The 144179-nt window shown below is 40.5% G+C and overlaps 2 protein-coding genes and 1 long non-coding RNA gene across 3 annotated transcripts; 2 read left to right on the top strand and 1 right to left on the bottom strand.

Moving 5' to 3' along the window:
- Window positions 1–59518: 59518 nt before the first annotated feature.
- Window positions 59519–116170, top strand: iqsec3a (IQ motif and Sec7 domain ArfGEF 3a; the record flags this gene model as incomplete). The annotated part of the gene is made up of 9 exons (XM_076297237.1): window positions 59519–60762; window positions 73712–73873; window positions 77843–77965; window positions 83030–83196; window positions 84425–84564; window positions 84664–84789; window positions 96662–96761; window positions 113826–113987; window positions 116127–116170. Coding segments are annotated over exons 1-9 (2268 nt in total), but the record flags the coding sequence as incomplete, so codon positions are not given.
- Window positions 116171–116172: 2 nt separating this feature from the next.
- On the top strand, window positions 116173–117364 carry LOC143136440 (uncharacterized). Its single transcript, XR_012989316.1, has 3 exons — window positions 116173–116219; window positions 116468–116511; window positions 116979–117364. It is a non-coding gene; the product is annotated as an uncharacterized LOC143136440 (long non-coding RNA).
- Window positions 117365–125422: 8058 nt separating this feature from the next.
- On the bottom strand, window positions 125423–139587 carry slc6a1l (solute carrier family 6 member 1, like). Its single transcript, XM_076297236.1, has 16 exons — window positions 139350–139587; window positions 138538–138669; window positions 138248–138348; window positions 137489–137598; window positions 137274–137406; window positions 134054–134188; window positions 133787–133890; window positions 133531–133655; window positions 132873–132985; window positions 132654–132785; window positions 132453–132555; window positions 132265–132365; window positions 129057–129224; window positions 128861–128951; window positions 125800–125927; window positions 125423–125464 (listed from the first exon to the last, which is right to left on the bottom strand). Exons 1-16 carry the CDS (start codon window positions 139585–139587, stop codon window positions 125423–125425), a joined length of 1956 nt encoding a protein of 651 aa, XP_076153351.1.
- Between the last annotated feature and the right edge of the window lie 4592 nt (window positions 139588–144179).

Below are 144179 nucleotides of genomic sequence, written 5' to 3'. Positions count from 1 at the left end.
ACATACTATCCTTCATGATCTTTAGGCCTTGGCTAAACCAGCTCGCCATGCTAGCATCTTCCATAGAAATGTATTTGAGCACAATTTAAAGAGATCCTGGGGGATTTTTATGTGATTTTGCAATGATGATTGGAATAATCATTTGACAGCCCCACAATGCAATTTACTTTTTAATTTTAGTATTTTTAAATTTTCAATAAGAACATGGTTAATGCAGTAACGAAATGGTAGGCCTATTATTATAGGCTATTGCAATGACTTGCCATGCTCGATCTAAATGTGTCAATTCAATTCACCGTACACAATGACCACTGTATACATGCAGGGAATATTCAGGCTTTAAATGTAGCAGCGATATTCGGTTTGCGCCAAATACCGGATTAAATTGATTGATGCCATCAGAATGAGTTTACACAACTCACGCGCAAAATGAATATTGCTGTTGAAAACCGGGTTACTCCCTGCATGTAACTGTGGTCCATGACGCACTACTTTTCGGCGATATCTGTATCTCTGTCGTTCGGTCGTTGTATGCATTGTTCGCAATTTTAAGACGTCTTTTCATCTGCAATGACTCCTATAAATTTGGCGCAAGTGGCATTCCTGTACATCGGGTTTACGTTCAAACAATTTTTCTGGTGAATAATTATTTCGGACTGAACTTGGTGAAGGGAAGTTTCACTAGGCCTATCGTAGGCAACGATAAACTTGATCATCATCTCGGGCTCGTCTGATCGGTTTGCTGCTGCCAGCCGCTGAAAGGGAGTGGGGAGTGGTTGTAATGCAACTACATCCACTCTGTTTATCTGACGGGTCTCTGACCTCCCTCTCTCTCTCTCTCTCTCTCTCTCTGCAGCACACGCATTTTCAAATTTACAAACAGGCACTGGGCCACAGCCAATCAGAGGGGAGGTCCCGCCCTTCACTATCTGTGATTTGTTTAAACCACGATATTGGCCAAATATGTGTCTGTTATTGAACCAAAGGTAGAGTTTCAATGCGGACACTTTTTCCTTTTCCTCTCTCGAATAGCTGGTCGCATCTGTGCGACCTCCGATTTTTTTTAGTCGCACTTTTGAAAAATTAGGTCGCATATGCGACCAAATTGGTCGCACTCTGGAGCCCTGCTATAGTAGCCAGAACTAAATTTAAATCTCTCACTTTGGCCTATAGGACACTAACTGGATCTGCTCATTGTTATTTTAATTCAATGATCAAGATGCACATTCCCAACCGCCCACTGCGGTGTTCTGATGAACGTCTGTTGTGTCAACCAGTCATAAACGCTAGGTCAAATTCAAGACTCTTTTCCTCAGTGGTCCCATGTTGGTGGAATAAGTTGCCCAGTGCTCTCTCCATTCCTGTGATAGTTTTGGGTCTTTCAAGAGGGGTCTAAAGGCATATCTGTTCAACATGCACTTAGTTCATTAAGCGCTTCTTATGCGTTATGGTTTGTAAAGTATTGTTTTATTTTCATTAGGCTGTTGATTAATTTGACATTCTTGTTCAGTGTTTCCCACAGAATTGGATTCAATTTGTGGCGGTAACTGACTTGGACAAGGGGGGGGGGGGGCTCTGTCACTTTAAGACGTTCGTGAGGGAACCCTTGCAAATTGCAATTGTAACACAGTTTAAAGGCTGCTGATGTGTGGATGCAATTCATTCAATTCAAAAACGTTTTCTACATAGTTAAAATAAAGGTTCGTACTTCTCTTTGGGACAAGCACTTTTGAATTTTAGAAAACACATTTTCCATTTACATCGGGATTTTGCAAACATTCAGTGTCAGAGTCAATAAAATGAGCCCTTCAACGAAATTGACAAGCAGCTGTAAGTAGGCTAAGCATGCTAAATTCGACATCCAAACAGTATTCTAACGTTAGCTTTGAGATACTGCTTGATTGCATAACTTAACTTAGTAGGCTACATTGAAGAGACTATCTATGTTGTGATAAGATCTTAGCAGAGTTAACTTCAATGCAGCAGTTTTGAACAAATTTGCGCAGCATGGTCACGATGCTAAGCGGATTTAATAGCAATTTAGCCAGACGTCTTCTATGCAATGCTTCTATGTAGCAACAACAATCGTGAATATTTTGTTAAATGCACATGCAGAGGAGGGGCAGCAGGCTACGAGAGAGAGCGGGGCGGGGCAAGGAAAGGCTGCGTGCGTAAAAAGCGCAGCTCAATGGCAATGCAAGGATTTGATCTTATATTTAATTTAAATTAAATTAAATTAAATTAAACATAGAATATTTATGTGTGGCGGCCGATTTTTATTGTGTGGCGCCCCGCCACAGATTAGTCAATGTATGGGAAACACTGTTGTTTATTATTGCTATTTTCCCTCATTTCCATTGTTTATTTCATTAGGCTATTGATTAAATTGACATTGTTGTTTATTATCGCTATTCTCCTAATTATAGTCTGACCAACATCTTAATTTGTTCCCTGTTAAAATGTACTATGTAACAATCAGACTAACCCACATTAATGATGATAGCCTGCATGGAAAGATTATCAATTTAACTAGGCTTTGAAAGAAACAAGTTATTCTCTACAGTGAATAAGTTTCCAACATGAATCACAAGTTGTACCTTGTGCTTGCTATAAAACTGATGACAGACCAACCTCAACAACATGAGCTTATATTTTGGAAAATAGCCAATTTTGCTAGTTATCAAAGCACCATGTAAGCAATGTAATTGGTTTTAAACATATCACGTCACATTTTAAAACATACTTGGTTTGAGAATACATACTGTACATCTGGAAGTGGACTGTTGATCAGTCCAGTGATGATGTGCTTGAGGGCACTGCTTCAACAAAGCCGCACTGTTGTAGCCTGCTCATACCTAAACACGCTCCTTACATAAGCAGTGCCTTTCGCCCCTCGTTGAGTTCAGCACAAGTGTCTCATTACGCATGCGCAAAGTCCACAATTCACTCAACGTTAAGTCAATGAATGGAAAAGCAGAACCTTTCCTGTGATTGAAAATTACAATTTTTGTTGAATCAGAATCAAAAGTGTTGAATGAGGCGGTGGCTTTATGTTTAACAGAAAAGTTTAAGGAGTTTTAAAACAAATAGTGTCACATATTTAACACACAATACTTGAAGAGTTCAGATGCAAAAGCCTCTAAACACCACCTCTGTAAAAAAGATAACAATGGAAATGCTTTCCACACATCCATTAACTCATTGAATGCCAAGCTGTTTTCGGGAGCTTTGTCCTAGAGTGCCAGCAATCTAGACCATTGTAGATGATTTTTGTACAGCCACAGCATATTCTGTGTTATAGCTATGAACACATACAATGGCTCGTTTAAAAGGTGAGACTTTAAGCTCTTGGTGGGTGCAAACCGTGTATTTCTAAACGCCTCTGTTCCTGAGAAATCCCAAGCTAAACAGTAGCTAGTTTTCATCAAATTCGCTGTTTTTTTTCTAGAAATGGAGATATAACGTCTTTCATGAAATATGAAGTGCTGCCTGTTACTTACTTGTGTAAACTTTCCGGGAAGTGATCAGCGAGACCTGGCGAGACTGCCACCTAGTGATAGACCCACGAAAATGGCCTGGTTTTGACCTGACGTGCATGCGTCACTGATTCCACCCAAAGCGGCAACCGAGTTCTGATAAAATGTCCAGATAAAATGTCCAGATTGTGCGTTTTCATGATTTTTCGGTCGTCATATATTTCATTTCCATTAATCACAGAGTTCCCAAAATCGCATATAAGGTGTGTTAGAGTGTCTAGTTTCGTACTTTAAAAAAAAAGCTAAAAGCGTAATATTACGTTTTTGGCACTCAACGCATTTTGGCACTCAATGAGTTAATCAAATAATTTTGTTTCAAAACACACTAAACACCACTCTCTTCCTGGTATGGATTAGCATAAATCACATGGTAGGCACTGCCTACCCTGCCTACCCTGATCACACATCACTGAAAGAAACTGTATACAGTGTGTATTTGCACAAGCAATCAGTCACTTACCTCTGTTTTCTTCAGTTGCTTCCTGCTAAATCCATACTACTCTTAGTTGACTGCCTGTACATGCAATAGACCCCTTTCTATATACCTCTCCATTCAACTAGCAATATTGATACAAGCCACCTTCCATAGTCATCAATCCATCCATCCATTAATCTCTCCATCTATCTACATCAGGGGTCTCAACATGTACCTGTACAATCCATGTTCGATCAACGTCCTAGTTCCAGTTAACCCTCTAACCGCCCATGTCGCAATATTGCGACAAGCGTCATTACTGAATAAAACAGATGATAGACGCGAGTACAGTGTAAAATCTCATTTGTACTCATTTGACCACTAGTTGGCAGACACCCAGAGCTTCGATTCAAGCTCAACCTTTCAAAAAACCTCAAAGTTTTCAAGAAGCTCGCGAAAACACACGAGAAACACACGAAGAAGATGTGCATTTCCTCCATAACGCGGAAGCGATGCGGGCCTTAGTTTTGCACAAATTGAAGCAGAAATACACCAAATGTTGAAAAAAAAAATTCACGTGTGATGAAGTCTTGGATCTGTTATTCACCTATTCTGATTCTGAAGGAGAATATCTGCCTTTTGGAGAATATGATCGATCGTCTATTGACTGATACTCACGGTGCATCTGTGAATGGAGGTACGTCTTTGTGACAGTGTCCACTAAGCATACCATGCTTATTTCGACCCTTTGCCCAACATAACTGGAGGTGCCAGTGGCAATAGTGATGATAGTGTCCGTAATGGACGTGGTATAGACAGCAGGGGTTGTAAAAATAGGGCTCTGAAGAACTACAAAGTCACCCGCGATATGGAACTGATTTGACCAGGCTACTTTATTGTATAGTAGCATAGGGTTTGTGATTATAGTAATAGTTTACTATTGTTGGTTTACATGTGACTGTATTCCTGTTCATTTGTTATGTCGGTGAAATGACAAAAAAAGAAAGTATAACTGCTCAAATATGTTCAACATCTAGTATTTACTGAAATGTACATAATTCACGGTGGTTACCATCCAGTGACGTCATAATATGCAAATTAGATGAGTCAATTTACCCCCTTCATAAACTTCTGTTCATACTAAATGATTTTTACGTTCACCGTTCAGGAACAGGTAGCTGTCTCCATTCATTCAGGGCTCAAGTATCACATTCCTCTACTGTTGGGTAACACATTATCCTCACAGACTACAAGGCAATTCACATGACCAAGTTGCTGGAAAACACAATACCGACCCTTCCATTTTGGCTGGCCACAAAGTGTTTAGATGCATTGGACTGAGGGTGATTGCGAACCCGAACACGGTCCTTACACTTATAAGCAACATCTCTGTGATGTTTGTTGTAGTTCAGCAATTGATGCTTTCTAGCAGGGATGCTATTCTCATGGGTCTTTGCTTTCAAGCTTTCAACCAGTTGAGCCATATCATATGGAGGACAGTCAGGGGTGAGGTCATTCCATTGAAGGACTTCCAAAGGACTTTTTAACTTCCGACCCATCTGCAATTCAGCTGGTGAAAGACCAGTTGTCTCATGGACTGCCAAATTCAAAGTAAAACAAATCTCTGGGAGGTATTTGTCCCTATGACTGTGATTGTCAGTGACATAGAGGAGATCATATTTTTGAGATTCCTGTTGACTGTCATATTCGTTTGTGGGTGATAGGCAGTAGTCGTTTGAGGTTGGACAGCCCATTTCTCACAGAGTTTCTTGAAGACAGATGAAACAAGCTGAGAACCTCAATCTGATAAGACATAGTCCGGGACTCCCCAACAAGTGATTATTTCATTGTAAAAGATTTTGGCAATCACTGGGGCAGTGGCAAGACGGACTGGAAACATTTCCAGTGTGTGTAGTAGTCAACTAAGACTAACAGATGTTCGTTTCTGTTTGAGCTACATGGCAAGGGACCCATCAGATCAACGTCAAGCACCTGATTTGGACGATTCACTGAGGTCTACTGCATCAAACTGGCAGGCTTCCATGTGTTACTCTAAGTTTGACAGATGGTGAAATTTCTGATGTCACTCCACATCCTAGGCCAGAAGGCAACTTCTTGATGACACTTGTAGGTTTTAAAGATCCCCTGGTGGCTGGCCATGGGATTATCATGATAAGCATGCAAGAGTCGATGTGTTAGTGTGGATGGAGTGTAGAGACAGTAGTGGACCTGTCCATCAGCTGAGTGAGTCTTTTGATACACTTTGTCTTCAAGGAGATCCTGTGTGGATGAACCGAAAGGGGTTAAAGCTTTGTATATCTTTTCAAACTCAGCATGCTTCTTCTGTTCTTTCTAGATCAATGGACAGCGGAAACTCAGTCATGTACACCATAGGACAAGACACAGTCAGTACCACTGGAAATCCTGGACAGTGCATCAGAGGCAGCATTCAGTTTACCCTCGCGGTATTCCACAATGAATTTGAACTTTTGCAAGCGAAGTGACCATCTGCGTCCTTTGCGCCTCAAGGAATTGACTGATTCTGCAATCTGGGAGAAACCAGGAACAAAGTGATGGTACCAGCCTGCGAGTCCTAAGAAGCGCTGGATTTCTTTAAGGTATAGTGGGAACTGAATAATCCTGTACGGATTCGATTTTCTCAGGGTCAGAAAGAAGATGATGAGGTCCCAGATATTTGAGAGGAGTTGATGTGTCCCAGATATTTGATCTGATGCAGACAGAATTTACATATTTTGAGGTTAAAGGTCAGTCCTGCTGTATGGAAGGATGGAGCAGCCTTGAGGTCAGACAGATGTTTCTGTATGGCAGTAATTTTTATATCATCGAGATATACCACACAATATCTGCCTCTAAGTTCTCCTACGACACGCCCCATCAAGCATTGGGAATGATGCAGGGGCGTTTTTTAATCCAAAGGGCATGACCGTGAACTGAAAACGGCCAGCAGGTGTTATAAATGCTGTTTTGGCTTTGCTGTATTCATCCATGGATACCGGCCAGTATCCACTGTTAAGGTCCAGAGTGAAAAAGATGGCGGCTTCAGATGGCGGCTTCAGATTTCAAAAGCTCAGAGATATTGGGCAGTGGATATGTATCAGTTTCAGTTATTGCGTTCAACCTTCTGTAGTCCACGCAGAAGTGGTGTCCCCCATCTTTGCCGCAAAGACTACTGGCGACAACCACCCAGAGGAATGCTATCAGCCAACATGTCATTCAGTCACTGCTCCACAATCGATTGTTTCAGCGCAGACATCCGATAAGCTTTTTTATTAATTGCTATTTCAGAGGTGGTGTAAATGTAATGTTGTAACGCGTCTGAAGAAGGGTGATTACCCGAAACGTCACGGAAAAATAAAAACAAGTGGGAGCAGAAAACCCTGGTTGAAGCGGACTTTTTCTCTTTTTTGTCTGGTCGTTTGTTTGTCCTGCTCCCAGGTCAGACATTTGGATGTGCGGACTTTACTCAATGTAATGTTGTAAAACATTGGTTTACCCGGTGCAAAGTTCCAGAAAATCATCCAGCAGATGTTGTAGCAAGAGTTTGTCTTCCTCTTGCAGGTGACAGTTCTGTACTGCCAGCTGTATATAATCCTCAGGCATCAACTTTAGAGGACAAGACACAAAAGGTGGAGGCACAGAAGAAAGAAGACCAAGTTCTGTTTTGTGTGATGTAGCTGGTGTTTTGCAGGCAGATGATGTCTTTGAAGGCAGAACATCACTGAGCAGCCATGCCTCGCTTGGTTGGAAAGTATAAACACTGGACTCAGACTTGAAGCTGTACTGAAAGTCTGCAGCATTTACTTGAAGACCACTTAAAGAGAGGAAATCTAAGCTTAGCACCACAGTATAGGCTAAGGCTTTAGAAGTCAACACAGCCACTGGCAAAGAAAAGACATGTTCATGAAGTTGCACTTGCAACTCCACTAGGCCTAATAAAGTTTCTGCCTCACCATTGGCAAGGTACAGCAGTCCGATTAGCCAGGGCTTTAACTCTTCATGGGCTTTTTGAAGTCATTCCAGACACCTTCTTGAATAAGAGTTAAAGTAACTCCAGTGTCAATGATGGCCTTTCCCAACCACTGCAATTTGGGGCTGTAGCGTATACCGGAGCAAGCAAAAACACCCTGGGGTCAATTTTCGCTGGAGTTATACTTTTAACAGGCTTGCCATTTTTTCGGTTTGTTGCAGTGGAAAAAGTAGAAAAAGTGTTTTTTTCACCTTGACTACCAGACTTATGTGGTACTGCGGACAAGAACCAGGAGCATGGTGACCTTTACATCTGTGACATCAGCCTTTTCAGGTGGTCTACTGGACACCTTGGCCAACACACTGGATTGATGAGATACTGCATGCCACTTTTCATACTCCATCTGCTGTTTCAAGTCCTTCTCCAATTGATAGCCAAATCTCACAAGTTCATCCGCCGTGGCACGTTCTCGCATTTTTAAGATAATTTCTGGTCTCCACCTTTTACAGAGAGCTCGGTAAGAAAAAGCGAAGTCTCTAATGGGTTCAGCGTCAAGTCAAGTCAAGTCAGTTTTATTTTTAAAGCGCATTTAACATGCACAGAGTGCAACCCAAAGCGCTCCACAAACAAGACACAGAACAACAAGACAAAAGATGCCGGATGGAGCGGCGTAGTCGCCAGCGTGCCCATGACATCAAGACATGACAAATACATTTAAAAAATAACAAATACAAAAAATGCCGGACGGAGTGGCGTAGTTGCCAGCGTACCCGTGGCACCAAGACAGACAACAAAACAAATAAACAAATAAAAAGTAAAAAAACCCAAAAAGAAAATAGATTTAAAAAGGGGGAACAGGGATGTTAAAATTAGTCCAATTTCCAAACCAGCTGAAAATGTCCAAGGGCAATGATGACCCGTGAAAACTGCGCACAGAGCTGTGTCTTCACAACCGATGCAACGCCAACAAAGTTATTTAGCAACTGACCAACCCCGTGAATTCACTGGAAATCTGGAGATAACGTTAAAGTTAGGCCTTGTAGACTGCAGTCTGGAGATCACTGGAAGCACAGTCTAAAGTAGCGGGCGATCTTGTAGATCCGCAATTCGGTGGACTTTTAACAGCGACCGTTTGTTGCTCCGTGAGATTGCAGCTCTTCACCGTTAATGTTAGTCTGCAGTTGGCATGGCAGCTCGCAGGTCAGCAACAGTTCGGCGGCCACGGCAGGTCTTTCGCAAAGTAGCATAGGTCCAGCTGTCCCGAGAGATCCCCTCGACCAGACAGTGAAGTGCAGCACCGCTCACGGATGGATGGAAGGATGTCAGAGGCCCAGCTAGGGCAAAAGCTAGCCATAGCAAGCTCCCAATGGACAAACGTCAACGACATCAGCTGACTTAGAAGCAGTAAAAAGGACTAAGAATAACACGAAAACTATCAAAAATAACGTAAATAAATAGGGAAAACATTTAACTAGACAAACCAATACAAAAAAATAAACATGACATTACATAAAATTACGAACATTACATAAAAACAAACAAAAACATGATGCCAGACGGAGCGGTGTGTCTCGCCAGCATCCCCGTAACCTAGCAACTCCTGGTGTTAAGGACTGTGACTTGTAGACATTGATGATGGCAATCACCACTCATCATCCAGTTGTGCTGAAACCTTGGTGCACTATTGACCTAATGATCTAATGCTGATGTCTAACCTGGCGTCAGCTGGTCTTCTCATGTGAAAACGATCAGCAAGCTCCTCTTCATAAAATTCCGATAAGAAAGCAGACAGGAAAGAAGTCTGTAACTCGTCCCAAGAAATGACAGTGGTGCAGGTAATCTCCCACTAATCACGAGCAGTGCCATGAAGGACAGGCCTGAATGCAGTCAGAATGTCTGCATCATCCAAAGGCTGAATAGCGAGGAAGTCATGACATTTGGATAAATAAAGATCAGGGTCTGGATTGTCATTGTGTCTGCCAAAAGTGGGAAATGTGAGCATAAGGTGATCAGTCTTAAGAGGTGGAACCATCGGCTGAGGGGGAATCACAGAGTGAGGAGGTCTCGAAGAGGTAAATGAAGTAGACCCAACTGAACTTTGGGTTACAGGGACTGGAGGGGAATAAGTGACAGCAGGCCTTTTATTGAGAATGTCAATCTGTTCATGTAGCCTTTTAAACTCTTAATTTTCCTGTATGTGGGATGTCAGCTGTGTTTGTACGCTGTTCACTTGTGAGAAGAGATTCTCCAAAAGTGCAACACAGTGGTCCATTTTTTTGGAAAGTTCTTCCTGAGACGCATATGTAGCCTGGTGGCTGACATGGATATCCTGTTGGACTTCAGCATGCAGTTGTTCCACCATGAAGTGAATCTCAGTTGACTGTTTTGCATTTCCCTGCTCAAGCTGTTGATGTTGGGAGAGCTCTGGGGAGTTCATGCTGAAAGACGGACGTTAAAGACATGTCAGAGGATGACCCATGTTGATCCTCAGGAGGAGAGGTTTCTATAGGAGCTTCCTCCTACACAATTTCCTCAACAGGAGGCTGGCTGGTCACAGGTCATCTTAGATGTGTTGTTGAGGGGTGCAAAGAGGTATTGAGAGAGGGGAAAGTGTGTCGGTAGCCTGGGCTAGGGTGTCTACCAGAGGAAGAGGTTTGAAGAGGGCTATATATGTTTGGTGGGACCCTCAAGAACAAGGACTCATTAGCCTGGGTAGTGGTATTGATTTGGTCGGCCATTTTTCAGTAGCTAAAAGTGAAGAAAAAGACAGACAGAAATGCTTTCAATTCAGTCAGAACAAATATATATTTGCCAAGTCAGAAAAATTACCTTTTACCAAATATCCCTCTTGTCAACAATTTCCGTGTATTGGAAAACGAGCAAACAAAAATATAAACAAACAAAGAAAAGTATTCAGTGGTTCGTAACATGTCCAACACACATCAAACGACAAATAAGTTCATAACATGAGCAATGCATGTAAGTTCACATGCCACAGTTCAAGTAACAATGCGACGTAACAGAAAAGATCAACGCAAAGTTTGTTCAGTCAATACGATGTTGCATCGAACAATAGGCTTACAGTCCATAACCAAAATAAAAATTCAAAAGAAACAAAAAATTATGACTATGTTAGGCTGGTGAGGATGCAGGAGAAAGTGTGTGTATGCGAGAGCGAGCATGTGTGTGTGTGTGTGTGTGTGTGTGTGTTCAGAACAGGCCGTGTGTGTGACATGGGTTCACATACTTTTTCTTGCATATTTGCATACTTTTTCACATACTTCTATCTATATCCATCCATATATCTATCATCCATTCTTCTACCCACATCTATCCATCTATCTACATCTATCCATCTATTAATTTATTAATCTACATACATCCACTCATCCATCTATGTCTCCACATACATCCAGCCATCTTTCCATCTATCTATCCGTCTAGCCACTTCCTTTACTCACTGAGTGAAACTGGTTTGAACTTTGAAACTGGATAAGTGACTTTGACTTTGACTGAAATGCATGAGATGTGTGATGGGCCAGAACTGCTATCTAGTTATTCAAACTAGTTAAAACCATTTTGCCTCCTGGGTATATAATATGGTAGGCAAAGCAAGCACTAATAATAACTGTAATTTAAGGAGGAACAGTTTCTGAAAGACTGAAAGTTACTGTTGCAGGTTGCTAATATAGTCTGCCCAGAAAAGGCATGTTTAGAAAGTAAATATCAGCCTCAAAATAGCCTAGGCTTCAATGGCAGAACGTAAAAAAAATGATGGACAGGTATACCCTAAAGCAAGAGTTGCTAATATTCATTAAATCTATAAAAGTCCGGACAAAGGTTAATCTTAAATTACAGTGTGCAACACGCTATATTTATCAGGAGTTTAATGACTGTTTTGAGATAAGACTTTGTCCTTGTGCCCTATTACACTGCCCCCCCCCCCCCCCCTATAAGAAGACTACCTTCTCAAGTGGCCCATTGGTGATTTAAGTTGGAGACCCCTGCTGTACATGAATTTGTACCTCATACATCCACATCATCCTGACCTTTCATTGTATCTCAGGAAATCTAGCAGTTACACCTTTTCTAATAGAAATCTAGCAGTTACACCTTTTCTAATAGAACATTTATTCAATTCACAGTATAAACTTTCCATAGTACTTTCACATGCCTTTGAAACACTACCTTATTGTGTATTGTACAAAATGTGATCAGAAAGTGCCGTTGTCCAGTTATCAGTTGTCCAGTAATCTGTTGGTAGCATTTGTAAAGTGCTCTTGAAACTTTTTCAATTGTGCTTTTATGGCAGTATTCTGGGCATGCTTAAAGAAACTTTGGGCACAGATTTTTCTTCTTTGCGTGCCTAAAATTGTTTAGTTGAGAATTGATCTTCATGCACAACTATCTATTCCATGTTCACATGGTATATTATCTCTGCCGACACCTATCTCGCCCTACATGCTCTTGCTCAATTTGGAGGTATAATTGTGGAACAAAAAATAATTGGAAATCTAGTTGTATTGATTAACAAATCAAAGTTGTCCATTTTATCATCCGTTTTTATGTTGTCATCATATAAGCTGACCTTTTATAATTTTCACATGGTCTACAAGATGCACTTTATATTAAGTAACTTGTCTACAGTAACAAGTCTTGAACAATAAATTGTGAAGGTAATTTGTTGTGGAGAACCATTCAAAGGGGGAAAGGTAGGCTCATAATGTTACCTTGTGATAACAGCTAGGTACCAGTCCACGTAGGCTATAAGCATCAGGCAATGTTTGAGTGAATAGTGCACCAGGAAGTGTACTTGTTTCCATGTGTAGGATAGCTTTTATTTATATACAGATTGTTTCACTTGTATGTAAAAGGGCTTGTTACGATTTCTAAAAGGCTTTATTAGATTGGTAATCTAATGCAGTCAGAGTGAAATTTATATTTAAAGGTTGTCAACTCTGCTTTGGATGACTTTCTCATAATCCGTGTGGCCAACTGGAGGAGAAGCAGTGTTTTTTCCCCTCCTCATCCACCCATGTCCAAACTGGTTCACAGAGGGGTGATGCCATCTTCCTCTACCCGTTCCACCTTCAGGGGCAAGACACAGCCCTGACATTCTGCATTTTCTCCTCCTTTCTGCAGTGAGGTTGAGGCACCGCACCCAGAAGGTGCTGTGAGGGAGGCCAGCGCTGCCGTGCATGAAGGAGGCTCTGAGGAGACACAGCAGGATGTGGGCAGCGCTGTATTTACAAAAACAGGAGAGGGAAGTGAAGGAGTTGGCTTTGAGTACAAACAGGAGCAGATCGAGCAGGAGCTGGAGGGGAATGAGGAGGAGAAGGAGGAGGATGTAAAGTTGGATGAAGATAAGGCAAAGGTGAATGTGGAAGAGCAGGAGCAGGAGCAGCAGCCACACCAGCAGGAAGATGAAGAGGAGGGGGGAGGAGGCTGTTGGGGTGCAGGGAGAAGAGCCAGTCTGCACCACACAGCATCTCCCATACGAGTGCAAAGGAACAGCACCTGCTCCCATGCTCAATCTGTGGCTGACTATGAACTCTCACTTGACCTCAAAAACAAGCAGGTATGGATGCTCTGTAAAATAACTCAAATTGATAAATTTAGAGTTGAGTATTTGTGTTTGTGTGTGTGTGTGTGTGTGTGTGTGTGTGTGTGTGTGTTGTTTCCTTTGAGACTTGTTGATGTCCCTTTTGTCTTGTTTAAACTGAACTGGTTTGAGTTGCAATTCCAGTGCAGATGTTGGGATTGGCTGAAGAATACAACAGCTTGATTTTGAGTACAGTTGTTTTCACATGGTTGTAAAGCTGTAGGTTTATTTTCAGTGTTGATACCTTTAATAGGGTGATACTTGTAGCCATTACCATCTTCCCCATCATCTTCATTATCATCATCAACTCTTAACACTCTTTTGTCTACACAGACTTGAGACAATAATCATTGTTTCGCAATACAAATATATGTTTAAATGTGCAACAGTTTGACAATTCTCAGACAGGGGTCTAATCATTCTAATAACACAGCTGCACTAAGAAATCTTTAGCTTGATGATCTGATGTAATCCTTCTTTAATTTGGTGGTGTTGGTCTCGCAATAGCAAAGCCTTTGTCACAGTCTATCCAGCAGTCAAGAACACTGGTCCAATAGTGAAAGTTGTGAAGTAGTGTAGTCCACACAAGGCAGTTCGACATGCACCAGATGCCTTATGTCGTAAGGGACAATTGGGCAAGCACAGTGTGAAATGGCAGAGCTCCTTATTCATGGGCAGGGGAGGAAATTGGATGAACAACAGCAACTTTTTAAACAAAGCTAGAACCTCATAAAATACTATGATATCCTTCACACTCAATAGAACCAATGGGTGGGTGAAGATGAAAGTGTCAGTTGTGTTGGGTATTGACTTACTGAAATAGTCTGTCAGCCAGGCTGTACAACTGGTTATTACTATTACTGGACATTACTTCGCTGTGCACCTTGAAGGTATCCAATGCAGATTTGGGTATTTTTTTTTAATGGGCTCCTCGTAGTCACAGAATATTTATATTTATATTTATACTTTGCCATTGTAGATACTTCTCACGACTTGAGCCCTTTTCCCCCTGAATACTGGAAAATCTGGAAAAAAACATCACATGGTGAAATTTCACCATCTTAGGAACATCCAGGATTTTTAAGGATGGTATCCAGGATGGTATCAGAATCTTAAGTTGGCGAAATTTCTCCAGAGAGGGTTGAAACAGAGCAGAAATCAAGGATTTTTGATTTCATCATGTGATGGGGTTTCCCAGATCCCTTCACATTTGTGCATTTGTTCTGGAGATGAAGGAATAGCAACAGGTGAAGACAATCTCCAAAGAGCCATATCTACTGACGAGGTAATGTTTCATAATTCTCACAAGATTACACCAGGCACAAACAGCCAAATTGCAGGGCTGGTTCTCCGCCGGTGGGGCGCTGCCAGCTATGCGCGGCACTGTCAGCTATGCTAGGCAGGTAGAGGTCACATATTACAAAATACATTCTTATAGAATGACCTTCATTCTTTCTTAAGAATAACCTTCGGGATTAATTTGACAATGACAGACAGCTACATTATCTGCCTTTACAATGCTTAACAGACACTGACTTTCTTGGCTGTAGGCCTACTGTCAAGGCACATCTTATTGAGGGTATATATTATTGTCCATATTACCAGGACAAAACTGACCTACTAAGATGCTTTGGAATTTGGCATTAGATTCATCATCAGTTGTTTGTTGTATGTAGATACTGTATGAGCTGAAGATGAATTGAGAAGAAGGCATTTATTTAGTTTCTACTCTATTACATCTTACGGATGTCAGTGTTGTCAGAGTGCTGAGCGTGTGGGGTTGTACAGCCAAGCACTACTGTTGAGGCTGATTTATAAATATCTTATGATTTGGCAAGATTTCTCCCTGGAAAGATTAAAATTCCTGGTCTTGATTTGGTAAATGGGCCATGGAGGCATTAGTATAGTGTTCTACCTGACTAATGCTCTGTCTGGCTCTTTCATTCATTACTTCTGACTAATCACTGGCCTACTCCTGTCTTTAAAATGTCTTCCACTACTCTCTGGTTGCTACATTTTGATGAAATTGAAAGACTTAATTGACTTGGTTGATTTTCTTTGTCTGTTAAAATTTTAGCAGCAGCATTCTGGACAAGTTGAAGAATTATTGTTTCACAACAGAGAACAGGCTGTCTTGGTGATAGCCTTGATGTGCGTTTGCAGTGTTAAATGGGACTCCAAGTTTTTTGACGGTTGGTCTTTCAGTAATGGTGTATCTATTGTCACTAAAATCACCAGATGACTTGACTGGACTCAAAACAATAAGCTCTATTTTGTTGGCATTTAACAATAAAACAATTTAAAGACATCCATTTCTTAATTGCTGCTAGACTTGCCTCTAAATCAGGGGTATTCAATTAATCTTCAGCGAGGTCCAGTTACGGAAAATTTCCTCAAGCAAAGGTCCGGAGCATCATAATGTTTAACATGCGTGTTTAGGCTATGTATATGCAGTGTTGTGTGTAACGAGTTACAAAGTAACGAGTTACAGTAACATAAAAAGTAGTGTAACGCATTACTACTGAAAATTTGGTAACGTAACGTAGTTCCTTTTTCATATCAGCGCAATGTTACTTTACCCAGGGCACCTGCACCGTACCCAAGCGTACGGTTCAGGTGCCCCAGCCAGTTGTGCCACAGCCGGGGCCATCCAGGGACAGATTTGACAGCGACGCTGCTTTCTCAGTTGCGTGCTTGCGCAATAGGCACAAGCTCCACACGGCAGCCTATGAGACAGAGGCTGGTAGCATGAAGTGCAATTATAGCTCCATACGGTACGTGGCAGAGGCTGGTGGCAATGAAGAGAAATCATAGCAAGCGAGACGCAGCCAATGCTAACTTCTGAGGGATGTGAGTGTTAGTTGTAGCATAGAAATCTAGACGCACCGTAGCGGCAGAAAATGTGGGTCTGGCTCGTCAGGCTAAGCCTAGCCTACACTGTCTCCTGATTTTGTCTACTGCCGTTAACTCTACTGCCAGCCTATTGATACGATTTGCACTAGCTTTGCACCAAATTTCGGAGGAGCGCCTGTTTAATGAAAGAGTATAAGGCTATAAAATAAGCCCTCCTATATTTTGTGTTCACCTATATGCCCAAGATGTAGTGAGGCTATGTTATTTGATATTGTTTCATAGGGCTTTAGTGGTGGCCCAATGTTTTCTTGTCAAGTGCTCTGTTTGTGGCATTTTTTATAATAGAGAGCACAAAATAAATACCTGTTATGTCCTCCATAGTAGAACTTTATGTAGGCCTACACATTTAGGAATAGATATTGGGTTCTGCCCAAAGTCGAGCAACAAAAGTAACGTAAAAGTAACGAGTAACGTAATAAGTTACTTTCCATAGAGGGTAACTAAGTAAAGAAACGGGTTACTTTTTTGAGAAGTAACGAGTAACAAGCAAACACTACTTTTTAAAAGTAACTTCCCTAACACTGTGTATATGTATGTATAATATTAGGATGGATGGATGGAGCCTAGTTGTAGATAGATAGATAGATAGATACTTTATTGATCCCCAAGGGGAAATTCAAGAAATAGAAGATTGTAGGCCTAGGCGTAATGTTTAATGTGAAATAAAATAAGTAGCCTAAAAGGCAACATTCGAAATGAGGAGAAATAAGGCAAGATAAGAGTAGCCTAATTGGGGAGAAAAACTGAGTAGCCTTGGCTATTTTTAAGATCTTAACGTGAACTTAAAAAATTTGAGCTGAGACAAGGATGGATATTCCACAGCTGGTTCCTTGAACCCATTAATCAGCAAGTTTAATTTAATTTTTTTAGTTTTTTTATGTTGACCCGAAATCCTGGAAACCCAGGAATATCACGTTGTTGGGCAGTTAATGCATGTAGGCTTAACTAGATTGTGGTGGATCAATCATATTGCCTTCTTAAATCGTAAAATATTCTGTGGTCTCAGTTCACTGTTGAATGGGCCTAGCCTACCCAATGCTTGCAAAATATGTGCTTTATCTAGTAGAGGTGCTTCAAATTGGCACTTAAAATCGTCTGTCTCAGAATATATAGAAGAGGTCCAGGGCAATTCCGCGCAAAACTGTCACATCCATATTTAGTTGGTGTTACGGACGTGACAGTTTTGCGTGGTATTGCCCCCGTATCGTTATATAAAGCTCTGTTCTCGCTGTCTAGCTTTCTCCTCTTTGAGCAATCGATGATTTGAAAATAACTTACTTATCGTTAACTTAGATATCCATCTGATTGTTTCTCGTCCCGTCTCCTCTCTTCGCTCGTTTCAGGCTATCGGTCTCTTCTCCATAGTAGGCTATAGGGGTGAACGATTTTGGAAAAAAATCTAATTGCGATTTTTCTCACCAATATTGCGATTGCGATGCGATATGCAATTATTTTAAGCTCTTTATCTTCTGTCTTATTCAACAAAGGCAAGCAATATATTATTCTATAGTATGACCAACACAAAATTAGATAAGTTAAACATAAACTGTTCTTTCCTGGAGCCCAGGCCTATGTTATGATGGCATTAGGTCATTGAATAGGATTGATGAATGAAATATTTTTTACTACTTTAATCACATTAGTAGACCTATATTTGTTGAACTTCCAGCCTTGTAAACATTTAATGATTCTGATTCGTTTCTATTTCATGTAGATATGACCTTCTTTCGTTAGTTAACAAATAGGTCTACATGTAGTGGCACTGACACGGCTTCTCCTTGTCCTGTGCTCTCCATACACGCGCGCGCACACACACACACACACACACACACACAGACCCGCTCCTCTCCTCTGTAGGCTACTTGCACATGAATCGGAACAAACTACTGTAGATTGTTGTAGCGCAAATAAATGCGGCCGAATGACCGTTCGGCTTGGTGTTAACTAAAGGTTAGCATCATCAACACCGCAGCGCAATACGCATGCATGCAAATTAACTAGTTTGTTCATATCACAACAAAGCCAATCGCGGAGACAAAACTCTTTAAACAGGCAAAGTTATCAGCTAATGTTAGAACAGCTGGGTTTTTGGTGGTTAGCTGTGTCAACAACTTGCGGATAACATTATGCATCAATTACCTGTGAGATGAAATGTTTGTGCTGCCAACCCCCTTGGATATCGCAAATGCCCCCACTGTCACTGTACTCCAGTAAACAAAGTCCCCAGTGCACGGGTGAATGGCTGCTGTGCAGCCTAAACAGTCGTAGAGTTTTAATCGTCAGCTGGACAAGTGAACGAAGTTACCAGCCAGAGTAGCAGCACAGGGGAATTATGAACTAGAACCAGGGACATGGTAGGTTCGAACAAAAGGTAATTAAGAGGTTTATTTTTAACCAAAGTAGCTCTACTAATCAGACCTTTCTTGACACTGTTAGCTGGTCCTCTTGTTTACGTTTTTTGCTTCCTCAGTGGTCGGTGAGAAGAGTCATTGGCGCGTCGGCAAGCGCAAGTATAAATGCGTTTTGGTGACGTAACATATTACAAATCACAGCCTTTGCGGTTTAAAAATCGTGTTTCATCATATCGCGATATTATCGCAAATGCAATAAATCGTTTTGTTCAGCCCTAGTAGGCTACTTTACTCACTGACTCGACTTTATCAGAATTCACAGATTTCACTGGCTGAGTAGCAGCAAGCGAAATGATAGTTCCTGACGCTCCTGAAGTAAATGATGTTATCCTAACCAACGAAACATTTAGCGTAGCTTTGAAATCTTAGCCTACGTGAAAATCTAAATTAGGCTATTATGGTCTGGGTCCAGATAGGATCACGTCACGGTCCGGACTCGGACCGCGGTCCGCCATTTGGTGATGGCTGCTCTAAATGTATGAGTTGGGATCGGTCATATGGGTGCACAGGGACATACAGCTGAGTGTCGTCAGCATAGCAGTGAAAATGTGCTAATTATGTAACCCAAGGGAAGCATGTAAATGGGAAAAAAGTACTGATCCCTGCGGAACGCTAAACTTATTCAGAGAGTGCTTTATGTTGTTGTATGTCTGTTTGTTATATGAGTGAAACCATGAGAGTACTGGCCCCCTGGATCCCAACATGGTTCACTAATCAGCTACGAAGTATGGAGTGGTCAATGGTGTCGAAGGCTGCACTTAAGTCTAAGGACACAACGGTGGAAGCTGGGAATTGAACCCACGACTTTTCTGGTTACTGCATACTAGCCATCACACTACCACCGCCACAGCTCTTTCACGAATTCTAGACAAAAATGGAAAATTGCATAATGGTCTATAGTGCTGGGCGGTATACCGGTTCACACCGTATACCGGTGTATATTTTCGTTATGATATGAATTTTTAATATACCGCCATAACGGTGTATTTGATTACACAACGCTTGGAACGCTGCGCCGCGCGACAGTGTTTCAGATGGGACTTTTCACACGCACGCATGATGCCACTGCGAGGCATAGTGAGGGTAAACACAATACACCTGAAGTTTTTCCCCTGAAGTATGACCCTTAAGGCTTGATTTCTCCTTAGATAAGGGGTTTATTTAATGCTGTTGCACAGAATACCTTAAATTGTTTCTTTAGTTAAGGAAAAACGTTAAGGGATACTGCATTGAAAGGGATTTACCGTCACGAAAATTCTATTGAGATTGTTTAACAGCTGTAACTAGCTGGCTAGTAGGTGATATCGTTAGTTAGCAACCCACCGAACACAGTGAAGTTTAATGAGCATATTATTCATCTCACCTTAAGAATATTCGCTGAAATTATCCAGGTAGCAAGTAAAGCATGTTATAGACATGCACTAAGCAATACTAGCTGGCTAGTTAGAAATGATCCTGACTGTCATCAGTGCACCAAAACAAACTTTTGTGTTAATGTTTTGCCTAGCGAACCGAACCGAAGCTCATGGCAGGCTAACAAGACATCCACATCCACATGAAGTTAACGTTAGCCTACCACTAACGTCATGTAAACCACACAATAACAATAAGGCATGTTTCTGATAGGCCTATTTGACAGAGTAAGCATATTAGCAGAGAGGTTTCATTTAAAATTGTATAATTTTCAAAAAGGTATAAAGTTGCACTACTTTTTGTATTGGTTTTATAGGCTACAAGATGTTTGTGAAATTTGCACAGTAAAAGTTCTGTATTTTGACTGCAATTGTCTTTGCATTCTGATTAGATTCTTCATTAGAATCATGAGTGGCTCTTTGTAAACAGCATAATTTTCTGGGGCCATGCAAAACTGCATTACCACTAGTGTGGAGTTATTCTACATCATGACAGTAAAATAGACCATCCTTAGTCAATGTACTGCAGCAATTCCTCTCTCAACCTGTAGAAAATGCTGTGAACATCTGATTATGCATGGAAAAAAATACCGTCATATACTGTGAAACCGTAAGAATTTATAAAAATACAGTGATATACATTTTTGGTCATACCGCCCAGCACTAATGGTCTATAGTTCAGAACTTGTGGATCTAAATTAGTTTTTCAAGTAGAGGCTTTGTGGCGGCCTTTTCTTGCTCCAAAAGTTCTACATTCAAGGCCGTGGGCTCAGGGGTTTGGTGGCGGTTTATGCATGCACTTTTCACTACAGCTTTTTGAGCAATCCATTTATTTCCAAATTCCACATGCACATAACGTTCGAATGTTCCAAGTCTTATAAGCCAAGCAAAAAGTGGTCAAAAAATTATATTACACCACCGACCTGCAACCCAACATCTACCAAACATTTCCAATATCACCTGATGGGTTGCTCCCGTGACGTATATACAAAAGGATGACAAATCAATTAAAGTGCAACCAATCTACCCAATTACCCAATCAGCACATACGTGCAAGACTTAGACACAACGAAATTAAAGAAATATACAACAACAAATCAAAATAACAAGAAATTAGGTAATTATGATAAAATGTAAATAACACCAGTCAAGACATAACAAAAATAATTTAGAACATAAATCAAACTTAAGACAAGGACCAAAATGGCTACAACATTCCGGCCCCTAATTCTTATCTCATCTAAGTAATTATCATACATACTGCATAATAGTAGCCATTTCCATGCAAAATACTAAGAGCAAGTTCAACCGCTTGGTCATCTAAATTTAAGAATATATACAATACTCAAGTCAACACATTAACTACATGTTTTTTTTTTTTAGAAAAATAGTCCATAGAAGCGTTCATGAAAAAAGTCAGAGTTCCAAAGAGTGACAAAAGTTCGTACAAGCCTTCATGAAAAAAGCGAAAGAGCTCCAAAAAGTTCAAAAGTTCAAAAGTTCAAAGTCATGCTAATGTATGTACTGTATGCTTGTGTTCAAAAAGGTGTATGGTGCACAATGAGATGTAGAGCATGTCAGTAAGTAATTATCAGTTTACATGCAGAGTCAGAGGTTCAAGCACATGACTCAGTTGAAGGTCAACTTTACTGTTGCCTTTACATTGCTTCCAGCAGGAGGCAGATTTTGCTGATGGGCTTTTCCAATTCATTTGTTTGTGTCTTAACACAAACTCGTCAAACAAATCCTTGGGAATCTGCCATCACCTCAGTGATGCGTCCAACGGGCCAAGAATTTCTCGGTGCAGATTCATCAACGATGAGGACCACGTCCCCAACAGCAAAGTTCCGGAGAGTCTTATTCCATTTGTGTCGTTCTTGCAACATGGGCAGGTATTCCTTGACCCATCTTCGCCAGAACAAGTCTGAAATGTATTGAACTTGCCTCCAACGTCTCCTGACGTAGAGGTCCTCCTTCCGGAACAACCCAGGTGGCAAGATGGGTTTGACCTTTAGCTGGAGCAAGTGGTTAGGGGTTAAAGCTTCAATATCATTGGGATCATCAGAAGAAGGGGTGATTGGGCGGTCATTCAAGATCGCCTCTACCTCACAGAAGACTGTCTGCAAGGCCTCATCATCCAAGACTTGTTGTTTGACAACAGAGCACAATATTCTCTTAGCCTCCTGCACCAAGCGCTCCCACACACCTCCATGATGGGCACCATGCGGGGGGTTGAACATCCACTTTATTCCATCCTGCATCAGGTTATTATGAATTTTGCTTTGATTCAATTCAGAGATTGCTTGTTTTAACTCACGGTTTGAGCTGACGAAGTTGGTCAGATCGGATTTCCCTCACTTGTCCTCTGCGGCAGATGAACCTCCTAATGGCATTTATACAGGAATCTGTATCGAGAGAATAAGCCACTTCCAGGTGGACTGCTCGACAGTTTAAACAAGTAAATAGGACACCATATCTTTTGGCAATGCTTCTGCCCCTCTTTACTTCTATAGGTCCAAAATAATCTATGCCAACATGTGTAAATGGAGGAAGATCAGCAGAGATTCGATCGAGAGGAAGATCGGACATTTTTTGCATACCTGGCTTCTGCCGCTGTCGTTGGCACGCCATGCACTCCCTGATGATCCTTCTAGCAGCTGAGTTGGCTTGAGGGATCCAGTACTGCCGACGAAGGGTGGACAGCATGTGGTTTCTTTCTCTATGGCCAACCTTTTCATGAACATACTGTAGAATGAGCTTTGCAACATGACTGTTTTTTGGCAAAATTGCAGGATGTTTAGTTTCTTCAGGCAAGGCTGCCTTGCTTAGCCTGCCACCTACTCTCAGCACTCCATCAGTAATAACTGGATCGAGCTTGTACAGAGAGCTTGACTTCCTCACACCACCAGAGAGCAAGGCTGACATTTCTTGTCCAAAATGCAACTTCTGCACAAAGCATATTATAGCTTCTTCAGCCACAGCCAGGTCATCAGCTGATAGATGAGTGTTCCACTGGTTTTCCTGTTTAACACAGGCACTTCCATTTGGTATGAGTTTTTTATGTTTCTCTTTTAGTTTCTGTTGGAGTCTTTCTTTAAGCTTTAAAATCCATGCCACAGTTCTTTTGAGTTTCTCAAAACTAGAAAAGTAACTCAACAGCTGAGTGGTGGACACATTTCCTTCTCCAATGTAGTCGCACAAGAAAGAGTCTCTTCCCTCACCTCAGGATCAGCTTTTAGGTTTGACGAGGTTTTCTACTGACAGGCCACTGACACTGAGGTTTTGCCAGAAACTCAGGCCCGCTGATCCACGTTGGAGAGTGGAGGAAAGGGCTTACCTTCATGCCTAGAGAGGCTGCATCAGCAGGGTTCAGCTTGGAACTGATGTATCTCCACTGATTAACTTCAGTCATTGTTCGTATGATGGCTACTCGATTGGCCACATATGTCTTAAACCGTGTAGTTGTGTTGGCAATATACTTCAGGACAGTCGTGCTATCTGACCAGAAGACTGACTTACTTAGGCTGAGCTCTAGTTGAGCTGAGAGCATTTTGTCCACGCGCACAGCTAAAACTGCAGCTGTGAGTTCCAGGCGTGGTATGGTGACTTGTTTCAGTGGCGCCACTTTTGCTTTCCAAATAACAAAGGCAACACAAACTTGTCTGCTGTTAGACAGCCGAAGATATGACACAGATCCAAATCCAACTTCACTGGCATCACAAAAGTGATGCAACTGTGCCATCATTATCTCTCCAAAGTCTTTGGGTGTGAAACATCTACTTATGCTAAACGAGTCAAGCAAAACCAAATCATCTACCCATCTTCGCCATTCTTGTGCCATCTCCATTGGAACTGCTTCATCCCAACCAAATTTCATCTGACATAGACACTGTAGGATTTGCTTTGCAGTAAGGATGACTGGAGCCAAAAAACCCAAGGGGTCATAAATTGAACTTACAGTAGACAGGATACCACGTCTTGTCAGTGGTTTGTGTTTGTTTGCGATACTGAATGTGAAGCTGTCCCTTTCCACATCCCACTGGACTCCCAAAGCTCTTTTCATGGGGAGCTGGTCACGGCTGAGGTCTAGTGTCTTTACCCCTTTGACACGATATTCCTCAGGGATCTGGGATAGGACAGTGCGTTCATTGCAGACCCACTTATTAAGTCTGAATCCTCCTTTTGCACACACCTCTGTGAGCTGCTGGTAAAGAGAGATGGCCTGCTGTACAGAGCAAAGGGATTTAAGACAGTCATCAACATAAAAATTATGCCTGATTGTATTTGTTACTTCTTCTGGATACAGACTTTGATTGTCATCAGCACATTTTAAGAGAGCATATGTGGCACAGCTGGGAGAGGACACTGCTCCAAAGATGTGGACTAACATCCTGTGCTCAGCAACATCTTTGGTGAGGTCGCCATCAGGCCACCAGAGGAAGCGCAAATAGTTGACATGATCTTCAGCCACTCTTACTTGATGGAACATATCTTTGATGTCGGTCATCAGAGCAATGGGACCTTGGCGAAAGCAGATGAGAACACCTAGCAAGCTGTTAGTCAAGTCCGGCCCTTGCAAGAGTTCTTTATTCAGTGAAGTTCCTGCAAAAGTTGCAGCACAATCAAGCACAACACGCAATGTTTTCTTTTGGGGGTGATAGACACCATGATGCGGTACATACCACACTTTTCCCCACTCCTGTTCCAGCTGATCATGCGGGATGATTTCTGAATGCTTTTCTGCACTGATGTTTCTCATGAACTCTCTGTATTCTTTAAAGAATGATTGGTCCTTATTAAACCTTTCAGTAGGTATTGCACCCTCTGCTGGGCCACCTGCTTGTTGTTGGGCATTCTAACATCAGGTTTACGAAAGAGCAATTCCAAATAATAATGTACATTTTTCAGCAACGCAGATTTTGACATTATTTCCATCAACTGTTTATCTTCCACAGACAGTTCTGTCTGTTCATCACAGTGAAGCTCCACAAAATCTTGATTATATTGCCTGATGAACATTTCTTCCAAGTCACTAATTGAGGTGCGGTTCCAGTGCCCTAGGGGCATTCACACCAATAAGAAGCCCAATGCTTGCATTGATTGGTGTCAATTCTATATTCTTCAAGTAAGGCCATTTTCTTATATGGTCTTCTTTAGGAATGTTTTCCTTGGTGACTGGGATTGACTTTTGTGTGTATACATCAGGCAATTTCATATAATTGTCATCTTTTAACCCTTTGCAGACCGCGCCGAACATTCCATTTTTTCATACTCGATGGCCTTATGGCACAAAAAGGCTTATTGTGTGATTATGCTACATGACAGAGATATAATTTACCCACCATTATAATCAGGAGAAATAGCCCTTTCAAATGGTATAAAATATAATTAATAATTTTGAGGAGAACAAACATATTATTTTAAAAATATCTTTAAAATTCAACCCCAAAAAACACAAAACTATCAGTTTGTCAAGATTAATCTCATTTTCCCCCCAATTTCTGTTGTAGATAGAGAAAAACTTAGAGTGTATGGGAGATTCACAATTTTGTCCTCTACTCAGTGATGAAAACAGAATCAATGTATCACCTTTTGTTCAAAAGTTATGATAAATTTATTAGACCTTTGCCGACGGCACAAAACATTCCGTTTTTTCATACTTGATGCCCTTGTGAGACAAAAAGGCTTATTGTGTGGCCATGCTACATGGCAGAGATAAGATATACCCACCATTGTAATCAGGAGAACTAGCCCTTTAAAATGGCACATATCATAGTTAATAAGTTTGAGGGTAACACACATTGTTTTTAAACAATACCTTCAAAATTCAACATCAAAAAACACGAAAATATCAATTTGTCAAGATGAATCTTACTTTTCACCTAATGTCTATTGTAGATATAGTGTGTGAAAGATAGACAGTGTTGTGTTCTCCTCAGTGAAAGAAACAGAATCAATTTATCACCTTTGGTTCAGAAGTTATGATTAATTTACTCATAACTGCAAGTCGCAGTAACAAGTAGAATTTTTAAAGAGTAGGATGTTTTCCTTTCCTGGTTTGACATCTGACCAAAAATACACAGATATAATGGTCATGTAACAAATATAAGATGTTTTACCATAAAAACAAGATGCATAGCTAAATATAGGATGTCTTACTGTACTCTGAGGAGGCAAAATCAATTGTGGGGAGGAAAGATAAAGGCTGAAATAAAGACTAGGCAGATGGTAACTGCTTCTCCGTGTGCTTCATTCTACTATGAAAACAAGAATAAGAGACACTGGCACTGGTTTACGAAAGAGGAAATAAATCATTTTATTTAGATAAGACTTTAACAATTTCATTAAATAATCAGGAACAACAACTTCAGGTAAATAACATAAACATATGTTTACAAACTACAAGACAACAGTATAACAAAGATCAACAAAATACTTTAACATGATGAACAAAAAGCATCAATTCATATTATAGCATAACAAAGCATCAATTTACATTCACAAATATAAACAATTAAAACATTAGAAGAAATTCAATACATTTAACAACCATACAGCATTTATTTAATATATAATTATCGATATCATTTGCCCTACACATAAGGTGATACACTAATGCCGCATTCACACCAGATCTGTGGTGTGTGTGTGTTGTCACAGCTGTGGTGTGTGTGTGTGTGTCCATCTAAGCCTAGCAGACGATGAGGTGTAAATGCTACTGGAGTTGGTGTCCCTGTCTGTGTTAGAAGGATAGGCAAAGTGTATGCTTTCTACCTGACATGGGACTTGACCAAGCTCAAAATAAAGAAATTGTCAGATAAGAAAATTAGAAATTGAATTACAAATCTAAGCAAACTTCCTGAATTTCCCCTTGGGGATCAATAAAGTGTCTATCTATCTATCTATCTATCTATCTATCTAAACTATAATCACTATAATCCCTGTCATTATTGTTATAAGCAACACTCTTATCACAACCAGAAATGTGCATACGCCCAGTTGGGCGAACACACACACACACACACACAAACATGCTTACCCAGCTGAGGATGACGGGAGATTACTCTCCTCCTCTAGCAAATCATTGTCTTCCTCTTCATCCAGAAACTACCCATCCATGTCCCATGTCCATGCCATTGTGGTCCTTGGGGTCATGTTTGCCATCAGCAGTCGGCTGCTTTCACCTCAGTTGCACGTACTTCTCTCCCTCCATCTAAAATAACAAAAAATCACAGGTCTGATAGTGAATAGGTTGTTTAGTTTTATTTTACATTACTTCCACATAATCTTAATCACCACCAACCATGACTCTTTTCACTAAAAGTATTTTTGTCACTGGAGGACTCCAATATTGCTTGGAGAGGTAACATTAGTCTCAGAGCTCACTATAAGTGTTATTGCCTTGGTTAAACCATACATAGCATACCAGCTTACAAGCAAACATTGATTCATGAACATGAGTCAGGAGATATGACAGAAAACATCTAAACAGCGTATGCATACACATACACACCGTGCATAGGCTACTACAGTTGCGTAAAGACAAATTACCCCCATAAAATTATGTGTCGACGTGTAGGCTTGGGTGTAGCTGCTATGAGCTCCCATCATAGTTAGCCACCCAAAAACCTCATAATCGTAGCAGCCAACCTTACAGCCTAAAAGTTAAACAATACTAAGACACATTTCTAACAAATCTTCAGTCATGTATTGATGAAAACAGCAGTCAATGAATAAAATCCTTACACCATCGGTGATCAACACAGTCTTCACGTCGGTAACATAACATTAACGTTGTCATTCATGTCAGATGTTTCTATCTAAGTAAGCTAACTTGGCTACAAACAACTGTAAATTGTGTTATACATATTACGAAGGAATGAAAGGTTTATTTGACAATAAAATACCGATTAGGTGTACTTGACATGAAGTTGCCAGTCATGAAGCACGGGAGTGAACTTTATCGCGACTACGCGTCAAGGACATGTTGCAGCCTCTCCTGATGCTAACGTTACCTAACTTAGCTAGTTTTCTGTATCATCAGATGACAAGCAAGCAACATCGTTCAAAATACAACAAATCGTTAAAGTTTCAGTCCTAGTAGGTCTGTAATCTTGGTTGACATATAGTAACCCCCCAAAAATGATTGAAAATATATCAGCTGAAGTGAACACACACACGCATTATGTTACGGCCATGCATACAAGGTGTAATTACCAGCAAAAATAACTTTTAAAAACGATTTTGAAGTAATAACATGGATAACAAGTAGTAATAACATAAAAAGACTTGTTTTTACCTCAGATGATCCAGTAGTTTCTCCTTTAGACGACGTGAAGATCAACGATGCATAGTGCTTCCTGCTGTTTTTCCTCTAGTGGAGGGAGACGTCAACTCTTGATTTTTCCTTCACGTAGTAAAAGTAATTCGCGCCACAAATCCCTTAACCAATCATATCGCCAGAAAGCCTATGATGTGACGTTTTTGAGGAAGTTTTCATTGATAAAATTGGTTGGGGTATGGCAGAGTTATTAGACTGAACGTCATCGGTACTGGGGTACCGAAATTAGAACGTGCGGTCTGCAAAGGGTTAAGGCAGATATTTCTAAACCAGAAAGCTTAAAACAACTTACAGGCTTCTCCTGTCCCATGGTCCTAAGCATGAGCCCACCTTTTTTCCGGTTCCATTTAGCTGCGTCATCAACGCCTCAGTGCAAAATGTTGCAGTGCTGCCTGGGTCCAGAAAAGCATACGTTTCCACGATTTTGGTTCCTTTATCCAACTTCACCTTTACAGGAACGACAGACAGGGCACATTCTCTTGCTCCGGCCCCAGTATGTTTTCCAGCTGTTAAAGATACTAAAGCATTCTGGATACTTTCAGATGGCTTTGATGACCCTTTTGGTTCTATGTGAAGAACGGTAGGATGGTTATTTTGACAGATTTGACATAACAAACGCTTGGGACAGCTCTTACTTATGTGACCCTGTTCTAGGCAGCCAAAACACAAACCTTTGGTTTTGATAAACTCCACTTTGTCCTTGTTGGGTTTATGCTTGAATGAATCGCAGAGTTCAATAGGATGGGCTTTGTCACAGAAAAGACAATGGATTTTTGTTGCAATTCCTTTTTCAGTCTTTGACTGGCTATAACTTGGCTGTGGTCTATTGGTCTGTTCTGATACAGGGACAACAACAGTAGCAAAGTTGGCTTTAGAGTTGTATACTGGTTTTGATCTTTTAACAGTTACCCGTTCTTTTGGGTTCTGGACTTCTCCATAGACAGGATCCAATGCGGCTTTTGCTTGCTTCTCCAAAAACTCCAACAGGCCTTTCAGTGTTGGTCTGCGATCGTGTTTTCCTCCAATGTTGAAGACACTCTCCATTTATCTCGCAATCTGAAAGGCAGCTTGGACACAATTATTCTCATGTTTGTAGCATTTTCCAGTTCATTAATAAAACTAGCTTCATTCATGGTATTAAAACAGCTTCTTAAGAATAATGCATACGATCTTAATGCAAAAGAATCATCCGACTTAATTGTTGACCAGTTCAGCGCTTTATCAACGAATGCAGAGGTAATTTTTACTCTGCTTCCAAAGTTCCATTCCAGTTGTTGCTTTGCTTCAGCATATGCGATTGTTGGATTCATGTGCATGCAACTTTGCACCAAGTTCTTGGGCTGTGAACTGCTCTAAGTAATAAAGCCTGTCTTGCAAATTGTCGGTTTTGGCTTCGATTCCTTGTTCAAAGGCTTTGATAAAAGATCTAAAATGTAGAGGGTCACCATCAAAAATGGGAATTTTTACAGGTGGAAGTGATCTCATTTTGTCTTTTCATCATCTCTATTAGAGCATTGTTGCCAAAATCAACATGATCTTTGTGAGGATGTACTGAAAAACTTTTCCGTTCTGTCTTAACGTTTGGTGATGGCTTGGGCATATTATCTGCGGACAATGACAAAGCAGATGCTTTAAAACTAACAGGAGACACTTTCTTTCTTTCCGTTGATTTCACAGGTTTTTGAACAGTTGCAGGAGGCATGAATTCGGTGGTAGCCATCACCAAGCTACCTGACGTAATCACAGACCTGTCCTGCATTGCTGTATAAGCCTTCACTTTTGCATCTGCAACAGCCAAATCAGTTTTCAACTCCAGCGCTTCTTTCCGTGCCCTCAACTGCAGTTCTTCAAATTCGAGCGCATGTTTTTCTTGCAGTGCCTGCGCCTTGGTGACCAAAACAGCGTGTTCCACCTCGGCCTGTATGTGCGCCGTGGAGGCTCTGGAAGTTGCACTCCTTCTACTTGAGGCAACCGATGCCTTGCTAGGCGCCCTGCTGCGTGTTTTAGCGGAGGCCTCTCCGGCTGCATTATCGGTGCGTTTGTCAGAGGAATTTCGGCCTACTTGGGAAACGCTATCATGTGGCTGTACAGAACCATTCAATTCCTCCTCCTCGTCATCATTCATCCAGGGCTCCATCTGCTCAATAAACTCTTTCATTCGCATCAACTTGGACTCATACCAGTCATTGTGATCCGCTTCTTTCTCATCGTCGTTTAACAAACCCTGAACTGAGACTTGTAGCTCCATGAACTGTGACAAATAATCATTATAAATTGCCATATGTTCACGGACCAGTTCTTTTGGTTCACTAGCGTCAATAAACGTTTCAATTTCATTCTTTTTCCGAGTCAGAAAAAAAAAGTTTTCCTCTTCGTCTATTAATTAACTTAAATAGCTCTCTTTCTTTATCGACTGCTTCTTCTTCATGGTCAGACATTTTCAACTCAAATTAAATTCAATATTCAAAAGTCAAATAAACTTAATGTCCAACTGAAAAGTATCGCTTATTCTGCGTCAAACTTCTTAAATTAAATACTCAAAGTCCATGCTTCGGCGTCTTCCCGACACTTCAGGTCATTGACAAACAATTCACTGCGTGTACTCACAAGCTTTGCGCGATGTATCCAAATCCAATCGAAAAACAGTTTAGTAATCCAAAGGTAATCCAAAGTCCCAGGGTAATCCAAAATCCAAGGGTATTTTCATGCAGTCCGTATACTTTTTTGACTTAGTGTGGCGGCCTTTTCTTGCTCCAAAAGTTCTACATTCAAGGCCGTGGGCTCAGGGGTTTGGTGGCGGTTTATGCATGCACTTTTCACTACAGCTTTTTGAGCAATCCATTTATTTCCAAATTCCACATGCACATAACGTTCGAATGTTCCAATTCTTATAAGCCAAGCAAAAATTGGTCAAAAAATTATATTACACCACCGACCTGCAACCCAACATCTACCAAACATTTCCAATATCACTTGATGGGTTGCTCCCGTGACGTATATACAAAAGCAGGGTTCCCGCGGATCCTTAAAAAGTCTTAAAAAGTCTTAAATACAACTTTCGGTTTTTAAGGCCTAAAAAAGTCTTAAATTGTCTAGGATGTCTTGAATTTTCGAAAGGGAGGTATTACATTTGCGTATGGGACCGCCAGCGAGTGCAAGAAAGCGAGTGAAATATCTCCATCAGGTTTCGTGTATTTAAAAAGCAATTGTATAAGTGACTATGAGGCTACGGGAGGAGGTGTAGTGGTTGCAGAGTGAAGATGTTTTTCACGGGTGTGGTTAAAGGTGTGAAAACGGTAATAATACAGTAGGCTATGAACAAATATGCCTGACGTTTTCGTGCAGAGGCCTGAGAGATACGCAGGTAGCCTACGTGAGCGGGAGAAAGAGTTGGTAAGCCAGTTAGCGATAGATTGGGCATACGTTCGAATTTAGGCCGGACATATGGATTTTAAAAGCCCTGCCCGGCGTCCTGCGCAGCCTCAAGCCGGACGCTCATTTGTCCTCCTTTTTGGAGTTGCGCTGGGCATCTAGAATCTTTGCTCAGACGCAGCAACGTTTTGCAAACTATGGACGCGAAGACTGCTGGTCAAATTATGTGCAGTGCTTCTGTCAGTCGTCTGATAATTTGCTGCGCAATTTATGAAGGAACTACGGACTGACATAAAAAGAAGACAAACGTTTTCGCAGTCAGGAGGAAATACTGTACATGTTAAGTTGATCTTTCCAGCGTGTGTTGCTGGCCTAGACTAGGGAAGAAAATATCTGTCTAAGTTATAATACCTGTAATATCTGTCAGCAGCTTTCTTCCCAGTAGGCCTAGCCTACTTCGCAAAAGTTGTGAAATATAACCGCATATCTTTTGAATGTGCATGTTGAAACGTGTGTTTTTTGTGTTTTTTGAAACGTGCGTTCATAATACGTGCGTGTTTGAGATGAAACCAGCAATTTTCAGCAGGATCATGCCAGGAGGAACCTCTTAATTTAAAACAAGTCAATGGTTTTACAATGTTTCAGTCAAGCTTTGATTGGTTTAGATCAGGGGTCTCCAACCTTTTTGGGAATGAGGGCTACCTGAAGACCCGAAATCATATGGAGGGCTACTCATTTAAAACAAACATACCCTCACCCCTTTTTTGCGAGGGTAGTCCTCCTAAATAATAGGCCTATGTGATTTTTACTTTTAAATGATCATTATTTGTGCAGGCCTATACGTCTTTATATATTAAGCAACTGTATTTTCAAATTTAATATCAATAACCTATGCAACACTACCAACATTTTTGTTCAGTTTGTTCATTTCAAAGTTTGCATGGGGAATCTAATCTATTTTTTTTTTTTTTTTTTTACAAAAAAACTTTCTTTTTGTGCAATTAATAATTTGGGTTACAATTTGTACCCAATTTATACCAACCCACCATTATGAATTCAGGGGATGTTTAAGTTCTGATTTCAGTGGACAATTCGGTTTTAACATTTCAATAGTAATCGCCCACACCACCCTAACATATGAAAACTCCTTTTAAAGTTATTGCACACCTGAAATGATCCATGATCTGACAAAAAAGGGTAATGCACAGTCCTGCTCAGTCATGCATGCTATAACATTTTTAGCGCTATTATACGGCAGTTGCCTACGGAGGAGAAAAGGCCTGTGAGCTAAAGCAATTGTTTTTCAGTCCTTGAACAATCATGCAAGAACCGTATTTGACGAACATGGAATGGCCACAGAACTTTTGCAAAGATATGCTTTCATTGGCTACACCAGACAAGCAAGTTTTTTCCCCCTTTACTGTCTATGCGTGCGAGCAGCGTGTGCGCTCCGCTTCCGTTGTTGTTTAAAGATTGAATGGGAAACGGATTTGAAGCCAAAGGCTAAATTTTAACGCAGCTACAATTTATAAGGTATCACCAATATCAATTTATTGTTACAGATGTATGGCTACATACATTCTTAAAATGGTTCTGGTCTAGACTTAAATATCTATTGAAAACTTCACAATGGAGCGTGTTTTTAGAGCGTGATCTGCAGGTGACCTGTTGGCTATTTTTTAGAAAGTGCGCTGGGGGCGCCTCATAGCCGTCCCGCGGGCTACCTGGTGCCCGCGGGCACCGTGTTGGAGACCACTGGTTTAGATACAACTGGTATGCAAAATGTAAAGTAGTGGATTAACTTTAATTTGCTGTGCTGCATATGGGACAATAGATGCACATAGTAAATTATATAAAGTAGGCCTATTAAAATATTTAAATAGCGTAGTCTAACTTTGAAAAAAATATTGAAGGGAATCCAGTCCAGTACACATGTCTTTGGCAAGCCTAGGCTACTACAGACACAGGTGAAGAACAATCAGCCTCAGCCAGTAAGCACAACCAGATATGTACAGCCAGCTTCAAAAGCAAGCAGCCCAGACCCTAAAATTGTTGTGTAGGTAATTCACACACAATTATTTTTCTTTCGCCAAAATATATTTGGTAACTTCTGTAGACATCCAAAATGGGGTGGGGGTTAAAATTAGTAGGAAAAAAACTATTGCATAAAACAGTTTTAAGTTGTCGTATGTATCTTTTTGCCGTGGTATAGTCTTAATTTTTTCATTTAGATGTCTTGAAAAGGTCTTAAAAGTCTTTAAATTTGCACTTGGAAAATGTGCAGATACCCTGCAAAAGGATGACAAATCAATTAAAGTGCAACCAATCTACCCAATTACCCAATCAGCACATATGTGCAAGACTTAGACACAACGAAATTAAAGAAATATACAACAACAAATCAAAATAACAAGAAATTAGGTAATTATGATAAAATGTAAATAACACAAGTCAAGACATAACAAAAATAATTTAGAACATAAATCAAACTTAAGACAAGGACCAAAATGGCTACAACAGGCTTAATGATTGCCGTTTTAAAGGCAACTGGCACAGAGCCTATAGCAACTGACTTATTGATAATGTGGAAACAGAAAAGGCTCTGTATCGGAGAATATTTATAGTGATATATTTCCTGATATGTGTAATATACGGTCATATATTGGTAGATATGCTGCTGATATACAAGGATACAAGGAAGTTTAAAAAGTGCAGTAGAAGAGGGGTTTAGTAGATTTAAGTGGCAAGGGCTGCATAAGAAAGGTGGGGGAGGATTGGGATTGGGGGGGCACCAACAAGGAGCACCCAAGAGCAACAGGGGCAAGGAAAAACATGTGTCAGTTGTCAAATCAGGAGCATATCAGAACTCCTGAATGGGACAGTATCGATCAGGTAAGAGGTTTGAAACAAAAACGGCAATGCTGCTTTGCAAACGCTATCTGCTTCGAGTAGGCCTATTAGGCCTATTAGGTAGGACTGTACAGTCCTACCTAATAGGCCTACTCGAAGCAGATAGTGTTGTCTGATGGTCGAGTGGGTTAATGCACGTATTTCCAGAACAGGTCTACAACTTTCAGGCAGTTCTGAGTTCGGATCTAGGCAGGAGCAGTGCCTATTATAATGAGTGCATACGGGGAGTAAAACGACTGTTACGCCCTGTTACAACTGTAGGCTACAATGGTTGCAATACAAAAACATGCGCGTGTTAGTTTAGTTAGAGATTATTGTTATTATTATTATTATTATTATTATTATTTTACCTTATGTTACCTACACCAAAGCTGAATAAAATTATGCAAGATCAAAGTAACCCTAAGGTAGCCTATGGCTCTGATGGTCTGCGATTTTTGTTTTTAGATCATTTCAAACAAATCATTAGTCGCATAACGTGACGGCATCACCTTTGATGGACATTTATTTCCTTTCGTCTATCTTTGATGATGAGGGATTAACATGAATGTCTGTCTGACGGACCCCCACGTCGAAAAACAACGCAGAAGGTACACCTTTCTCGTTGGAATTTGACGCCAAGGACCCTTGACCATGCGTCAGACCTTTGACGAGTAGGGAGTGAGACTGTTGAAAAACAACGTAATTACGGGGGCGGTCCTTGTCATTCCCAGGTACCATGAATGCACCATGAGTACTGTTCGTTTGTAGGGTGGGTGGTACGTTTGTTAGTTTAGTTTGTTAGTTGTAGATCCACGATAAAGTGTGTTTGTCTAAACTTTTGCCTGGAAGAGTCTTGCATTTGGGTCCTCCTGCCGAAACCTGATATAAATCATCCAAAATAATTTGATTTCATATCATAGCTATGCATATGACACACAAATTTCCTTAGCTCTGTCGCCAAACAAATATGGTCCCCTTGAATCTCTTTGTCAGTGTTATTCAACAAATCAACACCTGGATGTCTCAAAATTTTCTTCGGCTGAACAAAGAAAAACTGAAGTAACTACTGTATATTTGGTAAAAAAAGAGGAAAGACGTAGGGTTGCTACTCTCCTAGACACAAAAGGGTTGAAAGCAAAGGATACTATTAAAAATGTTGGTGCATTAATTGACAGTGATCTAAATTTCAACAGCCACATAAAAGCGATAACAAAATCAGCTTTTTAGTACCTCAAAAAATATTGCCAAACTTGGATGATGTCAACACATGATTTATAAAAAAACTCATTTATGCATTTATCTCCAGCAGAGTTGACTACTGCACAGTAGCGCCACCAGAAATTTTTAACAGGGTCGGCCAGATGGGGCCATTGCAAATCTTGGGGTGGCACACCAAAAATGGAGGGGGGGGGGTATTTAAATTTAGGCTACCCACTCTAGTATATCACATATATTAGTCCTTTGAGGCCTTAGCTATTTTCAGTGTTATCTTACTATTATGCTCTTATCTTGGTCATTGTAAGGGCCATATAAGAAGAGTTTGGCTCCAAAATGCTATATCCTCCATTGTAATGCATTTTCATAAATATTTGTTTTTTATTTTGTTTTCGAAACTGTAATTGGGTAATTGTTATTTACTCAATCAAAACAACACAATTGCACTTTTATTGATATTACCTGAAAAACACAATTAAATAACATGACATCAGTGTTTTCAAAAATGGATTTATAGCATTTTGGAAAGAGTTCTTCATAATGCTAGGCTATATTGTTTTCAAGACAGTCTGGGCTACCCATATCTGGGAAGATATGATGTGATCATGTTTGCATACTATGCTATTATCTTATGTCAGCCTTTATTAAGGAACTTTGTGTTTGCATCCATGTCAACTGAAGCATGCTGGTTGAAATATCTATTCAAAAGCACAGTTGATCTGTGAATGCCATGACCAACTTTGCATTCTTTGATTGCGAAAGCAAGTTCATTATTTTGGCCTTCTGTTAAATAAGGATTTCAGCCCAAAGTTGGATAGCATGTAGAAATTTGCTGTAAGATATAGATATACCACCAATGGGTGTGGAGATGGACGAAGTGCTGTGTGCAGATTGGAAATATGATTAAATTTCATGTATATTCGTTAATAGTATTGGAAATCCCAGGTTCCGCTCTTCCAGGTGACATCTGTGTGCTCTGTGTGTATGTGTGATAAGTACTCCGTGAGCAATTCAACAGAGAATAATGGGTGTTAATTTGGACACATTTTGTGTCCGTCAACCACATAGTCAGGAGTGGCCACAGGGGTGGCTAGAGTTTATGTTGTGGTGGCCGCAGCCACCCCTGGCTACCCCTTGGTGGTTTCCCTAAAAAGACTATCAAACAGCTTCAGGTGATACAAAATGTAACAGCTAGGGTTCTTACAAAAACAAAAAGAACTGACCACATTACTCCAATTCTTAAGTCCCTGCACTGGCTTCCAATAAGTCACAGAATTAACATAAAAGTACTACTGCTTGTTTATAAATCATTAAATGGAGCAGGACCTAACTACCTATCAGACATACTTCGGCAGTACACACCTTCTCGTCCTCTCAGGTTTCAGGAGAAAAACCTGTTAGTAAAACCTGCTGTTAGAACTAAACATGGCGAAGCAGCTTTTAGCTGCTATGTGGCTCAGCTCTGGAACCAACTTTCGGATGATATCTGATGGTCTGCTAACTGTAGCCAGCTTTAAATCTAGACTGAAGACCAAACTGTTATCAGATGCTTTCTGCTAACTGCACTGAGTTACAAATTCTGAATCTGCTTGGAAAATGATTCTACCTATTTCTTTTTTTATTATGATCTTTACCTTTTAAACACATTTTTGACTATTGCCCTTCTATGCTTTTATTTGCTATTACTGTTTGCTTTTGTTTATGTAAAGCACATTGAATGACTTCTGTGTATGAATTGCGCTATATAAATAAACTTGACTTGAAAAATCAAAGCATTAAAACCTGTTATGCATAGCACCGGGTCGGTATCGACCCAAATCACTCGTTCAATCACTAATCTCAATGTAAAGTATATCGTAGCCGAGTCATTGTGCTAGCTACATAGTCATGGAATACACCATTGGAAAGCCAAGAGCCTCAGGATTCATTTGAGATCCGTGTCGACTGAATGAAACCCATCCCGAACGGCTAAAACCTACAATTTGTATCACTAGTCACGTTTCCAAATGCCCCCACCACCACCGTGTCTCCTCACATTACAGCCTTTGTGTACATCCCGGGCTTCAGGCTACCCCAACATGCTTGGTGTCATACTGTTCACAAGAAGCACGAGAATCCGAATATCCACCGTGTTTTGTCGACATTACGTTTAGAAGATGCATAATTCCACCCAAACAGTACCGTTTAGTTTGTAAAAAAACAAACGATAACTTTTCTCTGACAGAAAACCACATAGTTCGTATGCTTATCCTATGTATCACCGGGATTCACACCACTCAGCGTGTTCAGGAAGCTCTCCTGAGTACGTAGACACCAGTGACAACTTTGTGTGACGTACCGTTGTCGAGAAACACGTGTTAGAAGCATGATAGCCATGCGAGCTGCCTACTGGACAAGTTAGCTTTGATTGACAATAGCTCTGGCCTATGACAAGCTACGAGGATGGTTCAAAGATCGTCTTGTAGCCAACGAGTAGACCTTTCGAATGACGTATGGTACAACCAACTCCGGTGAGGGGAACTCTGGGAAATTGAGTCCACCTTCGTTGTGCATAACGATAGCTTACTAGTACGACCGGCTCGTCAGAGGAATACAGTCGCAATTTTTACAGTTAGATAGATAGATAGATATTTTATTGATCCCCAAGGGTAAATTCAAGGATCATTTGGATCTTTTGAAGAAGAAGAAAGCAGAAAACATGCCGAAAAGACAGGCAAAGAAGAAGAACGTGGAGGTCGAACCAGCTGAGCATTTCCACACAAAAATGGCTCTAAAGGGGTCATACCTTAGATATTTATCTTCACAACACCTGGGAGTGGGCCTCTGATGTGTTTCAGTGGCCATTTTAGGGACTTTCACATCTGAAATGTGGCCATTTCCAGGGATTTACATAACCGCCTGAAAGAAAAAGCAATATTCCAGCTACTGTAGCACCTTGACAGTACATAACAGATTCATTCTGACAGTTTCTAAAAATTTCAGGGGATACCAGGCATTTGATGATAGGTCACAGTATGAGGACACAGGAGCTATTACAATAGACGCTGTGCAATTTCGGGCAAAATCCCAAAAATAGGCCCATATGCAAAGTAAGGTAAGTCAAACAGGTGTACAAACAGAAAAGACAATTACCTTCTGAAGGCACCCTTGCCACCATCAGCATGTATGTTAATTCTCAATATCAGTTTATTTGTGAGGGCTCTGTCAATAGAAGATAGAATTAAACAAAATTATGCATTCTGTACAATAAATTTAAGTAGGGCTGTCAAAATAACTGATTCATTTCGATTATTTAATTTGAGAAAAAATAACTGATTAACTCATTGAATGCCAAGCTGTTTTCGGAAGCTTTGTCCTAGAGTGCCAGCAATCTAGACCATTGTTGATGATTTTTGTACAGCCACAGCATATTCTGTGTTATAGCTATGAACACATACAATGGCTTGTTTGAAAGGTGAGACTTTAAGCTCTCATTGGGTGCAAACCGTGTATTTCTACACGCCTGTATTTCTACACGCCTGTATTTCTACACTCTCTGTTCCTGAGAAATCCCAAGCTAAACAGTGGCTAGTTTTCATCAAAATCACTGTTTTTTTTCTAGAAATGGAGATATAACGCCTTTCATGAAATATTAAGTGTTGCCTGTAAAGTTTCCAGGAAGTGACCTGGCGAGACTGCCACCTAGTGATAGACCCACGAAAATGGCCTGGTTTTGAGCTGACGTGCATGCGTCACTGATTCGACCCAAAGCGGCAACCGAGTTATGATAAAATGTCCATATTGTGCATTTTCATGAGTTTTCGATCGTCATATATTTCATTTCCATTCATCACAGAGTTCCCAAAATCACATATAAGGTGTGTTAGAGTGTGTACTTTCGTAATTTAAAAATAAAGCTAAAAACGTAACTCAACGCATGGGAAGGAAAAACGTAATAATACGTTTTTGGCACTCAATGAGTTAAAAAAAATAATGCAGATTAATCGATTCCGTATGACCTTTGACCCCGAGCCGTTCTAGTTAGTAACCATTAGACTGTAAAATGAAGGAGATAGAAGAAAATGTGCTGCCTAGATCATTGATTGGAACATTTACTTTTAAGTCGCACATCAATGCAAAAAAAATAGTGTTGACATAGAGGGGAGTGTTAATTTGAGTCTTTTAACTAATGCCCCCCATTCAAGCTTTGCTCAAAAGACTACAATCTTTTTTTCCCAAATCTTGTCAAAGTCTTCTGGTGTAAGGAAGGCTTAAAGGGATATTCCGCCATTTGGGGAATTACACTCATTTTTCACCTCCCCTCGAGTTAAACAATTGATTTTTACCTTTCTCCAGTTCATCCAGCCGTTCTGGCAGTCTGGCTATACTACTTTTAATTCCAGCCTAGCATACATGTAGATGATTGAATCGGATTAGACCATTAGCATCTCGCCTGCTACTTCATCGCTAAATTGAAACCCTGTCTGTCATTTAATTACCTGGAGAAAGTAATTCACGCTTTTATTACATCACGACTGGATTACTATAATTCACTTTACCTGGGACTCCCTCAAGCACTGGGCTTTTAAGGCTAAAAGTAGCTCCTAACTGGCGAATTTAGGAGCAACTCCTAAAAATAATGGGCGTGCCACTTGTAACTTTAGGACTCTTAATTGTTTTTGACTAATTAATTCACGAAGCATTTTTGACCTAAAAGTAGCACCTAAGTCTGGGACAGCTTAAAATAAGTCGAGAGGACTCCTAACTCACTAAGACATATTCACAAACAATCCTAAACCGCTTTTTGTGGCATTTCATGTTGCAGTGTTTTGAAATGCACATGCGGCTACAGCTCTCAACCACGAGGTAATAATTACAAGCCCACTATTGTTCTTCTTAAGTTTTCTTTATTAGTGGGTTTGATCCAGCAAGACCACTATTGTTCTTCTTAAGTTTTCTTATTAGTGGGTTTGATCCAGCAAGCCCACTATTGTTCTTCTTAAGTTTACTTATTATTAGTGGGTTTGATCCAGCAAGACCACTATTGTTCTTCTTAAGTTTTCTTATTATTAGTGGGTTTGATCCAGCAAGCCCACTATTGTTCTTCTTAAGTTTACTTTATTTATTAGTGGGTTTGATCCAGCAAGACCACTATTGTTCTTCTTAAGTTTTCTTTATTTCTTTATTAGTGGGTTTGATCCAGCAAGCCCACTATTGTTCTTCTTAAGTTTTCTTATTATTATTATTAGTGGGTTTGATCCAGCAAGACCACAGCATGGCTGAAAGCCATGCTGTGGGCTTGCGGAGCAAGCCCACTATTGTTCTTCTTAAGTTTTCTTATTATTAGTGGGTTTGATCCAGCAAGCCCACTATTGTTCTTCTTAAGTTTACTTATTATTATTATTATATCTTCCTATTCACCCACTTTTTGGCCGAACTACTGCTCCTAGACCGTTTGAGCTATCGACGCGTTTCGAACTCCAAAAATTCAGGCCCGAACCGGTGTAACTTGCTTGTTGATTTCGTGTCGCTGGCCCTTGTCGTTTTCGCGGTATTCCCGTTTTTCTGCGTTTTTTGGGCCCATTGAAATCAATGGCGGAATGCTGGGGCTTTATGACATCACAGCACCTCATTACTTGCACCTGGTAGAGCTCTGCTGCTAGAGTTGATTACTTGCACCTGGCAGAGTTCTAAGCCATCTGGCAATGTCTAATGGGCTGGGCTGGGCTGTCTGTGTATATGAAGGTGTGTGCATGTAACTTTTGACCAGTATGTCCGATTTTCATGAATGAGGTACCGTTGGAATCCTTGAATGAAGCCCAGTTCAATGCCTTGCCAGCACTAAGTGTAAAGGTAATGTAAAAAAAGATGAGACAGCGCGAAGCGCTGTCTCATCTTTTTTTTAATGCCAAACCATGTTGATACAGGTCATTAAAAAAAATATATATATATTTTCCAAATCCATTCAGCCCAGTTCAATGCCTTGCCAGCACTAAGTGTAAAGGTCATGTAAAAAAAGAGGAGACAGCGCGAAGCGCTGTCTCCTCTTTTTTTTAAAGCCAAACCATGTTCATATAGGTCATTAAAAAAATAAATAAATAAAGTATTTCACCAATCCATTCAGCCCAGTCCTATACCCAGCTAGCTCCATTTGAACTTAGTCATGTGTACAGTTGTATAGATTATTACATTGAGAAACACACTTACATACAGATATCATGCATATCCACGCAGCATTACTAATCAAGTTACTCATCGTTGCCCAGCAAGAAGTCCACAATCAATTCAATTGTCTTGCCACGATCTGTGGAGCTTACAGACAACGTTATATTACTATAGGTTCTGTATGCTATTTAAAGCCCACCTAACGCTGAGTCCCTTCTAGACGGTGTGTTGCAATGCATTCTGGGTGCTGTGCTGTGATTCGACGGCTCGTCACCTGACCCACCAAACAACAACTCTCTGGGATGTGGCAAATATCGCGTAAAAACCTTGTTGCCAGAACAACAGGGAAAAGGCAACAGGATAGCAGCAGGAAAGATACACAGGATACACACGGAATTTTGATGGACGTCCTTATCAGTCTATGGTCTAACTTATAAACGTGTCGGGTCAACGTCAACGATAAGTAAGTTAGGCTAACGTAAACGTTAGCTATTTGCTGTTGTCATATGCTAGTGCTATATGCTTTAGGCTACGTGATGGCCATTTATCACACTCATTTTAGGTACTACTTTTACGAGGTCTGTAGTTCTGTCAAAATGTATCTTATCTATGAACAGACTACATAATTATCTTCCTTAGACTTCGTAGATGTAGTTACTACAATTTGGAAGCGAATTTCGAAGTGTAAATATGGTTTTAGTGTGTAAACAGACCAACCGCGATTTTGCAATGAAGTTAATGGAGCCTTTTATGTAGAGCTTCTAGGCTACTTTCACGAAGTCTGTAGTTCTGTCAAAATGTATCTTATCTATGAACAGACTACATGATTATCTTCCTTAGACTTTGTAGATGTAGTTACTACAATTTGGAAGCGAATTTCGAAGTATAAATATGGTTTTAGTGTGTAAACAGACCAACCGCGATTTTGCAATGAAGTGAATATGGAGCCTTTTATGTAGGACTACTAGGCTACTTTCACGAAGTCTGTAGTTCTGTCAAAATTTATCTTATCTATGAACAGACTACATGGTTATCTTCTTTAGACTTTGTAGATGTAGTTATTACAGTTTGGAAGCGAAATTCAAAGTGCAAATATGGTTTAAATGTGTAAACAAGACGCCTGATGTTTAATATATGTTAATGAATGGGCACAGTATTATTGTGTACAGTAATGGGCTATCAGTAGTATGTAAACAGTTCATGTGTTATGTGATTTACATAAACTAACAACAGAAATGTTAAAAGCTGGTATTGTGTTTCCTGAATTCTTACATTCAGGCATTCAAATGAAATGTAATTAAATAGCATATCAATCATGCAACAATGCAAAAACAATGAAACTAGTGTAGGCCTAATTATATTTTACATTAGTAAAGCAGTACTCTGATGTGCATGCTTTCACAAACTTTTGTAAACAATCTTAGCACTTTAAACATTGACTGTTTTGAAGTGCATGTAGGCAATATAGTATAAAAATAATAATTGTGATATCATTACAATTTGATAGGGGTTGGTGAGGAGGGGGTGGGTTCATGTAGGTGGGCCCTATGACCCCAAAGTATGCCTTGACTGGGCCTCAGGTCAAAGAAGTTTGAGAAATGCTGATGTAGACAACAAAGCAGCAAGGAGGCGTCGTGTGATCATTTAAACAAGTTTTATGACGAGGTCGATGAGGGTGGGAAAAATCGTACATTTCTGTGCAAACTTTGCCCGCACTTCAGTCACATTGTCTTTTAAGAAAATGCAGTCCTTTTTTCGGTTCCAGCAGCCAACAACCTCAGAACTGACCCTTCAGGCCTCTCAGGAGGCGCTGGCCTTTAACCGCAGCCAGAAGAGAGTCAGCAGAAATTTGATTGCCTTTAAAAAATCTTAAACTGGCTGCATTACGTGATTATTTCTGAGATTCTGATACGTTTTTAACCATGACCTATACACAGTTCTGGTTTGAAAATGTATCTCTTAAAATAATCACTTTATGCAGTCAGCTTAAGATGGCTTACTAGCAACTAACTAATTACCCTAGCAACAACCTAGAAACCACCCCTGTAATGTCAACCTAGCGACCACCATAGCAACCAGCATAGCAACCATGTTATTTATGCGTTTTAGCTTATTGGATGTTGCGTTAATGCAGACAACTTTTGATCCGTGTGCCCGATTTTCATAAATGAGGTACCGTTGGAATCCTTGGATGAGGCCGAGTTCCGTGCCACTGATCAAACCCACTCTTGCAGTTCCTCGGAACCGCAATTCTAGTTTATTTATTATTCCTTTTCACCCACTTTTTGGCCGAACTACTGCTCCTAGACCGTTTGAGCTATCAACGCGGTTCGAACTCCAAAAATTCAGGCCCGAACCGGTGTAACTTGCTTGTTAATTTCGTGTCGCTGGCCCTTGTCGTTTTCGCGGTATTCCCGTTTTTCTGCGTTTTTTGGGCCCATTGAAATGAATGGCGGAATGTTCAGAATTAAAATTTCGATTGTGACATCACAGCTCTAATTGCTTAAGCTTGCACCTGGAAGAGTTCTAAGCCACCTGGCAGAGCTCTAATGGGCTGGGCTGGGCTGTCTGTGTATATGAAGGTGTGTGCATGTAACTTTTGACCCGTATGTCCGATTTTCATAAATGAGGTACCGTCGGAATCCTTGGATGAGGCCGAGTTCCATGCCCCTGATCAAACCCACTCTTGCAGTTCCTCGGAACCGCAATTCTAGTTATTATATCTTCCTATTCACCCACTTTTTGGCCGAACTACTACTCCTAGACCGTTTGAGCTATCGACGCGGTTCGAACTCCAAAAATTCAGGCCCGAACCGGTGTAACTTGCTTGTTGATTTCGTGTCGCTGGCCCTTGTCGTTTTCGCGGTATTCCCGTTTTTCTGCGATTTAGCAATATGTGCACACAATTTAGTAAAATGAGTATACGTTTTCTGGATATATAATATCTTGCAATGACTGCTCTAGGGTTCCGTTCTAACCATATTACAATCTATTCTTGTTAGTATAACAGTACCCAGAGTACGATCTGGATGCTCTGAGAGTGTGACACTTTGAATAAACGAACGATAATTCCACCCACCGTCCAAATTTACGAACGGTTAAAAGTTAAGAGTTGGCTCAGAGCGCTTGGAGTGGCAATTTACAAATGCACTCTTAGTAAAATAAGTGCATAATTCAGTAAAACGAGCGTATATTATCTTGATATACAAAAACAATCTTGCAATGACATCTCCTGGGGGGTGTCATTGCAAGATTTTCTATGTATTGAGAAAACATACACTTGTTTTACTAAATCATGTGCTCGCTTTACTAAATTGTGCACTCGTTATACTAGATTGTGCACACATTTTTGTGTATTGTGCGCTCGTTTAACTACATTACATAGTGTGTTCATTTTACTAAATCGTGCTCTCGTTTTATTAAAAAGTACACGTATTTTACTAAATTGTGTGCTCTTTTTCCAAAAATTAAAATGAGAATGTGATGAAATAAAATGAGTGCAATTTAGCAAATGAGCCCACAATGTAGTAAAATAAACACACTGTTTAGTAAAACAAGCACACTATTTACAAAATTGAGCGCACAATTTAGTAAAATGAGCACACACACTTTAGTAAAGCACATTCCCTCCATATACACAAGCAAATATGTTGCAAAAATACCCCCGGTGTTCCTATTGGATCATGTAATTAAAAAAAATAAATTTAACAGTTCAGTTCACAAGACTGTGTGAGAACAACAGTGCAAAATGCAAAAAACAACGCAAACTGTGTGTGTATATTGAAAACTGCTAAACATTTTGTACTTGCACCACAGGTATTGTGTAGACGCAATCTGGCACATTAGTTAATGTGCATGTTTTGACCTGCTCATAGACATATAAAAACATTTAGACACATGCAAACATCCAGTTCCAAATGTTTAAGTCATATGTGATTATTACTTTCAATACTATATGTAAAAAATATAGTGTTTTTTTCCCTAAGTCCTCATGTCATTTTACACCTATTTAGTCGAGGCGTCCATTGTAATGGACATTAAAAAATAGTAATAAACACATGATTTATCAAATAATAATTTTTTCCCCTTTATTTCTACATTGGAGAGGAGTAAAAATCAGCTGAATAATTTTTTTTTTGCTCAACAGAAAAAAATCAGGTCTGAAGGGGTTAAGCTTGCACCTGGAAGAGTTCTAAGCCACCTGGCAGAGCTCTAATGGGCTGGGCTGGGCTGTCTGTGTATATGAAGGTGTGTGCATGTAACTTTTGACCCGTATGTCCGATTTTCATAAATGAGGTACCGTTGGAATCCTTGGATGAGGCCGAGTTCCATGCCCCTGATCAAACCCACTCTTGCAGTTCCTCGGAACCGCAATTCTAGTTAGTGGGTTTGATCCAGCAAGACCACAGCATGGCTGAAAGCCATGCTGTGGGCTTGCGGAGCAAGCCCACTATTGTTCTTCTTAAGTTTTCTTATTAGTGGGTTTGATCCAGCAAGCCCACTATTGTTCTTCTTAAGTTTTCTTATTATTATATCTTCCTATTCACCCACTTTTTGGCCGAACTACTGCTCCTAGACCGTTTGAGCTATCGACGCGGTTCGAACTCCAAAAATTCAGGCCCGAACCGGTGTAACTTGCTTGTTGATTTCGTGTCGCTGGCCCTTGTCGTTTTCGCGGTATTCCCGTTTTTCTGCGTTTTTTGGGCCCATTGAAATGAATGGCGGAATGTTCAGAATTCAAATTTCGATTGTGACATCACAGCTCTAATTGCTTAAGCTTGCACCTGGAAGAGTTCTAAGCCACCTGGCAGAGCTCTAATGGGCTGGGCTGGGCTGTCTGTGTATATGAAGGTGTGTGCATGTAACTTTTGACCCGTATGTCCGATTTTCATAAATGAGGTACCGTTGGAATCCTTGGATGAGGCCGAGTTCCATGCCCCTGATCAAACCCACTCTTGCAGTTCCTCGGAACCGCAATTCTAGTTATTATATCTTCCTATTCACCCACTTTTTGGCCGAACTACTGCTCCTAGACCGTTTGAGCTATCGACGCGGTTCGAACTCCAAAAATTCAGTCCCGAACCGGTGTAACTTGCTTGTTAATTTCGTGTCGCTGGCCCTTGTCGTTTTCGCGGTATTCCCGTTTTTCTGCGTTTTTTGGGCCCATTGAAATGAATGGCGGAATGTTCAGAATTCAAATTTCGATTGTGACATCACAGCTCTAATGGCTTAAGCTTGCACCTGGAAGAGTTCTAAGCCACCTGGCAGAGCTCTAATGGGCTGGGCTGGGCTGTCTGTGTATATGAAGGTGTGTGCATGTAACTTTTGACCCGTATGTCCGATTTTCATAAATGAGGTACCGTTGGAATCCTTGGATGAGGCCGAGTTCCATGCCCCTGATCAAACCCACTCTTGCAGTTCCTCGGAACCGCAATTCTAGTTATTATTATATCTTCCTATTCACCCACTTTTTTGCCGAACTACTGCTCCTAGACCATTTGAGCTATCGACGCGGTTCGAACTCCAAAAATTCAGGCCCGAACCGGTGTAACTTGCTTGTTAATTTCGTGTCGCTGGCCCTTGTCGTTTTCGCGGTATTCCCGTTTTTCTGCGTTTTTTGGGCCCATTGAAATGAATGGCGGAATGTTCAGAATTCAAATTTCGATTGTGACATCACAGCTCTAATTGCTTAAGCTTGCACCTGGAAGAGTTCTAAGCCACCTGGCAGAGCTCTAATGGGCTGGGCTGGGCTGTCTGTGTATATGAAGGTGTGTGCATGTAACTTTTGACCCGTATGTCCGATTTTCATAAATGAGGTACCGTTGGAATCCTTGGATGAGGCCGAGTTCCATGCCCCTGATCAAACCCACTCTTGCAGTTCCTCGGAACCGCAATTCTAGTTATTATATCTTCCTATTCACCCACTTTTTGGCCGAACTACTGCTCCTAGACCGTTTGAGCTATCGACGCGGTTCGAACTCCAAAAATTCAGTCCCGAACCGGTGTAACTTGCTTGTTAATTTCGTGTCGCTGGCCCTTGTCGTTTTCGCGGTATTCCCGTTTTTCTCCGTTTTTTGGGCCCATTGAAATGAATGGCGGAATGTTCAGAATTCAAATTTCGATTGTGACATCACAGCTCTAATGGCTTAAGCTTGCACCTGGAAGAGTTCTAAGCCACCTGGCAGAGCTCTAATGGGCTGGGCTGGGCTGTCTGTGTATATGAAGGTGTGTGCATGTAACTTTTGACCCGTATGTCCGATTTTCATAAATGAGGTACCGTTGGAATCCTTGGATGAGGCCGAGTTCCATGCCCCTGATCAAACCCACTCTTGCAGTTCCTCGGAACCGCAATTCTAGTTATTATTATATCTTCCTATTCACCCACTTTTTGGCCGAACTACTGCTCCTAGACCGTTTGAGCTATCGACGCGGTTCGAACTCCAAAAATTCAGTCCCGAACCGGTGTAACTTGCTTGTTAATTTCGTGTCGCTGGCCCTTGTCGTTTTCGCGGTATTCCCGTTTTTCTCCGTTTTTTGGGCCCATTGAAATGAATGGCGGAATGTTCAGAATTCAAATTTCGATTGTGACATCACAGCTCTAATGGCTTAAGCTTGCACCTGGAAGAGTTCTAAGCCACCTGGCAGAGCTCTAATGGGCTGGGCTGGGCTGTCTGTGTATATGAAGGTGTGTGCATGTAACTTTTGACCCGTATGTCCGATTTTCATAAATGAGGTACCGTTGGAATCCTTGGATGAGGCCGAGTTCCATGCCCCTGATCAAACCCACTCTTGCAGTTCCTCGGAACCGCAATTCTAGTTATTATTATATCTTCCTATTCACCCACTTTTTGGCCGAACTACTGCTCCTAGACCGTTTGAGCTATCGACGCGGTTCGAACTCCAAAAATTCAGTCCCGAACCGGTGTAACTTGCTTGTTAATTTCGTGTCGCTGGCCCTTGTCGTTTTCGCGGTATTCCCGTTTTTCTCCGTTTTTTGGGCCCATTGAAATGAATGGCGGAATGTTCAGAATTCAAATTTCGATTGTGACATCACAGCTCTAATGGCTTAAGCTTGCACCTGGAAGAGTTCTAAGCCACCTGGCAGAGCTCTAATGGGCTGGGCTGGGCTGTCTGTGTATATGAAGGTGTGTGCATGTAACTTTTGACCCGTATGTCCGATTTTCATAAATGAGGTACCGTTGGAATCCTTGGATGAGGCCGAGTTCCATGCCCCTGATCAAACCCACTCTTGCAGTTCCTCGGAACCGCAATTCTAGTTATTATTATATCTTCCTATTCACCCACTTTTTGGCCGAACTACTGCTCCTAGACCGTTTGAGCTATCGACGCGGTTCGAACTCCAAAAATTCAGGCCCGAACCGGTGTAACTTGCTTGTTGATTTCGTGTCGCTGGCCCTTGTCGTTTTCGCGGTATTCACGTTTTTCTGCGTTTTTTGGGCCCATTGAAATGAATGGCGGAATGTTCAGAATTCAAATTTCGATTGTGACATCACAGCTCTAATTGCTTAAGCTTGCACCTGGAAGAGTTCTAAGCCACCTGGCAGAGCTCTAATGGGCTGGGCTGGGCTGTCTGTGTATATGAAGGTGTGTGCATGTAACTTTTGACCCGTATGTCCGATTTTCATAAATGAGGTACCGTTGGAATCCTTGGACGAGGCCGAGTTCCATGCCCCTGATCAAACCCACTCTTGCAGTTCCTCGGAACCGCAATTCTAGTTTATTATTCCCGTTCACCCACTTTTTGGCCGAACTACTGCTCCTAGACCGTTTGAGCTATCGACGCGGTTCGAACTCCAAAAATTCAGGCCCGAACCGGTGTAACTTGCTTGTTGATTTCGTGTCGCTGGCCCTTGTCGTTTTCGCGGTATTCCCGTTTTTCTGCGTTTTTTGGGCCCATTGAAATGAATGGCGGAATGTTCAGAATTCAAATTTCGATTGTGACATCACAGCTCTAATTGCTTAAGCTTGCACCTGGAAGAGTTCTAAGCCACCTGGCAGAGCTATATTGGGCTGGGCTGGGCTGTCTGTGTATATGAAGGTGTGTGCATGTAACTTTTGACCAGTATGTCCGATTTTCATGAATGAGGTACCGTTGGAATCCTTGAATGAAGCCCAGTTCAATGCCTTGCCAGCACTAAGTGTAAAGGTAATGTAAAAAAAGATGAGACAGCGCGAAGCGCTGTCTCATCTTTTTTTTAAAGCCAAACCATGTTGATACAGGTCATTAAAAAAAATATATATTTTCCAAATCCATTCAGCCCAGTTCAATGCCTTGCCAGCACTAAGTGTAAAGGTTTAAAGCCAAACCATGTTCATATAGGTCATTAAAAAAATAAATAAATAAAGTATTTTCCCAATCCATTCAGCCCAGTTCTATGCCCAGCTAGCTCCATTCAAACACAGTCATGTGTACAGTTGTATAGATTATTACATTGAGAAACACGCATTCATACAGATATTATGCACATCCACGCATCACTATTCAAGTTAAGTTACTCATTAAGAAGTGTACACTCAATTCAATTGTCTTGCCACGATCTGTGGAGCTTACAGACAACGTTATATTACTATAGGTTCTGTATGCTATTTAAAGCCGACCTAACGATGAGTCCCTTTAAGACGGTGTGTTGCAATGCATTCTGGGTGCTGTGCTGTGATGTGATCCGATGGCTCGTCACCTGACCCACCAAACACAACGATGCTTGAACCAGAGCACTTGAACTAAACGTAGTAAAAATAAATAGCTACCAAGGCTCCAAATAGCAACACACTCACACCGTAGCATAATGAGGGTATCTACATGTAAACCGAAGCATTCAGAACTGTGTAAGTCTACAGGCAGTTTATTAAAAAGAACGTCAACGTCAACGGGTCAACGTCAACGATAAGTAAGTTAGGCTAACGTAAACGTTAGCTATTTGCTGTTGTCATATGCTAGTGCTATATGCTTTAGGCTACGTGATGGCCATTTATCACACTCATTTTAGGTACTACTTTTACGAGGTCTGTAGTTCTGTCAAAATGTATCTTATCTATGAACAGACTACATAATTATCTTCCTTAGACTTCGTAGATGTAGTTACTACAATTTGGAAGCGAATTTCGAAGTGTAAATATGGTTTTAGTGTGTAAACAGACCAACCGCGATTTTGCAATGAAGTTAATGGAGCCTTTTATGTAGGGCTTCTAGGCTACTTTCACGAAGTCTGTAGTTCTGTCAAAATGTATCTTATCTATGAACAGACTACATGATTATCTTCCTTAGACTTCGTAGATGTAGTTACTACAATTTGGAAGCAAATTTCGAAGTGTAAATATGGTTTTAGTGTGTAAACAGACCAACCGCGATTTTGCAATGAAGTTAATGGAGCCTTTTATGTAGGGCTTCTAGGCTACTTTCACGAAGTCTGTAGTTCTGTCAAAATGTATCTTATCTATGAACTGACTACATGATTATCTTCCTTAGACTTTGTAGATGTAGTTACTACAATTTGGAAGCGAATTTCGAAGTATAAATATGGTTTTAGTGTGTAAACAGACCAACCGCGATTTTGCAATGAAGTGAATATGGAGCCTTTTATGTAGGACTACTAGGCTACTTTCACGAAGTCTGTAGTTCTGTCAAAATTTATCTTATCTATGAACAGACTACATGGTTATCTTCTTTAGACTTTGTAGATGTAGTTATTACAGTTTGGAAGCGAAATTCAAAGTGCAAATATGGTTTAAATGTGTAAACAAGACGCCTGATGTTTAATATATGTTAATGAATGGGCACAGTATTATTGTGTACAGTAATGGGCTATCAGTAGTATGTAAACAGTTCATGTGTTATGTGATTTACATAAACTAACAACAGAAATGTTAAAAGCTGGTATTGTGTTTCCTGAATTCTTACATTCAGGCATTCAAATGAAATGTAATTAAATAGCATATCAATCATGCAACAATGCAAAAACAATGAAACTAGTGTAGGCCTAATTATATTTTACATTAGTAAAGCAGTACTCTGATGTGCATGCTTTCACAAACTTTTGTAAACAATCTTAGCACTTTAAACATTGACTGTTTTGAAGTGCATGTAGGCAATATAGTATAAAAATAATAATTGTGATATCATTACAATTTGATAGGGGTTGGTGAGGAGGGGGTGGGTTCATGTAGGTGGGCCCTATGACCCCAAAGTATGCCTTGACTGGGCCTCAGGTCAAAGAAGTTTGAGAAATGCTGATGTAGACAACAAAGCAGCAAGGAGGCGTCGTGTGATCATTTAAACAAGTTTTATGACAAGGTCGATGAGGGTGGGAAAAATCGTACATTTCTGTGCAAACTTTGCCCGCACTTCAGTCACATTGTCTTTTAAGAAAATGCAGTCCTTTTTTCGGTTCCAGCAGCCAACAACCTCAGAACGGACCCTTCTGGCCTCTCAGGAGGCGCTGGCCTTTAACCGCAGCCAGAAGAGAGTCAGCAGAAATTTGATTGCCTTTAAAAAATCTGACTTCTTAAAAAATCTTAAACTGGCTGCATTACGTGATTATTTCTGAGATTCTGATACGTTTTTAACCATGACCTATACACAGTTCTGGTTTGAAAATGTATCTCTTAAAATAATCACTTTATGCAGTCCGTGTGCCCGATTTTCATAAATGAGGTACCGTTGGAATCCTTGGATGAGGCCGAGTTCCGTGCCACTGATCAAACCCACTCTTGCAGTTCCTCGGAACCGCAATTCTAGTTGTGAATTGTAACTAAGGGATGCAATAACGCCACCAACAACAACCAAAATCATTGTCAACATGTAAACTAAATGTAACGTTTCATTGTAGGCTAAATCAAATGAAATTGTTTCTCCTATTTACATAGTATAGGCTACGTGTCTTCATACAGATTATGTAAAACATGTTGCAAAGGTACTGCATCAATTCGTAGTGTATTTCATTATGTTACTAGGCTATTTGCTTTGTCTTACTCTTTATTCATTTAGGCTATTTATTCATAATCTTCCATCTTTTGCGGTGTAGCGCACGCATTCTCACTAGCAAAGACCTGTCACCTGTCACTCATCGTCATAGGGGAGTTTTTTGGCATCATTACCGCCTTATAATCATCAGCCAATCAAGGTTGTCACTTATATCAAGCTTGTGCATGAGTAATGACGTCAACCATAGCTACGAAGACTCACTCTTAGTTTAGGAGTTGTCATTTTTCCTTACTAAGAGTAGGTCCAGATGCACCAGATTCAGGCAAAGAGGCGATAAAGCTTTTGCTGTGGCTGCCCCGCGCCTTTGGAATCAGCTGCCAGCTTCCATCAGAGATGCTCCCTCCATCACAAGTTTTAAATCTAGGCTCAAAACACATCTCTTCTCCCTGGCTTTCCCTGCCCTTTTATGATTGTTATCTGATTGATATCTGTATTCATGTATTGTCTTTTTAAATACACTATGTACGCCACTTTGGTCAGTGTGAACTGTATTTTAAATGTGCCTTATAAATAAATTTGACTTACTACTTACTTACTTATAGCACACGCCAAAGAGACTCAAGGTTAGGTTAGTAATTTATGGACTCTAGAACTTCACTTGCAAAATTGAGGCTAGCCTTAATGTTAAATGAACTTTTGTCTTTTTTTGAAATGAATGTCTTTTTTTTAGTGGTTGTAGCTTTTTTGGAGATTTTTTCCCCCTCTTGGTATGCATGCTGAACGTGACATTGGGGATGTAGACGCAACGTCGATTCCACTTTTGATTCGAAATTCAAGATCAGGGTGTCATTTTGATCAATTTTCGACCTAAAACCGAAATCGTGACAGCCCTATTTCAAACTCCTTCAGTGTTCCTAGATTCTCCTTGAAAACCTTGGCATGCCAATTGAGTACTATTTCCAAAGTCTCGCTGGCCTTGTGTTCTGTCCTCACTGTCTTGATTTCACGCCAGTCCAGTCTGATGTTCCTTAGCCATTCATGGCCAAACAGTGGTGGTGACTTCCCATTTACCACATACAGGGGCAATCTAGCTTTCTCTTTGTTCAACTTGACCCATACTTTCAACATTCCCACTGGTATAAGCAACTTTCCTGTATATGTTTTCAAAACTACATCCATCTTCTGTAAACATACAGTAGGGTGCATAAGTATTTGAACCCATGCTTAAGTTGACTAAAAAGGAATATAAAATAATCTTTTGGAAATGTATCTTAAAGGTGCTCTAAGCGATGCCACGCATTTTTTAGGCTAAAACATTTTGGGCTGTATTTTGCACCCTGGCGCATGGCGTGAAACTCGTTTTCCACCCGGCGTAAAGTTTAATTCCTTATTTTGCATGTTTATTTTTTAAACAATGCGCCCAAGGGTGTGGCAATTAACAACTTAGGGAGTGGCCTGGCGCATTGTCTAAAAATCGCTATTGTACACCTGGTCAGAAGTCTATGGCGAGTTGTTTATATGTTATTTTAAGAGCGCATTGTCAACAGTCATATGCACAATGCACCGTCCTTCTATCATCCATGAACGCACACCAGCGCACGTCCATGCAAAACATTACAAATTGCACGATTACAATGGGAAACATAATTAGAATAAAAATATTACGAAATACTGTACATCTCTTGATGAGTAGTTATTCTCCATCATTTGCAAATTGGTAATGACGGTTAAAAGTGATTAAGGGAGAGGCGAGAGACACGTATGGAGCACAGCTGAAGACGCACTGTCACGACATATAAGCAACTCTTCTGCAGGATAAATGTTTTTTATTCAGTCATTTGAACAATATTAGGGTAAGTGTTGCTTTTTCCAGCCTATGTTTTCGATGGTAACCCATTGTCAGTCAATAGTGAAAGTAACTGCATATTGTCGTTTACTGACACCATGGTGAAGTTAGTTTCACTTTGCCAATGTGTTCAAATAATAGAGGAGTGCAAATGCGTGAAGGCTATGCTAGGTTTTAGTAAAGCATGGTTTAGTGGAATGACTATTCCATACGGTCTCGCAAGCAGCCTCCTTCAAATGCGCCGTTGAATGTCAAAATACCGATGCATTTATTTGACATCACGCTTTGCGCCGTTAAAGGGAATGACAGATGACAGATAGTCATGGGGGTGTGTTTGGGGCGTAACAGGTTTAAATGATGTTACGTCCCAAACACACCCCCATGACTGATTAAGAAACCTAGGAACACCTTGTTGCGCCATGCGCTCAACGTTTGATAACGAAAACCCTCCCAATGTGGACTGGACATCCTACTAAATTTGAATAAGCTTTTGACGAGTGACGATGCACTTTTGACTGTCATGATAGAGCCCCTAATGTCACTTACTGCAAACATCACCTAACCAACTGTTAGCTATCTGTGTCCTGAATACACTGTAAAAAAATGTGATCTCTGTGGACAGCCCAGGCTCCGAAAACGGCAACAAAAACAACCTGGGCAAACCTAGCCCATAAAAACATAAACTGTTCCAGCAAATCACAGACGAGATGCGCATTTAGCAGAGTTTCAATTGCACGGGAGCAGCACGGGAGGGAGGGGGAGGAAGTAGCGAGCGAGCTTGATTGAGGAAAAGACAACATTGTCCATTGACCTTTCTTGTATTATTCTTGCTAACGTCCAATCACTGGATAACAAGCTGGATTATTTCAGAGCCAGACTGACGGGATATCAAGAACTGCAATGTCTTTGTTTTTACTGAGATGTGGCTGGACCTCTTAATGGACCTGAACCTCTTGATTACAGAGTCATTCTACCGGAGGGACTCTCCAACCATTAGCAGAACAGAACAACTGAGTCGGGCAAGAACAGAGGAGGTGGTCTGGTCAGGTATTCTGGTTAACAAATGCTGATGTGTGGATGTACAAACAACAGGGTGCTCTCCTGACCTTGAACATCTCATGGTCAAATGCAGGCCTTTCTATCTACCCAGGGAATTCTCAGCAGTCTTTTTCATTGCTGTTTACATTCCACCACATGCTGGATGACCTGTATGAAATCATCGATTGGCACAAAACTCTACATCCGGAGGCTGATTTCATCGTGGCAGGTGACTTCAACAAAGCCAACCTCAAGAAAGTTCTACCGAAGTACCATCAATATGTGAGCTTTCCAACTCGAGGTGATAACATCCTGGATCCCTCCATACAGCCATGCCTACAAAGCACGGCCCCGCCCAGCCTTCGGCAAAAATTGTATCACTCGTCAGTCTTGCTACTGGCCGCCTATAGACAGAAGCTGAAATGAGGGCAGCCTACAATTTGCTCAGTACAGCGCTGGACGGATCAATCAGATGCTGCCCTGCGTGACTGTTTCAACACAATAGACTCGGGAGTTGTTCGGACTGCTGCTGATCACATCAACAATTACACTGAGGGGCAGATGTACTCGCTTTTGCGCTCACTTGAGGCACATTTTCTTCGCAACTTGCGCATAAAAACATGCCGTGGTATGTACAAACAGGCCGCACTTGGTAAAACCGCAGACTGCCTGTGGCAGGAGTTGAAATGGAAATTTATTCTCCTTCTCTGTTAGAGCAAGATTGCTGCCTATTTCAGTTATGTGAAAGAGATGTGTGTAAATCCTTTAGGAAGGTGAATACAAACAAAGCTCCAGGACCTGACAACATCCCAGGTTGTGTTCTCAAGGCTTGTGAACTGGCTGAGGTCTTTATGGACATCTTTAATCTCTCCCTGCTTCAGTCTACAGTATTATTCCAGCATGTTTTAAGAAGTCCACCATCATTCCAGTCCCTAAGAAATCAACAGCTGCCTTAACGAATACCACCCTGTTGCTCTCACCTCTGTTCATATTGATCATATTGCATCCTCCCTGTCTTCTACATTAGACCCACTTCAGTTTGCCTAATAGGCCAAACGGGTCTATGCAGCAGTCCATACGTGTTAGCCCCTATTACACTCAGAAATACGCCTAGGCTACTTGTTTTGCAGAAGAAAGTCATTAGCAGCACAGAATGTTCAAACCTTTCCACATAACTCGACCATTGTTCGTGGCTTTGTTAAAGGCATCAATACAGTATGTCCAATGAGTGCGGCCATTTTCCAATTCGTTCCCTCTCGGGCCAAGGAACTCAATCATTTCGTACTCCTCATCATCCTTTGGCATTTGTGGGTTACTTTTCTCGTCATCAATTTGGAATGGCTTGCTTTTATACAAATAAACTTATCTAGCATTAGTATGCTGAGCTCTTGGAGTGACAACCGTCCACACTTTGGTACAATTCCACACTGGTTTTATTAACTGATGCACACATCTATACAATCGTAGGTAGCATAGCATCCCCTACTGGTGTGGTGTAATAAACCATAGTAGGCTATTACCAATATATATAATACATAACACTATACAAATTAGATTTATTTACTGAGATGTCCCTCCAGGGAGTTTGTTTACTTTTACCCAACTAAAAATAGAAGGATCCCAAGTACTGATCCATGAGGTATACCAGTGGTAAGGCCATAAGGTTGTTATACCTGTTGTAGAACCCAATAGTGCAATAATAATTAAACCCAATAATGTGTATCTTAACACCATCGAAAATGTAGTAAACCTGATAATGTAATAACTTCCTAATACTGTAATATGTTGGTTTTAGAACTCAATAATTCCCCGATATTGTAATAACTTGTAATAGTAGTATAGTAATAAATATGCAAACATCCATTGTGAATCTACCTTTTCTCATGGGGGCCAAGCAGAGAAGTTGCATAGGCACCCATAATGTCTCAAATATAGCTATTGGGGGCCGCATAGGGAAGTTGCCACCTTTTCTTTTATTCTGCCTTTCTTCTTATTATTGTTCATCTTCTGTCTTATGACATTGGATTATATGGCAGGCTCTAGAAATGCATGGTACAGTATATAGTACTGATATTTGGCATCTTTTCACCAAGTGTCATGCTTACACTTTGAATGCTCCAGCGACACTATTTTGGATTTCACTAAAAGTTTAAAGCCAAACAAGTGCTATCAGCGATGAGGAGCAAAGTCAAGGAGCCCAGCAGGGCATAGTTGCCATGGAAATATGATGCCAGAAAGCACTGAGTTCAAGTTTTATGTTAGCCCATTACCTGTTTGGCAAACTTTGTTCCATTTTTTTCAAACACCTTCTCGAATATGACCTCATTTTTCTGATTTTGTAAATCTAAAATTCATCTATGATGATTAGTTTGATCATCTGTAATCAATAGTGATAAATGACCAAAAATGTAATCTCTTTTTTCAGTGTTTCAATGATTCTCAATTTTAATCTTTTATTCTCTCTACCTGAACTCAATATAAAACATGATTTGAAAATAACTTCCCATTTTAAAATTATAGGCTACGCTCTTCCCCAGTAACTAGGGCTGTATATGTGTTATATGTGGTGGATCTTGCCCTCAACAATATGCTGCTGTGAGCATAGCCTACTCTGGTACTTAAATTCAGAATGCTGTCAGAATTGTTTTTCAGTGTGTCACATTTTTCAGCATTCAGAATGTACTCTGAGCACACTGTGTATCTGGATAAAATGACGTGAGGGCATTTTGGGAAAGTTTGGCAGTTAACTGCTACATTACATAGGTTATTAATCATTCAAAACATTCCGCTGTATGGTTTTCATCCTCTTCACTGTTCTTGTCAAAACTTCAGAAGTTCTTGACTGAAACATTATTCCCCTTTGTTCCACAACAAATTTATCAGTTCGCAGACAGAGGAAAAGTTATGTTTTTATAACTACAGATTCACAGTTTCAGAGAAACCACGAGAAGTTTTTGTAGGTTTTCTACAGGAACGAAAAGGGGATGTATGGGCACTATGCTAGAAATCTCAAAAGCATGCCATGTCATGCTAATAATTGCCATACATGTACACCTCTTGAAATGTCACTTTTCTTGGAATAAAACATTAAAACATTTACCAGCAAATAACATTACTAAACACATGTGAATATGGTTGGAACCACATACAGTGACTATGTTTACATGCACACCATTCTTTCATGATTTGAATTCATACATTTCCCAAATTTGGTACTTTACTGCTGCTAGTGTTACCAAAACTAACACTAGTAGTTATAGTGATGAGTAACAGTTTTTAAGGATTGAGTTATGTGAAATGTTTTTTGGGTTTAATTTAAATGTTTTTTTGTTTGACTCTTGGGATTAACAGTTTGCTATTTAATGGAGTAGAACACTGTAGGCTATGCATGGTCCAGTATGTTTTTGTATGTTAAACTTTTCCTTTTCATCCTTCTCTCCAACAGATCGAAATGCTAGAGCACAAATATGGGGGTCATCTCATCTCTCGCCGTGCCGCCTGCAAGATCCAGACAGCCTTCCGCCAGTACCAGCTCAGCAAGAACTTTGAGAAGATCCGCAACTCGTTGCTGGAGAGCCGCCTGCCACGTCGCATCTCGCTGCGCAAAGTGCGCGTGCAGAATACAGAGGGCTTCTCAGCTGAGCGGGCGCTGGCAGAGGGATGTGGGTTGGCGGGTCTTCCCTTGGCACGCTCCCCATCCTTACCAGCCACTGTTGGGGGGACTCTTACAGATCTAGAGGATTCTTTTAATGAACAAGTGCAGTCACTGGCCAAGTCCATTGATGATGCGCTTAGTAATTGGAGCCTGAAGACTATATGTTCTCTCCAGGATGGTAGCACATATCAATTTAGTAGTGATAGCTTCAGCTCAGTGCGGACACATCAGGGTCTTGGAGAAGAAGGAGACATGTTGAACCCGACAGCCCTCCAAAGCCACATAACAACACAGGTAGAGAATCATGAAAATGTGTCTCGCAATACCAGCAAGTTGATGATGGCTTTTCGGGATGTGACAGTGCAGATTGATAGCCAGAACTTCCACATGTCATCCTCTGTGATGGAGTCCTCTACTTCTGTGTCACTGGGAAATTTTGTCCAACTGGGAGATGCAGGGGAAGATCCAAGAGATTCACAATTCATGCCAAAAGAGAATACTGTGGCAGCAGAACAGCAGCAGCTTCTAGCTAACCGCGAGGAACCAACTCTTGTTGTGCCAGAGACTGAGGAGGTCCTGGATGGAGATTTTCCTGCACCTCCTTCCATTGTGGAAGAGATTGTGGAGGAAGAACAGCCACAGCAGGAAGAGAAACCTCTTCTAGTACCTCTAGTCTTAGAGAAAGAAGAGGTTTCAGAGGAGGAATTCACAATAAAAAGCACACACGACTCCTCCACTGCTGTAGCACCTCCACAGGCAGTAAGTGGTGGTATAAGCACATCTCCGGTATTAGAGGTGCTGGAATCCAAGCACAGTGAATTAGAGGCAACAGACAACAGCTCAGAACAGATGAGCAGTAGCAGCACATCAACTTCTGCCCGCTCTGCCTCTGAGGCTTCATCCAAAGAAGCCCTTCAGACTATGATCCTCAGTCTACCACGTTATCACTGTGAGAACCCAGTCAGTTGCAAGTCCCCCACGCTTTCCACTGACATTATGCGGAAGCGTCTCTACCGCATTGGCCTCAACCTTTTCAACATGTGAGTATATCTTAATTCAATTTCAATTTATTGTGCTTATATAGCGCCAAAACATTACACATGTATCATGGCGCTTTACAGAATGTAGGCAATCAGAGAAAAAGAAAAGAATGAGAAAAAGAAAAGGAAGAAAGAAGGAAGGCCCATGGGTAACAGGGGCGAGGAAAAACTCCCTAGAATTGGAGATACATATAGGAAGAAACCAGAGGTGGGACCAAGTCACTGTTTGACAAGTCACAAGTAAGTCCCAAGTCTTAGCAGTCAAGTCCAAGTCAAGTCCCAAGTAAATACAGAGAAGGGCAAGTCGAGTCCAAGTCCAAGTCACATCAAAGCCAAGTCGAGTCCAAGTCCAAGTCCCGATCTTTTTCAAGTCCTAAACAAGTCATCAGGTACTCTTCACTTAATAATGCCATTATTAGACTATCAATCATAATTTTAGCTTTTACATATAATCCACAGTGTTTTTTTTATAAATACAGATTAAAATATGTTTCTGTCTTGCAATCTTTTACAACATATGCATGTGCATACCTGTGTAATATAGACATGTGCATACCTGGGTAATCTGTACAAAATGGATAGCTACATGACACTCAGCACAGCTGCAAATATATATATTGTTTTTCCAAATTGCGGAGCCCACTGTAAGGATGAGTAATGATTTGACTAATGGCATTTCACTGCGCTAGGCCACAGATTTGCCTGCAAACAATTTATTAGGCTGTCTGCCAGTGGCGACTCATAAGGGAAGCCAAGGTCAACACTTTTATATTATTTAAAAGATAATAATGACAGTAATTTTGTTTTAAAGTATTAATTTCTTAAGAAATACTACACATTTGATGCTGTTTATCTCATTTGTAAATGGTGCACTGTCACTTTAAGCCCATTGTGTGCCACTGTCCGCACGTTCTCATAATGATCTTTTTTTACCAGCTCCATTCAGCCTATGGCTAGTCCACAAACTCAGTAACAGAGAAGGTCCGCACACTTGCTCTCCGTTTATTTTCTTTTATTTGACTTAAAGTGACAAAAATTGTTTGTGCCACATGTATAGCACAATATTAACAATGATAAGCATGATATAGCAGCTTTCATTCCTTTGGAAAGAGAAGCATGTATGACATGAGGCTTGCTTGACATTTTCTGTTTGCAATTAAAAGTGAATTATGAGCCTGGTAACCAGTAGCCACCTAGCTACAGTAGCTGAGTGGAATGCGTTTTAATCGGCATATCATGTGCTTCATGTAAATAAATTATAGAATACTTCAAGACTCACCAGTTCCATTACACAAAGGCAAAGACAACTCTTCATTTTCTTGTCCACTTTCCAAATCACAGTGAGTGCAGCTAGTATGTCATAGTGACCTGGATCTCCTAGTTTATAACAAAGGCTAGTGAGCACCGGATAAATTCGCAATCTCCTCTAATCTCGTATTTGTTGCCTTCACGATTTCCTTTTATACGTTTCTTATTTAAAAGAAGATATCAATCATCATCAACAATGACAAGCCAGCTGGAACCTACTCGTTTTCTCTCCCTCTCGTGCGTGCTTAGATGCGTTCTCAATTAAATGCAGTAGCCTATGGCATAAGTTCAAGTTGGATCTTCATGGAGAGGTCTCGAAAAGTATCATCTTTATGTAACATGCTGTTGGTGCATTTTAACATTAAACGTTCTCTCTAACAAGAGTGCAAATCTGTTTGCAGTAAAGCTACTATTTATTAGCTAAATGTTGGTCCTTCCTCTGTCTCTTGGTGCCCTACACACAGTGTATAACGCGTGTGGGGGTAGCGGCAGCACTGAACTGTGCTCTGGCCGCTTGTCTCCGATATTTTTATTTTTCATATTTTTTTTAGTCGCGGAGGGAAAGCGTCTCTGGGGTGACTGGTCCACGATCAGGAAATTTAGTTTTTGATTCGAGACATGTCAAGTCATCACAAGTCAAAGAGGCAAAGTCCGAGTCAAGTCTCGAGTGAATAGTATTCAAGTCCAAGTCGAGTCGCAAGTCATGCAGAATTTTATCAAGTCAAGTCTGAAGTCATTAAAATCATGACTCGAGTCTGACTCGAGTCCAAGTCATGTGACTCGAGTCCACATGTTTGGAAGAAACCTCGAGCAGATCCACGACTCAAGGGCCTGACCCATCTGCCTAGGGTCAATACGGACAGTAAGGTCTGTAAACAATGACAAATGCATATGACAGTCAGGTGTGGAGAATAGGACATGGTGTTTAAAGCACCTGAGGTGAAAGTTACAAGAGGTGGGATGATTACGTATCCGGTATGATAAAGCATTAATCATGATTTAGTGAGAGAAAGTGCAATAGTCCGGCATCGGAAATGTCCAGGAAAGAAAGTTGTCAGGGGGCAAGTGGTGGGTCAGCAGACAGGACAGAATCCAGGCAGAGTTGTCATAGGCAGGTGATGGGGCTGTACGGGCCAGGAATCCAGGTAGGGGGACAGTAATACAGCAGTCAAGGATGGGACTTCAGGTGGGATGGATAAGAGGAGGGCCAGGCACACGGATGGTTGATGACTGGTGATGATATACCTCACAAGTAAGGTACAGTAAGGGAGAAGAAAGAGAAATGTAGAATGGGTTAGTATTACTTGAAATCAATGTGGTTAATGTCAAGAAGTGATCAGTGGTGCTATATATTGTTACAGTAAATCATAGTGAGAATGGGCAAGAGAGGGAGAGTTGAGAGAAAGAGGGTAGGGGAGAGAGGAGAGGGGAGGGGGTTGTACGGCGTGGCACATGAGAAGTCCATGACAGCACTATGCTATAGCAGCATAACTAAGGCATGGTGAGGGGTAGTCGACACCAGCGCAGGTATGGTCAGTGACCACCATCTCACGCGCGACTGGGGTGCCAGTCACACGAGGACTCAGCAGGGTGGTCCATTCCAAAATCCCCGAGATGGGTGAGGTTCCACACCGCACCATACCTAACTATGGGAGGCAGTAAAGAGGTATGTTTTAAGTCTAGACTTAAAAATAGGGAGGGTGTCTGCTAATCGAATTGAGGAGAGTAGATTATTCCAGAGGAGGGGTGCGTGATAGCTGAAAGCTCTGCTGTCGTATCTGTCGTTTTTGATATTCTTGGAATTACAAGAAGGCCAGTATTCTGTGATCGTAACGGTCTGGGCGGGTTATATGAGACTAGGAGATCTTTAATATATTCTGGTGCTTGGCCATTAATGGCTTTGTACGTTAGAAGTAATACTTTGAAGTCAATGCGACTTTTAACAGGCAGCCAATGTAGAGATGCTAGGATGGGGGAAATATGTTCATATTTTTTAGTTCTAGTGAGTGTGCGAGCAGCTGCATTTTGTATAAGCTGTAAGCTCTTTAGACAGGTGTTATTACAGCCAGCATACAGAGCGTTGCAATAATCAATCCTTGAGGTTACAAAAGCATGGATTAATTTTTCAGCGTCTGATAAGGATAAGGACTTCCTTATCTTTGAAATGTTCCTTAAGTGATAGAATGAAGTTTTGGTAATCTGTTTTATGTGATTACTTAGTAAAAGGTCTTGGTCAATTGTAACTCCTACATTTTAAACACTTGGATGAGGATAGTCGAAGATCAGTAAATGTAGCCTGTGATGAGGATAGGATATCCCTCATCTTTTTAGGACCTACAACCATGACTTCTGTTTTATCGGAGTTCAAAAGCAGGAAATTATTTGTCATCCATGTCTTTATATCTCTTATACATGTGTCAAGTTTGGCTAACGGAGTTAATTCGTCAGGTTTTACGGAAAGGTATAGTTGTGTATCGTCTGCATAAGAATGAAATTTAATGCCATGTTTCCTAATTTCAAAGCCTAGGGGAAGCATATAGAGAGAAAATAACAGAGAAAATATCTTAGAAGAGATTACGTCCTGCTTGCATCAGGAGTGAAGTGAGATGTTTTGCCTGCAGTAATGTGTTAAATGTCAACATTTTGGATAAGACTTCATATGAGCAATCAAAGTACAATGTGGATATTTCAATTTCTCAAATATACTGTATATATTATGTTCCAATGGCCAAATTATCCCATGCACTACCTCGTTAATTTTGGCTGTTATGAAAACATAGAACATTGGTCTCATTAACCTTATCATTGACATTTAAATCCACAAAGAACATAAATCAATCTGATTTTGAAAATGTAAGGAAGGTGACCTGTATAACAGACAACCCTAGCCTAAAATAAAATGTATGTTTCATCACATAAACAAATAATTAATTTAACCAAATTTCATTTTTGCTCTGAGGTTTGTTTCTAAAGATGTGCTAGAGTTCTTTAGATTGATTTATTATTTAAAGAATGAGAAAGAATGTTTCAATGTGCGCAGAAAGAAGAAATGTACTCCAAACAATCGGAGTAACTGTTTACACAGGTGGATTTTTCAGTCGATCAGATTATCAGAATGGAGCACACCACCTCTCTCCATTTGATTGGAAATTTAGTCGGATCGGATTGAATCGGATCCCTTGAGATGTTTACATGAGGCAATTTTATTCTGATTGAGCCATTACTCTGTTTGTAATCAGCTTAAAAGTGTCCAAAGTGTACTGATTGATATCGGAAATTTACTGAAATTGAGCAAATGCAGGCTTGTTCGCAAGAGTATGTCATTATAAGGCTTTTTCTCTTTAATAATGTAGTATCATGCCTAAAGTAACGCCAGGAAATATGCTTGTCTTGTGATATCTTGTGACACTGATGGGAAAAAACATTTTGGCATGTTAAGCACTACATTTTGAAAAGTTCTTTGTCCATGTGACCTACATGTTATTAGAACCAGTCCTTCTGCCGACATCAAGCAATATGCTGTTTCACCTTGTAGTGGCGTTCGACCTTAAAGCAAAGCTCTCGCCAAAATGCATCCAAGGGTGTTTTTGTGAATGTACCCGAGTCAAACTTTCGTTTAAAAGCATAATTACATCCGAAGCGCCACTTTTAAGCTTGTCCATGTTGTCGTTTTCAGGTCAAATGGCCTTTTGAATGGGAGTCGTAGGGGCACTACTAAGGGTATCACGATTTCGATTTTGTATCGAAATCGATCGAAATTACATCTCAATCTCGAACTTTGAACTTAAAAGTAGAATCGACGATGCAGCCACACCCCCAATGTCACGTCCAGCATGTATGCCAAGACGCACAAACGCACATGCTGAACTGCAGCGTCAACACTCCTCTATTTTTAGGCTGCAGCCAGTTAAAATATACACATCAACCTACCGAAATCAAACCTTCCTCTTGCTACTTTGAAATCATCGGTGTGGAAGTATTCGTTCATTCACGTCAATTAAAACTAACTTAGCAAGTGAAAAGATGATCTAGTTACAGTCCAAAGTTACTTTAAGGCTTAAAATGCACATTGATAAGTAGCTGCTACATATTCCATGAACACTAACCTTGGGTCTCTTCGGAGTGTGCTGAAACGATCAAATTATCATTCTGTTTTTTCATTTCACTATGTTCACGTCTCTGTTTTAGCCTAATGTTAGTTCTGTTTACATTACAACCTCGCGGTTGGAACAGTTTCAAAATAAAAAGCGGTTTCAAAATAAAAGCCCCCTGAAACAAAAAAAGAAAAAAAATCGAAAATTGAATCGAATCGTGACTTTAAAATCGAAAATTACATCGAATCGAGGATTTGGAGAATCGCGACACCCCTAGGCACTACTATTTTGATACATGATCGCGTCAAAATCACAATTTTTAAAACACTAAGAAGGCTCGACACAACATGAAACTTTGATCGAAGTATCATGAGTGTCTCTACACATGAACTCGAGCATTGAGAACATTGTTTACTAAAAAGAAAGGTTTTGGACAACTCACTCCTTGACTGGCAAGATGGCGGCAAGCAGAAAAACCAAGTGAGATGTTCAAAATCTTTCTTTTAGTAAACTCTGTGTACACAAACAATGTTCTCAATGCTCGATGCAACTTGTGTCTGTGAAGGTGTGTGCATGTAACTTTTGACCCGTATGTCTGATTTTCAAAAATGAGGTATCCTTGGATGAAGCCGAGTATATCTAGCCAGAACCAGTTGTACAGGTCATGTTTAAAAAGATGTGACAGCACGAAGCACTATCACGTCTTTTTTTTTTAAAGCCAATCCATGTCAATCCATGTTTATACAAGTCATGTTTTTCTGAGGCCAATCCATGTCAAACAGATCTTTGTAGATCCACAGTAGACCTGTATACATATCAACATTATTTAGCATAGCAACCACCATATATACCCTAGCAACACCCAGCAACCATCTTAATTCCTCTAGCAACAACCTAGCAACCACCATAGCAACCACCATGATTACCCTAGCAACCAGCATAGCAACCATGCTATTTAGCATAGCAACCACCATGTGTACCCTAGCAACACCCTAGCAACCATCTTAATGACCCTAGCAACAATCTAAATTACCCTAGCAACAACCCCAGCAACCACCACTATAATGTGACCTTAGCAACCACCATAGCAACCACATTTTTTAGCATAGCAACCACCATATGTACCCTAGCAACCATCTTAATGACCTTAGCAACAGCCTAGTAACCATCTTAATTACCCTAGGAACAACCTAGCAATCACAACTATAATGTGACCCTAGCAACCACCATAGCAACCAACATGATTACCCTAGCAACCATCATAGCAACTGTGTTATTTAGCATAACAACCACCATATGTACCCTAGCAACACTCTAGCAACCATCATCATTACCCTACCAACACTTTAGCAACCATCTTAATAACCCTAGCAACACTCTAGCAACCATCTTAATTACCTAAGCAACAACATAGCAACCACCATAATGTTACCCTAGCAACCACCATAGTAAGCAACATGATTAACCTAGCAACCTAGCAACCATCATAGCAACCATGTTATTTAGCATAGCAATCACCACATGTACCCTAGCAACACCCTAGCAACACCCTAGCAATCACCTTAATTACCCTAGCATCACCCTAGCAACCATCTTAACACTTTGAATGCCGTGCTGTTTTCGGAAGCTTTGGCCCAGAGTGCCAGCAATCTAGATCCCTGTTTTTTTTAGAAAAGGACATATAGCGTCTTTTATGAAATATGCGCTTTTTGAGCCTGTCACTTTTCTGACACTTACATTTCTGTGTCAAATGACTTGTGTTAGATCAATATAGTTTTTCTGTTCACAAAACCACGTTTCTACTGCTGTTGGGCTCCATAATTATTCCTCCTCTTGGTCGGTAACGTCTGGCAAGGACATGCCCTCTTGCAAGAGCGACTCGGCCTATCACCCACTCCGCTCGGCCTGGCCCGTGGTGGAGATGGAACTCCCTCCTCAGCACTGTGGTCAGTCTCTCTTTCTAATTTTTTTGACCTGGCGTATGGTCTCGGCAAGGACAGGTATAAAAGTCTCATGACTTCACCACAGGTGTGCCTCAGGGATCAGTATTAGGGCCCATTCTTTTCTCTATTTATGGATCATTCCACGTCAATTCAACCAGGGCCCACGCACTTAGGTCTCAAAAAATTCTGAAAAAATTACCAGGTGTACCTATGTTACCCAGGAGACACACTGTAAAATTACTCTTATGTAAGATCAATACTTTCCAAGATACAGCCAGTTTTACAGGGGGAGGGGGTGTCAATTTTGTTCGGCCTCTTTTTTTGTCAAAGTTCACAAGCCCACAGCGCAAGAACTAAACCATGTAGGAGGCTCAAATTTTGCATGCTGGTACATAAATAGAAATAGTATGTAGCAAATAGTATCACGTTTGGTCTGGATAATCCTGCATGGTCATAGCTGTCCCTCAAAGTTGATACAAATTTTATTGGAGTTTTTGGCTGGGCTCTGTTTAAGCCTTCAGAAGACATATTTGTACTCAATATAGGCTCTTGATTTATTTTCCTTACTGGAAACATTCTTTCCACATTTAGAGCAGCACCGGGAAATACATTTTTCATCTTGACATCGTCAGAAGGAGAAATCAACTGAGGTAAAGAAGTATGTTCATGTTATTTTCAACTCTTATCCTGGTTTTTACCAGTAATTACACAGTGGGTGTATGAACGTAACATTATATGCATGTTCACTTCAGCAAATAATGATAGCTGGTATTTTAGCAAACTGGAATCTTCAGTAAACTGTCATTATTTTTAATGATAATTAAAAATATATTTTGGGGGTTTTGGCAGTTACATGTCAAGCAAGATTAGACAACTACTAGGACTGACAGTTTAGATTTCTTCTATTTTGAACAAAGTAGCCTGTCATGTAATGTTACAAAAACTAGCTATAGGTAGGCATCGATTTCACTTTCATGCTTCATACCACCTAACATTATTTTAAGCACACCTAATTGGCACTGTATTGTCAAATAATTCTGTTATTTTTTTAAACAGTTACAGTTGTTGGTAGTCAAGTTTGCTAGCTTATCTGTCAAACATCAAAATGAACTGCACTGTATTGCTAATACCTATAAGCTTGTGTTTATATTGTAAATAATTAGTGTTAAGTGTTAAAGGATAATTCCAGTATTTAGCACTTTGAGTCCCTTTTCTGGTTTGTTTTGGATGAACTAGAGTGTTGGACACAGAAATGTTGACGATGGGTCCCGACTTTTTGACTCGTTTAGAATCGCCTTTGACTGCTTCAGAGTGGCTACAGGCATGCACAAACATGTCCTTAAAACAACCCTTAACATTAGTTTTCAAAACTGTGCAACTTACCAAGTGGTTAGTGATGTTAGTTGATGTTCCAAAACAAGTAGTGTAGCGAAATACAGTTTCTGTCGTGTTTTATTTGGCATTTTGCAAAATCCCATTGATTTCTGTCGGAAGAGTCATTGCTGGTTGATATTACTGCGCTACCGGAAACTGAAAGGCCGGGCTGTTTACTTTTGGTTGTAGTCTTTTCGCTCGGTTCTCCGTCTCTCAGGCTAGCATAAGCAGAGCATAGACTGTATAGAATATATATATATATTATTTATATATATATATATATATATATATACACTCTATGGAGCAGAGCAACTGTCTATGCGCTAGACACCGAGTTCCATACAGCTTCCTTGTACAGCAAAGTGGTTGTCGCCATCAAGTGGTCAGGAGTGTGCTAACGCTTTAGACTCAAATATCGAGCGGAAGTTTATACGAGGTTGTGAGGTATTTGAAAAAATAGTTCCACTATAGCAAATAACACGGATTGAAATCATACATTGCGCTGATATACTTGTTTTCAATCATCAACGAACACCACTAATAACTCGGTGAGTTGCACAGTTTTGAAACCGAATGTTAAGGGTTGTTTTAAAGACATGTTTGTGCATGCCTGTAGCCAGCCACTCTGAAGCAGTCAAAGGCGATTCTAAATGAGTCAAAAAGTCGAGACAGGACCCATCGTCAACATTTCTATGTCCACCACTCTAGTTCATCCAAAACAAACCAGAAAAGGGACTCAAAGTGCTAAATACCGGAATTATCCTTTAAGTGTTTAGTGTATTTTATGAATGCACGACTTAGGGTTTGTGATAAATGTGTCAGAAGTATTGATTAGTTTTGCTGACTAAGATTATGGGGATGCTTGCTAACTTACTTGTTGGGAGCTCAATTGGGCATTTACTCCTCGTTAAGATGCGCAATGTTTTCCAAGTGGTATTTCGTCTTTGTTTTTTCCAAGTGGTATTTCAGATGTAGAGCGGTCCCTGTTCTCTGTCCCTGTGTGTCATCTGAAAGACAACTCAAAACTGAAGTGCCCCAAAAGCTAGACATTTTCCATGTTGGTGTGTGTTGGCCGTGTGTGTTCTCAATTCGTGCATTCCAGTGGCAAGAGTCTTGAGACCGCCACTCAAATTGGCCACTTGTCCGCCTGCTTCTTATTGAAAATTAATTAAATCTTAGGGGGTTTCGCTTCTCATCTGAAAAGCCCTTTACACTTCCGCAGGAAATAACAGGGTATGCATATAGTTTTATAAATCAATGTTTACATTTATAGCATATTAATGCATTAGACCAAAGCTTTTTTAGCCAAAGTGACTTACATATGTCAATTATATTACAAGAGCCATTGTCCCCGGAACAACCGAGGGTTAAGTGTCTTGCTTAAGGGCACAACGGTGGATGTCAGGAATTGAACCCAAAACTTTTCTGGCTACTGCATGCTAGCCCAGGTCCTAAAGCCCTACGCTACCAACGTCCTGTGGCTACTTCTGTTACTAATGTTACTTTTCAGAAAGTCCTCCAGTGACCATATTTTTAGTGAAAAGGGGCATGGTTATTGGTGATTAAGATTATGTGTTTGTGATGTATAATTCATCCAAATAACCTATTCAATAAAAGGCTTGTGATTTTCTCCTGGATAGGGAGCTTGTGAATGAAGATGGAGACAAGAGAAGAAAAAGATGTGAAAGAAGAGATTATCCTTTGTTTATGTGTGTGTGTGGGGGGGGGGGGGGGGTTTCACCTCCCTGGGATTTCAAATTGTGGGGTATCGTGATGGACATGTAACCAATTTCACATCTAAGGTTGTTGAAGAGCCCATTCAACTATTAAAAGGCATAGGTCACACAGTTTGGTTCAATAAATTCTATACATCCCCAACTCTTATGATCAAGCTGAGGTAGTGGGGGCTAAGTGTGTGGGGTACTTCTAGGGTTAATCACAGGCAATTTCTAAATTTGGAAAAATAAAAGTAAAGATATGGGATAAAACATCAAGACGAGGGGGAAAGGTGTCGTGGAGTATCATTCGGCTGACGGCGACAAGTTTCAAGATTAGGGGCCCTATTTTAATGGTGTAAGCGCAAAGTCTGATGAGTGATGTATATGATCATTTGAGGCGTGTCTGAATCTAAATATGCTATCTTGACAACGGTGAAAATTGCCTCTGCGCCAGGTGCAGAGTTCCAAAGGGTTGCTCTTATTTTTCTTACAGTTTTGGGTGGTAACATACATTAAACCCGTGAGAGTGACATCTGCGTGTTGGTATTTTGACAACAAGTGAGCGCTTCTCTGTAGAGGGAATCTGCTTACATGCAAGACAGTGGATGCAATAGCAGAAATCCACTAAAGCTTACTTTGCTAAAACGTGTGTGTGTGTGTTTGAGAAGCAAAGTATAGCCTACGCACATCTACATTCGCTTAGTATTTGAACCTGCAGGCAACAACAAAGCAAAATCTTACACTTAAAGGGATATTCCACCATTTGGGGAAATACACTCGTTTTCCACCTCCCCTTGAGTTAAACAATTGAGTTTTACCTTTCCCCAGTTCATCCAGCCTGACAGTCTGACAGTAGCACTTTTAGCTCCAGCTCATTGAATCAGATTAGACCGTTAGCTAGGAGAGATGCTAACGGTCTAATCTGATTCAATGAGCTGTCAGACTCAGAGAACGGCTGGATGAACTGGGAAAAGGTAAAACTCAATTGTTTAACTCAAGGGGAGGTGGAAAACGAGTGTATTTCCCCAAATGGTGGAATATCCCTTTAAATATTTACTTTCATTATTGACTGACCAGGGGTTACAATTGAAAACATAGGCTAAAAAAAGTAACACTTACCCCAATAATATTCAAATGATTGAATACAAATCCTAAGGACATTTATCCAAGCAGACCAGTCTGTTGCCTAGGACTCGTTGCTAGGGTCTCGCCAATAGTTATATTTAGTGACTTCAAAATAGCTATGTAAAGACAGTAAGATAGGGCAAGGTAAGATGTAAGATAGGGCCTTGTGTCTGCTGTCAAATCACCCCATCTCACATGTTGGGACTTAACGATCTGGGATACAACATTCAGCATGTTTGCGACTGCTGCCAGACAATTATGCATTGTTGTTGTATCATGCTTTTAACGCTTGATTGTTAATTGGACATTGTAGGAAATACTCATTAAATTAGAAATGTACCACCTCTCTGTCTCTGTGTATATCTGAATAAAGTTCTTTGTGATTTATTTTTTTCTCCATTTTTATTGTTCTTTATTTATGTGGAATGGATTTATGTGAACAAATAAATGTAATATTATCTCATTAGATGTACTGCAGTGTGGTTAGGTTTTAATAATCAATATATGATAATTTGTATGGCCTTAGTCATTTAATTCTGAAGTTTTGTTATCTAGGCGAAAGTATTTTGTTGAACTTTGTCATATTGTTGTCTAGTTATACTTGTAGTTCCAATAGTTACTGCTTGTTTGTAAATGTGTGTTTATGTTATGTTATTCACCTGAAGTTGGTGTTCCTGGTTATTTAATGAAATTGTTATAAATAAAATGAAAAATATGTGTTTTACTTTCAAAAACACGTCAGTGTCGTTTTTATCTTGTTCCTGTGTTTTGATCGCTGTATTTCTGGAATGGTATTTGTATTTGGTGTCAGTGCCTTTTGTCTGGTTATGTTGCTGATTGGATCATAAACAGCCATAGCAATGATAAGGAGTGACCACAGAAAGCAATGAATATTCCAACCAAAGTTAGTCAATGGCTTCTTATGAGCAAGGGTACCCATCATGAGAACCCATCATGAGTCATCATCAGATCCAGGATGCCAGACACCACTGTTGAGGGAGGTATAGTAGGCCTAATTCAACAAAACACCAAAGATGGAAGGTGCCTACTTCAAAACCAAGTGAACTGCTCATGAAGGCTACTCTAATCGTGATGGTTTGTTTCTGCTTTAGTTCTTTCTCTTGGCTATTAGGCTACTAGCTCTGCTTAGAACCCACACCAACAGAGGATAAGCACTTCCTGGCAAAGCCAACAATTTTTTTCCTGACATAATTGAAAAATAAATAATTTCTGGCTGGCATTAACCCCAATACTTATAGATCAGCAATTAGTATATTTTCTGATAATATTGGCATGCTGGACTTTGGTGTTAAGCAGTGGTTGCATTTGGTCAACACAATAAATTATAGTTAATTCAACTTTTTTTCTGCCTGTTTCCCTGATGCAGAAACCCAGACAAAGGCCTTCAGTTCCTCATCTCTCGTGGCTTCATTCCAGACACACCCATTGGTGTGGCCCATTTCCTTCTTCAGAGGAAAGGTCTAAGTCGACAGATGATTGGAGAGTTTCTAGGCAACAGCAAGAAGCCCTTCAACCGAGATGTGCTTGAGTAAGTATATACTTGTCCCTTTACACATGGATGCTAATATTCTCACTAGGATAACATCATGGATAAGTTCTGTCAGTTGTCACAATTACGTTTACTGTAGTCATTTAACTGATGCTTCATTCAATCAAGGTACAACAAATGTTCAGTGCCACTAGGAAGGTAGTGGTAAGTGCTAAATTAAGCATGTCCAGCTGTTAGTAGTGCTTAGAGAGGAGGTACTCTCAGAAGAGTTGGGTCTTCAGGGGGTTGTTGAAGATAGAGAGGGATGCCCCTGTTCTGGTAGGAACTGGCAGCACATTCCCCCAATGGGGAAAAACAGATGGATTGCCGTCAGTGTACAGATGGCAGACCCATGCTGCATTCATTAGAGGGGCACAGTGTACATTCAAGTACAGGGGTGCAGAATAAGTGACTACTTTGTGGGCAAGCATTAGCGATTTGAATTTAATGTGGGCGGCTACAGGTAGTTAGTGAAGCTCGTGAGAAGCAGGGTAACGTGCCCTTTTTGGTTGATTGAAGACCTATATATTGAGATATATCAGACTCTGAGTTATAATGGAAACATATAATACAACAGGTAAGGAAAATAAACAAAGAAAATACTTCTAAATCTTCTAAATCACTAATTTTGACAGAAGCTCCACATTATTTAATATATACTGTAGATAGGACCACTATCGGGCTTAATCTGGGAGAGCTAGTATATGCCAAGGCCATTTGCGTCCCCATTGTCACTTCGATTGTCATGATCATGAGGGCTTCTTGGAGTTACGGATCTAAGATTCTTGATTGTTTACCCTCTGACAAAGCAGGCCTAACTGTTGCTTGAGGTAGTGCCCAGGTGGGAAGGTGGAAATAATTAAGTCAGATAGGAAAGTTTCAGTGCCAAAACAGCGGCGTATGGATGTGATGGAAAAAAGAAAATAAACTTGTAGATGCGCTTTGTCAAGTTTGAGTCAATTGAGTTCACCTATGATATCAGAGGAATGCAGCTTTCATTCTAACTAGCCTAATGTTACTGGCCAAACAGAAGCAGAGCAGGCAAAACCATCTGGTTGAGATCCAATGTAAAGATTGAGCAGAGCAAAAAATGGCAGTTGTCTTATTTGGTGAAAATCGTTGCGCATGGGCAAGTTCATTGTCAGCACTAATGATCTTTTGAATGACTTTCATCAGTTCGAGGCCTAGGCCTAACATGCAGTTTGTAGCCTTAGAAAGCCACAAACAATTTGCTGAAGTAGCCTATGGGATTCATTTATTGCTGTCAATTATATTGCCAAATATAGGCTGGGCCAACAAAAGGGGGGGGGGGGGGCATTTGTCTTTGTTACACTGTAACTTAGAGAAGAATTTTATCTTATATTAATAAAAAAGACACAAATGACTAAGTAGGTCACCTATATTGAGGTATAACAAACAAACAATTGTTGTCCAGAGCTCAATGTTCCATCAGTCAGCGTCAACAAAGTTAATCGAGCAGTTCAAATGTTTAGTACCAAATGAAAACTAAATCTTTCCAAAACAATGGTTCCGGCACTGACAAGAGTGGCAGCATGTCGACTGTCGAGGTAGCTCCGTGTCTTTGTGTTTTTTTCTACGTCTTTTGTTTACTTTTTACTTCGCATCTTTTCCTGAATTTCCCATTGGGGATCAATAAAGTATCTATCTATCTATCTATCTATCTATCTATCTATCTATCTATCAGATACCATGGCTTTATTTGTTCATTCAGACCTAATGATAGTCAGTCAGTGGCCATGTTAAAAGGTAGACCAAAACAGGTCAGACCAAATGCTCAGCTTATGTATACTTATCAAAGCTTGTTTTAACAGGCTTTTTATCAACAATATTGACAAGTAACCAACCAAACCTAATAAATAGCCCTTTAAATAAGGCGACTGAGTATGTCATTATCCCCGACTAGCCACGTTAAACTTTTTCCATGAGTTGAATATCAATCATAAAGCAGCTGTCTGCGGACTCCAACATAGGCCTTCTACAACGTTGGAGCAACAGGTCCTTACAAAAAGAACTAGGCTAAAGTAATAATATAGCTGCAAACGGCGATGGCAGACCTGACCGATGCGGTCCGGGACGTGTGACATTTCGGAATCCAACAATGCACTCACGTGGTGCATGTGTCAAATGTACGTATCTGATGTGTGTGCTATTTTTTTTGCAAGTTTTATACATTGGAAACACTTAATTCCTTTTGGATGTGACGTTTAGCATGTGCCCATAAATATTTTTTTCTTTGTGTCTGTGTGTGTTTTGACTAGTGACATCAATTAGAAAGTTTTTTTTGTCAACCTGTTTCTGTGTGTGTGTGTGTGTGTGTGTGTGTGTGTGTGTGTGTGTGTGTGTGTGTGTGTGTGAGTGTGTGTGTATGTGTGTACTGTATATATATATGTGTGTGTGTGTGTGTGTGTGTGTGTGTGTGTGTGTGTGTGCGTGCATGCATGTGTGTGTGTGCAGATCTTTCCTATGTTTGCAATGTACAGGAAGGTCAGTGTTGTTGTGTGTGTGTGTGTGTGTCTGTGTGTGAGACAGAGAGAGAGAGAGCAGGAGAGAGAGAGCATGTGTGTGGTGTGTGTGTGTGTGTTCCAGTGTAGATGTGTGAAGTCAGGACCCTAGTAAGTTGACATGCACCTAATCTGAATTAATCTAATGAATCTGATATCAATATCCAAAATAAATGGGGGGAAAATCCTTTTATTGCCAGTTGGTGGCGCTATACCACACACATTAATTAGGCATGTGAATATCATCATAATAATAATATCCAATATTTTTGAAAACTAATTAACCAAGTTGTTGCAATGTCTGGCACACTTCCTGTTTGGTCCGCTGGTGACGCTAGACCAGGTTGGCAGTTTGGGCATGTGGATATAATCTGATTTATTAATATTTTGTTAATAAATTCCAAAAAATATTCTGACTTTGGCCAGCTGGTGGCGCTGCGCCAGACAGGCATATTGGGTGTCTGGATGTCATATCCACCTAATCTTATGAATCTGATTGTAATATCCAACAGAAATAAAAAAAAGTGTAACCCATGCAGCTGATGAACAGTCACTACCACACAACCCTGCAACACACACAGCACAACACAGGGACCACTAGTGGCCTAGTGGAACACTGCAGACCACCGAGGAACAGCAGGCAACATAAGAGCAGGGTTCCCACAGGGTAATTAAGACACCGGCCTCTTTTATGTTCAATCAAATTGGCTTTGTCCACCCGTTTTTTTCTGTGCCCACCCATTTGAACATTTCTGGCTATGCCACTGTTTTAGATCCCAATGCAAATTGACCAAGAAGAGTCAAACGTCTTTATCGTTTAAGATCATTGAGTCTTTTAACCGAACTGATCCCTGCTTCTCTTCAATTACTTTTTGTTGTCTGAAGACGTTGATCGCAAGAATCCGACATTCTAAGCATTGACACATACTGTAGTACTGCACTATGGTGCAAAGCAACTTCACTTTCATTTGTAGGGTACTAAAAATGTGCAGTTGGTTCTCCGGCCATGGTTTTGAAAATCACACACCTGCTGCATCTGAAGGCCCACGCATAATAAGACCTGTCACTCCTGATGTCATTCCGCAAGCCTAGAGTGCCCTCTCGCTACTGTAGACGGTAATGTTTCATGTAGGGTTTATGTCAATTCATACTGACTAATATTTAAAAACATGTTAAGTTATATCTATTTTGATAAATAAGTCGCACCTGACTATAAGTTGCAGGACCAGCCAAACTATGAAAAAAGTGTCACTTACAGTCTGGAAAATACGGTACATGAAAAACACTCAAAATCAACCGCTTCACTGAAAATCTGAAATTTATGCTGAAATGTATAAACATCTGGCTATAGCGCTCATACCATATTGGTCATATGTTGGTCATATATGTCATTATATGTTTTTGTGTTGCACTAGTTTAAGCATGCTATGTATGTATTTGTCTGTAGTTGTGTAGTGGATGAGATGGACTTTTCGGGGATGGAATTGGATGAGGCACTAAGAAAATTCCAGGCACATATTCGAGTTCAAGGAGAGGCACAAAAGGTGGAGAGACTTATTGAGGCCTTCAGGTAAGCATTTACTGCAAAACTGTGATGTAATTTAGCTAAAAAACATTTAGGTAAAAAGTCTATTGTCTTGTCTATTGTCACATAAGGTGTGTGAAAATGTGATTGTACTGATATACACCAATTATGCCACAATACTAGCCTAGTTAACATCAGATCGCTTCTCAAATCTCAATAGAGATTGAGAATGGGTCTGGAAAGGCTCCATTGACTTATGACGTCCAGGGACGTAACCAGCAGTGAAAATAAACTTACATTTGTGCATTGAACTGCAAAAAGTACACCAATCATTTTTTTCTTGTAAACAAGGTTTTAAATGCAGTTGTTCCCTCAATTCCAAAGAAATTATACGTCCATATCTGTTTAACCCTGTCATCCTCTGCGCAGCCATTGGTTTTGTTGAATCCACTGCTCTATCTGTCATATAAAGTCTGCCCCATGCCGAATAAGTGATTGTGATTGGTTCCTGGGTTTTTGGAAAATTGGAAAATGGGTGTCAATAGCCTCCTTGCCAGACTGACCTGCAGAGCAAATTCTAATTTGCTAACAGGTTCGTCTGGGTTCTCCCAGGCTGCCACAATACTCAAGCAATAGTAGACAAGAAGCTAAGAATAGTATAGAGTTTTGATAGCCTGGGTGCCAGCCAAACTTAGTCCCGCCCACCAGTGTTGCCACAGTTACCTTGAAAAAGTAATCTGATTACTGATTACTCCTTTAAAAAGTAACTTAGTTACTTTACTGATTACTTGATTTTAAAAGTAACTAAGTTAGATTACAAGTTACTTTATTAGTTACTTTCAGCAGCTGCCGACAACACCCGGTTTTGCCAATACTCACTATACTGGAAGTCCATTTTAACAGTAATGTCAGCCATGTATAGCAGACATCCCAACCTAACCAACTTAGATACTGAAATTCAGATGTTTGTTCAATAATACCAACACCAAAATAAGGAAGGCCTATTGATAGAAATTGTTATAGTAAAATATGTAGATTTTTTTTTCATGTAGCCTTGGCAACTAGCCATCTTGTATAGGCCTGAGTAATATGCAAATTAAATTACACTTGTTAAACTCACCTCAACAAGTCTTTTGCAATCATTTGACCCGCTGTGAGCAATGCCAAAGTCGCTGTTACAAACAGTGCAGTGTGCAAGACTATCATTATGTTTTAATCTTATGAGACAATTGGGTACACTTTTGTGTAGTCTGATGTGAAATGGGTCTTAAATCTTCCTTTTTGAGGGACACTGACGCTGCCATGACGCTCCTGTTCCTAGATACACTGACTGAACTGATTAATTAAGTTTGGGAGAAAAGAGATATAAGCACACTTACACTGAAAACTGATTGGTTGATTTAGCAAAACAGACCAGGATGCTCTCTGTCTTGGATGCGCTTCAGGCACAAACGCACCACTCCTCTCTCTCTCTCCCTCTCCGTTGTGTGTGCGTTAAACTCATATACACACGCAATTTGAAGTCCGGTCTGGCTTGCGTGCTCTTGTTCGCTCTAGGTTCCGGGAGATTGTATGTAATTTGCGGGCATCAGGAAGCCGCTATCAATATGTGGGAGACTCCCAAAACTTCGGGAGACTTGGGACGTTTAGCTAGACAGCACTTTGTCGCCAGCACAGAATGTACAATGTACCTTAATGTTGTCATTTTTAGCTGACAAACTCAAAGTAATGACTGATGAAATGTGCATCTCTCTCTCTCCCTCCATTGTTGTTTACGTTTGTGTCGCTGCTTGGTTTTACACGTGAATTGTCCTCATGCTGAAAACAGCATAGCCTACATGGCATTAATCCCCAAGACAAGAAGAAAGCAAAGAATATATATTTTTACTAAGGAAAATGACAAAAATAGTAACGCACAGTAACTTAGATAAGTAACTTTTAATCTGATTACTGGTTTGTAAATAGTAGCGCGTTAGATTACTTGTTACCGAAAAAAGTGGTCAAAATAGACTAACGCGTTACTAAGTAACGCGTTACTGGCATCACTGCCGCCCACAACATTTGAGGTATGCTCTATGCTCTCCCCAAATCTGGCGGACCTATCAAATCGGGCTTTACGATGATGGACAGGTGAGCAACAGCGCCGTGTCCATCACGTCATCTGAGCATGCTTAGGTTGATTATGTTTGCAACAAAAATGCTGTGGCTAGAAGGAGACAGATGGCTTCTAAGACTCCATATGGAAAATTCATATTATTTCAATGAGGTTTTATCACTGAAAACGATTATTTCTGAAAACTTTGCCCAAAGTTAAGATGTGGGAAAACTCATGGTTTCACTTTCATCAAGGGAAAACAGCATGTTGCATTGTGACATGTTGTTCCCTCGTTCGTTTGAAATCTCTGATTGACCACCTGTTCGAGGGATTTGCGACATTTTGTAGCATATCAGTGTTCAACAGAATTATTTTTAAAAACGGAGGGGATATAGGCTATCAGTTTTTTCCTTATAGCCTACCCTATTACGTATCTCTTAGATTTCGCTAATGAGTGTTGTAGGAGATATTGACGGCACAATAACTTTTACAAAAGACCAGAAAACAATGTTAAGGCATTTGTGGAGAAGAAGGATGGTTTGTGTGTTCTTCCTACATCTCACGGTAAGTTATTTTGTTGCTCTGATTGGTTAGGTCTATTCAATTGAGGTCAGAGGCATTCCCCCCCTGTATCGGTTGAAACACGCCCCATAATTACGTCCCAGTGGAGCAGTATCAGACTCATATACTGACTAGAATTGAGTATGGCTACGTCAGGCTAGAGTTTTGACTGAATTTTGACAGAAATCCATGCCAAACACGTGGGAATAAAGCAAGTATAGACCCATTTACAGTTTATAAACAAAGAAGCTGCACTGCATGAAAAGCGGTATATCTGGGAGTATCAGGACAAAGTAAATGGCCATCTATCCCACTGAGTGGCAGAGGTATTCCGATTCCCATAAAACAAGGCTTGCAAACATCTGCGATTGTCCGAATACAGCAGTCAAACCTAGCATGGGGTGTATGTGGGTGTATAGCCCCGCAGAACCATATAATATTAGGCCAGCAACACCTGTATACACTCGTTTTTAGGAACATATCTACTGGATACCTGGCCACATTGCAGTCACTGCTGAGTGGGGCTGGTGCTGAAGCCTGCTAATCCCTCCTCCCCTAACCTCACTCCACACCCACTCCCTCCACACACACACACACACACACTTTTAAAAAACAACACAATCCATCTGAGTCATAGCCTACTTTACTATTTTGAATAAATTCAACATGTATCCCATATGAAGTGCTTTAGACATGGGCTTATTGAGTGATGTGACACTTTTGAACTTGAGAGAATAGGCCTACACAATAATACCATTGTGTGAAGCCTAGGCTATCTGATAGACCCATAACCAGCAGAAGAAGACATCTGGATGTCAAAGAGGCCAAAATAAATTTAAAACAAAATAAATGTCTATGGCTAGTTTGCTTTCTTGCAACACCGACATGATTAGGCTATGCATTTGATTTAAATGGTCAGGCTGCCAGTCGAGGCCACAACAACAGTTGCAGACTCTTACAATTCGTGGTTGCTCGAACCACAATACACCCCAGGGATGTGCGCTTCTATTGGTAAGTTTAATTTGCGTTGGCTTCATTTCGTCTGCCTGCAAATGTAGCCTAGGTTTAACAAGCTACAAATCCACACTGGGTGCAGCATATATCCCAGCCATCTATACGTCCCATGTCTACTTAATTATAGTCATTTTCGTTGGATAGCCTACATATTGCACAATTAGTAGCCTATACAGCCTGTCCACATATGACATTTAGGGATCATTATTTGTGTAGCCTAAAGTGAATCCTTACTCAATATTGATTTGCATTTTGTATTATCACATACAGACCCAGCGCCAGACCCGAACACTGTTGCAGTGTTTTTTTAATCAGAGCAGCAGTTTTCAGATTACATTATGTGCTTACATAATTGCTGATTGACTGTTGTAGAAAGAAATGGCTGATCTTTAATGCAATATCTACATTGCCCATTATCAACAACCATTCATCCAATGGTGTAAAGGCGCATTCTGTTTACTAATCTGATATCATTTTAAAAGGCTAACTGAGAAAATATTGGAGAACCTTTTTGCAATTATGTAAGCACGTAATGTAATCTGAAAACTGCCCTGAGTAAAAAAACAATGCAAATTATTTCAGCTGGTATTCTGTCTATAATGGAATGGAAATGTCTAAGTGTCTCCAAACTTTTGACTGGTAGTGTAAATCCAAACAGATCTGCAACACTGCCTATGTAAGCTACACCAATTTAAATAATATGAAACACAATTAGCAAGGTGCAAAAACAATAAGCAAGGTGGTTCAGTGAGTAGGCTTATTGTGTAATATACTGTTGCAGTAGATTAATGGGGTTTTTTTTAGCTAGGTGGTCCTTGAGTTTTTTTTATTGGTTAAGTTGTCCTTGGTCTGAAAAAGTTTGAGAAACACTGTGCTACAGTAGATGACCCTGGCTTACATTTAAGATACCCTGAAAACACTAGGTCAAGTTAGCAACTTTATCTCATCTTATATTTCTTAATTCTGCTTTTGTAAAATGACCCTCAGGTCATGTTCGAAACATATAAAAGTACCTCCTACTGAAAAAGAAATGATGTTGGAAAACACCATACCTGGAAGATCCTGTAAAAAATGTCACAGATGGTGTTCCACCTATCTAGAAATATTTGATCTTGTGGATAAATTTAACACTATTGCAGATGAAAGCATGGTGCTGATATCAATGTACTGTACATGTCATAAGAATATATTTAAGCAACCTATTCATTTTTTTGGAATACACAGACAGATTGATAAATGGTTGGTTGAAATAGGTGTCTTTGTGTGTTGCTTGTGTTCTTTATTCTGAGATATGACCTGAAAGAGGGACTCTCGGAGGTTCTTGCAGCATAGAATGGTATACCATGTGAATCAGAACCTGAGAAAATAATATCAGCTTTGACTGTGTTACAATACATGTTGACATCTGTCTCTTCCTGTCACATGTTCTTTCTTTACAGCCAACGCTACTGCATGTGTAACCCAGATGTGGTACAGCAATTCCATAATCCAGACACCATCTTCATCTTGGCTTTTGCCATCATTCTCCTCAACACAGATATGTACAGCCCCAACATTAAACCTGACCGTAAGATGATGCTGGAGGATTTCATCCGGAACTTGAGAGGTGAGATGGTAAACAAAGCAGTGTACAGTGTATGTGCAATTGATTCCAATATACCTTGAGTGAATTTTGTGCTTTGGCAACACTGTACCTACAGTCATGCTGATAAAGCAACGTTGAATTGAATTGAATCCAGTTTATGGCCAAACATTTTTGCCAAAAATGACTGTTAATGAAGTGTAAAAAGTAGGGAATGAAAGGAAAGGGAAAATACTTTTTACGTCTTACGACTTTTTTAAGTACTAAGTCTTGCTAGCTGTCGCTAGTTAGCTAAATTATTTTATACACAACCCTTGGCTATATGAACAAAATATATCACAGTTAAGGCCTATGAGAATGACATGCAAATGAGCATGCAATGAGCATGCAAAACCTGTTTATGAAGAAACAAAGACCCAGCATCATAGAACAAAATCACACCAATGTGCAAATGTCAAAATGAGCTAGCCATTCAGAAAGTCTATTAAACATTCCTAATCTTGGTAAGCCACTATACCAACTAACCTAACTGCTACTTAACTTGAAGCTGCTGTTTAACACAGCCTACCTAAATCCAAAGTAACAGGTTGATGTTGAACCTGTCCTATACCCTATTTTTACTTGCAACAGACAGGGGATGTTATGGAAGACGACGGATTTAACTATTCCATTTGTGATTGGCTTTTAGCATGTATTTTTCCTGAGAAATTGAAGAAAACTCTGAACGTATAAAATAAACTTCACATAAACTATTCCAGATTTGTTTTGCCTTTTTTGTATAGAAAAAGTGTGTAGCAGTAAGTACATAAACCTCTCTCCTGATGCCGTAAAGGGGAATTCTGGCTATTTTTCACATAGATCTCCGTTTCTCAAAGTCATTGTTTCGAGTACTGACGGTACAAAAAAACAAAAACAGTCAGTGTTCATGCCCCCAGAGTGTATCGCTGTAGCTGCCTGGCTGCTAGCAACTCAAGCTAGGTAAAACCGACAGTACTGGGTGACAGATGCAAGCACTCATGGGAGCATTAGCTTTTTAGCTAGCACACCTGCCTCCCAGTCTGAGGTTTGAGCCTGGGCAGGTGCAATCCTCCTTAAAGATTCAACATTGTACCTTCTACAATAGACATTTTGGTCAGTTTAGACAAGTCATGTTATAAATGTTGTTTTGTCTCTTTTGCCTCTTATGTATCTTGTTTTGTCTCTAATTATATATATATACTGTATACTTTACTTATTTCACTCATTTTTGTAGGTGTGGATGATGGAGCTGATATACCACGGGATACGGTTGTAGGTATTTATGAGCGTATACAGCTGAGGGAACTACGCTCCAATGAGGATCATGTCACCTATGTCACCAAGGTGGAGCAAAGCATCGTTGGAATGAAGACAGTGAGTCTGTTCTACAGTATGGCCATAGTAATAATGGTAAAATTGCATACAGATGATTTATGTCAAGTAAAATCTGTAAAAATCTCTTTCTCTCCCTAGGTGCTCTCAGTACCCCATAGGCGACTTGTCTGCTGCAGCCGACTCTTTGAAGTAGCTGATGTAAACAAGGCTCAAAAACAGGCTGCCCATCAGAGGGAGGTCTTTCTTTTCAATGACCTCATTGTGGTGAGAGATTTTTATGGCCATATAACAACTGTAATTATTTTTTGTCTTGACTTTGTAGTATGTTTTTGTTTGTATGTTGAACTGATCCCAAAGGCCTGCAGTAACTAGGATTTATGAGATACTAACCTTCAGAGACAGTTCTTCATAAAACCAGGTTTTTGCTTTCATTTACATTTATTCATTTAGCAGACACTTTCATCCAAAGCGACTTACATATGCCATTTATATTACAAGGACCATTGCCCCCAGACCATGTTCAAGGGCACAATGGTGGAAGTCAGAAATTTAACCCTCTGGAATCTTCAATATTAAAAGCCTATCTGTTTAAAAGAATAGGCCAAAATCACACCTGAATACTGTGACTGATTAGTTTCGTCATACAGGAAATGCCTTGAAGCTGTCATTACAAATAGTTACCATTACAAAAAAGTCATTACAAAAAAGTTTTTTTCACAAAGTATTTAAGAAATTCCAGTAGGCGTATTCAATACTTTTTTCCTGTGTCATTCCACTTAATTACACATAACTCTACTTATGGACTTGAATGTTTAGATTTTTTATATGGGTGTAAATAAGTTTTAATTACATATATAAGTTTCAATGCAAAGTGTAGACAGACTTGTTTTGACTATTATATGTCAGCCTCAGTGTCAGTGTGTGACGATCAAGATGGTGACGCGGACGCATCGTAACGCCCTGTGTCTCTCTGGATTTTGCAAATTAGTGGTAATATGCTTGTTTATTTCAAGTATTTTCTGTAAAACGCTGGTTACGTATGTAACCGTGGTTCTACGACTAGTGGAAGACCGCCAGATGGCGCAGTTTAGACTGTGTGTGAAACCCCTTGCGCGTAGCCGCATCTCTTACCGAGAACTTATACCAGTTGTCACCTCGTGACGTATGGCATGACGTTAACTATATATATATATTGCTGTGTACACGCCATTCATTGCCTGGAGCTTTTCTCGCCAGAATCAGAGGCCCAAGTGACCTATACATCTGGCGGTCTTCCACCAGTCGTAGAACCACAGTTACATACGTAACCAGCGTTCTACTTCCTTGCCTCCAGACCGCCAGATGGGGCAGTTTAGACTGTGTGGAAGACTTATGTCCAAGCTGTCACGAGGGCCCAAACACATGTACAGTGTCACTATTCACATGGCATAGGGCAAAGAACAATAAAAACAAGGAATAGTTCAGTTTTGTACTTTTAGTTTTATTTACTTTTTTTTGTAATTTTACATTTTATGCATTTTTTAAATTTAATTATTATTATTATTATTATTGTCAACAGGCGGAGACAAGGCTCACGCACACTCACAAACCTGACCCGCTGTTATCCACAGCAGAGGTCAATTGAACTGGTGAAACAGTGCTCAATACTGCCTGTACACAAGACTGGGAACCTGAAGCAACATTCAACCTGTAGAACCTGGAAAATGTGCACGACGACGTCCATGTCACGGCAGAACAAATATCTAGTAGGCTGACACCCCGCAGGGCAGCCCAAGAAGTAGACACAGAACGAGTGGAATGACATTTCACAGGACCCGGCGTATCACGACCGGTAGAAGAGTATGCATAAGTAATAGTCTCTGTAATCCAGTGAACTAATCTGTCCTTTGACAAAGCTGCCCCTTTACATCGGTCACTGAAACACACAAACAATTGGTCAGTGGCCCGCCAAGCTCCCGTGGCTGCCACATATCGCCTAAGTGCTCTGACAGGGCAAAGGTCTGTGTTTTGCGTATTGTCAAAAAAGCACAAAGCAGGAATCGTAACGGGTCGGTTGACATAATCTGGACCTAAGACTTTTGGCAGGAATGCAGGATTCGGCCACAATGTTACTCGCGAGTACTCTGGCCCCCACTGCAGACACTGTGGGCTGACAGAGAGAGCATGCAACTCACTAACTCTTTTTGCGGAAGCAACTGCAATTTTTCATTGAGAGCCATTTAACGTCTGCCTCTTCCAAAGGTTCATACAAAACATTTACGAGGTGGGTTCAAACGCCTTGCACCTTTCAGGAAGGCCACTATCATCCTATGCGTTCCTACTGTAGACCCTTCAATTGAGCCCCTGTAGGCCGACATTGTTGCCACATAACCTCTCAGGGTGGACGCAGAGCGACCAGCCTCCAATAGACCCTGCAGAAAATTTAAGATATCTGCCAATGAGCATGTTTGTGGTACAATGTTACACTCAGCGCACCAAGTTGAAAAGTACCTCCATCTATTACTATACAGTAAGCGTGTAGACGGGGCACGGGCATTTAGAATAGTGTCCCTGACCCCTTGTGAATAGTCCAGTATGTTGCATGACCTCCCAAGGGCCAGAACCAAAGTTTCAGTTTCCGCGGTTGATTCAACTGGGTCAACAAGTCTGCCCTGACTGGTAGTGGGCTGGGCGGCCCTGTCAGGAGCACTTTGAGAACGTAAAACCAAGGGCTGTGGACACGATATGGTGCAACCAGAAGTACTGGCTGGTTGGTCATCCGTATTCACTGGAGCGTCTGCCAAAGCAACGGAAATGGTGGAAATGCATACAGCCTCAGATTTGGCCAATGTTGGCTAATGCATCTTGTCCCAGGGACCCTGGTTCGTCCCGCAGTGAGAACCACTTCAGACAGTGAGTCGTGTCGCTGGTGGCAAACAGATCTACCTCTGCTTGCCCATAGGTGTTCCAGATCATCTGAACAACCTCCTTGTTCAGACGCCACTCCCCCACGAGGGGCCCGCCCCGGGACAAGACATGGGCCACACAGTTATTTTTCCCGGGCACATAAATCGCCCTCAGCGACAGCAGGTGTGCATCCGCCCACAGCCAGAGAAAACCTCAGTGCCCACTGGTCTAGAGAGGCAGCCCCCTTGGGGGTGATGTTCACTAGCCCCCGTTTTTGTGTTTGAGCTGAGAGCCTCCTGGTCTTTAGCCAGTATTGGAAGTGGCGGAGATGTAGCCTCCCCAGTGTCACAACAGGCGTTGCGGCCTGCCTTTCCTATGTGTGCCACGGAGACGCTGATTAATGCAGTGCTCATTATATACATGATTAGAGTCTCGTGACGCCGGCTACTGCGTGTGTAGGTCAAAGTCCGCCGATCGTGGCATTCCCCTATTTTGTAAAATTGATTTTTATTCCTCTGGGTGTTGCAATTGATATCAATGATTAATATGATTGCCCTCAGTAAAAAAGCACAAGAAACAGGACGCAAACAGTTACAAACAGTCAGGTTCTCTGCTTCATAAGATATCGCGGGCGATGAGCAGAGGGCGGCGTCGCGTAAAACAACGTGAGACGGCGGAAACGGCCGTAACGGCGGACGGTGCTTCAGGCCGGATTCGAACCGGCGATGCAATTCTTAAAGTGCTATGTAGCACAGCGCTGCCTTTCCTATGTGTGCCACGGAGACGCTGATTAATGCTGAATGCCTCGTCTATAAAGCTGCTTGCCATTGTATTTAGGGAGCTGCAAATAGCTAAGTTGTAGGCTATCCATATATATGCTGTAGCTGTTACGAACACTGGTCATATGATTAAGTAATGCCAACGTTGTTAGTGGTATTTGTGGGAGTTTTATTCAGCGACCGCTGGCTGAGTTTTGGACGCGTGTGGTGTTTGTGTGTTTCCCTCCCTGAATGCCTCGTCTATAAAACTGCTTTCCATTGTATTTAGGGAGCTGCAAATAGCTAAGTTGTAGGCTATCCGTAGGCTATGTATGCGGTAGCGGTAGCTGTTACGAATACTGGCCAATTATATGATTAAGTAGCCTAATGCCGATGTTGTTCTGTGGTATTTGTGGGAGTTTAATTCAGCGACCACCTGGCTGAGTTTTGGACACGTGTGGTGTGTGTGTGTGTGTGTCTCATCCCTACCCCTCTCCCTTTGAGCTGGGCGGAGTTGCCATCGCAGTGATATCTAGAGCTTTAATAATGAGAGACGTGTTATTCGTTGTTGAATATTAGGCTAATTCGTGTTAACGTTTATACCAAACATAAATGTACCGTGTATGCCTTGTGTTTGGAGCTGTTTGCTAACGTTATCATTATCAATCCACTTCAATGGTAGTTGAGTTTTCGTCAGCTGCCAAACAGAAGTTTGAGTGGGCGTTTGGTTTGTCTCACTCAGTGGGACACACGCATCACAGCGATATGAGAGTGCTGCGCTACCTGAAGGAGCGCTTTTAAAACTTTGAGAGATATGTTTTTATACCTTTAAACGTTGATGCCGTTTAGAACAGAAATATCTGACGCCACGTTATTTTCCTCTGCTGATTTATGTTCTGTGGTTGACAAATCTGGCAGCTCTTTTTAGAAAATAAAATTGAAACCATGCAGTCTTAAATTACAAATCAAGCACTTTATTTCAGCCACTTTTCAGGCTTATTGTTTTCTTAAATTATTTAAATGTGTTGACAGGACATTTTGTGATGACCTGAATTATGTTTTATAATATGTCAGCAAGCAATGCATCATCAAGGCTGTGTTGTAGGATGTTGATGAAAGCCTTCTACCCTTGCACAGTTAACCATATGCAGTGCACCCATCCATAAGTTCAATAAATGTTCCTTTTTTAATTGAGACTTATAACAATTGTTATCATCATTTGTGTAATTATGTGTCATTTGTATGATGTAAATTGAGGGACCAAAAGCAGTATCGGCTCCAAATATCGGCTCAAGAAAATCGGCAGCCTGTATCGGTCATCGGCTAAGGCTGATTGAAAAAAAATCGGTATCGGTATCGGCACCAAAAAATCCATATCGGTCGATCCCTAAAAGGTAGTACCTTGAACTGGAAACGAAAAGTGAAAACGAAGGAAGAGACGGTGCTGAGGGGCGATGGGTATATGGAAGTAAGCGTTCCTCAGATCTATTGAAAATGAACCAGTCTCCAGGTTCCACTGAATGAAGAACCATTGATGTGCGCAGCATACGAAAGGTTAGCGTTAGCGTTGTGGTAAGCGTTCAGACGCCGCAGGTCTAATATCGGTGGAAGACCACCGTCTTTCTTGGGCACAATAAAGTAGGTGGAGAACATTCCCTGTTGTTCTTGGGGGACTATTTCATCGATAGCGTCCTTGTGTAGAAGGTTACTAAATCTCTGAGTATAATGTGTGTGGGGCGTATGCCGGAGTTCAGAGGGGGTCGGTGGCGAAATTGAAGACGATAGCCATTTGCAAGTGTGTCGAGGACCCATGGGTTCGTTGTTGTGGAGCCCCAGCACTTCAGTTGTTGAGGAGTGAAACACCCTGCCGCCGGCCGCGCACCCTCAGTCTCGTGTCTGTGCACGCTGTGTAGGTTTGGGGGGACGGCCATAAGCAGCCCGGTCTGTCCTATGAAAGGACTGCATGGGTCTGCCTCGCCCTCCACGTTGAGCAAAACTGTGCTCCGCCTGTCTCCTATATGGTTGTTGGTTGGCTGCCGATGTATGTCGGCGGTAAGAGGGGGCGCCACGAAACGTAGGTGGTGGCGGCAGCGGCGGACGCTTGAAAACTACTCTCGGTTTCACATGCTGAGAGCGAGTTTCAGACGCAAGTTTGCGGCGGTTCAAAGCCTCCTGCGCAGCTGGGCCAAACACCTGGCCGGGGGCCAGAGGCAGCTGGCGCAACACGTTCCTAGCTGCATCTGGAAGAGGGGACTGTCCTACCCAAATCTGCCTGCGGGCTTGAAGTAGCAGCCCCATTGATTTCCCACACTGCTTAGCCAGGGCTCCCACATCCTGAAGTGCTGTATCAACTAACTCAGAAGCTGCTGCATCTGAGGATGGCTGCAGTGTTGTCTGCAGAGCAAGCAAGACATGGACATGGTGTTAAGGACCCGTCCAATCGTCGACTGTGTGTTATACACACACTAAGTTGTCGGTACGCCTACATTCAGGGCTAGGGCACCGTGGGTCAGCGCGAAGAGCCTCAACAGGTGAGACGACTAAGGAGACCACTGCTGCTTCCACTGGAGGCATAGGGCCCAGGCCTGCAGAGTCCGGTTCTGCCATGGACGCTAACAGTCTAGTGGGGCAATCCATCCTGCTAGTGTTCGCATCCTTCAAAGCCTCAGCAAACATCTTTATAAAGTCCTCACAGTGTGGAACAAACAGGTCATTGCTGCGCGCGGAGAGGCGGCAGAGGCGGTTCGTCTGTATCATAGCCTGGGGAAGAGGTTCCACATTGAGCTTCACCAGAGCCATACGGATGGCTCCTGTTAAAGTGGAGCTGAGCACCGAAGGCTCCGCTTCATCCTCTGACTCCCTACCACTCTCTGTTGCAGAAGAGTCAAAAGCATGATCCTCTGGAAGTGAAAACTCATCTGTGTCCAGAGGAAACAGAGAATCAGTGGCAGCAAGAGAAACCACATCCATCTCCCTGTTCAGAGGAGAGGTAGGAGGGTCCGGCTGCGATGCAGGTAGAGCTTGATAGCTTGATAGGTTAATTTGTGTAACACTCTCAGATGGAGAGCGCAGTTATAGTCTAGTAACGTGATGGTGTAGCTGCACATGCAGCGGGGGCTGGGCGCCAGCAGCTTCACCTAGCACCGTTAGTGCTAGACCGGTGTGGCGGGTCTCAAGCACTCGAGTACCTACCTGATGTAACCGCGTCGGGAGCCTTAACAAGAAAGAAACTTTATTGTGCTGAGCAGTGTTGTGTGTGAGACAGTGTGATGTTGCCGGGGTGTGGGCAACACACGTTGAGGGATGCTAGTTCACTTAGCGCCAGACCGGTGTAGTGGCTCTGCGTTCGAAGATACTCACCAAAAACTAGCAATTCTGTAAGACAAAGGAAACGATTTAGAGTTGAAGCGAGAGTAAGCTGTGGAAGCCAGCTGTTGGAGATACAGTATACTCCGAAGTTAGCTGTTCCGCAACCACAGTAGGAGAAAATGATCCGTTCTCAGCAAGGGCGAGAAAGCGAAAGGCAATGAATGGCGTGTACACTGCAATATATATAGTTAACGTCACGCCATACGTCACGAGGTGACAACTTTGGTATAAGTTCTCGGTAAGAGATATGGCTACGCGCAAGGGGTTTCACACACAGTCTAAACTGCGCCATCTGCCAGTCTGGAGACAAGGAAGTAGAAACAGTTTAGTGTACATATCGTACATCCGCCAGGAACTTTTGGACATCGGTTCCTGCAATCCCGACATCTTTATCAGCGTAATCCCAGAAATTGCTAAATCAACAAGACCTACGAACTCCGCCACACCGACCGAAACGAACTTCAGACGATCCAGGAAACGTGAACAAAGGGGCTCTCATGGTGGAGTTTGAGCGAGGCTAAAGCTAACTCCACATCGACTCGCTCTTCCAAGCCTTTTCCTTGCCAATGTTTGCTCCCTGGTGAACAAAATGGACTAACTGCGGCTGTGAACCACCACACACAGAATAATTATGAACTGCAACATCATGATTTTCACAGAAACTTGGTTTAACAGCGAAATACCCAACAACGCTATCAAGCTAGCTGTACGCTGCATTCTCCGTGCCGACAGAACAGCTGACTCCAGTAAGACCAGAGGTGGGGGTTTGACCTCAGTCTGTTAGGTAAGATAATCACACCTCCTCAACCATCACCCTGAATAACGGTCTACCACAGGGATCTGTGCTGAGCCCCTCTCCTCTACTCCCTCTTCACTTACGACTCTACACCTGTACATGGCTCTGAAACCATTGTCAAGTTTGCAGATGACACTACGGTGATTGGTCTCATCAACAACAACGATGAAATGGCCTACAGGGAGGAGGTCCAGCACCTTACATCGTGGTGCACTGACAACAACCTGGCTCTCAACACCAAAAAGACCACAGAGCTCATTGTGGACTTCAGGAAGTCTAAAGCTGGCACACACACCCCTGTTCTCATCAACGGGACTGAGGTGGAGCATGTCACCAGCTTCAAGTTCCTGGGTGTCCACATCTCTGAGGACCTCTCTTAGACCCTCAACATCTCTACCCTGATCAAGAAGGCTCACCAGCATATTTTCTTTCTGAGGAGACTAAAAAAGGTCCACCTGTCTCCCCAGATCCTACACTGCACCATCGAGAGCATCCTCACCAAATGTGTCACAGTTTGGTATGGCAACTGCTCTGCCCACAACTGAAAAGCACTGCAGAGGGTGGTGAACACATCAGTGGTTCCTCACTCCCTTCCATCGAGACCATCCAGGTGCTTGCATAAGGCTCGCAGCATCATCAAACACTGTTCTCACCCCAACCACAGACTTCACTCCACTACCCTCCGGGAGGCGTTACAGGTCTCTCTGCACCCGATCAGCAGGTTTAGAGGAAGCTTCTTTCCTGCGGCTGTCACCTTACTGAACTCCCGGTGACAACCAATCAACTAAGTCCAACTACATCCAACTTTGGGGGATGTTCGGTTAATCCCAATGCTCCTGACGTGATGTGCCCTCAGCTGTGTGAGGTATTCATTACTCATTTTGTTTGCGACTTATGTGTTTATTTTGTAGTGGCTGCCCATAGCCATATTTGTTTTGTAAATATCTTTTTTTATTTTGATGCACTCTATTTTTTTGCACTAGGATACCTCAAACACCCTGGTGGTGGTTTAATAAGCTGCAAAACGGAATTTTGCAGTTTATTGCCTCTTTGTGCCAACCCTTAAGACCACTAACATATTACATTTTAACAATGGTTCATACTGAATATCCATATTTATTCTGTTTTTCTCATAATATCGTAAAACCAATTACCAACCCTTTCGTTAGAAAATTCTAAAACAACACTGTTTTTTAATACTTCAAAATATCATTTGACAAATGAACCTTACATTTTTCGGTAGCCATAGGTGTGTAGATTTGAACAAAATCTATTTCGGTTCTTACCGGAGTTTAGTGCTGGTCTGGTGGGTGCCTATATCCAACCTTTCTCACGGCACATCAACTGTTAGACCGAGAATTCTCGTCGCAAATCAAAATTCCACTGGAGTTCCAAGCGGATTTGTACACGCAGCCTTACAACACAGCTCTTCCAGTCATGGTAACATGTAATTTTTGGTACATAGCTAATTTAGATACACTTATGGTAAGGGTGCTTGCGTTTCTTTAGGAATCTGCCGTCTTGGTTTGTATAGAAATTAATATTAAAGGAGAATTCCGGTGTGATATTGACCTAAAGTGTGTTGAAACATGATACCGAGTGTGAACGTATGTCTCATAGCCCATCTCGGCTTGTCCCCTGCACTCCAAAATCTGGCGCTAGTTAGCCGATGCTACCAACAGCTTTTTCAATGGTGGTGCTTCGGCATCGGGCTAGCCATGCAAATAAATCACTGTTTTACACCATTTACGAGGCTCAATGTATCTCCACACTTCATTGGTAGACTTCCGAGGGCCCTGACATTTAAAACGAGACATTGAGAACTTTGAAAAAGCACTGGTAGTTTACTTACAAGACGATTTATGCAGACAGTATCTTCACGAAGTTTAGCGTTTGCAGCCATCTTGAATTTAGTCACGATAAGTCGAGCGACGAGTAAGAATGAACAGGTATGATAAGGGATCAGATTCCAAAAATAATTTAGTGGAAATGCATGGATTCCAGTTTTTTTCCAGTAGCAGCAACTGGAATCCATGCATTTCCACGGAATTATTTTTGGAATCTGATCCCTTATCATACAGTACCTGTTCATTCTTACTCGTCGCTCGACATATCGTGACTAAATTCAAGATGGCGTCGAACGGTAAAATTCCTTAAGGTACTGTCTGTATAAATCGTCTTGTAAATAAACTACCAGTGCTTTTTCAAAGTTCTCTATGTCTCGTTTTAAATGTCAAGGCCTTCGGAAGTCTACCAATGAAGTATGGAGCTACTTTAAGCCTCGTAAATGGTGTAAAACAGTAATTTATTTGCATGGCTAGGCCGATGCCCGAGGCACCACAACGAAACACTGTGTTGGTAGCATTGGCTAACTAGCGTCAGATTTCTGAGTGCAGGGGACAAGCCGAGGTGAGCTATGAGACATACGTTCACACTCGGTATCATGTTTCAACACACTTTAGGTCAATATCACACCGGAAATATCCTTTAAGGGACACATACACGTAAGATGTCGGAAATACGGGACGGTTGGTAATAGTGGTGACGTTCCTATTCTGTTAATACACTGCATATATCTATATTATTCTTACTACTATTATATTGTTACTGCTACTACATTGCACATATCTGTACATGTTGTTCATACATTGTTCATATCACATATCCATATTTATTCTGCTCTTTAAAGTAACTGCTAATACACTGCACATATTTATTTCTAATTTGTATTACTTTAAACCTCCTTCTGTAAACCAACTGCATACTACTGTCTACACTGCACTATATTTCTTGTCCTGCCTATGCACCACCTGTCTAAACTTTGTATATCACATTGCACTTTTTTGCACTTCTAGTTAGATGCAAACTGCATTTTGTTGGCTTTGTACTTGTACTCTGCACAATGACAATAAAGTTGAATCTAATCTACAGATCTTGTGAAGGTTATGAATATAGCCTCAGTTCTATGAAGGAGAACACGAGATGTTAAATCATCCACGCATGATGTTCTCAATCTGAACCAATCTCCAATCACCCTTTTTAGGAAATGTTTCAGGTTAATGGATTCAATGAGGCTAGAAAGGGTTAACATCTTGTGTTCTCCTTCAGAACACATGCGGCTGGTAGTGAGGAGGATCCGACAATTGCACAGGAAGAGATCTGACAAATGCGGTGCACCGTCAGAGCACATCGGCTTGCAGGCACTAGAGTGATACTCGGGGCATGAGACCAGGAGACTGTGTCTCTCTGGTCAACAATATTGCACAAGCGTTAGACACCGGATTGTAGTGTTACTAAACAGTGGCAGCTTGGAATGGTTACCAAAAGCACAGAGCAGGCTGTGGACGTACTAGTGTGACATCCACATTGTAAGAGGAGGTATTGCCTGAAGCCAAGCTTGTGTTTAAACATATGTGTTCTATTGAGACTCTTTTCCATGTTGCCCAAGAGTATTCAGTATTTAAAGGAACCATATGTAAGATTGTGGCCAAAACTGATACTGCAATCACTTTCAAATTACTGTAGAGAGGTGTATCCCCTCCCCCTCGCCCCTGACTTGCCAACTCGGATGCCGAAACACTACTGACCTGTGATTAGTAGATAGGTGACGGGTGGCGCATCAGGCCAAAACACAACATGACATGAAAAAACACAACATCAACATCAGTTGAGGGCTGCAACTTCACTTTTTAAATGACAATATCCTGGCCGGACTACTGTTTGTCAGTGATATAAGTATTTAAATGAACGTGATTTCTTAATGTCTAGTGACATATCAGGGCCATTTTATGATTAATTGAAATACATTTCTTACATACGGTTCCTTTAAGTATTCAGAGGAAGGTATGCTAAACGCTAGAATGATGGCCTCGGCCAGTCAATGGGAGAGACTTTGTTTTTTGATAGCACATGGCCGACTGCCTGATCCCTGTAGCAGATGAACAGCTGTTGTCTTGTCCAGGGGGTGTGTTTGGTTGGTGCATGAGCGGTGTGCCCAGTTTGTGTAGCCACATCTCCTCCAGCTGAACATCAGGGTGAAAGGCAGGTAGCTCAATGACGCCTAAGTGCTGAGGTCAGCAGTAGGGATTTGGATGAAGGACGATTTTATAATCAAAGTGCACGCAAGCAGGATTCGCTGATAGGGCTAGCAGGTCACTCACTCGCTTGACCGCTGTCAGGGTGAGTGGCAGAGTGTGAGAGACAGCATTAGGAGCTCAATATTGTCTAGGGCAAGGCTATCTTCAGTGAGATCCAGTTACAGAAAATGTCTAAAAATCAATTCCTATCCTTAGTCATATTGTTGTGTTGTGCTAATTTCTCCTACCAGATCCTGAAGCTGTGTCCAAAGAAGAAGAGTCCTGCAGCCTACTCCTTTTGCAAAGCCATGGGACTGTTGGGCATGCAGTTCCACCTGTTTGAGAATGAGCGTAAGAATAATGCAAATTCTTCACACTTGTCACACTTCATCATTAAAAAAGGAAGGCTTGAGTCTGAGAACGGAATCTCCCAGTGATAATGGGAACACATGCACAGTGTTGCACATGTGGTAAAGCAAATGGTTAGGTGTGATCAAGGGCTAAGTGGACAGAGCCAGGCTGAAATTAATGAGTGAACGATTTGGTTAAAGCCGACCAACAGCTTTGTCGAACAATGCCATTAAACCGAATGGATCCGACATAGAATAGGATAGTCTCATAGAGAGAATTTTTAAATATCCCATTGTTGCCGTTTCTGTATGTAAAAGTAAACAATGTGAGCCGACTTTACTTTGACATAGCAAAGTTGCCCCCAAAGGCTTTGTTACATGCTTTTCAGTTGTAAATGCATATTCCGGTCTTACTCAAAAAAGCACAGATTAATGTTGTTTTGGTCCCAAATGTAAATTTGCACTTGTAAAGGTTGTTTCCCTTTAATAGCTTACTCTTGAGTTTATGATAACGCAGGTGATGGCAGTAAAACGGGGGAATATTTATTAGAGTTCAGTTCAGTTAAAGGCTCTTAGGGGAAAAAAAGTTGTTTTTAGGCTGGATTTGCAGGATTTTGTTCATCTGAATTAAAATATTTCAGATGGAATCCCTACGGGCTACTCTGTGGTGATGCCAAAGAATGATGGTAAGCTTTGGAGTTTGTCTGTGATAACTATGATACTATTTGACTTTAACTAGATTGAAATGTTCTATATGGTGCACTTGGAGCACCAAGAGCCTTGGTGGAATTCAACAGGTGACTTAAAGACTGTTTAGCTTAGCATTGTATTCAGCGAGGAAATTAGTACAAGTTAGGAATAATGTTCTTTAAAGGCCCCCGTGTAAGAAATTCTCCCATGGTTAGGAGTTATATATATATATAGCAACCAACGTCTCAAGCGCTGCCTCGTTAAGAACTACGGGGAGCTGTCATACATCAAAACTGGCCTAGTTCTGGACTCCTAGGCACGTCAAAGCATAAACCTCTCTCTGAATAAGCAATAACAACATATTAATAACATTTTGTGTACTATATTATTGCCATTGCTTGTGTGTGATGCCAATGAAACACTCTTTCGGACACGGAATAAATAGTTTAATTTTGCCTGTTAACCGAGCTAGCTAGCACAGTAAACAGAAAGTGAATGGGAACGGCTAGTTATGTTCGCTAGCTAGGTAGCAGCTAAGGACTTAAACTTGTATGTTGTTGCAAACTAACTTGAAATAACACACATTCAGCAACTTTGTGGTAGTCTACTAGTTCTAGCAAAGCTTTGTTAAGTTGTCAACTGTCTCTAAGTCTAGAAACTAGAGATCAAGTGAGACGGTGTCACGTACAAAGTTATGTTTCTCTTTATTGATTTTGTTGGAAAATATAATTTTAATGTCAAATTGTTAGGAAGACATATGACTTGTAGAAAATGGGTTTGTAACTTACATTGCTGAATGTAGGGAAGTTCTACAGATGAATTCAAGCTAATGTTTTTTTCTATGCTATGTATGTCCCTTGCTGGCCACCGTTATTTTAAAATAGTGCACATACATGGTGAGTCGACACTGCTATGTTGATGTAAATGAGGATTTCTAAGCCAATAGGTATGCTTCGATTTGGTGGTGGTGGTAATTAAACATGAATGGGGCCACATTTATGAATGGGAAATGTTGATTTTGTTAACAAACAACTGAAAACGTTACACAAGGGACCTTAACATAAAATAGCTATGAATTTGGGGATTTCATCATATATAATTTCAGAAATCTCTGTACTAAAAGGACAGGGTTGAAAAACAATAATAGTGGATGACCATGTAATTGAAAGTCTCTGCATGGTTGATGTACAGTGGGCAGTGCTTCGACTTGGCCAGCTTCACTCGCGGTCCGCGCGTGGGATCACGCGGTAGCACGCGACTTTAATTTGTATTTTCCCAGTGAGACGCTGCAACAACCCAAACAACCGGTAGATGGCTCAAGTGAGCAGGGTGTCTCGTAAAAAGAAATGGAGCCTGGAAAACCCTACACAGACTTCACCTACAGACTTTAGCAGACTGGTTTAGAAATAATTTAATAGCCAGAAATATGCCTGCCCTGCCCTAATAAAGAAATATTTGGTTAACTGCGAGTGAATCCCGTTTGCAGCCGTAGAAGAAACGCAGGACAAATTAAACATTCTGGTTTTCTCCGAGTGCAACGATGATAGACATCATTTGGACAAAATATAGAGCATATTAACCTCCGTTGCTCAGCCAAATGCCTTCCTGTTACGTCCTGTTATCACGTAGTTACAGGCAATAAACGATTTTTGCTGGTCACAAGTTTACTTCATTAGCGGTTTATTTTTTTGATTATTAAAGAGTGTTTTTCATTTAAAGGTTTGACTTCGTGCTTATTCAGTAGAGCATTTAGTGCTCTTCCCAATCCCAGACGATCACATTGCATGTTTGTTTGTAATGGATGCAACCGCGAGATAGGCTACCCGTTTGACGGCAATGAGTTGTTAACAGACATGAACCAAGACATATAGCCCAGCAGCAATCTAGGGACTGTTCGTTATTTATTGAAGGGGCCACCGGAGGAATTTTGAGTGCTTCAGTCAAAAGTTGCATGACCCTCCCTTGCCTGCTAGAAATTGTTCAATGACCCTCCGACAGAATTGTTAAAAATGACATGACCCTTCCCTGCCAATTGTCGCTGTCTTCCGCCCGCGCTGCTTTGCGCCACGAAGACACACTGTGATAACGTTCTTAAATCAATCTTTCCCATGAGCTTGTATGCTACCAGTCCTTCCTTTTCAAATATGTTGCGCCTGTTTGCACAATTTCACAAATAATCATATGTGATTAATAATATGACAAATAATCCCTGTGCACGGCCGGGGACCGAAACAATGCATGCCAACTTTTTCCGTGTTTCTCACGTATTTTAATTTCCCCCCGCTGTTTATTTTTTTGATTATTAAAGAGTGTTTTTCATTTAAAGGCTTATTCAGAAGAGCATTTAGTGCTCTCCCCAATCCCAGACGTTCACATTGCATGTTTGTTTGTAATGGATGCAACCGCGAGATACGCTTGTCATAGGCGCCGATACCGTGGGTGCTCCGTCTCTCGGGCACCCACTGAAAACATCGAGCACCAACGTGTGCCAGCTTACAGTCCCGGCTAAATTTACATTCATTTAAAATCAAACATCACAGTTTATGTTAAATTCAGCATCTCTCATAATGTGATTGGATATGTTGCTGTCAATTCCCTACTTTATATACTAACCACCAATGAGAGCGTCTCTCGTATGAAAATTCCTGACACTTCCCACCTGAAGAATTAACGCAAGGCTTTGTCGGGTCTTCAGCCCTGAATGTTTAAAATGTATATAGCCCTGAATATCATTTTAAAAGTAGTCTGACAAAACGTATTGTTTTGGGACACAGCTAAACACTGGTACCTCATAGAACGTCTATAACATAGCCTAGGTGGTCGCAACTCACAAAAGTAAAGCAGATAGAAAGAACTCACGCAAATCTAGCCTACAACACGCAGACAGCTTTATGCGCAGGGGAGAGAGCGCGCGCACTGTGCTTTATGATTGTTGCCTTCTGATGGTATCTTGCTAATTCACTGAACTGCAAATGGTATTGCCTTTATCTTATAACTCCTTATCTGAGCGACTACCACCTATGGTTTTTAAAAGTCAGATGTTCCCTGACAAAGACATTCGAATATTAAGAATGTTTATTGACTTGAAAAATACACAAATTTTTGCAAACTCCCTTCATTCAACCCTTGAAGACATCGCGGTCTGGTGCGCTATGTACAGTGGGTCCCCGTTAAGTTTGGACGGGTTCCTTCATGAATCACGCACCCCATTTTCTCAGCAGAAATGGCACAAACTGCAGTTGACACAAACAACCACAAGGTGTCACTTGGGTGCCACTACTATTTTTGATGCGACTGACTTACTGCTTCCATGACGCAGCGGGGGCACGGGAACTTAAATTGATCACGGTAGTTTAAGCTTACACTTGACAAAACATTCTAATATGAACATGTAGATGCAATTGTTGTAAAATGGTGCAGCTCCTTTAAGAAGCGTGTGCAGGGATGGAGAGAGAGAAAGCGAGAGGGGATAGGCCTATGTGTGTTAGAACTTAGTGTGTGGAAAAAGTACGTGCTGTTGAGACTGGAGCGAGTCATATTCAAAATAATGCAAAAAAAAGCAATTATCCTCATTCATTGCAACCAAAGCATGCCTGTTTGCCGACGTTCAAACGAAAAATATATCAAAGCACCTTTTGCGTTTGAATGTAGCACGAACATTTTTTTAAACAGCTGGACAAATGATTTAGCTAATTGATTATATAACCTGTACACCAGCAATTGTTGAACATTTACCTGTACAAGTACATTGACAGTAGCCCAGCCTAACAGCATGTTGTAGGCCTACTGTAGAAATTTCACTTAAATTGCAACCGCAACATGCCTGCTTGCCAACGTTCAAACGACAACGAAAAAGATAATAAAACAACAAGAGGGTTGAGTCTGAATGACACTGAGTTTTTAGACACTGAAGACACGAAATATTTTCGTATAAAAAAATGGTCATTCTTCAATCTCCTTCACTGACGCCTATGGAAAAGGCTTAACGTCCCAAAACAACGATCAATGATCATCAAATTTCTCTCTCACATTGCTCCTCATAACCATCTATAAAAAAGTGTTTTTTCTTTTCTTTTTGAGCACATCCGAATCCCAGGACATAACGCACTGGACCTTATAATAGGCTCGAGATATAATTCCAAAGGGGGCAGATAGGGGCCACTGCACTTAAAACTTAAAAAGATGAAGCTTTCCGAACTTTGAAATTGCGATCAGTGACTGGCATCGGGTGAACAAAGCTTTTCGAAGTTGAACAGGCTATTAAAAACTATTTGAGCACCTCCATGTCACAGGAGAGACTGGGCTCTCCCTTCTATGAAAAAGACGTTAGGCTACCTGCAAACTGGCCTATGATTTCATTGCTGAGTTTGCGGCAAAGCAAGAATTTTTTTTTTGTCCTGAGTCAGGATATGGCGAGTCAGTGTCATTTATTTGTCCAATGTTAGCCTAGATAAAGACCAGTACATCTTATCAATAGTTTGAATGTCGTGTGTGTTTCTGCTCATTGACAAATACCGTTCAGCACAATGATTCATGCCCAATTAATTCCCCCTGTTAAAGTGTTCGCCTTTGTTACACTATTTGGTTTCGTGATGTAGCCTATGATAAACACCATATGGCCAAATATGTGACTCAGCTAATGTTATAGGCTATACAATTGAATTTCCCCTCTTAAAGGCAAGCTGGTGTAGCTTATTAGACTAGGCTACTATTAAAATACACCGACGGTAGCCTTGGCTATGTGTAAAGTAAGCTATCGCATGATGTCATGCACGTAAGTGAAAAGGGCCTTGCATCTGTCAAGTTCGCACAGGGCCTCGCATCCCCTTGCGACGGCCCTGCAGCTCCTCCTAAGACAGCGAGGAAAAAGTTAAAATACGCGATAAACCCGGGAAAAGTTGACAGATTTGTTTCGGTCCCGGTGATTATTTGTGAAATTGTGCAAACGACAGCCTTTTCAAGGCATTTCAAGGAAGGAGTCGTAGCATGCAAGCTCCCAAATTGACCCAGTAGCCTAAGGCATCAATAAATTGTTGGGACTGGGGAGGGTCATGCGTTTTTTCTCAATCACTTTGGAGGGTCATAGAAAAAATTCTTGCTGGCGAGGGAGGGTCACGTCTTTTTTGACTAACACTCCCAAAACTCCTCCGGTAGCCCCTTAATTAAATAAATAACGAACAGTCCCTAATTTATTAATAGCCTAGGCCTACACCAGCAATTGTTGAACATTGACCTGTACAGGACATTGACAGTAGCCCAGCCTAACAAGCAAATGTTGCAAAATACATCAAAAGACGCAATTAATCAGAAATAAATAATGTAATCTGCATCGCTTTATTTAACAAACTGCAAGCAACAAGAGCATTGAGTTCGCTGTAAGGCCAAACCCAAGAGCAAAGCCTATCTGTTAAGGCAGTCGATAGGCTATATAACGAGCTGTGTGCCTGGAAAGACGATAGATGACGGCTCTGGTCATCCCATACCCTCCCCCCACTTCCTGTAGCCTACCATTATGAAGGCCTGTAGCCTAAAACGACTCGTTGCCGTTTTGTGACATTAAGCTTTTTCACGTTAAGCCCCCCTCCCCCATCCCCTTCTTTCACAAGCAGTGGGGGAGCGCGGGGCACAAAGTAACACTTTTTGGTAGACAAAGGAGGGTTCTCCGCGCTTCTGTCGTTTGGCCACAATCCGTTGCAACCAGGCCAGGACAGATATTTTAGAGAGAAGGAGAGACGCCGGTGCAGCTCAGATGTCTTCTTAATTTTCTTTATTCTTTAGTAAAAGGTGCAGAACATTATTAAACTTTGACTAACATTTCGATAATGTTCTGCACCTTTTACTAAAGAATAAAGAAAATTAAGAAGACATCTGAGCTGCAGATCGTTTTACTGATGCGCTCATTATAAAGAACGTTTAACGTGTCCCAAAAACAGCTATCAATTAATCACCAAACGTCTTATAAACAAGTATTGCCAGGAGCAACACCTTGCAAAAAATGATAACAATAGGCCTAGGCCTTTATATGGCTCTGCTCCTGCCTAGATTTGAACTCAGAACTGCCTGAAAGTTGCAGACCTGTTCTGGAAATACATGCATTAACCCACTCGACCGTCAGACAACGCTATCTGCTTCGAGTAGGCCTATTGGGTAGGACTGTAGCCTACACTGGTTGCTGTGGCACAGTCTTGAGTGACCGAATTCGTTTTTCTTTGTCATATGAACGCTGTCATTTTGTTAACATTACTGTTAAGGAGATGCTGTAGGCAAAGTCTATATTCAACCTCGTTAGTGTAGTAAAAAAACTCTGAACTATTCACAAGGTTTCTGGGCAGCATATTTATGTTCTGTTAGCAAGCGAACTTCTCATGACTACCGACAAAGTAGCCTACTGCCAGCTGACGAAGCTCTCATTTTAAAGGGACACCAGGCAACGTTTTCGTGTTAATTACTCATCTTCGTAAGTCGGTATATGGTTAAATGACTCATTACAGGGCGAATGAAGACTCTCTCGCCCGCCCCGACTGCCTGTAGGAAGAATATCCCGCTTGCAAGTTCAGTGTATCGTACCCGGCGACCGAAGCAGTTTCAGTTTCCATCCTGCATCCACAGCACAGAGGGAGGCTAACGAAACGCTAGCGATTGTTGCAAACGTGTGTATAATGGCAGAGCCGGCGAAGAAGCAGTGAAATCCCTTGACGGACGATGCAAAGAAAAGGAAAAGAGCTTCAGACCGAGCGAGGGGGAGTTTCGTAGAGTAAAAGCATCAGGGTTTCCTGGTGTCCCTTTAAAACATTACTGAGAGACAGACACTGTACAATCAAGAAATCTTGCCACTGAATCCAAAACTATGTTTAACATTATGTACAAGGCTTAGGCTACAGTGGACTAGCATGTTGCAGGGGCTGCTAAAAACAGAGAAACACACTGAAAACTCGGCCAATCACAGCCCTTGCTGTCGAGTCTGGTTCGACCGTGGAACTCCACAGCGGACTATGCTGCCCCCAAGCGGCTGCAGTTGTACTTACATTTCACCATTCACCATGATCGTGAATGAAGTGTCAATTTTTAACTGGGACCCACTGTAGATCGTTTCTCGTACCATTTAATTTCTCAGAATTTAGGTCTACTAGGCCTACAATAACGTCATCACCAAATACATCTTTTATTTTAAGTTGATCAACCACAAAGAGTAGCTAGCATAGGCCTACTGTGCACTGATGACTGTAGCAGCCCAAGGGGTTAGGTGGAAGATGTTAATAGACGATTGGCGTAGCCTACAGTGGACTAGGGCTGTCAAAATTGCTCAAAAATGACGTTAGAATATCCCCTCTAAAATAAACACATGTATTCAAATATATTGGAATATCTAGGCTATATTATTTGCGCATTATGTCAGTGATGCGCATCATGTCATCTGTTTTTTACTTTTTGTAAGGTTATTGCTTGACAGGGGGGATCCCAAGGCATTTCCTAATTCACCTGACACTGATATTCAAAATGTTGAAACTATTTCGGCATAGCCTATAAGCAGTTTAATTAAATGTAATGTTAGTTGTAAACAAACGGGCTACTTGGTGAGGCTTGGCCTCACAGATGCACTCGTGCCTTAAATGGCAATACAAATCTTCACGATAGGCCTATTAACTGACCGCCCGATTCACGTTGGCTGGGGGGCAGGGGGGGGGCCATCAGACATTTCTTCCCATGGGTCTATGACTTGTTAATCCGTCCCTGCCCCCAACGAACGCAACTTTCCACCTCTGAGACAGCTGAAAAGAAGTCTAGAGGACTCCTAACTCACTAGACCTACTTACTGTAGGTTGCGCAAACCACAAGCCTGCATTCGAGGCAGGCCTTCTGTTGAAGAATTTTATATAAATCCTGCGCTAACAGTAATCCTCCTACCCCCGCTACCACAGCTGTGGATAGTGTGGCATGCTCACGCTTTATGTCTCCTTCTTGCAAACTAGGCCTATAGCCCAACCATTTACGTCTTCAAAAAATAACAACTTGCCAGATATCCCTTTATATCTTTGGGCTTCATTCAGCATTTTGTTCTTCCACTGGAAATGACTCTTCTACATTTGCTGCCTGCTGCATCCTTTCTGTTTGTATTGTTTAGAAAATGTTTGACGTCTTGAGTTAATGCATTAAACATTGTTTGCTGGGAACCAGCCACAAATAGCCTACAGATTCTTGCGTGCGTTCTCTCCAAAATGTGCCCGTTCTATAGGCTGGCCAAGTGCGTAATTCTGCGACATAAAGCAGATGTATTTGTGTATTGTACAGAAAAATAAAAATAACCTGTCAAGCAGTCAATTGACTACATTGCAGTCAATAAGTAGTGCAAATTACGAAACCAAAACGTGGGTCATAGTTGTCTAAGCCTCTGCTGTGAGGCCAAACCCATGAACAAAGACGCATTGATATCTGCAATAGTTTTTTTTTGTTGGCGAAACAAGCTCACAGCCGAACGAGTCATAGCACTGAAGGGAGAGGCAACTGGCATGTGATCTCCCCACGGGCCAATGGATGTACAAGTTTTCTCCTGTGCCTACGATATTTAATCCAGTGTTTTGTCAAGTTGCAAAATGCCATTCGTTTTAACGATTTTTTATGATAGTATGAAGTACTTTTTGTATAGGGTACTATCTTAATTGCTTTATACTCAATACTTGACCAATGGCTATTGCATCTGTCTATTGAAAGTGAGAATGTGGCATGTGATCTACTGTGTAGGCTTCATAAAATAAAATAAACAGATTGCTAATGGCCTACAAGCTGATCTGGGGTGTGTTTCACGTACAACTACGGAGGTTAGCTTTTTACTAACAGGATGCATCGTTCAACTAACCAACATGTAAGTTACGACTGTTTCCCAAAACTGTCGTACTTACATAGTACTGTAAGTTTGGACCATGATAGTTTCCAAACTTCAGTAGTCTGGACTAAGGTGGTTAATGACGTTTAGTAGCACGTGAACGGGCACCTGCACATACTTCTGTGGCGCATTGCGTTAAGGCCGGCAGATGACAGCCGCCGTTGCACAGCAGTTACCAGTCCCCTGTCCAAGAGTTCGAATCTGGGTTAAGACGTTGACAACAATATTGACATTGTTGTGTACCTAAGTTTATCTTTTGTGCAGATCATATTATCAAAATCAGAATCAGCCTTCTTGGCTTGGTTTGCGTAAACTAACAAGGACCCCCCCCCCCCCCCCTCCATGAAAATCAAAGGCTACATATTCTCAGCTGACTCGTCAAAAAGTGCGCACCACCTTATTATTATCTGGAGGTGTGTGACTTTTACTTACGTGCACATGGCTGCAAATTGACTTTTAATTTATGTATTTTCTGCCTTGGGCATTTTAAAATATGGATGTATGGTGGTTAGAAGTGTAAATATCAATTAGAAACCTAAATATATTTATAATTATTAATTTGCAAACAAATAACTGCCGTTCGTTGCTACTATGGTTTTGGGAAACACTAACGTAGTGTAACGATGCATTGGACTATGTAAGTTCCAAATATGAATGTAATTCTGCGGCATAAAGCAGATGTATTTGTTTATTGTACAGAAAAATAAAAATGACATGTCAAGCAGTCAATTGACTACATTGCAGTCAAGAAGTAAATTAATTTACGAAACCAAAACGTGGGTCATAGTTGTCTAAGCCTCTATAGTAGTCTGTTAAAAACGTCGCAGAAGCCTATACCCAAAGCTACAGATTAATTCTGAACAGTTATTTCTCTACTGGCTCAATTATCACACCACTGTTTTGATTTGCGTAGTTACGTTAACTCAACACTGACAATAATGTAGACAGCAAATTTCGATTTCCGTTACCACCGTGTAGTCAAGCCTTAAGCCATACCCAAGTAGCCTAAATCGAGGTAAATCAAGCTTTTTCAGAATGGGCGGCAGGCAGAGCGATGTACAGTGGCAGAGCGACGCACAGTGGCTGAAAGTGGTACTAAAGCTTCACGCCTAGTAATGCGCGACTGAAGTGGCCATTTGAAAGCGATGCCCACTGTATGCCAGTGTGAAAACCAAGGAATAGTGCAGATGAGGACTTGGAAAAAAAAGTCTTACTTTCCTTATCAAGATCATGGTTCTTCTGTCGGGTTGTAAAACCAGTCTGACCCAGAATCACTACACCTGTAGGTTATTCCATCAGCATCACTACTGAAAGTGGTGCGAAATAGCATGGCTGAAACTAATATAGACTTTCACTTGAGGCTCAAGCCTTTAACTCAAGTTATGCCACCCATACATCTTACATCTAAAGATAAGTAATAGAGTTTTTAAGTCATAGACTATGATTTTGCAACAACTAGGGATCTTGCAGGGTCACTATTTACATGACTGCAACTAGATATCAACAGGAACTCAAACAATAGCCAGCTCATATCAAAGTCATACTTTTGTGTTTCTGCAGCATTGTTTCATGTGTGACAACCCTAACTGATATAGAGTTGTTATGTCACATGGAATAGCCGACTAATAATTTATAAGAAATGAAATAACAAATAATCAACTAGAAAACCAATTCCAGGGAATTACTAGTGCATGAAAATGCAAAACATATGGTGTGTAATATATGTTGTTAAAACAGATGATGTGCTAATTGGTAACCAACATGATGAGGTTTAATATAGTTGGAATGACTGAACTAGGTAGATGAGGTTTAATATAGTTGGAATGACTGAACAGTTAAATAGGTGGATAGTGTAAAAGGTTAAATTATTTGCTAGGTAGATGAGGTTTAATATAGTTGGAATGACTGAACTAGGTAGATAAGGTTTAATATAGTTGGAATGACTGAACAGTTAAATAGGTGGATGGTTTAAAAGGTTAAATTATTTGCTAGGTAGATGAGGTTTAATATAGTTGGAATGACTTAACTAGGTAAATGAGGTTTAATATAGTTGGACTGACTGAACAGTCAAATAGCTGGATAGTTTAAAAGGTTAGCCTGAGAAACTGATAGGGTGCAGGTGGCCTGGCCACCTGGCCTAGGATTCTAATTGCTTAACGGCAGTCTAAATAGAGCCATATTGTATGCTTAAAGCCTGAGACAGAGTATATAGTTTAAAAGTTAAATGTAGATAGTGTAATGGATGTTGATAGACAGAAAGTTGAATGGATGTTGATAGATAGTTTAATGGGTGGATGAGTGAATGGTTTGAAGAGGATGAATGGATAGAAAGTTGGATGAAATGTGTCTTATATCCTTGTAGAATGTAGAGACAGTTGAGAGAGAGAGTTGGTCTAGTTCAGTAGAAAGCAGTTGATACAGGTGCAATCAGTTGAACTGATTCTTTGATGGGGCCTAGATGAGCAGCTGGAAGAAGATACAGGTGCAAATCAAGTTAATTACTCCATTGTGATGTCATCAGCCCATGTTAAGTCTATGGGGAAATTTTGAGTAGTTTTTAATTAATAGTTTAAAAAGTATAAAAGTTACAAAGATGAAAAATACAAAGCCTACATGTCCTAAGTAAGACTGGCTGATAAAGTAGATAGTGTTAAGAGATCTATAGCGTCTTCCAGAGGGCAGAAGTTGGAAGAGATCATGGCTCGGATGTGAGGCGTCCCTGATGATCTTGGATGCTCGGTTCAAGCTGCTTTCAGCATACAGAAAGTGGACTGATGGAAGGTCACAACCAGTGATGTTGGAGGCTTTGGTGACAACTCTCTGTCTGTCAGAGCTCCCATACCAGACGGTGATTGAAGATGTGATGATGCTTTAAATGATGGCTTTGTAGAAGAGCAGCAAAAGGGTTTTGTTGACATTAAACTTTTTCAGTTGTCTTAGGAAATAAAGTCTCTGATTCGCCTTTTTGATAAGGTGGGTGGTGTTAATGTCCCATTTCAAATTATGGCTGATATGTGAGCCATGAAATTTAAAGGAGTCAGTCAAAGTTATAGGCTGTTCACCTATAATAGACGGGGCTTTTGGTGCCACCTTCTCATGTCCACAACCATTTCTTTGGTTTTTGAGGCGTTAAGATGGAGCTTATTTTCAGTACACCAATCCGTAGCCCATTTCACCTCCTTGTGGTACTGGGACTCGTCATTGTCACTAATGAGGCCGATGATGGTGGTGTCATCTGCATACTTCAATACTTTGACAGAGTGATGGTGAGATCTCGTGTCATTAGTGTAGATGGAGAACAGAAGAAGAGATAACACACAGTCTTGTGGTGCTCCAGTGTTGAGGGTCAGAGGGCATGATGTTGTATTGTTAACCTTGACTGATTGAATTCTATTCCTCAGGAAGTCCAGTATCCAGTGCCACAGAGCCTTATGTTCCTGTCTTCCTCCACACTATGCATAAAACATACTATATTCTGTAAAGGCAAATCTAGTGAAAGCTGATACATTTTGATGTGTACTGTCCAGGGCAAACAGATTAAACACCCTAAACTATGTATTTTCTAAAAGCATATACCCTCTTGATGGGATATAATGCCATAAAGACTGTCTTATCTTCCTCCATGCCATGAACATGGTACATAAACCTGTATTGCATTTGCTCTGTATTAAAACACATTGATTTTAATATATGACTGAAAAGGTAGAGCATCTAACCCCTGAACGATGCAAAGTTCGCTAGCAAGTAAGCTAATCAAGCCAGTATGGAAAGTTTGGGAAATATGTGGTGTTTGGGCATATAACACCATCTAGCGTAGCGGAGTAAGACATTCATATTTGGGTCAAAAAAAGGGGTTTTCCTTCGTCATGTAAACAGAGATAATGACAGTGGTCCAGTCAAATCCTCTAGCTGAGCTATAACTGTAGCTCGACTTAATTAAGCATGTAAATTTAGGTACTGACTGACAAAAAGTCAGAATGAGTAATTATAACGGACGGGAAGCCCTGTGGACATAAAATATTTGGGGGAAATAGACCTCTGAAGTTCGCCTACAAAATAGCTACCATCTTTGCCCAAATAAGGAGATCTGGTATCTTGAGATTTTTTCTATGGGAAAATAACATGGGGATTTTGATTTATCGCACCTGTTAAACTGTCGTGGGGACGACAAAATCGGAAATGCAGACATTTTGCTCTACACAGTGTATCCTCTGCCTTCGAGTGGATACTGTGATCTTCGGTATGTGAAAACGGCACACTTTGATCTTTGCTACCCCAGAGCTAACTTACAATGCAACTTGCCATAGGCAGTTAGCTTCAGTTAACACCCGGATCTCCTTATATGGGCAAAGATGGCAGCTTTGGTTCCTTTTTGTAGGTGAACTTCAGAGGTTTATTGAGATGTGTGAAACACATTTGACTGAAATGGTAATCAGATATAATTTGTTATTAAAGACTAACAAGTTTTGACTAAAACTTGACTAAGTATGCTTACTAGGACTAGATGTTAAAATCCCTTGATGAATCAGCACAAATGCTGTTGTTAGAGATGTCCTCTCGGGTGGGGTTGGATTGGGGGATAACCGTCTGGTGCCTCCAATACGACACATCATCAGTTGTGCACCCCAGCCTCATTGGGTGTTTCGGCCTTTTATCGCAATACACCCTCACATTTATCAGACCTGGGTGTGTGTCGCACTTGGCACATGAGGTCACTTGGCATCCCATACAGTCTCCTTCCGCTTCAGCCATAGCCAGTGACTGCTTCTTTCGGCAGCAGTTGCAAGGCATTTGATGGTCTTCCGCTGATCCTGTCTTCTGATACCAACCTCCTTTAGTAGCCTTGTGGTGGAACTAGCTACAAAGCCCCTGCAGCCCACTTCCACTGGACGCACGTTTATCTTCCAGCCCCGGTCCTCAGCTTTGTCAGCCAAGTTTCCATATCGCAACCTTTTCTTTTCAATTGCATCATCGATGGCTTCCTCCCAGTGGACTGTCAACTCCCAGTCCCAGGCTGCGTTCAGTGGGCATGAGTCTGAAGGCGATCGGTTGGTCACCCGTTTCTCCCCTTCTCGGACGAAGGATGTTGGTTGGCGGAAGGTAGTCTGAGCTTCTAGGGCATGACGTTGACAGTTACCCTCTTACTCTCCAGTGTAGCAGCCAGGCACTTCAGCACTTGGTTGTGGCGCCAGGTGTATCTGCCTTGAGTAAGGCTGGTCTTGCAACCCACCAGGAGGTGTTTCAGGGTTGCTGGGGCAAGACACTGGAGACAGGCTGGATCCTCTCCAAACCAGAGATGGTTTGAGATGGCAGGACATCATATGTGGCTCTTATGGTAAAGCTCAGCATATTAGACTCCATGTTCCACAGCTCGCACCAAGCGTTCAGCTGGAGTAGCCTTCTTCCATGTGGGTGTTGTTGCTCCCAACCCTAGGCCCCCTCTGCCATGTTGGACTTGGCTCACTATGTCCCGGTGTCTCAGAGTGGACTCTATGGTTGGAAACTATGGTTGAAACTGCATAGTCAGTCATCCGCTTCAAAGTCACACTACCGTAAGGCTAATCATAGCTGTGCCCTCACACTATCGCACGTGACCATTTACTTAAAAAGGTGATTTTCTCCTCTTCTGGCGTATCGTTACAGGAGAACCATGCCAACTTTGGATGCGGTTATCTTAGCGATACTTTTTGCAATACCCTCGATATACATATCGTTGGGAAGCTTAGTTTATGGCCGTTCGTGTGAGTACAATAACTTAATTTTGTAAATTTTACCAAAACAACTGGTTTCGCCTTGCAGGGTCACATATAGGCATTTTCAACAAAGTATTTAGTTTTTATAGATATTCCCTGACTTAAAAATGTCAACACACTTTCTTTTTATTTAAATTTAGTGTATTTTCTTGTCTTTTCAATGTTGAAAAATAAGTAAAGGATTTAGCCTCTATGTCACTTCATTTTCATACCTTAGTGAAAAAGAAAGTCATGAACTACTTCTGAAAGTTTACAGACACTCTGATTAACTTAAATAAGTGATAAAATTAGATAAGCCAATAATTGTGAGAAACGTATTTTCGTTAAAAATATGTATTTCTTTATTTTCCTTTTTCTCAGAATAAATTTGCTTTACTTCAAGGGTGGATTTTTCCTCATTTTTTTCGATTGTGAGAGTACAATAAATCACCAAAAGGTTATTTTTTATTGTTTAGTCAACTTTACCAAACGTGCCAATAATTCTGGAGGGTACTATTTGTATTCTACAGTCTATTTAGCAGCTCTTTTCCATTTCGATTTTTGCTGGAGATTCAAATGGAATGCTGCAACTCAATTTGTTTTTTTGCCAGTGATGGTAACCAAGATGACATGTGTGCATGCATAGTGAACTAGATCTTCAGAAGTTGCCATAGAAGTAAATTACACATTTACGATCAGACATTTATTGTGGTTTTGCAGTCACCCTTTTTGCAAGCACTTGAATCAGAATAAGGCGAACTAGAATGCTACCTGTCGAAGCCAGTAGGAATAATATCAGCTAACCCACCCGCTACTGCTGACTACTTGAATTACTTGACTTAACTGAGGAATTGGTAACTTTTCACAATCAGACATTTATTGTCATTGTTTGTTAACTCTACCCACATCGCTAGCTGGCTAACTCCACCTACGAGCCTACTAGTGGTGGTGGGAGGGGTTCAGTGTTCCAACCCGCTACAGCAACTTCCTTATAACCCACTCAGAGTGTGGCAGAAGTGCTCTTCACTCTATTAAGAGTTTATGTGGCATCAAAATCATTTTGGAAACGTTATTTTAAGGTAAAGAACAACTCTTTAGGGCTGTTTTAGTGCAGTCTTTTGTATTGCATAATCCAACTGCAGTGATAATAGTTGGATTAATTTTAGTGGACTGATCTTGCCTCCTTTCTTCTATGACATGTAGCAGTCCAGTAACTTCATTCCGCACTACAGGTGAAAAATCTATTGGTAATAGTTTCTTAGTATTTTACTTGTAGCTTCTGTGTATTTACCTTCATGTTTCATGTGGTAATTACCGAATAATATAATATAATTTACCATGTATTTACTAAATTCTTAATAGTTAGGGGACTGTAAAAGGGAGGTATACCAAATCTCTTATAAAAGAAAATAGAATGAAATATGCCACACAATGGTGTGCATCAAAAGGTGTTGGGAGAAATGGGACTTAATGTTTCCTGGACCTTTAATTTGACAGCAACAGGAAGATGTTTTTTGAGAATAACCAAAATTATACTTGATAGCTATACACTTTGCTTATAGGCTGCATTGTGTTTTCAGTAAAATATTCGGTTGTCAGCTGTCAGTTCAATAATTTAGTTAATAATAAGTCAGTTTTATGCTACCATGACTGTTATTACATACTTTCTGACATTTTGTCATCACATGGTAGAGCTGTTAAATCAGAGGCAACTCTTTGTGATGTTGTGACCCCCCCTCCCCCCTTCTCTCTCTCTTATCAGATTACTCCCATGGCATCACAATCTTATCTCCATTTTCTGGTCTTGACAAGAAGCAGACCTTGAATTTCTGTGCTCAGAGTGCAGAGGAACTGCTGAAATTTGTGGAGGACCTGAAGGAGTCTATTGCTGAGGTGTCTGAGATGGAGCAGATACGAATTGAATGTAAGTGATATGTGTGTGTTTCTAAAGATGTTTATGCACAATGACATGTTCAACTCCACCAAGGCCTCAGTTTAAACATCAAACTCACTACCACATAAATGTATCCCAAAACATCTGCCTTCTGATTTAAAATGAAATTGAGGAATCATGTTTTACAGTGCTTACAAATATCCCCCCCGCCCCCCCCCCCCCGGATATTTACCCTTTTACTGCTATAAATTGAATTCAGATTTTTACAAAGTAATGTTAAAATATAAAAATATATAATGCAAAAAATCCAGCAATCCAGACAATTGATACTAGAAGTCCCCCAATTCATGAAATGGAGATGGCCTGAGTGCAGTGAATGTGTATAGTATAGTAATATGAAGTCACCTGTGTCTGGAAGGTTCAGTATTTGTGGCTATAATTCCACCATAATGACAAAAGAATACTCTAAACAACTCAGAGGAAAGGGGATTGAAAAGCATAAGTGTGGGGATGGATACAAAAAAAATATTCCAGTCACTGAACATCCCCTGGATTTTTCACATAGATCTCTGTTTCTCAAGGTCACCAAATACTGTTGTGGAAACAAAAATAAAAACAATCGGTTCTACCTAGCTTGAGTTGCTGCAGCCAACAGTTAGTGCTGCTAGGCAGATACAGTAGTCTGGGGAAATAAACATTGGAACCCATATTGAACTAACCCACATCTGCTGTATTGGAACTGGAATCTCAAGAGTTTCCCATCTTAGAGATCAGGGTTAGACAGATAATTTGATCAACTTCATTTCTGGAATACCCCCTGGACATTAAGAGAGGGTGCTATGAAGTCTGAAAGACTTAGAAATGGTACAGTTTTTTAATAAATAGTTTTGCCCATTCTACTAAAGCAGGGATTCCCAAACTGTGGTACGCGTACCCCCGGTGGTACACGAGCTGCCACTAGGGGGTACGCGAGATGAAAAGGGCAATGGCGGAAAGGAGTTAAAAATTATTAATTAATTATTACTCTAATTAATTCATAAATAATACATAATTTCGAATCAGTTTATAATGATATGGACTCTATAATATGGTATGTTTTCATTAAAAAATAAGCTACACATAATAGGCAACACGTGATTTCCTGCAGGCAGCCAGAATATCTGGCGCGTTAGTTTCGTTGAAGTATATAGGCTAGGTAGAAGGCTGCGTAAACATGGAAAACTGGCTAAAAACAGGGACACTGTCCAAAAGGCCTAATTAAAGCGATCGAAGAGGAGAAGCGAGAGAAACAGAGCAGGACACAGGTAACGATGGAATGGGATGGGGGGCAGACTAATGAAGGTGGAGATGGAGCGCAGGGGGATAAAAGAAAGAACAAGACAGAAAAGACTGCGCGAAGAAAACGAAAGTATGATGAGGCATATAGCCCTATGGCTTCACGTGGATTGGGAGACAGACTGCCCAAAGCCACAGTGCGTGGTCTGCAGTGAGATGCTACCTAACCATTCTAATGTGGTTCTCCGCACTGTTTTTTTTAACGTGAGAGCTCATAGACCAGTTGCACATTTTGATTATGTTATCATGTAGGGCGGCTAATTAAACAACGATGCCTGGAATGCGTCAATAGAATGAGTTACTTTTTTATGTGTTGGATGGTGGGGGTACGCGAGCCGAGTCAGGATGTAGAAGGTGGTCCGCGGGGGAAAAAGTTTGGGAACCGCTGTACTAAAGGGTATAATTAATAACAAAAACTTTGTAAACAAACAAATCAAATAAAAATATATCAGTATCGGCCAAATTGTTATTTTAGACTTATATGTTATCATTATGTTATTTTAGTATATCACAATCCGTGCGTCCCTATTTGACATTGTGTGGTTTTGTGCCACCAGAGAAAGTAGTTGCCAACAGAGCTGTCTGAGGAGAAAATAAGTAAAATGACATTCAAGTATATTAAAGGTTTGTGTTTTAGGTAGTGTACGACAGCGATGTACATTATAGCGATAGATAATTACATTAAATCGTGTTGCGTCGTGATGATTATACGCTTTCCGCCAGGTTTTGCATCACGAAAATAGGGCCCTACATGTCAGTGATCTTATTAATGCCAAAAGAAACTATGATGCAAAGATCAGGGATTTTTTGATCTGCAATATTTTTCCCCTGTAGGGGAACTCGAGAAGCAGCAGGGGATGAAGCTGCACTCAGCCAAGAGCAACAGCAGCCAGTTTGAAATGCGAGACAGACAGGGCTTCCCATCAGGTATTTTTTCCTGAGTTTTCCTGAGGGCACAAACCATAAACCATGTTATGTTATACTTGACTACAACTGTATGTTATACTTGACTACAAGTAAACTTCATAAATGTACAATATTCTTAAGATGCAGTGCTTTCCCCACGGAAACATGTAATAAGTTATTAATATATAAGCAAAAATGGCCACTTTGTAATGAGTAGATTTGAGTCATAGTCAGTGAATGCAGCTCTTATATTTGTGTCTGACTCCAAGGAAGGCGGGATTTTGATGACAAGAGTGGAAATGGTGCAGTAGAGGTAAGTGTTCATTACTCAGAACAAAGCCAGGTAAGTCTGGTCACCAGCAAATTGTATATAGGCAAACCAGTATAAGTCATTTAATGTTCCAGACTAAAGTTTAATGTTAACATTCAGAAATCCCCTATATTTGCACTGGATAAATCCTAGACTCACAGACTTACCCAATAATATGCAATCAGTGCTTCTAGATTGCTAACACACTATAATTAGTTTCCTCAACAACCCTTGTATTAGTTTTCATTAGACACACTTGTATAATAACAGTTTACATAGATCTACAGTACGTACACTGAAGTGTACCCATTTGGCAATGCATTTACAGTATAGTATAGTGCAGATACTAGTGGCTATGCGTGTCTGGTACTACTGATTCCCCAGAGGGCTTGGTGGCTGTAGAGGAAGAGTCTTGTAACATGTGATGCTGTCTCTGACTGTTTTCTAAACTAGGTGTCAATTCACAACAGGCTTCAGACGTACCAGTTCAACAACCCATGGAGCCTTGAGAGCACCTCATGGAGAGCACCCCATGGAGCCCTATCTAACCAGCAGGGGGAGCCTTTGCAGTTGCAATGCCAGTCTCAACAACTCTCAGCATCCACTTCACCAGCCCACATCCATCATCCGGTTTCCCTGCATAAGCTGCAGCCAAACACCCTCATCCATTGTCAACAGATTGTGAAGGTGATCATCCTGGACAAGAGTGGCCAAGTGTGTGTGGAAGCCTAGAACAGTTGTAGTAGTCCCTCACAGCACCAGCTTATCCAGTGTATGGTGCTGCACAACTGTGCTCACCCAACAGGAGTGGATCCTCACAGAGGAGGAACAGCTCCCAGCCTCCCTTTCCCCCCTCCACCACCCCCTAACAACTTCCACCATCAGTATATTCCCTCTTATCCACAGCTTGGCTCACAGGACATTATGTGATGCCCTTCCAACACATCACAACCAAATGAAACTGTGTACATATATAGAACATATAGAACATCAATAACATCTACATACTGTGTATTTATTGAAATTTCAAGAAGGAAAAAGATGATATAAGTAATAATGAAAGTATTTGCATAATATTTGCAGACCATATATGAAGTTAAAAATAGTTGATAAAATGAAAGCTTGATTTATCTGTAATTTTAAAAAATTAAGTAGTTTAGATTTTTTTGTCTTATATGTCTTGTTCATTATCAAATTTTTGACATAGATATCAGTCCAAAATGAATTACTGCATTACACCCTGAAAATACAAAGAAATATTTAATTCTCTTGAACTTTGACACATCCAGAGTTGTATACCTGGACACAATATTATCTCTGTACTGTTGATGATTAACTCCTTTATTCTCTCAATCACACAGGACTTTTTTCCCTTCTCCATTCACTCAGTGAAATCAATTTTATAAAATCTGGGCGGCATACCTTGTGTTAGCATAGTGGAGTTGTGGTGGCTTATTCCCTATGAGCCGTATTCTCCCCAGTGTGTAAGTCAAGCACTTGTCAGCCTATGCTTGTCGTCTTAAGTCTGCAATTTGCACAACATTGAAGGCATGTGTGTGCTTCGGGCAGAGCAACCCCAAAATCAGAGTGTAAATATTATTTTTGTGTATGTTGCCCTTGACTTAGCTTTTGAGCTATACACCTCTGAGGGCTGTAGTGAGTAAAGTGCCACTACAAGGAGAACAACAACATATCACATTGAGGTCAGCAGTAGGCCTAGTTCTAATATTATTATTAGAACTGTCATAGTTAACATGATAATAATGCGTCAACCCAATCTCACTCACACTGTTAAAAAATGTGCGCCATTAACACAGGTTCTAATAAATAGCCAGTCTGCACGGAAGCAGCTGCAGTGTCAAGTCAAGGGATTCTGATGATGTGCACTCCATTAAAATACCATTTCTGTGTGAGATGGCATATAGCCAACTGCCAGTTTTGTTGATCGTTAAATGAATAAAGGTTTTAAGTATCTGATAGCAGGTTATAATTACACATTGTTATGATTAGATTTTTACAGGCATACTAGCATTATATCTCTTGGTAGATCTATAAAGAGGAGATTTTCATTGCTCTCCTGTATGTTTACAGCCTGGTTACATTTCAGCAAATTGATATTTTCCCAAATAATATTATGCATATAATGTAAATGCTTAAAATAGGTTAATTATTAAAAAAAAAAACAGAAACAGACAATAATATGAAATCAAAGCCTATATATCGGACATGTATTTTGTCTATATGCACTATTCATGCAGTTCAATCATGTTCTGCAGAACAATGTCTCTATAATAGTCAATAAATGTTATATCATTGAAAAGATCTCATTCTTATCTTTCACCTGACATGAACTTGTAATACTGTTTTTTCTTAGATCTTCATTTAAGTAGTAGCCTGGCGAGCCAGACCCACATTATAATGTATGGTCTGGGCACTCACCGTTCGCAGTGCTCAGTCCGAGGGTCAGGATAATCAGTTGTCTTTCAAATTCCCTCTGCACGCAATAGGACGCAATAGGATATTTGTTTTCAAGTAGCAGGGAATTCAAGCCAAACCGTTGCAACTCTGCCATCAATCATTATGTTAAGCCCAACAAACGACTCTATACACGATTTCAATGCCAGATTTAGTTTAGATTTCTAGAGCTCACAAGTCAACGGAGAGTTGCTAGACTAGCCCGCTAGGGGCGCGTCTAGATTTCTAGGCTATTTAAGTAGTATTGCCTTTTTCAAAATTTCCTTGGTGAAAAGAATTCTGCTGGGGTGTAAAGGGTTAATTGCATGTAAAATTGTAAGGAGCTCGAAGTGTTATTATTGCAAGATTGCTTTTGTATATCCAGAGAATGTGTGCCCATTTTACTAAATTTTTTACTAATATTTTGCTGAATTGTGCTCTCATTTCACTAGATTGGTTGTTACATAAGGCACTCCTTTTAATAGTGTGCTTGTTTGTAGCATGCTTGTTTTACAAAAATTTAAATGAAAGCACCATTTGGTAAAATGAGTGCACAATTTAGCAAACAAAGCCAGAATTTAGTAAAATGTGTGTAATATTTAGTAAAATGAAGACATTATTTAGGAAAATGAGCGCACAATCTAGTAAAACAAGAGCACAATTTAGTAAAATGAATGTACAGTTTGGTAAAATGAACACACAATTTAGTAAAAATCGATATACACAAAAAAGATCTTGCAATGACACTTTCTGGGTCTGTAGAACCTGATTTCCCAATAATGTAATAAAAAAAACCCTTATAACTCCAAAAAACATGTAATAATACATGATAATGTAATAATCCCTGATAATGTAATAAAGTGCATTTCCCAATAAAATAATTATCTCTGTACCGGTAATGTAACAAATTATTACATTAACGGGAGGTTATTATCAGGTTAAAATTACCTTTCCAGAACCTAATAATGTAATATCTCCCAATATTAACTATAACTTTGTTCAATGCTGTAGTAACAGGCCATCATTTAGTGGGGGCCAAGTGGTAAAGCTGTGTAGGCGACCACCCACTGTCCTTCTGTTTTGCTGTCCTTCCTACCTACCTCTACGCTAGCGAAGCAGCAGTCATATTTCTTTTTTTCAGTAATTTTGTGTCAATGATTCCTGGGACACTGAAAAACCAGGCAGCACGAAACTTGGCATGTAGCCCTAGGAGGGTAGGGCGTACACAGTTTTTTCACTTTTTCCACATTTTGTTATGTTTTAGACTCATCTTAAAATGGATCCAATTAATTTTTTTCTCATCAACCTTCACACAATATTCCAACACTCCACAACAGGTGTTTGGAGTGTTTTGTACATTTATTAAAAAAAATAAAAGACTGAAATATTATGATATTATATAATATATAATATGAAATATTATTTACATTCAGACATTCAGGTATTCAGACCCTTTGTTATGACGCTTGTAATTGAGCCTTGGTGCATCCTACTTCTATCAATGGTCCTTGAGATGCATCTAGAACTAGATTGGAGTCCACCTGCGCCTAAATTAATTCACTGGACATTATTAGGAAAGTCACATATCTCTTTATATAAGGTCTCACAGTTGATGGTGTATGTCTACCTGCGAGACAAGGTTGTGTGAAGACAGATCTGGGAAGGATACAAGAAAATTTTTGCAGCATTGAAAGTGCCCAAGAGCTTAGTAGCCTCCATCATTCTCAAATGGAAAAGTTTGGAACAACCAACAGTCTTCCTAGATCTGGCCGCTCAGCCAAACTGAGTAATCCAGGATGAAGGGCCTTGGTCAGACAGGTAAGCAAGGACCCAATGGTCACTATGAATGAGATCCAGAGTTCCTTTGAGAGGATGAGAGAAGCATAAAGAAGGACAAACATCAGTGCAGCACTCCACCAATCAGGCCTTAATGGTAGAGTGGACAGATGGAAGACATTTTTTGACAGGAGTTTGCCAAAAAGCACCTGAACGACTCTCAGACCATGAGAAGTAAAATCATCTAGTCTGATGAAACGAAGACTGAACTACTGTATTTGGCCACAATTCCTAATGGTGTGTGTGGAAGAAACCAGACACTGAGCTGCACTGATATTTGTCCTTCTTTACTCTTGCATAGGCAAGCCAAACAGAAACTTCAGAGGTTGCTGCACATGAACACTCACCTTCACAGCAGGCCCCTCCAACGCCACATCTGACATGAGTTCCTCAGTTTCCTGCCATGCTGCTTCCAGACAGAGAAAAGATAGCTTCATTGGAAAGAGAAAGGAGACAAAAGGATGCTGCAGTGTTACAAAGCTGCAACAAAAGACACTGCGCTTGTGACCACTCTCATCAGGCACTGAGGTGTGTATGGGTGATGTAAAAGCTCAAGGGACCATGCGGCCCCGAGATCTTATCTAGTGGAAGGACCACAGGGATTAATGTGTAGGAACAGAAAAAACTACAACCACTCTAGCAAGTAGACGTAGTAATCGAAAAAGCCAGAGCGGTAGAAAAACTTTTTCTATGGCTCTGGAAAAAGCTAATAAATCAATGATATTGTATTAGGCCTAATGTATTTTGGCAAGTCAATTTTAAACTCCTACAACAAAATTCCCTGATATTCCATGACTTTGCCCCCCGAAGATATAATTCCCTGAAGTTCCACGTCTGGAATAGACTTTATTAAAATGCTGATGGTATTCTTGAAATTCCATGACCCGTGGGAACCCTACTTTACTTTGAGGTTGGCTATGACAGCGGCTCTAGCAGCTCCGATGTAGCTGAGTTCATGGCTGATTTCGTTTTTTAAGCATAGCCTACTAAACACATAAGTTGACTTTGAATTCTGTGATAAAGATCAGCCGTTTCCCACCTTGTCTTAACCTTTCCCATCTTGTCTACGATTCTGAGTTTTCTTTATACACTGTTCTCTGTGTCTCTTCCTCGCTCGCAAGTGAAGAAAGCTCGACTCCTCTGCATTTTTTATATAGGAAGTGCCCCTATTGATGGACCGTATCATTGCAATAAGGATCCTGTTCAGATGTGGTAAAAACCATGTGAAACGAACATTTTAATGACGTTTCAAAATAGATCCGCGGGCTGCACTGAGTGAACAGGAGGGCTGCCAGTTGCCCATCCCTGACCTATTGAGTAAGAATAAGAAATTGCTGAATAAAGATCTAATAAATGTGTGGTTACACTTTATTTGAAGGTATCTACAGTGACATGACCCTGTCATAAACATTGTAAACAAGTCATTAACGTTAATGACATAACATTCTGTGTCATGACAAGTTAGGGTTATGACAGTGTCATGTCACTCTTATGTAGATACCTTCAAGTAAAGTGTTACGATAGTAAAGTGTAATGACGCTTAATACAGACCTTATCGAGTACTAATACATATACATATAACTTATGTATTAATGATTAATTAATGGTTCTGTAAAATAAAGTGTTACCGAAAAGAATATCATTCCCCTTTATGCGTCCCATTAAAAAAAAGCATGTGCTTTTGCTCCCTTGGATTTAGTGTTGCACGGTGCACCGATACTAGGCTACAAAAGTATCGCAATGTTGTAAAATAGTATCGATACCTAATTTTATTAGTATCGATACTTTTAAGAATGACCGTGTTGTTTTGAAGTAACATGCGTGTGCGCAAGGCATGCTTTTAGTATAGGGCCTCCTCCCCTATAGCCTGTGCGTCATTTCTCCTCACACACACGTATGCGCAGCTGTCGTGCCATAAACAGTGAGACATTGCTGCTAGTTTAGGTGCTGTTGTAACACATAATAATAGGCTAATATCAAGTTGATTTGCTCACTTGCATCTCTCAAGTTTGTGTTGCTAACCTACCTAGGCTATGGAATTTAGGTAATTTAGGCCTACTATTGGGTTTAACCTCTGGTTTAACGTCATTTAGAAATAGGTTACGCAACCATGGCAAACTTTTACATCTGGAGAGAGCTAACTATCCCGCTAGCTCAGGTCATGTCTGTCATTCGTGGAGTGGTCACTAAAATCATTAATGAACATTGCAAGACACTTAGCTCTTCTATGATCCCAGAAAGATTTTCGACTTGTTAGTTTTTTGAACATTTATTTTATCTAATGACATAGGGAACATAATGAATTGCATCCACATATCTATACGCACTATGCACAACTATTATTCATTAGCCTAAAACCGTGAGGCTGAAGGAAACGCTCACGTAGCCTATTTCTTAAAGTGACAGGCACTCAATTACACCTATACACAACCAATGTGCACTTAATTAGCCCTACACACCACATTAAAGATATGTCTAAGTGTAATACTTTAAAAATCAATATGAAGTATTCAAATTACAATAGTTTTAGCCACTAATAATTATGCAGATTATAAAATACTATACATTATTAACAAAATAACTTTATATGAATTCCAAAATATATCAAATAGAAACATATGACATAAGTCATCATTTTCTGTATGTGTGTGTGTGGAGAGTCGAGCAGAATCTAGGATGGCCACTGGTGTGGTGATCAAACTATTTTCAGTATTACTGATGACGTGGGTGGGGGCCCCCAAATCAAATACAAGTACAAATACAAATACAAATACAATTCTTGACCTGGTATCGGTATCGAAACTATAATTTTGGTATCGTGACAACACTACTTGGATTCAACATTTAACACACACATAAGTAGTTAAGCTTACTATCAACCATGGTGGTCTACAATGTGACTTTATTAGCTTCAGGGGTGGGAAGCAAAACATTTTCAAATATGTCACATTTACTGTGGCATGGTAGATAGCAGTCCAGTGAAGAGTACTGAAATGCCAGTGTCATTTCCAGTGGCCTTTCCCTTACTGCCTTCAATGCAACTTCTTGTAACTTGTAAACACTTTCTTTCTATTTTTCCATAATATGGGCTATGTGAAATGAATGGAGTGTGAGTGTTTTTAAGTATTTATTGTCTGAAATAAAAACATGAAATAGCCTACATCTCTATAAACAGAATGAAAGTGCTGATATACAATTCAAATACAGCAATACAAAAAAAACTCTTAAATTGTTCTTAATGGGTATGTTTTTTTTTTTACATAATTTCCCCCACTCTCAGTTATACAATATAAAACAACACAGTATGAGGACTCTCAGAAAATATGTACAATCAGGAAATAATGAAACTTTGATTATAGGACCTTTTACAAATGATAACAGATTACAATATTACATTCTATATGTTTACATGAGTTATTTCCATGTCCATGCTACATATTACAATATTACATTCTATATGTTTACATGAGTTATTTCCATGTCCATGCTATATGCTTCCAGGGCTCCAGACTGCATTTTGTGACTAAAATTTGAGACAATGCGACAAAGTTTTATATCTAGTCGCGCATGTGCCACCTGTAAATTTGCCGACAGTTTTAGAGAATAGTGGTTGTGTGAGTTTACAGTACATGGCTTAAATACTGCAGACACGAATGCCATGCAAATCAATTCAAACACAAAACCTTAGTGAAACACCACACTAGTTTAAAACATAGAATATGCCAAGACCGATACACAAATGAAAATGCATCCCCACCTCCAGCTGCATTATGCAGACAAGAGGCCGGCTGAATTGGTATTTAAATAAAACACATCATATTTAGCCAAGCAAGAACTAGTATTTACTAAATTCAGAGGTCAGATCAAACTCCTTAAAAAGAACGCTGTAAATATTAATCCAATGTACAGCAACGACACCGCCTGTGCACAATTCATCGGTGCAATCGTTGATTCATTAGCACAGAAAACACAAGAGAGAAAATAAAGAACGTTGAGTATCTCTCTTTCATGATTGCTGGTGACATTTCCACGAAAGAGTGTGAAATCGTCAATACTCCTGCAGCATGGGAAACCTGTCAACCTTTTGATTGGGCACATTGAAGTCCACTATGCAAATGCTCAAGGTTTGTTAATTAGTGATAAGAAACATATTTGTCATATTTATTTTTATTTATTTCTTTGATTATTTAAAAGGGACAATGCACATTAATTTACATTTTTTGTTTACACTCAAAATGTAAAAAAAGCTAATTTTCATCTGTAGTCCCTTGGCAGGTCAACACATCATCACATTACATTAATAAAAAAGAATGCAAGAAAGATAGAAAGCAAATTATGAGGGAAGAGAAAAGAGCAAGGTACAGTAAAATAAAAAATAAAAATACAATGCAATGAAGGGCAGTACATAGAAGAGCTTAGGTTTAGGTTTACCTACAACAGCGACTTAATATGAAACTAACTATGATGTCAAGATTTTTGTAAAAATAAACATTTCTGGGTGTCACAGTGATTGAACTGTTTAGTGTGATCACAGGGATAATGAACTGTTCCCAGCATCTGGTCTTGTACACTGAATATTATTCCAGATCAACATGTATCGCTAATTGAAATTGTTAACATTTTATTATAAGGTGTCTCTAATGCCACCAAAGAGACCTTTCGTCATCTAGGGACAGAGACAGAGTGGTTAGAGAAGACAGTTGCCATGGAAGCAGATGGTGCAGCCGTCAATCTTGGGCATAAGAGAGGTGTAATAGACCTCTTCCAATCTGAGGCGGGGGTTTTATTGTCCCATTACATTGCTTGCCACATAGGTAGGTTATGTGAAGAATTAGGCTAAAGTCAGGGTAGTAAACAATGTTTACATTTAAGTTGAATTTTCAACATTAAGTTGAAAAACATTTTAATTATAGACTGGAACTGGCAATGCTGTCCGTGCACAGGAAAATCCCCATGGTGGACCAAGTCTACAATCTCCTTAACATGGTTTGGAAGACATACCACTACAGCAGCAAGTCTATGAGAGAACTGAGAGCCCTCGGATAGGAGCTGGATGTGCATGTCAACATCCCAGGAGGTGTCAGTGGGACTCCCACATGTTACCCGGGCCCTGCCAAACTTACTGAGACCTGGAGGAAGGGACAGGAACCTGCAAAACTCAGGGTAGTTCACAGCAGTCTACTTCCACATGGAATATTTAACTGCATCATCAAGCAATGCAGATATTTCTGGGAGAGTAAAGAAAGTCTGTATTAAAATGTTAAAGCCATTTCATATTTTTGATGCATAAAACTGATATATTGGTTATGTCCTATACTAGGTCAAGAAGATGATGGAAGATGGGACCTTTGTAGAGTTCTGTAACTTCCTGGCTGACTCCAGCCAATTCAGCCTTCTCCTTCAAAGGAATGATGTTATGATGTTATCTTGCCTCAGGTAATGCTGACGAATATAGTTTAAGTTTAATTAAATCAGAGTAACATGTAATCCTAATATCTTTAGGTTTTTCACCTTAATAGTGTTTACATTTCTGAGGAAAATGTTTTATAGCCTTTCAATGAGATTGAAAATCTCATTGTGACTGTTAAGGCCATGGCAGTCCAGGTGGTAGGCTAGCAGAGTTACAGGTAGACCTACAGGCCCAAAAACAAAAGAAAGAGGATGATGGTGAGCCTTACCCACTTTACAAATATCCTTATCTTAAACCATCCTCTGACGGTTTCAACACAGGGGATCACCATCAAAGGAGAAGCTGCTGGACTACAGGATGGGCTCTTTATGGCAAGCACACCAAAGTTACACCAAACAGTGAAAGCAACAGTTGACTGTACTGTGCTGCACTTGAAGCAAATATTCAATAGTCTAAATGAACTACACCTACAATAAAAGGTGAGGGAGGCCAAAGGACAAGGGTTAGCCTTCAGATCCTCCCAATGCCCCACAGGGGGGGGGGGTGCTCTAAGGGAGTAAGGGAAGGCATACAACATTTCTGAATGTAGGCCTACATTTATGAGATCTGAATGAATATTAGTTAATCTTGCACTAATGACAGTAATGGTACTGTCTGTCTACCGTATGTGTCTTATGCTTATGTGGCTTTTCCAAAAAAGCATAATAAAATATGACACTGTGAACTCAAAGCAGCACATTGTAAGTCCTGCATTTGTTATCAAGATACTTAACATTAAAACAGTTAACATGAGGGGAAATTTGTATAATTGCATTGCAGGTACAGTAAGTTGTGCGCAAAATTTTCTGCTTGCGCACCTACAATTTTCACTTAGAGGCTACTGCACTAGTAAAAACAGTTAGTCTGGAGCCGTGGCTTACACATGTAATTTCCCACAGGTTATTGCCATAGCTTACACATGTAATTTCCCACAGGTTATTGCCATAGCTGTGGCAATAGTATGGGATGTATGCTTACTAAATAATTACCAAAGCATATTACATACACTGACATCTTCAGTTCACATCTTGAACTCTGAACTGGCTTAAATGTCCACAGTTCACAGATAGTTTAGACCAGGGGTCTCCAACCTTTTTGGGAATGAGGGCTACCTGAAGGACTTGAAATCATATGGAGGGCTACTCATTTGAAACAAACAGACCCTCACCCCTTTTTTGTGAGGGTAATCCTCCTAAATAATAGGCCTATATGATTTTTACATTTAAATTATCAATATAATGTAGGCCTATAAGCCTTTCTATATTAAGCAACTGTATTTTCATCTGATTCTTCAATACTTTAATATCAATATGCAACACTACCAACATTTTTGTTCAGTTTGTTAATTTCAAAGTTTCCATGGGGAATCTAATCTATTTTCTTTAAACGAAAAAAAAACAATGTTTTTGTGCAATTAATTATTTAGGTTACAATTTTTAGCATTACTCACCATTAAGAAATCAGAGGCTGTTAAAGTTCTGATTTCAGTGGACAATTTGGTTGTAACATTTCAATAGCAATCATCAACACCACCCTAACTTATGAAGATGCCTTTTATAGTATAGCACATCTAAAATCCCTCCATGATCTGACAAAAAAAGGTTTTGTTTTTCGCCAGGTAATGCACAGTCCTATTGCATGGCATGATTTTCAGCGCAATTGCTGCACCAGTAGGCTATAGAGGAGAAAGGGCCCATGAGCTAAAGCAATTGTTTATCATACACGAACCGTATGGGAGGAACGTTTTTTGGTGTTTTATGCCCCCAATGTTGTCTTCAAGGCAGCGCTGCCTGGAAGGCACTAGGGTTAGCCATGGGTTAAGGTTAGGGTTGGGGTTAGGTTTTGGATTAGGTGCCTTCAAGTCAGCGGTGGCAGCGCTGCCTGGAAGACGACGTTGGGGGCATAAAACACCATCGAGCGGGACAAACACAGAATAGCCACAGAACTTTTGCAAAGATATGCTTCCATTGGCTACACCAGACGAGCAAGCTTTTTTTCTTTTACTGTCTAGCAATGTGTATGCGCTCCGCTTCCGATGTTGTTTAAAAGTTGAATGGGAAAGGGATTCGGAGCCAAAGGCAAAAGTTTAACCCAGCTACAATTACAGTAGTAAGGTATCACCAATATTAAGTTAATGTTACAGATGTATGGTCTACAATTAAATATCTATTAAAAATTTCCCAATAGAGGATGTTTTAGAGCATGATCTGCAGGCGACTTGTTGGCTCTTTTTAGAAAGTGTGCTGCGTGCGCCTCATAGGCGTCCCGCGGGCTACCTGGTGCCCACGGGCACCGTGTTGGAGACCCCTGCATTTGACTTTAAGAAGACAAGGCTATAGTGTCATTGAGAGTGTAGTAGTCAGAGAACACAACTCAACTGTACTTACATTAAACATCAGAAACAACACTAACAGAAATAAGACTGAGACACCTTGTTCAAGCCTGGTTATAGAAAATTTATGGATTGTTATATATACTGTATATAAGTGTTTCCTTTACTCTTACAATCAGTGAAAACTGATTGTTTAAAAGGCCACATGGTACCTCAAGCTTTCATGTCTCTGTCTTCCTGCTGTGGTTGTGGAGTAAAGAGGCATCACACAGATGCCTCACCCATACTTCCCATTTGGGATGATTGCCTTCTGAGACCATTATCAGGCTCTGTTGTCTTTTCATCTTTCCTCGTGGTCATGATATGCCAACGCTGAATGGGAGTACATGCAGTAAGTTTATAAACAGCATTTTCAGAAATGTCATTATTGTGTTAAATGTAGACATATGAAAGAAAAACAAAACAAAAAATGCTTGCCTGTCGTATCCCACCCTTAGTAGTGAAAAAAATGTAGACAATATATCCTGGGACTAGCACCATAGAAGACAGTGCCATGAGCCATCCAATCCCCTGTCCCCAAGCTGGATAGACATACTTTCCGAGAGTAAGTGGGGTCATCTCTATCGCACTAAAGGTGAACACCCCCTACATGAAGAGAGGAAATGATGTAAAGACACTGTAGACAATTAAGTGAGAATGAGCATTTTTGAGTGTGATATGTGATATTATTAAAGCGTAACTTTCGCCAAAATGCATCGTTTGCAATGTTTTTGTGAATTTTTAACTTTCGTTTAAAAGCATAATTACGTCTGAAGCGCCACTTTTAAGATTGTCCATGTTGCCTTTTTTTGGGTCAAATGGCCTTTTGAATGGGAATCATAGGGGCACTACTATTTTGATACATGATCGCGTCGCTATTTTTAAAACACTAAGGGGTAGATGTACTAACACTTGCACAGTTTGCGCTGCGTCTGTTTATGCGAGTTCGGTATTAGCGCACATTGTGCTTCCTCATCGTGCGCAGTATTTATCAAACCAGCAGCTCATCTGGTAGCTAACCTTTCTCCGCCCTCTACCACAATTTACCAGCATCCACAACTGAACGGCATACTTCAATCACAAGCGGAGTTGAATGAAGTTCGCTGATGACAACATTAAAACGAATCAAACGTTTAGCGATCATGAAACATTAATACTATACATGATAAGATGTCAACAAGCAGGGAGATAATGAAGAGCAGTTGTTCTACTCAAACTACTTGTGGTAGGCTATGGAAGATTGGTCAAACAAGTTGGCAAGTTTAAGTGGATAACTTGAAAGTGAAAGTATGACATTCGAAAGGCCAACGAAAATTAAGGTTGCTTTGGATAAAGTACAATGCAAAACTGGTGCTCTGAATAACGATTTTGTTGTCTTTGAAAGTTCCTCTTAGTCTTATTGAAGCATTTAACTGTAATGTGGAGTAACACCTGCTTCTACCAGGCGGAAATATTTCACCGCAAAACAGACGTGCGCTTTCATGGGCCTTTTTCGTAAATACAGGGGAACACCTAATTAGGCGCATTTTACGCTTCTCCTCCTACATTGTAACACGAAACTCCCACTTTCCCCTGACCCTCCTCTAAATGCATATGCATGACACAGGAAAACGCAATTTGCCATTTTCAGCTGAGTCCTGCAACAGGCAATTTGCGGTTTTACCAAGTGCGGCCTGTTTGTAAATAGCTTGCATCGGTTACGTCAGTCTTTGCGAAGAATTAACACCTGGAAACAGTTGCAAACGGCTTGATAAATCTAGCCCTAAATAGGCTCTACACAACATGAAACTTTGATCTAAGTATCCAGAGCCGGACAGTAACGGAGTAGGCTGCATTTACTTGATTGCAGTACTTGAGTACAATTTTTAGGGATCTGTACTTTACTTGAGTATCACTTTTGGGGAGTACTCATGACTTTACTCAAGTACTTTTGAGAGGCAAATATTGTACTCTTTACTCCACTACATTTCTATCCATAACCGTGAGTACCCGTTACTTCTTTTAAAAAAGAAAGGAAAAAAGAAAAATCTCGGAAAACCCTCAATTTGTTGTTTCCCTCTCAAATGTGATTGGATTGTGCAGGCGCCGCTGATTGGGACAGTCTATCAGCAATCACCTTCAGCTTTCCGCCAAAGTCAACTCCATGGTCAGATTTAGATAAGAGACCAAACCATGGACGAAACAATGGATGAAGACGCAGCAGGTCCATCCCGGGAATATGCCAACCCGTGGCCCCACCTCGCCAGACTATTTAAATTTTCTGAACAAGTTAATGATAGTTTTCGCTTCAAGTGTTTCAATTACAAAATAGTATTTTGTATATGAAATACGTATTTTAAATACATGTATTAGAAATACTGCCCATCCCTGGCAACATGGTAAAAAGATGAAAATAACTTGATTTTACTTTACTCAATTCCTTTTACATTCTCCAAGGTAATAACATTAACATTTTTCATAACTCCATGTAGGACGTTTCTGTACATAAATGTGGCAGTAGTAATGCAATATTTAGAAAATGTAGGCTACTCTTGTACTCTTGATACTCAAGTACTTTTAAAAACAACTTTACTTAAGTAGACATCTGACTGTTGTACTTTTACTTGTACTTGAGTAAAATTTAGCAAGGGGTATCTGTACTTTTACTCAAGTAATGAAGCTGTGTACTCTGTCCGCCTCTGGAAGTATCATTAGTGTCTCTACTCATGAACTTGAGCATTGAGAACATTGTTTGTGTACACATAGTTTACTAAAAAGAAAGGTTTTGGACAACTCACTCCTTGACTAGCAAGATGGCGGCGAGCAGAAAAACCAAGTGAGTTGTTCAAAACCTTTCTTTTAGTAAACTCTGTTCCATCTGTTCCATCACATGAATAGGCCTTCCCAACGTTCGGAGGACTGTTAAATCTATATAATTACCGCTGTTAAGTATATTATGACCGCTGTCAATGGCAACGGGTTTTGTGCTTCTGATTAATGTCTTTCATATCACTCCACAAGAAGTCCGTACACCTGAAACTGTCAAGTTCTATCTGCGTGGAGAACTATTTATTTTGTCAGCGGAAAACACAAAATGGTAGCAAAATCATTTTTAAAGACCCATTGTGTTAAGTTTCTTTTCTCGTTTTGGCAAGTAGCCGTATAAAAGGAAAGATAATGTATTGGATAAATTATGGAACCTCAGGACTATGCTGGGGCGTAGTAAAACCATAATTAATCAAAAACAGAAAAACCATAACCAACTAGCATCATCGACTTTGTTGTACAAAACCATGGTAGTAAGATGGTTACCGTAAAGTGCCATAGTAGTACTACAGTTTCTATGAAGTGCTATGGTAGTGCCACAGCTACTATAGTAATAACCATGATTTACCATAGTAAAACCATGGTTTCTGTATAAAAAACATAGGAAACCATAGAACATTTTCATAAGGGATGTTAAAACCATAGTACCACAGTTACTATGAAGTGCTATAATCCATGGTAGTGAAGTGCTTTGGATAAACCATGGTAGTTCCATGGTTAGAAGCATAGTAATTGTGATCACCATGATTTATCATAGCAAAATAAAACAAACTATAGGAAACCATAGTGAATTTCCATAAGGGTTATATCTTAACATAGGTAAATACAGGCTTTACTATACCAGACAGATAAGTGGTGTGAAGACAATCCAACACCACTTCCACCACACACAGGGCCGATAGCCAATCATCTCCTCTATATTTTGATAGAATCGCTCAGCCCCTAGATGGCAAAGGAAATATCACTATGTTATTCATTGGATTATCATGCAATATAATTAGAATTAATGTTATCTAAAGCAGACTGTACCATAGAACCATGATATGGAGATTGTTTCAAAAAACACCAGATATAGAAGACACATTCCACTGGCAGAGTAGTAGTCAAAAAGCTTGAACACATAAAGGCCCCCCTGAAGAAAAAAACCCAGTAACAATCAAACAAAAACTCTATATCAAGACTTAGGGAACAAACAAATACATTTATACACAGAGTAAAAATCAAGTTTACCTGTGTTATGTTGGAGAAGCCAATAATGTAGGATATTATACAGACAATGAGAATGAAGAGTTTTTTTCTCTTCCTCAGGACTGATGGATATTCATCCATCAGAGCAGTGATAAATCCTTCAACTGTACAGAACTGAGAGATTTTTATTATTATTATTATAAAAATGCACTGAAGACTATAGGATTGACAATTCATGAGTTATGTATGGATCTGCATTACCTGGCTGTCCAGACCCAGCATCATAAGCATAGAAAAGAACAGGATGGCCCATAAGGAGGACATGGGGAGCTGAGTCACTGCCTGAGGGTAGGCCAGAAATGCCAAGCCTGGGCCTAGTGGTCAACCATACCCACTGTTAAAGCTTTAACTGCTATCTACAAAAACCCAAATGTTTTGGTGATAACTGCAATAAAATACAGTGTAAAATGCTACATAAAATACAACACTTCAAAAACATCTACACCAATGAGATTGATTGCTAATCAATTTAGAGTGGACAACACTTTCATTACGGATTCCCTGCCTCCTTGAAATGATTTGCTAACATGCACTAATGCTGTACCGCCAATTATTTATTCATGAAGGGAAACATAGTGCAAATAAGTTCTAAACATTAACAGTAGCAACTACATGTGCTGTTATTTATAAACATTATTACATTTTGGAATTAAGGTGAAGTCGTGATTTGTTGACAGCCAAAGATGTTTGTCAATGTTAATGTTAAAGTTAATGGTGCATTAATGAAAGTTTTTATAAAGTGTTAACTAGTTTGGTTTAAAAAGACGTCAGACTTAGAAGGTCGCAAATTATAAAACATGTGAAATTACATTGTAAATCAATTAACCCTTTGAAGCTGATCATTGAACAGTCAACTCACCTGAGGCTGCCAGTTCTTGGATTGGCTTCTTTGTGATATAAGACATGAAGCCCACAATGGAGAATATCACAATGCCGGCAAACATGCTTGTAAATGAGTTTATACAGCATACAATGATAGCATCCCTATTAAGAGGTAGAGAGAAGTGTCCAGCTTTAAAAACTCTCAAAAAAACAAAGGCAAATATTGAAAATGTGAACGAAAACCTGAATACACCATTATAACCGAGAAGGTCCCAATTAGGCTAAAGGTGTACCTATAGACGTTGTTATTGAAGGAATTGTAGCTTCCAAGAGCAATGAGGGAACCAAGGCCCAACCCATAAGAAAAGAAGATTTGAGTGGCAGCATCCAACCAGACCTATGAAAATACATTCAGATAAACTGCCAGCTGAACATTTTGGGAGACAATATATAAATAAAATAAAATAAAATTAATTAAATAAATAAAATTAAATGAATGTTATGGTACTTCACAATTGTTTGTGAGGTTTTTGTGTGGGTGTGTGTAATGTCTGTTTTACCTCAGATTTCAAGAGCTTATTGAAGTCAGGTGTGATGTAGAAAAGCACTCCCTCCTTTGCCCCAGGGAGGGTCACCCCCCGGAAGAAGAGTATAAACAGCATAAAGTATGGATAGGTAGCAGAGAAATACACAACCTATGGAAAAAAGCAGGATATTGGAAAAAGCATGAGTGACAGTGATTTTGGAGACTCAGTATGCAGATCAATAGGAGGTTTACTAAATGTGCAGTGAAAAATTGCTCAGGTATTCTGCATATCATATTAATATCATATCAATCACTTCTCATAAATGTAATTGACTTGTAGCACTTGATGCTAAGTAATCTACCAAATGTGTGCCATTCCAGTCTCTTCAGAATACTCTTGTGTTCTTTACACAGAATTATTCTTTTGTCCCTGTATATCACTCACTAGTAAATGCACTCAAACATGTTAAACAAGAACATTAAAAAAGTATCACTAAAGGGGAAGAGTGTGTGACATCAACACATCAGAGGCACTGCTGACATAAATAGCACTCTGTAAACCTGGAACCTGGAGATCCATCTCATTGGTTAACATAAAACAATGACACATGTGTCAGTGTTACATGGTGCTGGGTTTAGTGCTGCCTTTGTTTTATGATTGCACTAATGCTTTGGCCGTTTGCCTTGCTCCTTCCCTGCACTGTCTCCTTGCCTCCTGCAGGTGGAGCCTGGTGTGCTTACTGGTTGCTGACTAGGGGCTCTATTTTAATGGTCTGAAACGTAAGTAGCTTTGTGGGTGGATCTTGGGCGCTGTTGCTATATTACCGGCAGGATAAATGACTGTTGCGCCCAACACAAATCTAAAATGGGTTGGTCTGAAGTAGCAATATTACTCATGGGTGTGGTTTGGGCGTAACATGCAATAAACCAATCAGAGCGTCATCTCACATTCCCTTTAATAACAGGTGCGCTTGTTCCATGGCGGATTGCTATTATGATGGCGGATTTGTCAGGTGCAGCCAGGAGCGGTTCATAGCAAGGACTGTTCAGTTAGGAACAGTTTGCTATTAAGTTTTCTTTTTGACAAAATGTAAATACAGAAAGACATACTTTCTGATGTTTTGGGCTCACTCTAACTGAATCACTATGAATGAATGGTGACATTGCAATGTTCTTTTGTCAGATAAGCTCTCCTCTCTCGTGCTGCTGCTTGGGCATTTGGGTTAAATGGCATCGGCACATGTACTTCAACATCACGTCTCCTTAAGTCCTCTAATATTTCCTCATTTATGTCATCAACACATCCATGATACATGGAAATGGCGTGTACGCTAGATTTATGCTTATTTTTCCCACATCTTCATGGACACCACAATAACCCCTCATATTTTTCCTTGTAATTATGTATGATTTGCAGAAATGGGAACTGTTGCATGTGGATGTTGTATATAGGCTACTTTTTAGGTGACCAACGCACAAACGAAACCGGTATACGGACAAATATTATCAATGCTTTGAATGTTTCAGTGCGTGCACAGGGGTGTCTGTAGATGGGTGTGCATAGCATTCATTCATTCCTGCAAGCGCCCCTGTGGCCATGCATGCACCCTTAAAATAGCATCTGAATGTCGCCACTGACTTTAGACTAGGTTTTTCCTGGTCTGTGGCGGAATTGTTTTCTGAATCTGCAAAATAGCACCAGGGAATGTTTGCGCCGGAACACACCTCTTTTCGCTGAACCGCCCCCAGGAGCGCAAGTTCATTTCCTAATTTAACGACCTGCCTCTGTGTGCATTTGTGGAGGGAAAATTCAGCTGTGCGTTCAATGCAACATGATACAAGGAATGATACAAGCGCCAGTGTGTAAAGTCAATTGCGCTACATGCAAGATAGAGCCATAGATCTCCTTCATTACTGGAGCCAGCCATTCTTATAGAGCCTGTCCGGTTTTCAAGATGGCGGTTCTTGCTCTCTCGTGCCTCAGTGTAGACAGACGCTGGCACACCCGCACCTTCTTTTGTTGTTGTTTACTTAATATTGCTTTGCAGCTACATAACTTTAACTTTGTTAATATTTTCATTTTGTTTTACCTTGGTGGTTACTTTCTCCACATTTTTAGTTTAGGTTCAGTAAGTGTAGTTATTTGGTTGACCCGGAAGAATCACTTCTTAATTTGCCTGCTCTGCGAACTGTGCGTTGGGCACGGGAGTCAGGCAAGCTCATAACAACCCAGCAAGTAAGTGTAACCACAAGTAAGTGTAACCACCCTGGCTTTTTTGTTTGTTAACAGGATTTTTGCTATATTATAAATCACTTTTCACTTTTCACAATTCAGTGAAACAAAAAAGAAAAACAGTAAAATCAAATGCTTTCCCCCGCAAAACCTGTTATTAGTCTCTTTGATGTTGTGTTATCCAACTTGCCTAAAATTGTAAGTTGGATTCCGTAACATTCAGAAAAGCCAAATCAAATTACTACTTAGACCTTGAGCGAGAGTTAAACACCATGATAGTGGAAAGTATATCTGCTATATATAGCTAATGTGTTCATTGATCATATTATATGTGAGTCCACGCTAGCCCGTGGCAGGACACTGAATTGATGAGCGTGGCAAGGCATTAAAGTGTCATTGCACATGAAACAAAATGGTGGTAAAAATGCAACTTACAGGTGTAATGAACTTCAATTGGGACATAAAGTTGAAGTTCAAGTAGTTTATTGTCATGTACTCATAAAAGGATTTATAAGTGATGAAATTATTTTGCTCAAGAGCCAGCTCAATTTTAAAGAATAAATTAAAAGTAGTACCAGTAATTGAAAAGGTATATTTTGTGTGTGTTTATGGGGGGATATGGTGTGTGTGTGGGGGGGGATGATGAAATGTGGTGTGTGTGTGTGTGTGTGTGTGTGGGGGGGGGGGTTATGAAATGGTGTGTGTGTGGGGTGGGGGGTGGTGTGTGTGTGTATTTTGCCTTGATAACCATTTCAAGGTGGAACCCTTTTGACGCTCTACTTTGATCTACGGTTGGTTAGGTGATGTTTGCAGTAAGTGACATAAAATGTTTTAGCCTAAAAAACGTGTGCCATCGCTTAGAGCACCTTTAAGGAGAACAATAGTGTGCCTGCTTTAGGAAGCACACTAATAATAAAAAGAAGAAAATAGAGAAATTAAGAGTGTGTACCTTGCTGTGTTTATGAAGTAACCAACTAACCTAACACCCCCATGAAACCTAACAATAAAAAAACATACAGACCTTTCCTGTCCACTCCACCCCCTTCCAGATAGAGAAGTAGACCAGAACCCAGGCAAGTGCTAGGGTCCCTGCCAGGGGCCAACGCACTTCTCCTGGTTCCTCTAGTCCATTTGTCAATTGGTGCATATTTCTCCTGAAACAACACACACATTTAAGCCAATTGTCTATTAATACATGACAATATTAATAGATAAGAAAGAGAAGTTGTAGCTTACTCCCAGAATTCAGTGACAGCACTGGTTAAGTTGGTGGTGTCTGTCAGGCTGTAGTTTGAAAAACACTTGTCTGTGTTCCATGGGTGAGCACAGCTCTGCCAAGGTAGCTCCTGTAGTGTGTGTGTTTGTGTGTGGGTGGTGGTGGTGGTGGTGGGGGAGGGGGGGGGGGGTTGAAATACAGACATCTAAGTTACATATGCCACAAATTAATTCGAATACAAAGACAAAAAGTTTTCAAACAAATCACATAAAATGGCTGTCTCACACTTTCACACTCTGCGGAAAAGCAACATGAATCTTTGGTAACACTTTACTTGAAGGTATCTACAAAAGAGTGACATGACACTGTCATAACCCTAACACTAACCCTAACCCTAACTTGTCATGACAAAAACCGAATGACATTTGACAGAAGCGAGTGACAGAAGCGTTATTTCATAAAGGTTTATGTCATGTCAGGTCATGTCACTCTTATGTAGATACCTTCAAGTAAAGTGTAACTGAATCTTTATCTAATTTGTAGTTATCAGCTCAGGTCATGAAGCGGAGAAAGAAAATAATATTGGTTAATACTGGTTAACAGTCACTACTAAAGGATATTGATTGTGATGAGGTGAAAAATAAACATTTGTGACTGCTGGAGTGATCTGAATATATCAGCAAGCAACAGCTGGAACATTTTTTTTCACATGCAATCAACAAGTACACATTTTCACTGCACTTTGCAGTGTGACAGAATTTCCTATAGGTATTACTCACTGATCTGAAGGAGTTGAATAGGTAATAAAGAGCCCAGGCAATGATTATGATGTAGTAAATGTTCAACCAGAATGACAGCACCACAGCAGCCAGACCCACACCTATGAGTTGGTGTGTTGGAGATAAAGGGGCAGAGAGAGGTCAATATTGTATACCTGGGGTATCATCTGTTTTTAGGATTCTTTTCCTAGCAATTACTTAGTCTCTGTGTTTTATTTCTGTAGACGGTTGTAATAATATTACATACAGAGGGAATCATGCTATTTGAAAATGTCTAAACTGGAGCTCACCTTTCATCATTGGAAGCAGTTTCCAAACTCCTAGTCCCCCAACAGAGGTGTACTGGCCCAAAGCAGTCTCCAACAGGAAAAGAGGAATCCCAGCAAATATGAGTGTGGTAAAATAGGGGATCAGGAATGCCCCTGGAGAGACATGTAGGTACACTTCCATTGTCAGAAATCATTTGAGAGAACCACTTGGAGTTAAACCATACGTAATGTTCTTCAATCTCTTTTTTCCAAGGCCAGCACTCAATGCATGCAAGTAGCTTACAACTGAAAATGTGCGACCAAGAGGCAGATTTGTAAAATGTTCATAAATGTAGTCAAGAGAATGTCTTATTGTTTTAGGAACCTAATTAAGTAAATTCCTCCAAAAACCCAACGTTACTAGTTTATTGAAAATCCCACTGAAAGACTGTATCAAATTTGCATTACTCCTTGTGAAATGGACATGAAGTGAAGGGTTACATTTAAGTTATACTACATTTCAACGTTAAAACTTAAACTTGAAATTTGACAAGCTTTTCCAGACAACCATTTGAAAAAAGGGGTTTACATCTTTAGAATTTAACTAATTGAATGCCTTTTGACAAATATTCTTTATGGTCTGAAGAGAATTCACAGTAAAGTTAGAGATCTATATGAATGAGCTGTTTTCAGAATATCCTGAAGAGCAGATTATGAACAATGACTCCAAATGAACGTGACTATAGGATATGAAACTATGTATTGAAGAATACTTAAATCTAGAATAATTATGTTGTCAATGTCTCTTTCATATTGTGAATGTGGAATAAAGGATTGTGTTCCTAATCTCTCACCGCCTCCATTTTTGCCACAAAGATAGGGGAATCTCCAGACATTGCCCAGCCCGATGGCATATCCAATACAGGAAAGTAGGAAGTCAAATTTGCCCTTCCAGGCACCCCTTTCTGGAACTTCTTTTTCTTTTTCATCATCAGTATGTGATGTGTAATTGTCCATATCCTCAAAAGGGATTGCCTGCTTGACCTCTGAGGGAGAGTTCAGGTCCACTGTTCTCTGGCCTGTCTTTCCCATCACTGTCTTGCACACCTCACAGCCAGGTCTTGTGACAGTATGTTACTGTTGTATACCCAAGGTGGTTCCAGACTCCACAGAGATATTCCAGAGATCACTTTGGTACTAGCGTTGCTTGAATTCACAGAGAATATGTGGGTTTCCAGGTTTCAATCCTCTCCGATCTGCAGGAGGGAGCCCAAGGTGATCAGGGACTCAATCCGACTGCAGAATAACAAAGTAAACTAAGTTGTCAATAATTCGCTACCTTATAATAATAAGGTTCTATCTGCGTTTTGAGTAGTTCTGAGATATTGAGCTTCAAAGTTTTAGAATTCCATAGAGTTACAAGGTAAATGGAACAAGTTCTTTTTGATATAAAGTCCAAATATGTACACAACTTTAAGAAACACCTCATCTGAACTTAAGAAACTTTCAAAAAATAAAAATATGTAAATAACTCCATTTTGACAAAAATGTCAGATAGAACCTTATTATTCTAAGGTAGCGAATTGTGTCAGTCATTAAAATCTGCCTAGCATATTTTTTGCTAATTCTGTCAAATATGTAGCCATAAATGATTTAAGATCACATTATTCTGACTTTAAAATACTTTGTATCACTTTGCCTAACAATTACTTTATGTACTTTACAAATATATTAGGACTTTGATGGACTGATCATTTTCTGAGCCTGATGTAACCTTTCTCTGCCTTTTTCTATCACTCCTACAGTATGTGGTCTATTAACTGGTCTATTAACTATGTGGTCTATTAACATAAGAATATGACTTCTATGAGAATAATGAAGTGAATTTAAGGAAACCATACCTGTCAGAAGCAGCTCTAATGCCTTCACTAAAACTTCAGTGCTGACATTCTTATGCACCTGCAGACAAAGGCAACCTCAGCACATCGACTGGAGACAGACCAGCCACAACAACCAAACTTTGCCATCTACTCTGCCTTGCCCGAAGGAATTGATAGGCCAAAAAAGTCTGTGTTACCCTCCCTCCCCTTTTTAGCTGGAAGGCCCCCTTCCCTGGTGGGTTAGTGGGTGGTATTGAGCTGCAGATAATAAACTTCGACCTGTTGTCTAAATGGATTATTGCTTTACCATGATGAGTACTGGCAGCCAGTTTGGAGTCAATTCATGGTTCCGGGAGTGTGCATGTATTTGTTTTCATACAGTGTGTGTGTGTGTGTGTGTGTGTGTGTGTGTGTGTGTGTGTGTGTGTGTGTGTGTGTGTGTGTTTTGTGTGTGTTGGTCTGACTATCAATTCTCCCGGGCTACTTTGGTTGCTATGGAACTTTCCCATAGAGGAGAGTTTTATTTGAGGACTGAAAAGAGCTTGTTGAGATTTGGAAATGAAGCAGGCACTAGACCTAAATTAGACAACATGAGGTCTGTAGAAAATAAAACTCCAGTGAAGATAATTTCCCCTAATGGCATATACCAAAAGAGGGAAAAAAAGAGGGAAGTAGTATGACAAAGATGTGTATCAAAAGGAAAAGTGGTGCATGTCAGTCCTTCTTTTTTGTTTTTATTTGAAAATAAAACATGTGTATTTGAAATAGTTATTTGACATAATAAAACTGTAACAAAGCCTACAGTACAATTCCCTGTGCAGTAGAATTAAGGCCTGGTGGTTATTGGGGGACTAGCAGCGAAGCTGCAGGAACCCATTGAGTTACTAGCTTTTCCTATTATTGGGGGCCAAGCAGCGAAGCAACCCATAGTGATTCTACGTTTTCTTATTATTATAACGAAACGCTCATTTGCCATTGAACCATACAGTAAAAAGTTGGGAAATTTGGCACATTGATTCGGTACAGTAATATGATTAATTTCACTAAGTTTCATGTCAAGTGCTCTAGTGCCACCAATGTGTCAAATTTTGCATTACATCTATGCGATTAACGTTTCAACCGTACACATTGAGGTATATTTGGAATCCTTGGATGAGGCCGAACTCAACGCACCCCATGACGTCAATATCCGCCATGTGAAGTAATATCTCAGCAAAGCTTTCACGTATCAAAACCAAACTAAGTACATGGGGTCAGGACCCAATAAGGAGGAGGCTCAATACATTTAATGACTTTTGACCTATAGGTGGCGCTAAAAAAGCAAAATTACGTTTTGGCCTCTAACGGGTGATGTGTTTGGAATTAAAACTTAATAGTGGTGTCTGTTAATACTGTGGGAGGTACTAAGGCCGACAGATGTAAATATTTGATGTCAACGTAATTGATCCGGCTGCCATATTGGATTTAATCAAAAACACCTAAAAGTTTTCAAAGGTCACAAAGTTTGTCCCATTTTCACAAATCTTGACGCAGATCATCGTCAGACCATGCCTCATTAATGCATTGCATTTTGGAGCCATATTCAAAACCCGTCGCCCGTCACAACTAATCAAGTTCAAAACAGGAAGTGAAGTGATATCTCAGCAAGGCTTTCACGTATCAAAACCAAAGTCGGTACATTGGGTCAGGACCCAATAAGGAGGAGGCTTAATAAATTTGATGACTTTTGACCTATAGGTGGCGCTGTAATTTGTAATTATAATTATAATGTTTGTCCGATTTTCACGAAACTTGACACAGGTGATCATCAGACCATGCCTCACATATACGCATTGCATTTTGGAGCCATATTCAAAACCAGTTGCAAAGCCGCCAAACAGGAAGTGGCCTCATAATTCAGCAAGACTTTGACATATAGAAACCAAAGTTGGTACATGGGGTCAGGATCCAATAAAGAAGAGGCTCAATATATCTGGTGACTTTTGACCACTATGGGGGCGCTATAATCACAGGAAATTAGTTCATATCTCGCCAATGCTTTCACATATCAAAACCAAACTTGGTTCATGGACTTAGGACCACATCCTGAGGACACACAATAATTTTAGCAACCTTTGACCACTAGGGATGCTATAATTTGCAACACTTTCTCTTATAGACACCAAACTTGTACATGGACTCGGGACCACATCCTGAAGACGCTCAATATATTTAGTGACCTTTGACCACTAGGGGCGCTATAATTAGAGTGCATGAAAATGCACTCTACTGTTCTTCCTAGGCTTCTTCTTCTTCTTCTTCTTCTTCTTCTTCTTATTAGAGTGCATGAAAATGCACTCTACTGTTCTTCCTAGGCTTCTTCTTCTTATTACAGTGCATGAAAATGCACTGTACTGTTCTTCCTAGGCTTCTTATTAGAGTGCATGAAAATGCACTCTACTGTTCTTCCTAGGCTTCTTCTTCTTCTTCTTCTTATTAGAGTGCATGAAAATGCACTCTACTGTTCTTCCTAGGCTTCTTCTTATTCTTATTATTTTTCTTCTTCTAACGCAGTTAATGCAGCTTCAACCGTTTAACGTAGAAACTTCATTCAAACTGCGTTGCGTAGGTCTTACTTAGGACATGTGGGCTTTGTATTTTTCATCTTTGTAACTTTTATACTTTTTAAACTATTAATTAAAAACTACTCAAAATTTCCCCATAGACTTAACATGGGCTGATGACATCACAATGGACTAATTAACTTGATTTGCACCTGTATATTCTTCCAGCTGCTCATCTAGGCCCCATCAAAGAATCAGTTCAACTGATTGCACCTGTATCAACTGCTTTCTACTGAACTAGACCAACTCTCTCTGTCTCTCCATTCTACAAGGATATAAGACACATTTCATCCAACTTTCTATCCATTCATCCTCTTCAAACCATTCACTCATCCACCCATTGAACTATCCATCAACATCCATTAAACAATCTGCCTATCAACATCCATTCAACTTTCTGTCTATCAACATCCATTACACTATCTACATTTAACTTTTAAACTATATACTCTGTCTCAGGCTTTAAGCATACAATATGGCTCTATTAAGACTGCCGTTAAGCAATTAGAATCCTATGGCAGGTGTTCGGGCCAGCTGCATCAACTGCCAGTCTCAGGCTTTAAGCATACAAACTGGCCCTATTAAGACTACACATCCTGTCCAACTGCTTCCTCTGCCAAAAACTGTTTCAAAATAAAAGTCCTCACTACAATATTTCACTGTTAAACAATTTAACCCTTTAAACTACTGAACTTTTTAACTGTTCAGCCATTGTAACTGTTACTTGTCATCAACTATGACTCCTACCCACTGTAGCTAGTTAGCATGGTTAGCATAGTTAGCATGCTAGCATGTTAACATGCTAGTTAGCATTTTTAGCAAAACAGCTAAAAATGATTAGCTAAGTTTAGCTAAGTCACATGGTTAGCATAGTTAGCATGCTAATATGTTAGCATGCTAATATGTTAGCATGCTAGTTAGCATTTTTTGCAAAACTGCTAAAAATGATTAGCTAAGTTAGCTAAGTCACATGGTTAGCATAGTTAGCATGCTAATATGTTAGCATGCTAGTTAGCATTTTTTGCAAAACTGCTAAAAATGATTAGCTAAGTTAGCTAAGTCACATGGTTAGCATAGTTAGCATGTTAGCATGCTAATTAGCATAGTTATCATAACTAATAAAAATGATTAGCTAGGTTAGCTAAGTCATATGGTTAGCATAGTTAATATTTTAACATTGTTAACATGCTAGTTAGCATAG

The sequence above is a fragment of the Alosa pseudoharengus genome, unplaced genomic scaffold (genome assembly GCF_046254945.1).
Source record: "Alosa pseudoharengus isolate Yale_2024_CS ecotype anadromous, Long Island Sound unplaced genomic scaffold, YU_APseudo_1.1 YU_APseudo_1.1_scf_20, whole genome shotgun sequence".
Classification (NCBI taxonomy): domain Eukaryota; kingdom Metazoa; phylum Chordata; class Actinopteri; order Clupeiformes; family Clupeidae; genus Alosa; species Alosa pseudoharengus.
Note: the sequence above shows the minus strand (reverse complement) of the source record. Positions and strands in the feature narration are given on the sequence as shown.

What these genes read in the sequence shown, in the direction of transcription:
- slc6a1l (XM_076297236.1), bottom strand. Translation starts at nt 139,587, where the DNA reads ATGGGAAAGACAGGCCAGAGAACAGTGGACCTGAACTCTCCCTCAGAG. An exon ending in GGGTGGAGTGGACAGGAAAG is followed by an intron (nt 134,189 to 137,273) that starts GTCTGTATGTTT and finishes TTTTTTCCATAG; the next exon opens with GTTGTGTATTTCTCTGCTAC. An exon ending in ATAAGCTCTTGAAATCTGAG is followed by an intron (nt 133,891 to 134,053) that starts GTAAAACAGACA and finishes GTATTTTCATAG; the next exon opens with GTCTGGTTGGATGCTGCCAC.